The sequence below is a fragment of the Podarcis bocagei genome (genome assembly GCF_964188305.1).
Source record: "Podarcis bocagei genome assembly, chromosome: 5".
Classification (NCBI taxonomy): Eukaryota; Metazoa; Chordata; class Lepidosauria; order Squamata; family Lacertidae; genus Podarcis; species Podarcis bocagei.
Genome location: NC_138129.1, coordinates 48543044 through 48671915, shown reverse-complemented (window position 1 = coordinate 48671915; position 128872 = coordinate 48543044). Strand labels below are relative to the sequence as shown.

At 42.9% G+C, this 128872-nt stretch overlaps 4 protein-coding genes across 9 annotated transcripts; all 4 read right to left on the bottom strand.

The window, feature by feature from the left end:
* Positions 1-27083: 27083 nt before the first annotated feature.
* PI16 (peptidase inhibitor 16) lies at positions 27084-48531 on the bottom strand. Of its 2 annotated transcripts, none has more exons than XM_081195094.1 (5): positions 48107-48531; positions 36730-36948; positions 35080-35189; positions 33369-33457; positions 27084-32317 (listed from the first exon to the last, which is right to left on the bottom strand). In XM_081195094.1, exons 1-5 carry the CDS (start codon positions 48281-48283, stop codon positions 31476-31478), a joined length of 1437 nt encoding a protein of 478 aa, XP_081051220.1. In that variant the 5' UTR covers positions 48284-48531; the 3' UTR covers positions 27084-31475. The 2 variants fall into 2 exon arrangements, with proteins under 2 accessions (XP_081051220.1, XP_081051221.1); XM_081195095.1 differs by lacking the exon at positions 48107-48531 and adding an exon at positions 38641-38767.
* A 10237-nt stretch (positions 48532-58768) lies between these two features.
* LOC308587464 (bombesin receptor-activated protein C6orf89 homolog) lies at positions 58769-86679 on the bottom strand. 5 transcript variants are annotated; one of them, XR_014008401.1, is made up of 9 exons: positions 86374-86679; positions 82716-82922; positions 81889-82054; positions 68604-68749; positions 68364-68497; positions 66123-66249; positions 65486-65609; positions 62985-64026; positions 58769-62954 (listed from the first exon to the last, which is right to left on the bottom strand). XR_014008401.1 is itself a non-coding variant. In XM_081195096.1 (8 exons), exons 1-8 carry the CDS (start codon positions 86431-86433, stop codon positions 63941-63943), a joined length of 1050 nt encoding a protein of 349 aa, XP_081051222.1. In that variant the 5' UTR covers positions 86434-86679; the 3' UTR covers positions 58769-63940. The 5 variants fall into 5 exon arrangements, 4 of the variants coding, with proteins under 4 accessions (XP_081051222.1, XP_081051223.1, XP_081051225.1 ...); XM_081195096.1 differs by having other exon boundaries at positions 58769-64026; XM_081195097.1 differs by lacking the exon at positions 86374-86679 and adding an exon at positions 85666-86039 and having other exon boundaries at positions 58769-64026.
* Positions 86680-89747: 3068 nt separating this feature from the next.
* RAB44 (RAB44, member RAS oncogene family) lies at positions 89748-112013 on the bottom strand. The gene is made up of 15 exons (XM_081195093.1): positions 111541-112013; positions 110044-110155; positions 108632-108794; positions 107316-107462; positions 105807-105897; positions 103981-104076; positions 101758-101942; positions 101074-101122; positions 99934-100016; positions 97811-98991; positions 96017-96098; positions 95817-95931; positions 93551-93652; positions 92020-92096; positions 89748-90801 (listed from the first exon to the last, which is right to left on the bottom strand). The coding sequence occupies exons 1-15, from the start codon at positions 111733-111735 to the stop codon at positions 90714-90716; spliced, it is 2766 nt and encodes a 921-aa protein (XP_081051219.1). The 5' UTR covers positions 111736-112013; the 3' UTR covers positions 89748-90713.
* Positions 112014-122260: 10247 nt separating this feature from the next.
* CDKN1A (cyclin dependent kinase inhibitor 1A) lies at positions 122261-125859 on the bottom strand. Its single transcript, XM_081195100.1, has 2 exons — positions 125431-125859; positions 122261-124426 (listed from the first exon to the last, which is right to left on the bottom strand). The coding sequence occupies exons 1-2, from the start codon at positions 125816-125818 to the stop codon at positions 124377-124379; spliced, it is 438 nt and encodes a 145-aa protein (XP_081051226.1). The 5' UTR covers positions 125819-125859; the 3' UTR covers positions 122261-124376.
* Positions 125860-128872: the final 3013 nt, after the last annotated feature.

Here is a 128872-nt window from a genome sequence, read left to right as displayed (position 1 = left end):
TTTCTGTGCACTAGCTCCTGAAAAGTCACACTTGAGTGTTTGGCCGGGTTTTTTGTGGGTTTGTTGTCTTTTTAAAAGTATGTTTAAAGACCATGTTAATAATGGGAGACCGTCCCAGGGGCACACTAACCAACGGTTCCAAGTGCTGGAATTCCTGCCAGCCTCCCTTTGTACCAGCCTCTTGTCGGCCTTGGCGTCTCATTCGGATGAAGCCTGGCATGCAGGCACCGCCCATTTCTTGGCGCTGAGCTGCTATGAGAAGGAAAAGGGAACGCAGGGTGGGGGCTGTCTCACTCAAACTGGCCTTGCTCGGAGTGGGGGGGGGGAGAAAACCATTCCTGATGATTGTCCAGATAATCGGAACTAAAGAGAGCGACTACCGAACAACAAAACCTTTCTCCTTCATGGCACGTCTCTTTCGGGTACGAAATCAAATGTAGCTCTTTTAGAAATGTTTGAAAATGCCGTTTTTTATTTGTCCAAATGTTCTGGCGCGTACTTGCTGCTACATCCTCCTTTCCCTGCCGCAACCTACCCGCTTTTCATGGGGCTAAAACATACAAGGTTTTTCAAAAACAAAAAAAACCAGACAAACTGATGTGGGGTTTTTTTTATTTATTTGTACTACCCAGCCATAGATCAGGGCTCTTTTCTTTATTCTGGTTCTGAAAAAAAATACTTCGATTATGGGTACTGGGAGGAGGGGGGCTGGGTGATTGGGGTTTTTTTTCCTGGATTTTTGCCACACTACGCAGCAAAGAGGAAATTGTTGAATCATGTCAGAACTGCAATTCAACATGGCAGCCTTAGCTGAGAAAGTATGGCTTTACAATGTCGAAAGAAATGTCTTTTGTGGCAAGAAGTCTCTATTTTTGAAGGCATGGAATTTGGCAGAGCTAGGTTGACCAAGAATTGGGGCATAAATATTCCCTTGGATTTTTATTTTATTTTTCAGGGAGGGGGATTTTATGTATAGCCTTCAAGAAGAAAAGTTCGGCCATGTTATTCCTCATCTTGGTATTTTGCAAAATGTTAACCATTTACGAGCTGTTCTGTGTCTATCATTTAGATACCATTTTTTATATATTTTTCTTTGTTTTGGCTTAGCTGGCATAGATTTTGGACTTGGGGAGGGCGGGAAGAGCAATTTGGTGCACGTTTGGTAGATTTCTGGCATCCTTCAGGGTTGAAGGATGACATCATCACTTGGTCTTTATTGGGAGAAATCTAGATGTAGCATGGAGGCAACTGGAAAGAGTAAAATGGGATGCTTTTCCACAGTGCCCACCTCACTTCATGTTTAAAGGTTTGTCCTTTCATAGGGGTAGCTCCACCCTTCCGTTGCCACTGGTGTAAACTTTGATGGACTCCACCACAGCAAACGAAGCCCCTCCAGACATACACTAAAGGAATGGAGCTCAAGGGCTGTGCTTAGTGTCTGTAAATCTGGCCTCTTTATGTCAAGCTTAATTTAGGCCCCTGTTGTCTAAAACAAAAGAATATTGTTTCCCCAAGAGTAACAGATTCCTCTTACAGACAACTGCTTCCTTCTAAGTGTTTTGTGATTAACAAAGCTCCCAAAATGGGGGGCAAACCCTTGGAACAATAAACAGAAATTTCAGCACGGGCTTCTAAATGCTAGTGTTGAATGCAAAGGAACAAATGCTCTGTGACCCAGGAGTGCTGCAGCTAGAACTCTCATTGAATGCCGGACATGACTTCTCAAACTCTCTGAAAACCGGGCCTTGTACAAAATCTTAGTTTCCCTAAATACCCTGCTCCCCGTTGCCAGAGAGAAAGAGAGATTTCCGGCACTGAGGATAGACTTGTCCCCTTGCAAAAAAGGACTTACTACCTAATCTGAAGAGAAATCCCCCTTCACAACCTGTGGAACCATCTCCTCCTCTCTGGCTTGCCAGTAACTCCTGTACAAGAAAATCGCTGGTCCTCTGCACATAGTGTTTATAACACAGTGGGTTGTGTTTAAGGACCCAGAATGAGGTGACTGAAAGTTAGGATGCCTAAAATTCTCTCTGTGAGTTATTTGTTAGGATTTTTGGCTGTGTTTATTGCTTCAGAGTGCTGTTTTGAGCATGGAGTTAAATAAATCTGGATTGGGATATTGAGGTCAAAATACTCTTTTGAAAACCTGGATTCCTGTTGCAGGAGCATAGCTTGCGCATTTGCTATGAACCCATCATTTTGGACCTGGGTTGCCTTTTGCTTCTCAGCAAAAGCAAGAGCTAACTTGTATTTTGATGTCCTCAACACTAAATTGGCCAGAGGATACAATGCACTACTCTTGCCATGATTAAGAGTTAACACAAGCCCACCTATTCCAATGTAAATGTGATCTCACTGTTATTTAACTGTTTGAATGTATCTCCTGCCCTATCAAGTAGGCCAAGGGTAGCATGCAATATTTTTAATCATCCTTTTCCAACTGGTCCCCTCCATATGTTATGGTCTACAACTCACATCAGCCCCAGCTCCATCTCAATGCCATCCAACTCTAACTCTCTTGAAGGCCTGGAGTGTACTTTTATGAAAGCTTTAGAATCATGCTGAAATAATGTAAGTCATACTTAACACAGTCTGTGTGGATGCATTAAAAATACTGCACGGTGACCTTTACAGGCAAAAGTAATGAATGTTCACACAACAGCTGGAAGCAAGGTGCATAATGGGAATGCTCAGCATCACCAGGAAGGGTAAATTCAAACATCTGTATCTCACTGAGTCATATTTTCTCAGTTACTCACCACTGAATATATTTCATAGTGATGGATGAGCCCATTCCAGCTCTCCCTAGTAATTGGTTGGACTTTATGAGCACTCCTGTCAAATGCCCCCAAAGGCTCAAAGTTTTTTCCCCTGGGCATTCAGTAGCAATGGTATAAAAAAAAGCCCATTTGATCAAATTGCTTGGTAATGATGGGGCAGGCTGCTGGGAAGATCAGAGCAGCAAGATATCAACCCCATTTCTAGTTGGGAGTAGCTCAGAAGGAACTGGACACAGTTCAAAATAGATGCTTTCAGCAGGAAGAGTTCATATTTCGAGCTCCTTTGAAGTTTCGCACGATCTTTAATATTCATCTGTATAGATGTAACACCTTTGCTAAGTTTAAAACTTGGGTTGCCTGTAATTTTCTGGAAGGTGCTCTAAATGAGAGGTGCAAAAATTCTGGTTTTGCATGGAGCTTAAAAACTGGGTCTAGCGACTGGCACCAGGCTTGCCAAGGTAGGGCAGGGATCTTGTTCATACTCCTCTGAAGTTGGCTGCTGTACGTAGCACTTGGCTGTTGTCATTTCCACCTCCTTTCCCATCTTTTCCCAACACATTTTTCTCCCTTGCCCTTTCCCCCCTATTCCTTCTAGGAAGAAATCACCATAGCTCCATAGATCAGTGGTTGGTGATTATATTCTCATTGACTACTTTGCTTTGAGCCCAATTTCCTGTGTGGGAAGCAAAATTCAACATAGCTAACATCTTTGCTCCATTTTCTTCCCTATCTAGTCTTATGCCCACATGAACCATCTCCATTGACTTCAGTGAACTTCTCCTAGAATTTCCTCTGTGATAAATAAATGCAGCACAGCCCACAAGACTGTAAAGCTTAATGCAGAACTATGCCTTCTCTTTATAAAGGCATGCTAGGCTAACATAAGCCCTTTTTCTCCTTGTGACTATTGAGCAACATTGTTGCTGATGAACACCTTCTAGTTGGCAACATTAGTAGGTCCTTTCTTTTTCTAGGCACAAATCCATTTTGTGGGTCCATGAATTTATTACTACCAAATAATAATAATATTACAATATGCCACCCATCTGACTGGGTTACCCGAGCTATTCTGGGCACCTTCCAGCAAATTAAAACACAATACATCGAACATTAAACATTCCCTGAATTTCCCTGAAGAAATACAGACGTTTTATCCACAAAACCTCAAAGTTTCCATTTATTTTGTCTTTTGTCACACTTTCCAACATGTGACATTTCAGCACCCTTAATGAACCACAGTTTGTGGGCTTCTTTGATTTAAATGCATGGTGTGATCTTAATGTACAAGCGTTTAGTATGATAGCATTCAGGCCTTATAAGTGAGCAGCATCCATTTAGCCGGGTGGCGTACCCCTTTAATTTTGTGTGTGTGTAAATGTAACTTCAAATGCATTTCCTTCCACCCCAGAATGCACAATTCAGCATTTAGATGCCAAAAATGTGTGTGGCTTGTTGTCACTGTACATCTAATTAACTTGGACTTCCTTTTTACATAGCTTATCCTCCACGTGCACACCCTGAGCTCCTGTCTTTAAAAGCTTGTTCCATAGCCAATCAGTTAATATCCAATATGCTGCTGCTGCTCCTCTTATTGTCTTATTCCAGCTAAGCTATACATCAGGGGAGGAGGAGAACACAGGTATGACAGGGGAATATTTGTGGGTGTGTGCATTTGTTTCAGAATAGAAGAAAATGTGGGCTTCTTCGGTTCAATTCCCATTCATTCTGAAATCAACACAAAGAAGAATGAACGGGTATACACGGGAGTCCCATTCATTCAATTGGCACCCATTTGTGCCGCTTGGGGAAAGGGCTTACGTCTCTCTCTCATGGTGGCAGCAGAGCCCCTTTGGGCTGCTGCCATTTCATTTACTCAAAATGTCCCTGGTGTGTGATCCCAAAGCATTCTGTGGGGATAGCAACTGTCAGTAGGAGAAGCAAGTTTTTGGAGCAGTTGCCATCTTCTAGGAACATAGGAAGCTGTGTTACACCACGTCATTAATCCATCTACTTCAGTATTGTCTGGCAGTGGATCCTCAGAGTTTCAGGCAGAAGTTAAACTTGGGATCTTCTGCATGCAAGTCAGATGTTCTACCACTGAGCTACAGCTGTTATCCCAATAATGTTCCAGAGCAATGAAACATCCAGAGGATTCTGGGTAAATAAAATAGTGCACTCATCCCTCCGGAAAAGCCTTAGAAATTGTCATTATTATTTTCTTTTTTAAAGGAAAACAATATAAGGGAAACAAGCAGAACAATGAACCAAATGTGGGTGCAATGAATACATTATAAAAGATTGTGGTTTCAACAAATGAAAGCATGGTTTAATAATATGAATGAAGTAAGAAAAAAGTTTTATTGCACACCACTGATTTTCTACTGTAAAGAGATTGTATTTTTCCGGCACACTTTTCTTATTCTTGCTCCACTCTAAATAAGTGTGGGCCTTCTTTTTAATCATAGGTGTGCAAAGCACCATCTCTTTAGCCTTTGGCATTGAGACAGGAAATTGTATAGCTGAAGCATCCTCGGCTGTGCTTAGCCAGCCTAGTCCTATTAATTCACTTTAGCTGGGCATGAGTTCAAATATTGGCTTGAACCATCCACCACAACTAAAGTGCAATGCTATGCTGAGTAAGGGAAACAGAGTTATCTGGTTCATTCTCATCTACCAGGAAAATCTAGTACCATAACATTAATTTGGTGATTGTGTCAAGGACTGAGCTCCTAGGATGCTCAAACTGTCCTTAGGATGCAGAGGAAGGAGACAGTGGGTAGCTATCTGCTGTAATGCTGACATGGACTTGTGAATAGGATGGAGAATAAATTTGGTTCAGGTCTTATTTGAAGCCAAATCTATCAAATGTGCACTTTCCAAAACAATGCAATCCAAAACACAGCTATCCTGCAAAATTCGCACTTACCCAATTTTTGCTTTGCAGTTTGGCAACCAATGCTTACGTAAATTCATATGTTAGGGGAAGGTTGCGTAAAAATGAATATATTGGTTAAAATAACACACACAAATGCATTATATTGGATAAAATTGCATGCAAGAAATGTATATACAGTGGAACCTCATGTTACGGATGGGATCCATTCCGGAGGCCCATTCATAACATGGAACTGACGCAAGCTGAAGTGCTGCGTCTGCACACAACACTTCTGTGCATGCACGAGCGGCAAAACCCAGAAGTGATACTTCTGGATTGCCACAGGACACAACACAAAAACACATAACCTGAAGCAGACCCAACATGAGGTATGACTGTATGCAGTCAAAACTGCATATAAAAATGTTTATTGGGAAAATTTGCACAAAAGTGCTGATGAATTTTCATAAGAATTAAAAATATATATAATCAACCACAAAATGTGAAATGTGTAAAATTGGAAAAATAAGAAAGTGAGAGATTGACAGATCATTCCATCCCTATTTGTGAATACAAGGGAGTCAGACTACGCATTAAAGGCAATATCATGAGTGGCGTATTGTATGTAATGCATTATCTTCAGCCTGTACTTTTGTCACAGATATATTTCTCTTACTATCATTATTTCACTCTATATATCACTAGGGTGCCCTGTCTTTTATTTGTTTTTTTGTGTACCCTTTGTGGCACAATTTAAAGTTAATGTGATAAGCTGAATATTTCACAGGAGTACAAAGTGCTGGTAATGCTCTAAATCCCCATATCTTACCTTAAAATTGCCATAATAAGTAAGGATCAGGTCCTCGATTGAAAACCTCACTTATCAAAGCAGGTGGGAGCATTTCTATATGGTTTATCTCACTGATGCTTGACTGTTCCCTTTTGTTTGTGCATCCTTATGTACATATTTATTTCTGCCTATTCCCATGTCTCTAATACTAACAGGTCTATGTAAACAGCCTCTTAAATCAATTGCTTTGGTTTTTCAAAATGCGCTGAGTAGAAGAAATACCATGACAAAGTTTCTCCTTTTCTCAAGCGGCCATAATCTCCTCTCATGCCCTAGCTGGACTTCCAGTGCGCTGCCCATGTGATCTGTAACCCAAGCTGATCTATAGCAGGGCCCTATCCTGTTAAGATTTTGATAATATTTCATTTCATTTCATTTCTGATATACCTAGAGGACTTGTTTAGTTTGAAATTATTCATAGATGTGTATTTCCCATGTGCCATTTATGTGGGGAAAGGAAATGGATAGTGTTGCCTTGCAATCTGTCAATCTGTCCCATGCTATGCAATTCACACAGTTAAGATTCATAAATTTAGTATGTCCAACATATATATACAGGAGTGACTTACACATCATAATGCCCAGTCATGTCTTGCTCCTTTAACTGGGCTGTCTCCAATGGCCATTTATATCTGGGAGAAGTCTAGCACCTTCAACTCCCTTTATGATCTTTTGAAATTTGCCCTTTTCCTTAAAGAGGAGCAGGCCACCTCTAGTTTCATTTGAAGGAAACGGAATTTGGGACGCAGTGGAGTCCTTGGAATCAGAGCAGCTGCTTTGTGATTTGGTTGTATCATGCATGTGTTCTGCACAGAGATTAATAGTCATTCCTAAAGCATGCGGCAAGCATGCCATTCTACCACTGATGCCCCACCTATGCACAGTGAGTATGCCAGTCTTCAAACTAGGCCCACCATCCACCTGGTTAATGTACTTGCAAGAGAAAAAAATACTATTAAGGGTGCAGCTTAGAGATTATTCTTTCAGTGGGAAATTGAAAATAGGAAGAGGCTACACAGGGCATGTCCTGATCTAGTATATAACCTTTAGAGACTAACTGAATTCCATGGTCTTCCTAACGTACCTGGCTGGGAATTAAGTTCCCTTCAGTGCTTTGTGTAGCTTTTACACAATGACCTGCCCTGATCCTTGCTATTAACTGAACAGACTTTGGCTTATGAGGTTGGATTTCAGCAAATTTCCTTGGGATGTGCTGAGAAAGCAGTTCAGCTAATCGTCTCTTGACCGTTGCTTGTAAGACTTGAGTCACTGCTGTATGCTAGATGAACCATATAACTGATGCTACCAACTAAGTCTAACTGGTTTTTCCCAAAAAGAGACCAGTATCACTTGATCATCTCTGGGAAAGGGTGTGCAGCTGACTTATGCACCCCTATCAACTCTCGTCCCCCCCCCCCTTTCTTTTTGCTTCTGGCACATTCCATTGAGGGGCATTGTAGAATGTGTTTCCAGTTGCTTCCAGAGTAACATTTGAACCAACATTTGATCCCAAAGATTTTCACTACATATTTGGCCCTAGAGTGGCACCCTACCCCATTCTGCCAAGCACCAAGCTTTGAAACATTTCTAACTCTGGACCATTATATCTTATGTCTGGTATCTGGCCCTACTGAATAACTCTCACTAAGAGTTAATCTGTGCTCTGCTGTCACGCCGCTATGATTAAAAAAAATGAAGATTACTCCCAGAGCAAGCACCTCTTCATTTATAATAAATCTGCCATTAACTATACAAGGATGTCTCTGGCCTTAGCAGCAGAAGTAAATAACTAAATAAATAATACAGCTAAATAAGGTGGTTTGAAAGAGTTGCCTTCCAGAGAACTAACAGACCATGCCTTCATATTTGCATTTGATAAAAGCGTCATGTGAAATATTACAAATGTTGCTACACTAGTCTCAAATTACTGTCAAAGCATTCTTATCAGCTCTAATGGCATGCCAAACAATAAAAGGGTCATCACCAGTCCATTTAAGAGATTGCTATGTGGTTTGTTCCTTCCTATAAACATTTTAAATATGTCCACTTGTTCATTAACATAATCTGCTATACAGTCTATCTTTGTTTCACTGTTGCTGGCAAAAGCTCCACCAGCTTTCAATAGCCAGCAAAATCCAGGCTATTACCAATAAATTTCTCACCAAAACTGTATGCTTCCTCATGGCATATAGCTTCAGCCCTGATGGTAACTTATAGACAACAATATCTTTAGTTTTTAAAACAATATTTGTCCAAAAATCTGTCGCTTATTTAAGTTCAACTGGATATGCATAAAATATAGATCTGTGTGATTTCACTTCCAATTTCTACCAAATTATTTTAATTTTCAATAGCATGTAATACCTTTGACATAACATACAGCAAACATTTTTATCTGAGTTTTCATTCAGTTATATCACGGCCTTTTCTTACAAATATATATTCAGTGAGCATTCAGAATTGCAACTTGTACGCCTTTTCCTATCTGAAAGCACTCAAATTCCAAGAAGGAGATCAGCATGTAGAAGGATCTTCCATGTGTGGATATATTTCTTTAGATTGTGAACCAGATGCATAAATTGGATGTGCAGCTGGATGCAGATGCCGTCAACCTACATTACGTGGGTTTCAATGGGAAGCACATCTCCCTTCAATACTCTGGTGCAACTAGTCTTGTGTAACAATGTGACAAGAACTGCAGAGGAATAAGGATTCTTTGCCTCAATTCCCATTAGTATTTCATATATCTTGGATGGGAAATAGCCTCTCAGATACCTTATGAGGTCAACACTGCTTTTAATTCCTGTATTTAGCCTTCTAATTTGCAAATACTGGCAACAAACAAGGATGGTTCTGAATTTTGCCCTTCAATTCATTGTTACTTATAATATATATAGGGGTTTTGAGCTTTTCTAGAGGAACTATAAGCTGTTCATGAAACATCTTTCTCCTTGTCAGTTCTTCTTCATTCTTTTTCTGTTGTGATGGAAAATCATGTCTTACGCAATCATCAGAACATGGTTATTGGCTTCTTTCACAAATATTTCTGAAGGATTCCTTAGCCAGAACAACATAGGCTTTATATTGATTACCACCTTCATACTGATCTCTACGCCTTTCTTCCTGGTTCTCAAGACTCTCCAAAGGCCACACCCTTTGCATCCTCCTTGAGTGCTTTTGCCTGGCTGGAACGTGTCCTTGAAGTTTGGCAACACCTCTTGCTAGTCTGGATGGAGGATGGAGAAATGTGGAAGTGGGAGGGAGTGTCTGTAGAACCTCTGACTGTTGTGTGGCTGGAACGTAGCCTATTGTACAAAGCTAAGAGTCCCATCCATTGCCCTGCCCACTCTGGACCCATTCACTGCAGGCCCACTGCCCTTTGAAAGTTGCCCACAAGGGAATGCAGTCCTCAGGATGAAAAAGGCTTCCCATTCTGCCCCATGATCTAGATTTGGAGTGGGCAATTAGAGGACTTAACACGTCCAGTGGCAGTTATATTCTATATAAAGCTTTGAGCTTTTTCAAATAGCTGGTTTGTCTGGTGATGCTAGTAGTAAAATGTAGTGGGAATGAAATATTTGATGGATAGGGTCCTAACTAAGCATGGGAGGTAGGCACTGCCATCACTGGTTTTGTGCCATCTCACTGATCTTATCCATCCATTTGGGCATAATGAGATCAGCCTGGGGATTTCAACAGCAGGGATCATAACTCTCTACATAGAAACTCCTTTCAATATTGTATTATAGAATTGTAGATACTTTGAATGACATGTTGAAGACTGTAGCACCAGAATATGCTAGCAGTCAAGATATGGTGTTCACACTCAAGCTACAATTCAGTTATGCTCAACTATTAATTACTACTACTGCAGGTATTGATGAAAGATGATGTGGTCCTAAAAAGAAACTGGATTTTCCCTTGCAAGCCCTCTTCCTGGTGGCATGAGGAGCCATCTAGAGTCAGTGCTGTCCATCTGGCCAAAGACCTTCTGCTGAGGGAACCCTAACTGTGCTTTTATTGAAATATTTGTGGAGCTTCCCACCGGTCAGGAAAGTTTGACACTGCCAGGTGGTTTCCATTACCCTGCTTTCTTCCCATTGGGAATTTTCCTGAAGAATTTTTTCCCCCTGTATGTCCCTTTTTGGCTAAGACGTATAAGCTGAGTCATGTTTCTACTTGTGCCAGGAGTAGGCTAGTCCTAGGAAAGGCGTGTTTCTCCTTTAAGATCAGCAGATTCAAACTTCAGGAGCAATAGCATGTTAGAAACCTCAGAAGCTGGTCTTTTTAGGCTTAGGTCTTCTGTTCAAATAGCAGGAAAGGAAGGTGTGTCTCTGTGGAGCTTTGATGTTCCCTATTTTTTAAACTGAATACACACATTCATATCCTGGCCTCCCTCTCCTCTCCCCTCCCTTTCGTTTTTTGTCTCCCTCTTTTGAGGCGTGCAAAATGGCTGCCGCCTGGCCAACATATCTTCCGTCAGGAAGGGGAAGCGAAGAGGCTGGGACGTGGCTCTCTGGCTATCTTCGGCCATGTTAGGACCTAGCTCTCTCATCTCTGCATGGCACCATCTGTAACAAAACCGAGAAAGCCAGTTTGGAATAAAACCAGAGTTGGAGGCAAATGTGGGTAGTTTTGGCGTGTGCCGAGTGTTGCAAATAGGCTGGGTTGCCAAAATGAGCTATTGTGTTATCGGTGTAACAGTACTCGGAATGTGTGACTGTGCTGGAAAGGTTTGTTCGCAGTATGAAAGGGAAACGGTCAGTCTTGTATGTTTCTTGTATCAGTTGCTGTTATGTGCTAGGATTGTAAACAATTATATGTGGTTGAGCAATGTGCTTATTCATTCTACAGGGTAGGGTTTAACTTATTTCATTTCTTGTATTTCATTTCTGAAAATGGAATTCAGGATTTTTGTGTGGGGTCCTGATGGTCGTTCTATTGTTGTTCTGCATCTATCAATTTATCTATATCTACTTTTTCTCAAAAACGTTATCGTCCAGGGAAATCTAACTTTTATTTATTTTTATTTTTATTTTTTAAAGCACTGTGGTGGTTTCTCAGGGCCCATGATTTCTTGGTTGTTTATAGGAAAAGTAGAGCTAGCAACATAAGGAAAAAATCTTGTAGAAATAGGTGTGTGTGCCGAAATAAATTGTGGGATTCCATGACGTGTCATGCAAGGAGAATCTGAAGAGCAGTTGGAAAGACCTTGGTCTCATTTTGAAGCGTCTCTCTACAAATCCGTGTAGAGAGTCTGTTAGTTGAGTCTGTTAAGGAATGTATATCTGTTCAATAGTAGCAAAGAGCAAGTACTAGAGAAGAAAGTGGTCCATGACTATTTTATGAATACCTACTGTAAAGGTTTTAAATTTTAAAGGACTGGATAACTTGAGACTAGCAGCAGCAATGTATTTGTATCTATATGTTTCCATCTATCTGTCTGTCTATATAATTTTTCTCTCTTTAAGCAATTTTTTAAAATCACAATGGAGTCGTAAAAAATGGCAATAACTACAATTCTGTTATTAGACAGTCATTTTTGAAATGCTTAACAGGGAATAGAGAAGATGCCTTTCCCCTTTTATATATGGACAATGAATTTCTATACAATAGATGAGTAACTACGAACATGGCAGGAAATAGACTAGAACAGCCCTCCTCAGTCTGGTTCCTTCTAGAAGTTTTGGACTACAACTCCCATAACCCCATGGCTGTGCTGGCTGGGATTGATGGGACTTGTAGTCCGAAATATATGGAGGCCATCAGATTGGGAAAAGTTGGAGTCGTAGATGACAGTCTCAGTACAATATGGTTTGAATTATGAGGTGCAGGTACACAGTAAATGCTTAACAAAAAGTACCATTGCTCAACTTTTCAGTTTGCCAGAAATATTCCAAAATGTGATACAATGTATAGAAAGCTACTTTATGAGCTACTCTTTAAATCAAGATTGCCAGTTGTAGTTTAAAAAGTAAAAATAAAATAAAATACTGTACTTTATCTCACTATATGGTATTTAGCATGCTGAAACCATATTAGTGCCATGAAGTTACATTCTAAGGACTCTCCTGAAAGGGAATCTACTTAATAAAGTAAATTATGGATATATAGAGTGGCTCTAATTTGTAGCTATGATGTGTGTTGTGTTTACATTTACAGTGGAACCTCAGGTTGCGGACGTAATCCGTGACGGAGGCACGTCCGCAACCTGCAGCGTTCGTAACCTGCAGCACCGCGTCTGCGCACATGCGTGATGCGATTTGACACTTCTGTGCATGTGCAAGTGGCAAAACCAGGAAGTAACCCCTTCTGGTACTTCCAGGTTTCCCGCGGTACACAACCTGAAAACGCGTAACCCGAAGCGTCTGTAACCCGAGGTACCACTGTATAAATATTTTGTACATAACTTATGAAGAGTTACTAAAAATCATAAGCACGATGCAGGAACAGTTAAAGTGATATGGAAATTTGTAATCATAGTGAAAACCGTTGAAGGTAATTAGGGAAGTTGTGACAATATATTTAGAGCTGCAGACCTATAACCAGGGCTGGATTTAGGTTTGATGAGGCCCTAAGCTACTGAAGGTAATGGGGCCCTTTATATGTTCAGCTGTCCTTTGTCAACAACAAATTGTCACTGTTTTTTGTGTTGAATATATACTACATGGTAATTTATGGACCTAATAGGTATCTAAAGCCATTTGCACATAACAAAATATGTATTTTATCAAAGTAATTGTTGAACTGAAATACAATTAAGAAGTATATTAATAGTGAAATAACTATTAAGCTATTTTATTTGTTTTTTATCTTGTATTTTGGAAATGTACACCCAGGTGGTTTTTTCCCCCTATAATTTTTTGGGGCGCCCCCAAGAGAGTGGGGCCTTAAGCTATAGCTTGTTTAGCTTACTGTATACATAAATCCAGCACTGCCTATATACAATATACGATATCTTTATTGTCATTGTCCCATGCAGAACAATGAAAATGAAAGACTACATAGAACATTTAAAAACCCCTAAAAACTCTGAAACCCCATTTTAAAATACACTATACTTCAGATAACCACTTATCTGAAGCAAGCAGCATTAAACTGAATAGACACATACAGGATTTCACTGTAAATCAGTAAACTCAACTGCTATATTCCTTAATACAGTGATTGTTTCTGATATGAGTCGTTTTTACAAACGTCACATTAATCTCCAACTTGAATTACAGCTGAAGCAAAAGAAGGGAGAATTTCTCACTTGCACTGTTCCTATTTTTAAAACATAGCATGAGTTGCATAGTTTGTCTAAAGAATTGAGGTGTCAAGCCATTGAATAATCTGTTGAGCTGCCTGCGGAATTAGGAAAATATTTTCCCTCAAAGAAGTGTGAATGGCAATGGGCCATTCTAAGGGCATTTCCAAGTTTCATTATTAGTGCAATATGGATTGTAGCCAACTAAAGTTTACTAAGAGTAGACCCATTGAAATTAATGAACCTAAGTTAGCCATGCTCATTAATTTCAGTAGGACTGCTCTGAGCAGGACCAGCCTAGGCTTCCACTCTATATGTGCAATTTTCACCTGCTTATTGTTGTGAACCAGAAATCTTCCCTCCAGGTAGTGCTCCTGTTGCAGTGATACTGGGTTGTATCAAATTCAGAGATGGCCTATTGAATTAAATGGGCTTAAGTCAGTCTTATAACTAACTTGTCCACTGATGTCACTCATTGCTTTTTCCCGGATTGCAAAACTTTGTTGCTGGGGAACTGCTGTTCTTCCCCTGACACTACCCTCATTTCTCATGCTATTGCCATATGGGATGTGCCTGTAGCATCACTGGTGCTGAGTGAAATGAATGAGAACCTTAGCATATTGTGCACTTCCTATAAAGGCTTGGTTTAGTTTAATTCCTTCTAGCCCAGGAATACTCATAAAGCCTTTCTAAAAGTGGAAGATGGACACACATCTAGGAAGACCACCCCTTCTGCTTCAAAAATGCTGTCAAGGCAGCTGTGGATGGCCAGGTCTTCATTTTTATTTCCTCCCCTGCTGAAAATTCTTTTTTTTTAAAAAAAAAAAAAAAAGAAAGTCATCAGCATAGAAATGGGTAAATCTGTTAGTCTGGGTATCTCTCAGTTTTGGATTTTTTTCAAGCTTAACCTGGGTTCTTCACATTTCCACATCAGTTTGTTGCTGTGGTTTTTCAAAAATCCTCATGAAAACTCACCAGCATTTTAGTGTAAAAGTCTCCTAATTTTCGTATGCAATTTTGCGTGCTATACAGAATTCGGCAAATGGATATATTCCCTCTAATGTAATGGAGTTTTGCATGCAGTTTTCACTGATGTGTGCATTTTTTATGCACACTTTACCACGGTATACGAATTTGTGCATGCATTACTTGGCAAGAGTATTGCATTGCAAAATTCAGAGAAGAGCGAATTTCAAAGGATGCTTGTTTTGGATTGCGTATTGCTTCAGAAAGTGCATTAGGTAGATTCACTGTTAAATGCAAATTGAATTGAATTTCTCCTCCATCCCTATAACCCACTGCAAGGCCAATACTCACCCCAGTCCATTGTCCATTACTCAGATAAGGGACAAAATATTGCTTTGCCACTTTCAAACTAGAATCTGCTATCCTACGGCACCTAGTCCTTATTTTACAGCTGTACACATTGTTGTGTGCTGATCTTTGCTGCCTTTCTGCTTGTGGATTAATGACTGCTGAATCTGTTTATCTGTATGCATTTTGCGATCATTTCGGTTTTCAAATTAGGGCTGTCAGCTGCTTTTAAACAAGGCATAAAGTGGATGCAAATTTTAAGTAAAAGTTTTTTATATATAAAATGGGGTTTTGTTTTGTTTTGTTTGTGAGAAAGTTCCTGAATGTTTTACAGATGCTTCGTTGCTTCCCTATTATTTGGACTTTCACTCTTGCCATAAAGGATTGAGCTTGGCATTTGGCAAACTAATTGAAAGCAAAAAAATTTAAAATAATCCGGTTACTTCAACTGGGCACACACAGAAGAAAGCCCATGACGGTTAAGATGCTACTGTGTGCTTTAAATAAAATAGTTCCAAGTCTAGATTAGAAAGTACTCTGGATGCAAACAGTAATACTGCAATGTTTTGAAAGTTTGGGTGACTCTAAAAAATATTCACTCCTTTTCATTTTCCTGCTCTCTAAAGAAATCAGTTACACAAATTGGATATCAAATCGCTGCAGCCTTCCATAGGCAAATCTAAATGACAAAATGGCTGACTGTCAGCCATTTTGTAGGAATGCAGACAGCTGACTTAATGCAGTTCTTTTCTTTCAGGTTGGTTGTCTCCCAATTTAGCTATCACTGTGCGGGACTGAAAAGATTTTAGGAGAGACTGGCACAAATTTTCTCTCTGGGAAATGTCCCCGGATCGTTTTGGCAGCGCCTCTCCGGACTGTGACTACACAAAAGCTGAAAGCAGCGTCCTCTTTTAAAAGAGCTATTTTGTTCTTTGTTTTTTTTTCAGTTTGACAGACTCTCTTAATAAACCAGATCAGCACCTGAAGCTTTTAGAAACATCTCCTAAAACCTTTTTCGGTTTTGAAGTGAGCTTAGGATTTCACAATGGCTCAAGTTTGTTTGCATTCTAAATTGCTGCCTTAACTACTTTCAGACTTTCACTTTCTGGCATTGCGAACGCTCAAATTCTAAGACATTTGATCAGATATGCTGGTCATGGACAATGCTGCTTTGATACCAAGCCATAGGCAAAGCACAGCTGTGGCATCTCTCCCGCCCGCCCCCCATCCCCCAGAAATGTGCATGAAACCAGCATTCAAAGCACCTGATTTCTTGCTATGGATGATTTTTTTTAAAAAAACATGACATCTTGAGAACCATCCCAGTCTGTACAATGAATAGTCTTTGCAAACCGTATTGCTTCCCCCCCTCCACTGCTGTGTTATACTGCTTGAACTTTTTAGCTGTGGCCGTAGAGAGGGGGTGTGGGTGTGGAGAAGAACATTCTGTTTTGGTCTATGCTCTTTCTGGAGATTGGAGCAGATATTTCCTCTAAAATCTACACAGAGAGGGAGGCAGTGATACCAGCATGCCGAAGAGCTCTATTTCTGTACAGAATGCTAAACTTTACCAAATAAATACATTATTTGGGTATTAGGGGTGGGGTTTAAAATTTCCCTTGTCCATACCATGAATTTCTTTCCTACCAGATGTTCACTATTTTTATCACAACACACGTGCACACAATGTTGGGATTATTCTTGCATTTGCTCTCCTGGATGCCTCCCTCCGTCAGCAAGTTGTGTGTGCCTAAAACAACTAAGCAAGTAGGAAACAATATTTTCAGAAGGGTGGGCAGGGGACCAGCCTTGCTGCCTGCTTTTCTGGCAATTGGCCCGAAAGCAAAACAAAATCACTTTCTTTTAGCTGCTGGGTTTGCCTCCCCCCCCCCCCGCAACCATAGTTCCTCCCCATCCTGTGCTGTACAATGTAGCAGCCATCAGAGGACTGGAAATGGAGCTTTTATGTCACAATTTCAAGGTTACAGCTATAAGGAGGGCAAAGCAGGGTTGTGGAAGGGTAGCCTTTCTCAAGAATATTGCAGGGCTGTTCCCGAACATTCACCTTTCATCATTTTTATGTATCTTTTGTTTAACTATGCATACTGTTTACTGGAGCACAAATCCTCTAAGTGGTTTGCAAGACGTTCTAAGAAGTTTATTTAAAATGCCGATTAAAAAAAATAAACATTAAAAAGAAGTTACATTTTAAAATAATAATAAAAGCAGTCATTTTAAAACACTGAAACCACATGTCAGAAAGGTCGGCTTGGTGGAACAATAAAGTTTTTCCCGTGCTCTGAAAACATTTTTTTAGTAAGTCTCTAGCTCTTTTGGAGATCTCATTTAAATAACAATAATGTGGACAGTATATCCTGTTCACTAGCACAATACTAAGTAAATGCGGTTTTGATTTCCAGTGTTCTGACCAAGGAGTGTAAAGGCACAGAGATAATAAATGCCAAGTGCCTATTAATTATTTAATTTTACTGGGGCTTTAAAAAAAGATTCGCATTATTTAATTAAATACTGTAGACACATTGCATTACTTATATTTATACCTCTGCAATTTTATGTTGACTTATTTATGTTCCCTACTCGCCACCGCAAAACGTCTGGCTCTGATCACAGGTTCAATGCCCACTTGTGTGTCTTTCTGATGGTCTTATTTAGTTATTTTGTGTTTTCTTCCTCATAACAGCTCTTTTCAACTGCGCTTGCACAGTTTCAAGTTAAGGCGGGGTACTTGTTACAGTTGGCGCCTCTGTCCCCTATTGTAATACTAAAAATAGAAAACTGAGTTTCCTGGATCAGCTTCTAGCTGTTGCTATGAGGGGCAATGCAAGTTATTGTGATACTTTGCTTCCCATGTTGCTCCTTGCTTTATATAACGTTGTCAACTGGGAATTGTAGTCTCCTGGATCTACAGCATTGCTTGCTGGGAGTGGTAGTCTCACAACTCCAAAATAAAGGGATTAGGATAGATAATTCTCTAGAATATTAATCCATATAAATATATAACATATATAAAGTTGACCTAGTATTGAGGTTAAGCTTTAAAAATGAGAATGAACAGATGGCAACCCTAAAGAGGATTTGCTCAGGCATTGCTAAAGGTAGATTTGCGCTGCACTTGTGTCATGTTTAATGAATCATACTTCTTTTTTGAAAGAAAGGAAGGGAAAAAGCTCTTTATCACACACAACTTTTTCTCATCTGCAAAACAGGCTATCTTGAATTTGTCTGACAGCAGTGTTAACATGAACCCTACTTCTTGAACTGGTGAGACCCAGCACAAAGACCATTCTCCCTGCAGAATATTTTCTGCCTTTCTTTAAAAACAAACAAGCAAAAAACAAACCTAAGAGCTTCACACATACTAATGCTCAACGAAGACTAATCCCCGTGGTAACATTTTGGCCAGGAGACAAGTTAAGAGAGAAACTTTGTTGTTTTTAGACAATGATCGGCTGGTGGGATTGAAGAAATTGGTGCATATAGAATAAAAAAATTAACAAGATACCAATATATTGCATGATCCAAGGCAAGGCGGCTGTGGCCCCCTCTAAGGTTTTTGGACTCCCCTCAGTCTCAGCCTGCATGACCAATGTTCAGGGATGATTGGAGTCGTAATGCAGCAACATATGGCAATCACAGGTTCCCATTCATATTAGACTGATACTAACATGGCCCCTAACTTTGGAATGACTTCCCTCAGGAAGCTAGTGTGGGGTCTTCATTGCTCGCTTTTCAGCAAGTAGCAAAGACCTAGCTCTTTAGGTTTCATTCATTGTATGATTTATTAGCTGTTGTCATGTTTTAAATTATGTCTGTATCTCCTTTTGCCTAGGAATTTATATTGTTTTAGTTGTGAGCAGTGTTGAATGTTTTGCTTTTTAAAGATATCGTTAGCTGCCTTATGGATCTGTTCCAGTGCTTTTTTATTTTAAAAAATGCTTAGGGGTACTCTCATTTTGACTCAAGAAGAATCGCCATTTTATAGTTCAAACAGGGAAAAATAAATACAATAAATGGACAAAAGTACGAAGATTCACATAACATTTAGGAGTAAGCGTGCCCCTGCGTACCCCCAGGAAAAAAAGCACTGGTCTGTTCCAACTGTAGAAGTATTTTAATTCATAAATAAATGAAGATGAGGATTATAGTCCAGTCTGCTCAGTGATTTTAATTTACTATTGTTATTTTCATTATATAACATCCAGTAGCCGTCCAGAGTGGCTGCTGGGGGAACCCAGCCAGATGGGCAGGATATAAATATTATTATTATTATTATTATTATTATTATTATTATTATTATTATTATTATTATAGATTCATGCATGTTATGTCTTTTGCTGCATATTGGGTAGTGGGTTATACATGTGCTTCCAACTACATATCCAATGTTTTTGACAAACGCACAGCTGAACTGAGGGAAGGCAAGCGAAGGAGTAACAGCCTCAAAGTGGTTGCAAGAGGCCCTCACATTGCGCTTATGTTTCTTTGTCTCTTCTTTCTGCAGGCTGCACTTCACCAGCTCCCTCTTGCTAAAGCCTCCAGACCATCGCCGTTCTGCTCTGCCATTGCTTCGCCATCGAGTTCGCCATTCAGGATCATCAACAAAATGATGCTGTCCTTGAGGCTGAGGTAGTAGATTGAATAGTTGTGGAGCCATATTCTCCCTCTGAGCTAACTATACAATCTACTGTCTTTCCTAAGGAGACAGTCAGGTCATCTCACCCTTTCAGATCACCCGTCCTCATCTGCCATGGAGAATATCGCTTTTGCCCCCTTTGGCACCGGGCCCACGCTCCCACAGCTGCTGGAAATTCTGGGACATCCTCTGTCCTGCCCCGTGGAGGTGAGGTAGTAGGTTGTATAGTTTGTGGGAGGGATTACATCCCAGTTCAGGTGATAACTATACAGTCTATTGCCTTCCTTAAGGAGCAGCAAATCTGCCTTAGGAACAGTTTGATGCACTCAACTTCAGAATGGTTTCTCCTTTCATGACACGGGGCCCTCATTATATTCAGGAGCTTGTTTCTTACAAAGCACACCATGAGTTTTCCTTTTGAGGGTCCTTCACGTGCTACTTTCCCTCCTTCCCTTTTCCACAGGAGTGAGTGGGGAACTTTCTTCTGCCCAAAGGTCACATTTCCTTCTGAGGGCCACAAGCCTATAGTGGAATGACGTTAAGACAATTGAGGGTCAGTAATTCCTGGATGATCAACTGCAAATCACCGGTAGATCCTGAACTAACTTTCCCTCATTCCTGTCCTACCTGAAGGGAAGATGGACAGTTCTGGCAGTTTCAATTTTTCTTTTTTTCTGGTCTCAAATTCAGTTTCCACATTAGCTAGTAGCCTATCAGTTGTGCTTTGTACTAACTGCAGTTTACCAGATCATTGGTAACTGTAGCAAAACTATAACTCTCCAGGAGGGATCACAACCGGCAACCCGATCTTAGCTGATGAAAACTGTTCCATGCTCCATAGAGCTTGCCCTCACATGAAGCAGGACACAAGCCAAAGTATATTGTATTGGTCTTACGTTTTATGTTATGTTTTAAAATAGGTGAGTTGTGAATTATGGAACTCTTAAAGATTGTATATTGTTCTATGCCTTCATTTTTTGATTCCCAGATGATGTCAAAGGGCTAACTAATAGGAAACCAGTATCTTCTGGATGGGCCTCTGGAGTGACGGAGTGACTGTGGTGGGAGACTAGAGAGCCTGAGCAGGCCAGGAAGCACTGTAGTTGGTCAGGGCACAGACAAGTGCCCAGAACCAGGACAGAGGCACACAAATAGAGCACAAGAAACTCTGGCCAACTCTTGTTAGATATCACTGTGACTCCTGCTTCAAACCTCCTGCTTCAAGTTGCACTTGAAACAGAGACCTAGAGAGAAGGATTGTGTGGGTCTCCTAATGTTTCTGATCTACAGCTCCCATAATCGCTGATGATTGGACATGCAGGCTGCTGGGGCTGATGGGAGTTGGAGTCAAATGATACCATGAAGACAACATGTTTACCACAGGCTTAATGCATGGGCAGGTTTGTATGGAAGCAAGCAGCCCTTGTGCAAGAACCAGTAGCTTGAAGTTTTCCTGGAAACACATTCATAGCTAGTGAAGGTCTTTGAACATTGGAGAAAAACAGCCAAATCTATGGATCCCAGTTATTAATTGTGCTGCCGTATTTTGTACCAACTGAGGTTTTTTAATTTTTCCTTCCGAGACGGCACCACAATTAATGCACTGCAACAATCCAGTTAAGTGTGGTAAAATCAGGTTGATTAACCGCAACTGATAAAAATCTCCCCACACATCCAGATCTTGCTGGTGCCACAGACAAGACACTGGGCAAGATGGTCTCTTGGTTGGACCCAGCCAGGCCAATCCAGTTTAAATACAGCCAACCACATGACAATAAATTTCTAGGACAAATGCCAAGTGTAATATAAACCCTTACATTTTTGCATCGCTTGGGGGAGAGGAGGAGGAGGAAGTGAGAGATGCGGGAATTCAGAATGGAGCCTTTTTGAACCTCTCGTTGATTTTGCTGCCGTTGGAGTGCGTGGCTGGCTTTGTGTGCTGTCTGTGGCTAGATCAACACTCGCCTCAGACTTGCTGTAGATACCCAGCACCTTATGCCAACAGTTCAGCTCTTATCACAGTGACAGGGAGCTTGCAGAAGCTGTTTCATGAGTCATGAAAATACATAAAGTGACTCTGAGCTTCAGCAGCAATGACCTACGAACGTAGCACCCCCTCCTGCTAAATGCATGCAAATGGGTTAATTCGCTGGTGCCGGGCCGCATGCAAGCACCTCACCATTGGGGGGTCACCATAGCGAGGGGAGCTGAAACCCCAGCTGCACGCAATCCTGCCTCCCTGGAGCTTCACCCTTTCTATGCGCAGAATGTGTAATTCAGAGACTTGTGAAGCCTCTGACAGAGCGAAGGGAGGGGTAGCTTGGAGCTGGTCCATGAATGCTAACAAAAGGGCTTGTGTTTGACAGCTTCAGCTGCTATAGCAACATGGCTGCAGATAAAGAGTGTTAGCTGTCCCATCCTGCAACTCTCGGGAGAGGCAAGTTTAGGCAAAAAGGGAGTCATCAATGCCCACGGCCAGCAGGGCAAGCAAGGGTGGGACTGCCAGCTCCCTCTCATTTGCCTGCAATCCACGGTTGTAGGAGGGGTTTGCAGCTTCTGCAGCTCTTGTGCTTGATCTATATAACCTTGCTAGATTTTTTAAAGTAGCTTTTATCACCATCAACAATGAGCCCAAAGGAGACTTTTGAACGCTTGTTGTGCCATACAGAGGCATTGTAGCAATGTAAATTTAAGGCTTTTGCCCCTTAACTTAATGTTTTTATTTAAATAAAAATGTCAAAAGTTCCTCTCTCTGTGTTTTGGCAGGTTATTGAGTAAACATTTGAGTTTTGACATCCAGTAGCAAGTAGTGCGGTAGATACTTAAAACAATCCAATGAAGTTGGAGGGCACTTTTAGGAAAATTTGAAACGTGCAGAGGGGAAAAGTTGAAATACATATTTGGATTTCAAAATCTGACATCAGGATCTAAGATCTGCATTTATAAATTAAGATTTGGCATGGGCGATTTGGAGTTCGAAACATGAATATTTTGACATTCACCAGATTTCACATTTTTTTCTCAAAATTTCCCCGACTTCCTCTAGGCCAAAGCTGAGGAACCTGTAGCCCTCCAGAAGCTTTAGGATCATCTGTGATCACTGGTCATGCTTGCTGGGGCTGAACCAACAATGTTAGAGGACCTTAGGTTTCCCATGCCTGCTCTAGGTCATGGAGGATAATCAAAAATTCGAGGCAAGAAGTTAGATGATCTTGTGATGCACCTAACTATAAGGTTCTTCTAGGATGACTCCACAGTTTTGTTTTATCTTTTATTTGTTTTTATTTTTTGTTTTTATTAAAGGTTTTCTTGATTTACAAAAGTGTTTGCAATGTCTCTTTCGTATTTTTTCCCCCCATGTAACATTTTTACAAATCAGTTTCATTTGTTGAGACATTAGGAAGAAAAGGGGGAAAGAGGTGGAGGGGGGGAAAGATGGGTGGGGGTTGGGTCGGGTGACAATGTTTTACTTACTATATGTAGGGTTTGCTTGTGCAGGTTCTTTGTTGTTCACTTGTGTTCCTTTGGTGGTGAGAGAGGTTGGGGTTGGCCTAGGGTGTGGTTGTTCATTTGTGGTTAGCTGTGGTGGTCTTTGTTTTCATGTGTGAGTGGGATGGGTGTTTTGGATCAGGTTAGCCATATTGATTTGTATGCTGTTGGTGGATTTTTGTCATTGTCTTGTTGGGCTGTGTGTGTGATAAAGGGGAGCTAAGCAAGAATAGAGCCAGTGTGGTGTAGTAGTTAAGAGCGGTAGACTCGTAATCTGGTGAACCGGGTTTGCGTCTCCACTCCTCCACATGCAGCTGCTGGGTGACCTTGGGCTAGTCACACTTCTCTGAAGTTTCTCAGCCTCACTCACCTCACAGAGTGTTTGTTGTGGGGGAGGATGGGAAAGGAGAATGTTAGCCACTTTGAGACTCCTTTGGGTAGTGATAAAGCCGGATATCAAATCCAAACTCCTTCTCCTTCTCCTCCTTGCTCAAGAAGCTGGGATCAGCTGTTCCTGCATTGGGGAGCCTAACCAGACTCATGGCTCATCTGAAACAAACAATGTGGCACCTGCTTTTCACATTGTCATTCTCAAGTGTTTCAAAATCTTGAAAAGAACAGTGATCTGACAAAAAACAACAACCACAAGCACCTTTTTAAAAAAATGGATTCATGCAACAGCATTTGGACTGTGGTGCAGCATTCAATAACCTGGGGCCCTCTGGACATTTTGGACTATAACTCCCATCATGTTGTCTGGGGCTGATGGGAGTTGTAGGGAGAAAGCCAACATTCATCAGTAGAATCTTTGCATGCAAAATTTCCTGGGCTCAACCCCTGACGCAGGGGTAGGCAACCTAAGGCCCAGGGGCCGGATGCGGCCCAATCGCCTTCTCAATCTGGCCCGCGGACAGTCCAGGAATCAGCGTGTTTTTACATGAGTAGAATGTGTCCTTTTATTTAAAATGCATCTCTGGGTTATTTGTGGGGCATAGGAATTCGTTCACTTCCCCCCCCCCCAAAAAAATATAATCCATTCCCACACATGGTTTGAGGGACAGTGGACCGGCCCCCTGCTGAAAAGGGTTGCTGACCCCTGCGATGCTTCCAGTGAAAAAAGAACCTCAGATGCTGAAAAAGACCTTGCCCGCAGGTCTTTGAGAGTAAGCCACTGCCAGGCTGAGCTGGCTGTACTGAACCAGACAGGTTGATGTTGTGATTAAAGCAGCTTTAATATGCGTCTCTGCTTCAATCCTCTCAGCCTGTATTGGCTAATGTTCTGGTGGTAGAATATATATATATAAGGGCCTGTGGTTTCCTTTCAAAATGTTGCAGCAGCCTTCCCCAACCTGGTGCCCTCAAGAGGTTGCTGGTCTACATCTCCAGCACCAGCCACCATGGCCAATGAGTTGAGGTTGGCAATATATAAAGGGCCACAGGTTCCCTACCCTTGTTAAAATAGATGTGAAAACATCCAAAATGCTCCTTTTGGCCACATTAGTGGATGATTCAGGGCAGATGGGAGCCCAAGGCTCACCTAGTCTTATTTCTGAAGCAATGAACCCTTATAAATGGTAATAATGATGATTTATTGTTACACTCAAATATGGTGTATATACTGATTGGGAAGAGAAAAGCAAAAGGTATTTGAGACATCCTTTAAAAGCCATTAGCTTGTGCCTGATATCTCTTTGGATGTTGTTGTGTAGGGTTGCCATATTTCGAACGGTGAAAATCCGGACAGAAAATTTCTTGAGCTTTTTAGAGCTTTGCCCAAAGTTGTTGAGCTTTGTGGGCAAAATCGAAAAAATAAATAAATACTGTTTTTGAGCTATTTTGATGGGGAAAGGGCAAAACAAATAGCACTGCCAACATGGGCTGCCATACGGATTTCCCTGGACACTTTCCTGATTTGCACCCAGACACTGCTGCCGACTACAGCATTCCAGGTATGTCCGGGAAAATCTGGATGTATGGCAAGCGTATTGCTCTGATTCCAGTTCCCATCATCCCTGGCCACTGGCCATGCCTGGGGCTGATGGGAGTTGAAGTCCAACACATATAAAGGTAAAAGTAAAGGGACCCCTGACCATTAGGTCCAGTTGTGACCGACTCTGGGGCTGCGGCGCTCATCTCACTTTATTGGCCAAGGGAGCCAGCGTACAGCTTCCAGGTCATGTGGCCAGCATGACTAAGCCGCTTCTGGCAAACCACAGCAGCGCACAGAAACACCGTTTACCTTCCTGCCAAAGCGGTACCTATTTATCTACTTGCACTTTGACGTGCTTTCGAACTGCTAGGTTGGCAGGAGCAGGGACCAAGCAACAGGAGCTCACCCTGTCGCAGGGATTCGAACCGCTGACCTTCTGATTGGCAAGTCCTAGGCTCTGTGGTTTAACCCACAGCACCACCCGCGTCTCTCAACACATATAGTGGGCCACAAATTCCCCACCCTTGTTTTTGTCACCATATTGGTGATGCCTAGAAGACCATTAACCAGTCATCACCAGCATCCATCTGCAGCAGGTGCAATAGCTCTACAAAGGTATGTATTTGTAATTCACATGTCCAAATCTGCATGTTGAATGGCATCTGCGTAGCATTCAACTAAAGCACACGTAGCAAACCGAGCATTTTAGCACATGCCATACTCACAGCACAACCCACTTTTAGGTGTGTGTTTGTGTTGTTTAATGGTTATTACAAGAGAGAAGGATCAGTAGGTCTTAAATCCTATTAACCATCAAGATTACGCTCCTTTCAGCTTGTGGGAGCACAAGTGTGAGAAGACATTACTTTTGATTTGATGCTTAAATACAAGTGAGTTTCCTGATTAATTAAAGAAGTTAAAGTCTCTGTAGATCTGTGCCAGAAACAGGCTTGCTGTCTGTTCAGTGCTGCTCAAGGATCTGTGTTGCTTTTACTCTTCTTTTTAAAAACCGTCAGCCGTTTAAAAACACAGTCAGCCTTCATCAGTGCCATCTACTGGCTAGAAGTTAGAACAGCTGGTGGGAAGATGTGACCTCAAAAAACCTTAGCTCGTCATTATGCAACTGCTGCATTACTGTACAGATATTAATGAAAGAAGCACTCTGCATACTTTAATGCAAATTAACCAGACTCTAAACTCAGGAAATGCCCATTTTTGGGCATGGTTTTGCTGAAATGCCGTGCAAACCATAATGACACAAGAGTGCACAAGAGTGCACATTCAACACCATTGTTCGATGCAATTTAGAGTGCGCCGATGCCACAGTTTCACTATTGTTTAAGCATTATAATAACCACTGAAATTTCCCTAACTTTGTAGCTTTTGCACTTCTGCAACAGTAATTACTTCTTGTGTAAAGTTCAGCCAAAACTAAAAAACACACTTTATAGTGGCAGCACGATCCTCTGCATGTTTACTAAGAAGCAAGTCCCACTAAGAAGCAAGTTTAATGAGACTTATTCCCATATACAGTAAGTGTGAACAGGATTTCTGCCTTCATTATTCTTCCTTTCTGATGGGTTGCAGAATGGGATTAGGTTTCCATGCTTTCCTTACCTCTCAATTGATCAAATGATGGAAAGATAGTCCTGAGCCTATATTTTTCAGTAAGGAAATCCTGACTATCCCATTTCTCTGAGGCCAGGATGCTAGTTAATATGGGAAATGCTACATAGCATTCCTTGATCTGTGGCCTATACACCTGTTGAGCCACTTGCACTAGTAGACAAGCTACTCTCCCCTTCTCAGGTGCCTTCAGCAGGGCAGGCAACTCCACTTGCTTCCTAGCTCAAACCCTCCTTTTCAAAACAGCTCTAGCAATATATCCACAAGAGAATCCAGCAACCATCCAGCAAAAACAGTGCATTTTCCAGACCAATGATTTTTAGAAGAACATTTATTAATAGCAGGATTTTCCAGGTGCATTAAAAGACACACCTCACAATGTTACTTCATTGCACCATTTCAAAATTCATCCCGTCTTCACAACTCTTGTTAGCAAGAACACCACATTTGCTGACCTCTGTTTCAAGTAGCACCTTCAACTGGATCTTAGCTAGGCCGGCTGTGGCTTGTCATGATGAGGTTAGTATAATGCAAGAACCATTCAGCAATACAGGGGGGGGGGGAGAATGCCTGGATGTGGCGTGCAATGAACCTAATTGTCCAGCAATTTGGTCTCCGTTCTTCATTGGCTAGAGCCGGTATCATCTGGTTTGGCAAGGTGTATGGTTGCCATCTCACTTTAAATATATCCCTAATTTGAGAAATCCATCTAAAATACTGCAGCCACCCCACAAGGTGTTTTGGAAACCAACACATCTTGCTTTGCTGGGTGACATGGACTGTGCCCAACAGGCAAGGCAAAACTGATGGGCTGATCTTTAGAGCTGATCTACGCCAGACCTGTATGAAAGAACTGGGATGTGCAATGTTTCAGCCATTCCTTCAAACTAGGAGTCAGCCCTTGCTAAGAGAAGGAACCTAACCCATGATCCTCCAGATGTCAGTGGACTACAGCTTCCCACATCTCTGAACATCAGACATACTGGCTGGGATTGGGGAGAGTTGTGGGACCACAGGTTCCCCAAGCCTGCCTTGCTAGGCCTTCCTTAGATACAACTGGAAAGGGCCAGCTCCACATGGATACTGGAGAACTTTGTCTTATTGCTCTCAGATTGGAGACAGTAGTACAGTTCACTGCCTGCAGAATTACAGGAAAGAAGTGAACTAATGCATTCTTGGTCCCTTGGTCTCACTCCTATGAACCACACCACTGGCTAACCTGGTGTAAAGGATGGGATATTGAATGGCTGCAGGAGCAGCACATGATCGCAGATCTTTGGAGGTGGTGTGGCCCCATACCGGGGTGGTATCCAACTGCCTCGTTCCATCAGCACTAGGATTTTTACTTGTGCAATGGAGCTTTCCTGCTCTTTTCCCCATGCATGTCCCACACCCTCCCCCAAACTGCTGCGGAGGGTCAGGAGAAGCTCCAGAACAGGGGGCACACAGGTAGAAGAGGGGGCGAAATCCCATTATGCAAGTGGAAATCCTTGTGCTAACAGGATGAGGACATTAGCACTACACTGGATTCCACCCAGGGAAGTAGCAAAGATGCAGTAAACTGGGCGCAAGTTCTGATGTACAATCCTGCAAATTTTACTACGCTGCCTGGGGCTGATGGGAGTTGGAGTCCAGCAACATCGGAAAAGTCACAGGTTCACCACCTCTGCTTTAGGGAGCTGCAAATACTGTGGGCCAGACTAAGCAAAGACTGGCTCCTGTAGCTATGACAGCCTAAGTTGCTCTGTGTACCCCTGTAGCTATGCACACTGTTAGGTGGGATGCAGAGTTGCAGTTCTAAGCCCAGTTACTCGGAAAGTGAGCTCAGTTGAAATGAGTGGAATCGTCATCCAACCAAACATGCATACAATAGCATTCCAGTATTGTCAAGTAGTTTCAGGTTGAACTTGGTGATAAGTTGAAGGCATATTCACATACCTGGCTGAGATGCTAGTCAGTTATCAAGCAATATACTTTTGCGTATTGTACAACAGTCACATGATAAGAAAGCTCGGTCAGTTATTAGCTGAGCTCCAAGAGGCATCTCACACCATCATGTTTCATCCAGTTGTAGCAACTGATAAAAATGGCTTTGTGAATCAGACTCATACAAATGATCTCTCCTCCTTCATTTACACACCCACAAAGAAGCATACCATCACACCTGAGGCTGGATGCCAAGAAGTAGGAGCTCTGTTAGACTCTCCAGGCCTTTTTATTCATAGAATCATAGAACTGTAGAGTTGGAAGGGACCCCTGAGGGTCATCTAGTCCAACCCCCTGCAATGCAGGAACATGCAGCTGGTCCATACAGGGATCGAACCTGCAACCTTGGTGTTATCGGCACCATGGTCTAACCAACTGAGCTATCCAAGCTCATCTATTGAGAGGGACCTTAGAGTACATCACATGCTTTGCATGCAGAAAATTTCAGGCTCTGTCCTGGCATCTTCTCTCTTTTAAAGAATCAGTTAGCAGGTGATAGGAAATACTTCTGTCTGTGGACCCTTGCCAGTCACAATTCTGGGCTAGGTGACTTGACCTGATAAAGGGCAGCTTCCTATGTTTCTAATCTAACTGGAATGGCCACAGAGGCCAGGGGGAGCAAGAAACAGGGGGAGAGTTTCACCTTTGTCTTTCACGCACCCCAAACACAGCAAGATGAAGAAACAAACCACAAGTAGCATAAGGTAAAGGTAAAAGTACCCCTGCCCATACGGGCCAGTCGTGTCCGACTCTAGGGTTGCGCGCTCATCTCGCTCAAGAGGCCGGGAGCCAGTGCTGTCCGGAGACACTTCCGGGTCACGTGGCCAGCGTGACGAAGCTGCTCTGGCGAGCCAGCACCAGCGCAGCACATGGAAACGCCGTTTACCTTCCCGCTATAAAGCGGTACCTATTTATCTACTTGCACTTAGGGGTGCTTTCGAACTGCTAGGTGGGCAGGACCTGGGACCGAACGACGGGAGCTCACCCCGCCGCGGGGATTCGAACCGCCGACCTTGCGATCAGCAAGTCCTAGGCACTGAGGTTTTACCCACAGCGCCACCCGCGTCCCACAAGTAGCATAGGAGAATGGAAATGGGGAGCAAATATTCTTATGAGGCAAGTGTCAAAGGAGAAGGCTTATCAGAAAGGGAGTACTCAGGAACGGAAAACAGAAAGGCAAAAAGGGCTGCTGCCTGAAGGTGTGGGCTGCTCAGAATCTTTCCTGGGTGGGTCTGTCAGCAGATCTTTGGTATCTTTAGCACCTGGTTGTGCTTTGAAAAAACGTAAGAGAGGGGTCAGCTGAAGAGAAGAGGAACCTGCCCTGGTTCCGTGCAACAGAAACAGGAAGGGATGCAGCATGCTACCAAAACACATGTGCTAAGCTCAAAATGCAGCTATCGTGGGGGGTCTGGTCTAATACATATCTCTGATATGCAAGCAGGCCTAGTCAAACAAGTCCTCTGAAGTGCAAGGGCCACAGCTCAGTGGTAGAGCATCTGGTTTGCATGGAGGTCCCAATTTCAATCCGAGCACATCTCCAGGTAGGGCTGGGAATGCACCCCAAAATCTGGAGCTCTGGAGAGCCGATGCCAGTCAGTGTAAACGATACTGAGCTAGATGGACCAATAAGCTGATTTGGTTTATAGTTTCCTATGTCCCTGTCAGGTGGTAGAAGGAGTGGAGACAATGGTGAAGAGAGGGGGCTAAAGCTTTAGATACCCATATGGCACAGAAGAGGTGAATGAGCCTTAATAATGCTGCCTGATCAAAATATTGTGGTTTGTAGAGTTCCAATGGAAGAAAGATCTACTGTAATGAACAGAGTTGAAGAGCTACAAATGCAAACACTCACAGAGGCACTCGCTTCACTTTCACATGCAAATATTTGGTCCACTTGCACTTCATTTATTGATTGCTTAATGTAGCTCTTGTGCACTGAGTTTCTATAGAGACTCACATCACTCTCCCTAATCAATCAATCATTTTCTCTCCATCCTCCTTACAAACAAGCCATATCAGTTTGCTTTACATTTCAGGTGGGCACAACCAATTCTTTGATCAACACAACTGTTTGTATTCTGAGCCACAAAGCTCCAGAGTCTGTACCAAGGGAGCACAAATTCATGTTTTGGGATCAGCTAAAGGAATTCAGTAGGTGTGCAGGCCTTTGCTTATCTTGCACAATTTGTTCAGCTTTCAAGATCCAGGTTTTTTTACATTATCCAGGTTTTCAAGATCCAGGTTTTTATCGGCATTTTGGGGTAAAGAATGGGTTGCCAGTGGAGAATGCAGACACCTTGTCACCAATTCACAAGCAGAATGGGAAGCCTGGGAATGACTTCCAGGCACAGTCCGGCAAATAAATAGGGCCCCCATTTGTGGTGCACAGAGCACAGACAAGAGGGAGGATGATCACAGGTGAGTCATTGGGTAGAATGAGGCCTCATGACAGTATGCCATGCTTGACCCTAGCAAAGCTTAACGAGAAGGAAAGTAGGGAAATAAATCAGATGTGCTCCACATTCCTGAACGGGTGAAAACAGGGGGTTGTGGAAATAAACTGCAACCTCCCAAGAGCTTTATTGCTTGGGCAAGATTTGTACCACCATCTACAGAATTTTCAGCCACTGGCCATGCTACAGTGCTATTCCCAGCAGACTGGCAAACTCACTAAAAGGGCAGAAAGGGTCAGCCTATAAATATGTTGGATCAAATACTGCTATAAACTGTTGAGCCAATAAGGCCTGGCCTTCCTAAGTGTATTGCCCCACTTGCTATGCCTCTGCCACCGGTGAAGCGGGGGAAAGCACGGAGTATAGGGGTACCTGGAAGTCAGCTCTTTAAGCGCAGTCTTTATTTCTTCAGGGTGGCTAATCTGTTTGCATCCAAGGCAAGGCAGGCAGACAGAGATTGAAGCTGCCTTGGCTGCAGTGTTGTGAACAGGTACCTTATCTGCAGAGGCCTGAGCAGCATTGCTGTGCTTGTTTATTGCTTTGGAGTAAGCTGACAAGCGATGGCGTGCAGGTGTTTTAGAGACGGGAGGCTTCTTTGGGACGGGTAGCTTGGAGAAGAAGGGATGCTTATGGGCTGAAAGGGGTTTGGGCATGGAGGGAGGTTTACCTGTCGATGGAGGTTTAGGGATGGATGCAGGTTTAGGGACCAAGGGTGACTTGGGGGTAGAATGCACTGGTGTGGGGGGAGTTGAAGGTGGCTCAGGTTTTTTAATGGTGGCTTCAGGTGTGGCTAAGCCACCAGACAAAGGAAATTCTGCGGAAGTGGCTTTTTCAGTTCTTGATTCTGGGGAGGCAGGACGAAGAGTTGTAGCTCCCATTGTCACCAAAGAGGAAACTGTTGCATCTGAGTTTGACAAGTCTGAAGTTAGCTCTAGCGAAGAGGTTGGCCCTTCAGCTGTTGGGGATTCAGATTCTGCTCCTGTTTGGGGACTGTCTGGCGTATCAGGTGCTGAATCTGGTGTGGTTTGCAGAGCTGGGCTTGCAGTCAAGACAGCCGTTGGCTCCGGCTTAGGAGATGCGGTGGCGTCTCCCATGTCAACACTGGATTCTGGTGGGGGAAAAGAGAGACCAGCAGAACAATCAGCAAACAGATGCACAAAGCCACACCCTCCTCCCAGAAAACCAGTGAGAACAGAAGGCTGATATTTCACTTTTGCAAAGAAGGTGAGCCCTACTTTGAAACTGAGTGTGGCCAGGGTCACAGGCAGCAGATTCCAGATGCCGTTAAAGGGCAGCACATTGCCACCCATTTCTTCACAACTTGGACTGGAATGTCATTTGAATTTTCTCCCAAAGGTGCAAAAACATCTTGGGCAGAACTCAGTGAAATGCCATATAGCATAGCACTCAAGACATAAGACACCCCAAGCGGAGACAGAATGCATGAAAGGAATGTCATGGCTTGCAGTGCCATCCCTACTATTAGGGTGAGGATGTCTGTTTCAGATGGAGCAGCATTAGGGGGCAGCCAATGGTCAATTCATAAACTTCAATGCCCAGAATTCTTTGAGGGAAAGAATCTGTTCCAAATGTGCTTTAAAGGTGTAGTACATGGCCTATGTTTGCATGGAGCGACATAACCATCCATCTGGGGACCAATAAGGGCTAAGACCTCTAGCGTGCATAGACTCAAGGTGTGTGTGCTGCATGAATTCACATAAGCCAAAGTGCCACTTCCTGGTGCTATGGTAAGGACAAGAGAAGCTAGCATATTTTAAACACACTGTCATCACCTTGGGAGAGGAAGGGGATTAATGCTGGCAGGTCCTTGTGTATAATGGTGGTGCACTGAAGGCAGGAGACAGGTGTTTGCAGCTGAAAGGGAAACTGTTCCTCCAAGCATTTTTGCCCATCCTTGGCAAAGCAGCAAAACAAGAGGGAAGAAGGAATTTACTTCTCCTGTTGGAGAACAGCTTTGACAAGGATAATCATTGGGTGAAGGCAGCCAAGGAAATCACTACACTCCTAGGCGGCTGGATAATCTGCACCTGTCAGCCAGTAGAAATTTATTTCACAGTAATCCTGAGTGGCATTAATTTGGGGTGCAGATAAGGAGCTCTCCACCTTCTCTGCTGGCTCCTCTAGTTCCACTCACTTACCACAGAGAGAGTCCTTACAGGAATAGCCATCTGGGCACATGGAACATGGAGCCCCTTCCTTGTACGGTTTGCGTCCCTTTATGTTCCCCCTGGAAGTGAAAAGTCCCAGGCGTTACTCAAAAAAGGACTAGGCCTTTCCCCTAAGGAAGGAGAGCATTGACACAATAGAAATAAGAATTTCATAACATTTTGTTGCTCCCTCACATTGACAGCTGCACCTAAGAACACTCTATGATCACCATTGATGGCTTTTGCCAAGAGTTCATCTCTCCAGCATGTAACTACCTTCCCAGCTTCACTCGGAAGATGGAAGGTGGCCAGCTCAGCTAAAGAGGATGCTTTGAGGGACTGCCAAAAGGCATCAGTTATTTGGTGCCTGTTTGTGGCTCTTTTGTCCTGGATTCTACAGCCAGTAGACTTTATGAAGATGATTGGAAGTTGCCATTTTAAAATGAGGTAAAGGAAGGCAGAGAGAAGACAAAGTTCATCGGGAACATACCGACCAATTTGACCCCATTTTCAGAAACAGCAGCATCACAGCTCTGTAAATCCTGGAATTAATACAAAAACCTGGTGCCAAGAGTAACTGCAGTTTAACTAAGGCTGACTCCTGAAGTGGATCTTCATTATCTTGTATATTACAGTACCTGTTAACTCCTGTCAGAAGTACACATACAATGAAATCCAAGTAACTGTTCGCTACCTTGATCTGTAACTATTGCTATTATGGTGCCCACTTAACCTACTCCAGATAATGATGGGCAGCAGCCCTCATAATCTCTTACCATGCTGCCTGGTCTTGATGGGAGTGGAATAACTGGAAGGCTCCACTTGGACTATCATTGCTATAGTTCCTTGTTCACAATAAATTCTATGACCCTTCCCCCCCCCCCAATGATGAGAGAACAGCAAAACTCTGCAGCCAAGCTGCCAAGAACATAATGCAACAGTTCTGAAGGAGTTGTACTGACTGTCAATATGCTACTGTGCTTTGGGTGGAGGGGGAAACAGATGAATCTGTCAGTTTCAGATTTTCTCAGTTTCTCATTTTCCTCCTCATCAGTCCTTCACACTTCCATATCAGCTTGTGATTCCCCCCCCCCACCAAAAAAAACCAAGTCCTCATGAGCATTTCTCCCACTGTACACATTATTAAATTTGCTCAGTGTACACATTTTTGTAAACCAACTTTCCCTTCTATAATATGCTATTTTCACTAAAATATGCGTTTTTATGTACACTTAACCTCAGTTTGTGCATTATTTGGCTGTAAACTGCATTGCAAAATTAGGAGAACTGCAAATTGCAAAAGGCATCTGGGTTTGGGTTAGGGAGATTCACTTGTAAACCCATAGTGCTTGTAGTGATATTAAAAACCCTACATGGCTTAGGATCTGGACACTTGGTGAAATGCCTTCTCCCATAACAGACCTCCCTATCTGCTAAGACCAAGGGGGGCACCCTCTTGCCACTGCCATAGTTTTGGGAAATTTGGTACTATGCATTATTTTTAGTATTACCACCCACCCTTCACCAGAAGAGTTCAGGGCGGCTCACAGCAATGTAAAATAAAACATAAAAAACAGTTGAAAATAAATTGCAGCAACTGCACAAGCAGGAAGAATCAACATGGTTCAAAGCACACATTCCAGCCAGGCAAAAAAAAAAAACTCAGGAAAAAACACCCCGGCCCCAACAAAATGAAACTTACGGTGGCTGATAGTTGCAGACTACCAAATGCATGTCGGTGTCATTCAGGAATTCCAGGGTTTCGCAGAACACCGTCCCACAGCCCATACGCTCACTACTTGCCCAGACCACCTATAGAAGTAAGGAAGAGCAAGTTCTGTTTGCTATTGCAGTCAGAAAAAGAATTGACAGATATTGCCACCCTAGTCTTGAAGCATTTGTATGGAAGCCACTGGTCCCCTGATGGCATCACAGCCCATGGGACTACGTGGGTGACATCTTTATTGCTATCTCAGTGACGAATTAAAACCGAAGCCAAGATACCCTCCACCTTTTGGACCCAAAGAATGGAGCCCCATCACGACAGAGTCTGCTCGTTTTAGTAACGATATGGGGATATACAGTGGTACCTTGGGTTACATACGCTTCAGGTTACAGACTCCGCTAACCCAGAAATAGTACCTCGGGTTAAGAACTTTGCTTCAGGATAAGAACAGAAATCGTGTGCTGGTGGCGCAGCAGGAGGCCCCATTAGCTAAAGTGGTACCTCAGGTTAAGAATAGATTCAGGTTAAGAACGGACCTCCAGAACGAATTAAGTTCTTAACCCGAGGTACCACTGTACATGAGAAGATCCTGCTGGACCAGGCCAATAGCCCATTTACTCCAGCACTCTGTTCCCACAGTGGCCAGTCAGATGCCTACAGGAAGCCTGTATGCAGAGCAGAAGTGCTTGTGAATCCCCAGCAACTGGCAGAGGCACATCGCCCCCGACAGAGGAGGTAGAACACAGCCATCATGGCTAATACCATTTCCCAGGCTTTACCCTCAGCTCTTCCCAGGATGACATAATTCAGAGGGGTTCCCTCAGCCTCCTCTCCTTGGGAGTCCTCTGGGCAGACGCTGCTGCTGCTGCCACCCCTGGTCTCTGAGCTGCCCCCCACCCCAAAGAGAGGTGCCTCCTCACACTGCCCCACAGGGGCCTGGGACTTGTCTCCCCTCCCCATATCTTTATTGATTTTATTAAATATTACAGCTATTCCATTCATTATTCAAAATAAAATAAAATGCAAGAAAGAAAGAAAGAAAGAAAGAAAGAAAGAAAGAAAGAAAGAAAGAAAGAAAGAAAGAAAGAGGAAGGAAGGAAGGAAGGAAGGAAGGAAGGAAGGAAGGAAGGAAGACACACTGCCCCACAGGGGCCTGGGACTGGTCTCCCCCCACCCCCATCTTCATTAATTTTATTAAATATAACATCTATTCCATTCATTATTCAAAATAAAATAAAATACAAAAAAGAAGGAAAGGAAAAAGAAAAACACACTGCCCCACAGGGACCTGGGACTTGTCTGTCCATTCCCAACAGCAAGGGCTGGGCTCCCTTGCCTGCCTGCTTGCTTGCTTACTCCAAGGCTGCCTCAGCTCCTGGCAACCAGCACCCCCTGACCAGCCCCAGAGGCACCATTTGCCTGCGGAGCTTGTAGCCAGGGCTGCTGCAACAAACAGCTGTGCAAGCTTTTGGGAGGCAGAGACCTGAGAGGGCATCAGAGGAGGAAGGGGAGGAAGGAAAGAGGGACAGAGGCCCTCTGTGTTGCCCACGGCACCCCTGACCATCATTCAAGGCACTCCGGGGTGTTATGGCACACTGGTTGAAAACCACTGATATAATCAGATACCTGTGTATAGTGACCACACATCTGCCCTTCTTGGCAGGTTAATGTTGTCATATTATAAAAGGCATACTCGTTGTACCACTCATCTACCGCCATCTTCACATCCAGGTCGCCAGACATGGCAAAGAGGTTCTCGCCTCGCCGTCCACGCTCCGCATTGTGTTCCCAGATGCATTTTGTTGCGTAGTCCTTGGCAAAGGCTTCCAGCTCTGGATCCCAGCTCTGAAATTAGGACAAAGCAGGACATCACCATCACGCAGAACGGCTTCTCATACAGGCCAACCGCAGGAGTGCTTCCCACTGGAATTTGGTCAGCGTGCATGGCCAGCCTAGCAATAGGAAGGCCTGGAGCTCAGCCCAAGGCGAGGGAGCTGTTGTCATCAGAAGGAAAAATGGGAGTCAGTCCTCAAGGTAGCTTTTCCAGCTTCAGTTATAAATGGTTTTCACATGTACCCTTCCTAATTAGCTAGTGTCTCCAGCAGCAGCACACTTGTTTAGAGACCTCTGGGTGGTTCAAGGCATCTGTAAGGCACAATCGCAATCATTTCTGGCTATTTGGAGAACACTGGACCACTTCAGGTGCCTTTGCAAATACCTGTCCAAGGCAAATCTGTCTGCAATATCCATAGTGAAAATATTGCAGCATCGCTTAACCTGCTTTACTGCCGAAACGGTTGAACCACAGACAGCACAAGATGCTTCCCAATCTTACAGATTACTGTATATTCATTTATATAAATAAATTTAAAGTCGCAAAACATTGGTGTTCAGTTGGCTCTTTTAGGTGTGGCAAAACATTTTTAAGCCAGGGAGCTTTAAACATTAAGCAGGATGAAGAGCTAAAATTATGGGGCAGACACTCTAGACTGCAAGTTGGAGATTACATTTTTTTAAGGCTCCAACTCTTGGTTTGCAATAAACTAGTACACCAGCAAATCAAAATTAGTGCTGTCCTCACTCTGATGAGCTAGTTAACTACAAAAAAATGTTTTTTTTAAAAAAAATTACTTATTTATTAACTGCATTTATGGCTTGTTCTTCAGCCAGAAATGCTCCCAGAGTGGTTTATGTCAACAAAAATGGCACCGTCTCTGCCTTCATGACACAAAAGGAAAAGGGGATGAGGAGGGAAGAGGAAAAACAAGCAAAGCAAGGCACAACATTCTTAATGTTACAAAAGATCTTATAACAGCCAGCTAGGATGAAAAGGGGCTTCTCGGAGTTCAAAAGGCAGGCCTGTAGACCCCAGAGAAATAGTCTAGTGACTCAACCTTCCTGGTCAGCCAGAATTTGCTGACTTCATAGGGTGAGGCTTTGGTCTTCTGGGTGACCAGATGGAGCCTGCCAGCTTCTTATCACTCCTGTCACTAGAGGTAGACCTGGTGCAGTGGGCAGCTGACTCCACCACTTCCCACTCCCTGAGCAGATTGTTTGCTGCTCTTCCTCACAGGGCAGTTGTTTCTGAAATCCTCCGTGAGGGTTTTATGTGGAGGAGCGTGAAAAAATGCTTCCCAGATGTCGTAATCTAGCACGTCAGGGAGAGGGCCGCCATCCAGGACTCTCACAGCCTACCACCTCATTTGGCGTAAGGTGCAGGATGGCTTCGGAGGCCAGTAGCAGAGCTGAGGTACAAAGCCCCCTCTCTCCCTCTCAACCCTGCTAAGAGGAAGGTACAGTAAATATGCAGAACTCCTCCCTGCTGTGAGGATAAAGTCATGCCCAGTTTAACAGCTGTGCTTGGCCAGAGCCAATGCAAACATCTGGAAAGCTTGTTACTTAACAGAGACCAACAGCTGCTTGCCAGCAGATCCCTCTAGTGCTGTGATAGACAGTCCCTTCTTATCCAGCTGAGCTCCACAGGCTACTTTAGCAGCAGCAGTTGCTAAGCAGGAAGAGCAGAGAGAGTTTACGTACAAGAGAGTGCAGTTAGGGAAGGTTACAGTACAAAACTGAGGCAATGTTTTCTTCTTCTTCAAAGGAGCTGCCAGTGCTTCTGCGCTGCCATCCAAAACAGTCAAGCAAAAGCAAGAGACAGCCTTGAGGCCCACCCCTCTAAGACATCTTGGATCGAGCCCTTTGCCGCAAGGAATGGTGTGTCATCTATTTGGTCAGGAGGAGAGAGAGATTTGCTTTGGTGGAGGCAGAGAAGAAATGGTCCTGGTTCCACTTCGCTTCCAAGCGTGAAGCTATTCTTGACATGGAATCCAGCATCCCTATGGTGAATTTCCCACCCTGTTCTGGCCGCAGGTTTTGCTGAACTCAACACACTGAGTTTCCTCTCGGCTTTCCAATGTGACAGGCAGGATTGGGGAGTTCTACAAAACAATGCAGACTGAAGGGTGGGAATCCCAGCACAGAGCTAGAACAATGCACAATGGAATTGTATGACTATGACCATGTGGAGGAAGGTGGGGGGGGGAGCCCTGCTGAGTCAGGCCAAGGGCCTACCTAGTCCAGCATCCTGTGACCCAAAATGACCAACCAGATTGTTCTAAAAAGTCCACAAACAGGACATGCAGACAATAGCCTTGCATGAATTCATACACCTCTAAATTGTCCCCACTTTTCTCTAAACTAAATTGTGCCAAAAATTGTAACCTTTCCTTGCTAGAGAGCTGCTCCAGCTGCTGGATCACTTTGGCTGCCCTCATCTATACCTTTCCCTGTCCTACAATATCCTTTTCGGAGGGGCAACAGCTAGAACTGTGCACAATATTCTGACCATTTGGCAAATGGGCAAGCGGTGCAGATCTCTGAGCAGAGGTGATATATGCAGAAAAGGTCACACTCCTGTGAGCAACCGCCCTGCCCTGTACTACCTTGCAGCTTCAGGATCAAGTATAAGGGAAGCTCCAGATAGAGTGCATTACAGTAACCTCAATGTGAATTTTGGAGAAAGAAAACTCTGATCCCAAACCTCTGCTGCTTTGCGGGATATCTCCGGGAGAAGAAAAGACTAAGGTGTAAACCAGGGGTAGGCAATCTAAGGCCCGGGGGCTGGATCCAGCTCAATTGCCTTCTCAATCTGGCCCTCAGATGGTCCGGGAATCAGCGTGTTTTTACATGAGTAGAATGTGTCTTTTTATTTAAAATGCATCTCTGGGGTATTTGTGGGGCATAGGAATTTGTTCATTTTCCCCCCAAAATATAATCTGGCCCACCACATGGTCTGAGGGACGGTGGACCGGCCCACGGCTGAAAAAGGTTGCTGACCCCTGGTGTAAACCCTGCACAAATCTGGAGCAGGTTCTCTAAGACGATTGGATGGTGCCTTGTATGCCTCCTTCTAGCAATTCCTGCAGCCAAGCTGGTGCCAAACGTATTGCTCTGCTTTCCCTTTGGACCTCCACACACCCTCAGGCGGTCACTCCAGTGCTGCTATGATTTTTCAGTGGTTTGACTTCACCCCCGGAAGTGCATTCCATTGTCTCTTGAGACAGATGGATGCCGCCAACAGCAACAACGTTTTAATGTTCTCTATGTTGATATTTCATTTGGTGGGTGTCAATGCGAGATTTAAGTTCCCCATAGTTATTTTATTGTAATATTTGGTGGAGTTTTAAGGAGGAAGGTCTGAGTAAATCAAAGCATTTAAGAGAATGAGTCTCCTGTGGTTTTTAAATAAACAGCTGGAACTTTATTCAGCCCAAGTGGGATCCAGCAGCAGGTCAGGAAACTTCTCTTGAAGGTCGCTTTGAGGGTAGCTAGTCTTTTTATTGATAATTATTGTTGTTATTTTATTGTTATAATTTATTGCCCAGCCTTCACCCAAATGTCCCAGGGTAGGTTACAATAATTGAAAACAGCTTGAAACAGCTGACAAACACAGAAACAAGGTGGGTCCTAAAAATATGCCTCTCAAGGGTCAAAAGCCAGGATAAAGGGGTGTGTTTTCAGCATTTGCCAAAACATGTGTAATGAAGATGCCAGACACACCTCTGTGGGGAGGTTTTTGTTGCATGACTTTTGAGGATGCCAAGGAGCACATATAGAAGCAGAATAGGAATTTTCACAGTCCTGCATTGCAGATGTGAATTTTCAAACTCCCATAGGAATACATGGAGACTTAGCATATAAATACAGCAGAACGGTAAATCTGAGCTGCTAGAATGGACTCTCCTGTCCCAAACCTACATCACTTCATGGAAAGTACCATTTCTGAATGCATCAACATGTGGAAGTTTAAACAAAACAAAAACTTCTTGCCAATAAAAAGGTAGCCTGTCAGGGTATAAGTTCAAGTTTCTTTATGTGCTAGTTTTTTATTTGCAGGGAGTTGGTTATTCAAAGATCTGTTGTAAAAAGTGGTTCTTCGACCTTTAGTCTGGAGTGACATAACCCATTCTCAGAACCACCTTCATCAGCCTGGTGCCTTCCAGTTGTTCTGAACTAGCGCTTTCATCAAGCTTAGCCACCAGAACCATGCTGGCTGTAGCTGTTGGGAAATAGAGTCAAAAATATCTGAAGGGCACCAGGTTGTCAAAGACTGCTTTAGAACTTGCCACTTCATTCCCACCTCATTCTGCTACAAGGATGGAAGGCTCTCTCAATTGTGGTTCTCTCCATTCCTCATTTTCCCAGTCTTAAATCCAGTGGCGTAGCGTGGGTTGTCAGCACCCGGGGCAAGGCAAGTAATTTGTGCCCCCTAACCCGTGGATTTGCGCCCCCTAACCCTAACCCCCAGATGTTGCGCCCGGTGCGGCCGGCCCCCCCCTGCACCCCCCACGCTACGCCACTGCTTAAATCCAGTTCTCCACATTTTGCAGCAATTGAAGATTTAAAAAAAACAACACATCAGCATTTTGGTGCAGATTTCTCCTAATATACGCATTTTATATGCATTTATTTTTTTACTAATGTGCACATTTTTGCAAGCATTTTTTTTCCTAACCTCGTGCGTTCTTGTGTGCTATTTTCATCAATATATTCATTTTTACACACTTTCCCCTAATATATGCATTTTTATTTTTAAAAAACTGTTTCGTGAACTGCATAGCAAAATTCAGATATGTGCAAATTTCAAAGGCTAGCTGCATTTCGGTTCACAGGTTGTTTCTCAAAGTGCAAACCTGGATTGATTTGGCTTCAAACAAGACCTGATGTTATATATGATAGTCATATGTGGGCATGGTTTGGAGAAAACAACTTCCTTAATTAGGCCCACAGTCCCCACCCCCATTGCCTTATGTCAGGCATAGGCAAACTCCGCCCCTCCATCATCCCTGACCACTAGTCCTGTTAGCTAGGGATGATGGGAATTATAGTCCTCAACATCTGGAGGGCCGGAGTTTGCCTATGCCTGCCTTATGTTCCTGTTTTGGCTGCTGCATCCACAATGCAGGTTATCCACAATGCAGTGCTGATAGCAGCACCTAGCACCTATGAGCCTTTCCAAGACCACCACAGATGCCTGCCATGTCCTCACATCCTGCCTGCTATAATACAGTAGCACAGAGTATTACAGAATGTGCAGTTCTTTCACTGGCCATTACAACTGCCCTGGACCTGAAAGTCCTTCACTTAAACAATATTATGACACCCCTCCCCTTTTGATCCTGGAGAAAGCTTTGGCACGCTTGCAGGAGGCAGTTAAGTCAGGTGGACTTCACACTTGGATTTTGATCTGTGCTGGCAGCAGAAGATGGAGATTTGGGAGTATAGCTGTCAACTTTTCCATTTTCTTGCAAGGAATCCTATTCAGAATAAGGGAATTTCCCTTTTAAAAAGGGAAACGGTGACAGCTATGTTTGGGAGGCTGGCTGCACATTTTGAGAAGGGTCTTCCAAACTACCAAGGTTGTCTCCAAGCCCAATTCCTTCAATTTACCAGACTCTATGGTAACAAACATGGCATCTGGGTCAAGAGGGAAGGTCTGCTGCCACCTTCTGTGGTGGTGAAAAAATAAAATTTTGAAAAGGAATGAAAGGTCCTACTGCTACTGCTAAAAGATAAGCCCAGCCCAGAATGCTGAAGGCAACACCAATTGGCCATTTGCAAACAAGGGTGTCAGATTTGGGGGCCTTGGAGAGAATAGCCTAGCTCAGTGGCTCCCAATTGGGGGTCTGTGGCATCATTCACATAACAAAAACATTTTCAAAAGTAGGGAGTCCATGGCTTGGCTTTTGAAAAGCAAGGGGCCCACAGTACTTCGCTATTTGGGAACCACTGGTCTAGCTTATAGTTTTCTGGGGAGAAGGTGTTACCATTAAAACTATTAGGTCTGTGATGCAATCATTCTCATTTTTCTTGATCAAAATAGCTTTGAAAGGTTGGAAGAACAGAAGGTCAGTTCCTGGGACACTAATTCCTCCCCCTCTGGGGCAGCCCTCTGCATAATTTTTGGGAGGGGCTGAAATGGCAGGTCCAGCTTGAGTTTATTATTCCCTTTTTCGTGAACTAGTGCCAGACTCCATATATAAGGATCCAACAGCTGGTTTTCTTGTTCCATTAGAATATAGTTTGGCAGACATAGCTTAATGTATATATAAAAATTTCCAAGGCAACCAGTTCTGCTGATCCAAACAAAATTGAAAAGTGTGACTTCAGAGAAGGGGGGAGGGGTTGGGAACAGAAGAAACTGACCGCAAGTTCTGATGTTAAAGGGGGGTGGAAACCATAGGGAGAAGCCTGAAGCAGATGGAGGTAGCTTTTAGCATCCACATATTGAATAGAGAGAAGGAGCATTTCCAGAAGTAGTACTAGTACTAATACTAATACTAATAATACTAGTACTAGTACTACCACATAGGATACATCTAGGAAGTATAGCATAGGGGCTGACATAACTGAAATTGTTTAAGCCCCACGGTTGCCATGTCATCTGAGCAGAACCCGATAATTCATTTTTTGGACTAGCAGCCATCAGCACCATTCCCATCTGTATTGCAAGTATAATCAAACATGTGACTCCTGAGACACACCTGATAATCTCAAAAGCCTTCAGCTTGGAAGCAGCCCCACAACATCAGCAGGTCTTTCCCACTCTTTAGGCCAGAAGTGAAACAAAATATATGCACATCAGTACATTTTATTTTGTTCCACTAAAAAGCCAAAGGGTCTGTCCAGATGAGTAGTTATTCACATTTTCACAACGTCCTGCTGAAGGCCAGATGGAGCATATTGTTCTGGTAGTTGTTGATCTGCAACTGCTTCCAGTTTTAAAGCTACTACTTCTTACCTTAAGGTTTAAATGGCTTACAAGGCCTAGGTACTGCAGAGCTGCCTTTCTTTGCATGTTCCCTCCAGTATTTTCTGGTTGACATCAGAAGCCACAACTGAGATGGGATGGGTGGGTACAAGAAGCAGGGTCTTTTCAGTCATGGCACCAATGCATTGAAATGTCTTTGCTGAGATCTGTCCAGTCCCATCTTTATATGCATTCCACCAGCTGGCTAAATGTGGTTTTTTAGGAGAAGACAGATGTTTTTCTAGCTATCGTTCCGCCGAGATTGATTATATATTGCTGTCTGATTATGGGTCTGGTTTATTGACAGGGTATTATTTTAAATGTCTTGTTGTTAGCTGATCTGAGCTCAAGAACAGAGGGAAAGGTGGGCTATCATTAAAAATAAATAAATCCATGACCTGCTACAGGAAATCACTTAAGGAAAAAGCACACCACATTCCATGCTCCATTACTGTTTGTGCTCCACTTACTGAGAGAACCACATACCCACACACCAACTGCAGGAGGACATATCTAATTAAAGGGCTATGAATGGTTCTTGGCAGAATTCTTACAGCAGGGATGGGTAATCTCAGACCCTCCTGATGTTGCATGATTCCAACTTCCATCAGCCCCAGACAGCATGGCCAGTGGTTGGGGATGATGGGAGTTGTAGTCCATTAACACTTGGAAGAGCACTAGGTTAGAAAACCTCTAAAAAGTTTTAGACTCTTACTAGTTATCCTCTTCAATCAGAGCTGTTCTTTTTGTGTTTCGGTTGCACCCCTACAGTCACTCACCACAGACACCTAGTGGAGCTCATCTGCTGGCTTTTTTTGGGAAAAGCTAAGCCCACCACCAGAAGGTTGGTGAAAACATAGGACAGGGCCTTGGTGGCAGCACCCTGATTATGGAGGGAGGTTAGACCTGGGGAGGTTAGACCTGCCCCCATCCCTGGTGAGTTTTGTTTTGGAACGAGGGTAAAAACATTTTTATTCTGGCTGGGTTTTGACATTATTTTAATGTTGGTTTTAAAAGTTTGGCTTAATTCTGTTATTGCTTTGAATTGTATTTTCTTTTCTTCTAAAGCCACCCAAAAGTGATGTAGAATATTTTAATTACTTTTAAAATAAAGTATTATTAGCATCCTGCAACAGGCAACTACATGATCTTATCTCAAGCTCCAGCCTCCTTAAAGTATCAGACGTATCAGGATGTGTATGGCTATGCTTGTACAATTCAGAAAATTCAGTATTTTTAAAGAAAACAATTGCAGTATTTCAGAAAGATATGCATATGTACAAGAACCATGAAAAGATTAATACAGGCACAGCTGAGGTATAAAAGTGAAATAAAATTAAATCCATCTCTATCAGCCTAGAAATGCCCAAGACGTACAATGCACTTGAAATGTCTTTTTAAAAGTGGTTTTTATGCTGAATAAAGCCAGCATATTTCACAATTCAACAGCATTTAGCTAAAATTTGTTTTTCCGACTAGTTCAGTATTTATTGAACTTCTAACTCATATTGTACCTATACACTTGTGCTTAAAAGAAGGCACCCACTCATGTATGTTTGAAGCATCAGGTGACGTCTGCCATGGCTTCCAGTATTTTGCAATGACAGGAGACAGTTCATATATTCAGCTCTGAGTCACCATGTGGGGGAAAAACGTGTAGTAAAATTTTAGCCTGTGTGTGAATCTGCCCCAAGCAAATATGGTCCACTAAGCAACAACAACAAAGTAACTAAGCGTCAGTTTATTCTTGAAGGTATTTTTGTTGGCTGTATGTTTAAGTGTGTGTTCTCCCTCCTCCCCCTCAACCCTTTTTCCTTGTGTGTCATGCCTTTCTAGAGATTGTGAGCCCGAGGGCAGGCTCTGTCTTAGTACTGATTTTCGTAAGCAGCTCTGAGAACTTTTTTTTTGGCTAAATGGCAGGGTACAAATGCCGTAAATAAAATAAACATGATCGTTGCATATCTTGCTTAGCCAACACAAATCTAAGGACCTGCTTTCCGTTGTATGATTAATCTCATCACAGAGAAGCTGAGAAAAGTGATAAACCCAAGTAAGGCTGGTGATCATTTGTCATCCCATCACTTATCACTCACATTCAATGTGAGTCTAATTTTGGGTTAATTTTTATATTTAAAAAAAGGGTTTGTCATCTGTACACAAAACTGTATCATAATGGGGGCAGCCGTTGCTGCCAAGAAGAGATGCTGTTCAAAGTCATCCCCCGCTTACCTTGCTAAGCCATTCTTATCACCCAGGTTCCTCCAAAGCTTCTCCTACCTGCTCCAGCCATGGAAGCATCACCTACCAGCTATGCTAGCTAAATGGGATAGCTAAGTTCAGAGGCAGCATACAGTTACGTGCTCTTTCCCCCACGTCCTCTCTGAAAACATCACAGACACATTTGGCCAGCCACTGCAGGAGCCATCCTAGATGTGATGTGGGAGATCCCAATGGGTCAACACTTAAATGCAGGCACCAGGGAAGGGCTTGCCTATACACCCTTCCCCACCCATGGCTAATACCAGTGGCAGGACGGCAGTTTAGATTTAGTTACAGGCATAGGAGCAAAGTTTAACCTGCCTCCCAATCACACTGCGGCTCTGATTTCCTCCCCACAGTTGCTTTATAAATCTCAAGAAGAGTCAATATTCGGGAAATCAGTTGACAGACCTCCCATATTCCATCTACTTTGACTTTTAAGAGGTCTGGGTTACATGCAGATGAGTTACTTACTGAAGATCACAAAAAGTACAAGGCAGAGGTGCAATTCTAGCCCCAAACATTAATTATCCGGATCATTCCCCCCAAAAAAAATTATAATTCCACATTTCCCACTGGCAAACCCCCCAATCAATTCATTTACTCACTTCTCCTGCCCCCCAAAAGACAGGGAAACCCCTTTTCTCTCACCTCACTTGTGCTTGCCCAGCCTTCCCTCAGTACAGCCTGATTTCTTGTTCCTCCCTCTGCCTCCAGTTCAAAGAGGCAGGACTCAGATTTAAAATGTCCAATCAGCAGGCCCTCGACATCCCAGCCAAGCCAGCCTACCGCCAATAAATTGCATTCTCCATCAAAACATCGTGCAGGTGGCGGTCCTTTGGCTTTCACTGCAAAGCAGGTAAGCAGTGAGTTCTCCCACCCATTTCCTGAACCTAAACAAACCTGAATCACCATCACAGGAGGAGAAGCTGAAGCAATAAGCCCAGCAATGAAGAAATAAATTTAAAATGAAACCTTTTAGCGGGGGGTGGGGGGTGGAGATGGGTAGAAGTAGGTGTTGCGGATCTTGTCAACAATGATGGCACAGGCACTATCCAATAGATTCCTGTTGAAACTAGATGACCATGTTAACACACAGGGTCTCACTAGTAATGGTGCTACCATCAGCTGGGCTGGAGGAAGGAGAATCATTTGTAATCAGCCATGCCAGAGTGATGTCTGAGTGCCGAGTTTCCTGCAACAGGAGCACAACCAAAAGGGAAGAGGTCTGTTTTGTGTCCCCTGAAACTAATGAGTTACAAATGTGCAGCCTGATCTTTTTTTATTTTCTTTTTTCTTTCAGTATGTATAGAAGTCCAAATGATGCTCTGGTAGAATTGCGATCCAAGTAGCTGTGCACTCTCAGTACAAACAATAAGGGTGGGAGGGAACAAAGGAAAAGGAACTTGCCCCAAAACGACAAAGCTGCTTGATATCATAACCAGGCACAGAATTGTGGCGGCTGGGTCCAAGCTGCCTTCTTTAACTTATACTAATTCATCACAGGAAGCTGATAAAATGCAGGTGATCCTTCCATTGGAAAAGCTGCAGTGAAATGCTTAGTGCTAGGGTATCTACAAAGCTCAAACTCATTTAAGGAAACAGGCTTCTGAAGTTAACAGAACACCTTACAAATAGATCACAGTGCTTATAACAAATATTTGGCATGTAAAAGTACACCATGGAGATCTACAGAGAAAATCAGTCTAGGTGCTCATTTCAGTTAGAACTGAAAAGCTTTGCACTTACTTGTTTCAGTCACTTAGTTAGATGCAGACGCACAAAAGAAAGGGAAACTCTAAACAATCATTTTATTAAAGAAACAAACAAACAAACAAAGTCACTCTTTCCAGAGAAATATTCTGAGCAAGAAGACAGAAAGTCTCTGAATCCCCACATTACAGCAAAGTCCAGGGCTGCCCACGGCTCACTTACCATTTTCAGCATATCTGCAGCTGGAGGGGAAACCTTAGCACGATACTGATTGTGCAGGTCCACGAGTAACTTCTTGTCCTCCTCTGTAAAAGAGCAGCCGAGCTCCATCGCTGTGAGCAACAGGAGGAGGAGGAGGAGGAGGAAGAGGGGGGGAATTTGCAGGCCTGAGCTCAGCATTGTGGCACTGTCTTGTTTTAACAGCCCACGGGTCTGGCAGACAGCTTTAAATCCCTTCCCAGAGTAAGGAACACCCAAAGCCCAAGATCGCAAGGAGGAAATTTATCTTTTTATTAGAATGCCTTTCGGAGCCATAGAGGGGACACACCCATCTCACAGAGTATCATTGATGGAAGAAGAATAATGGTCCTTAAGGGACGGTCAGATGAGCCATGCCCATTCGATGAAATCAATTGTGTGCATGAAAATGATGCATCAACTGTTCCTCCAGTAAGAGGAACTCTGGCTTGTGGGGTCATGGTGCTGTAACCTGATGCTGAAGCATACCAGTAACCCTAAGCATGATCCAGCCCATTTGTGCACATAACCCATCCCTCCCCTCACTTTCCAAATAGTTTACATGTCAACTGAACTCAAAAACTACCCTCACTCATCAGCAAAATTATGCCAGACACAGTGACTGCATGTGATGGTGCTGCCAGTAACACTGAGTTAATTATGAATAATAATAATAATAATAATAATAATAATAATAATAATAATAATAATAATATCATCAGGACCAAAGCCATTATCAGACTTGGATCAACCCTGTGGTCCTTCCAGACCATTGTCTATCTACACGGCTCAGGCTGGGGGAAATGGGCAAGGATAAGCTCTATGTCTGAGCAGCAATGAGCCCCTTGTGTGTTGTAGAGCAACGCAAATTACAAATAATGCAGAGTACTGCCTTCATTTTCAACAGAGGGAAAGACTTTTGGCAGTTTTGCACCTACAGCAATGATAAAGGACAGCAACAGCAAAATAGATAGTGAAAGGCATATGGTGTTTTAATACTCTGATGGTATCATCTGGAAGTTGAACCAGATATGGCAAGATCTGCATGTCCGAAAGGGTTCAGGGGAATTCCACATGAAGATCCATGACCCAGGAGGCTGTTGCTCAACATGGAAGATCAGGCTTGGGCGGAATGACATGCCATCTACAGAGCTGAACCTGCAATTTTTAGAAAATATCTTGTGAGAGAGAAGCAGCCCGTATAGCTTCATGGTGCTTCCAAATGGTGTTTTCCAATTGATACATATTAATTGTGGAGTTGTTACTTCTGGATCCTGTGCAACATGTATTTCCAGAAGATAAAACTTGGTGTGAAATACATTTTTACTTCTGGGAAAAGTGGTGATTGCTTACTGTAGCAAAATTAAGCTTTTTTTCCCATGAGAACTTAACTGCAATTTTGAATGCTCCGTAGAATGTGGCTGCATGCCGGGGACACTGGTTAGATATGCCTGGGATATCACATGAAATGAGGAACAGTTGTGCAACACCACCACCACCATTAATAAGAATATCATCCTTTTTAAAAAGGCTTTCTAGGCTATGCTCCTCGCTACACCATCAAACGGGATAGTAGTGCTAACCTCTTCCCTCAGAACTGCACCCAGGTTGTGACTCCTCCATCTCTCTCTCCTTTTCTCTATTTCCTTTTGAGTTCTTTGAAGGCTGTGTGCTGCTCCCCACTCTCTCATAAAGGAATGCACATCTGTACTAATCATTTTTGTAAACTTGCAAACGTGGGATGTGGGACAAGGTTATTCCTCTGCAGCAAGGCTTCTCCTTTTTTATGCAACTTAATACTGTTTAGGGCAAGTATAGTGTGCAGTACAGTGCTAAGATCTGGGTGATTGATTGATTGATTGATTGATTGATTGATTGATTGATTGATCAATCAGTCTTTCATGGTTAAACAACCATCTGGAAAGGCCCTAATCATGGATGATAGATAGATAGATAGATAGATAGATAGATAGATAGATAGATAGATAGATAGATAGATAGATGATAGATAGATAGATAGATGATAGATAGATAGATAGATAGATAGATAGATAGATAGATAGATAGATAGACAGACAGACAGCTAGACGGACTGATTTGTGGCTTTATACCAGGCATCCCCAAACTCGGCCCTCCAGATGTTTTGGGACTATAATTCTCATCATCCCTGACCACTGGTCCTGTTAGCTAGGGATGATGGGAGTTGTAGTCCCAAAACATCTGGAGGGCCAAGTTTGGGGGTGCCTGCATGAAGGTTTCAAGGTGACCTAAAAATTATATACAATAAAAAGTGATGTACAGCAAAGAAAAATGTTGGAAGTAGCCCCAGGGTGTTGATTATAACCACCCCAGCAAATCATATCCAAAACCCTCCAACTATTCATTCACATCAGTTCCATCCCAGTAAAGGGATAATCCACCAAACAATATATAGACTGCCTTTTACAGGCTATCTGTTGTAATGCTATATGAAGACGACCTGGCCATTCCTATCCTTCTGTAGGTCACTGCACTGTATATAAAATCCCAATGGGTTTGTAAACCATCTGACACCTATACATGAATGAGAAATAGGTAAGCCCCGTCCCTGTCTATAGCTGAGAAATACACGTATTTTTACGATTGATAGAATATGCAGGGTAGCTTGAAATCTTGTCCAGTAAAGGCACCTTCTTCACATTAATATAAAGCCGTTTGAAGCTGAAATACAAGAGCTAATAGAGGAGATTGAGAGCTTATCAGGGGTACAGTTAAAGGGAAGCAGACTGTGCACAGGCATCGCTGGTCAAGATAAGCTCCGTTTTATATAATATTTAATAAGAATGTTCATTAACTAACGGAATGGAATCACTTTAGTTTCAATGCAGTCTATGTAGTGAGATTGTTTTAATTAGTTTATTTTTAACACATTGTAAGTCTTATCATCATCAAACCTTTTATTGGCATCACATACAAACATCCATAGCAAATCAATACAGAATTACCATCTTCCCAGTGACACAAAACATTTGTCGAATGAAAGAGGCAGAGCAGTCTAACATTACATCTCTAGGTCTCCAGGGAGATCAGACGTCTGCAATGTGTTTCGACGGAAAAAACCAGATAAAGATATTTAGCCAATAACTTGGTGAGCTCCTGATTATTCCCCAATAATAGAAAATGTATGACCTCTAACTCTGGTTTCCATTTGGGGATGCAGAGTTGATCTAGAAACTGCTGCCGGAGATCAACATATAATTTACATTTAAGTCTTATGGGAAGCCTAAATGCCCATGGTATATAATCTGCAGCTATTGCAGGTAATTAAAAAACGAGTGGTTTCTCACCACTGAATGAACCATAACCTCATGGAAGAGGCAGGTTGCTTACCTGCATCTAATTCTTTGAGTGGTCACCTGTGCTGTCCCATGTATAGTTTAATGAGTGTTTTTCAAAAAAAACAAAGGTAATAACTTTGGAGGTAAATTTCCCTTTGACTGGCACAACCATTTTGCCTGTGGGAGGAACATCAACTCATGTTTGCAATACTAAGAAATCCACTAAACACACACAACATAATAGATTGGCAAATCAACTCTGTGAAAGTGGGTGGCCCTCATCCTGTATCTCATGCTTTCACGCTTGTCTAACACAAAAGTCTTCAATGTGAGCTTCTTGGACATGCTCCTAGTGGTCCCAAACCCAAGAGGGAAGTCTTCCACACAACTCACTTGCTACATGAGTACTATAGACTGCAATCGACATGAAAGACATTTGAGTAAGTACCAAAAACAAGTGGAAGCAAGAGGGCTCACTGTGTCGCCAGCGAGAGCTGTCACAGCAACTGAAACTGATTGAAGAGACAATAGCAAGGGCAAACAGGGTGAAACTGAACTCGGTGTCATAGTGGCCCTGGCCAAAGAATTAACTGCAGAGATGGCCTGCTCCCACAGAGTTGCTCAAGAGTCTGTTATGACATGCATTCTTTGTCGATTTCTGACAGTGGGCGGCAAGAGCCTATAACATGGGCAAGAGTCTATAAGACGTTTCTCACCCAGGCAAACCAGCTGTGCCTAGAGGGAGCTTGCTCCCACAGCCATGACATTCTTTTTTTAAAAATGCCTGATGTGGAACTGCACAGAGACCATTAAGGAAGACTTAAGTTTTCTCTGTGCTTCAAGATCAGCTACCATGACCAAACATGAGTGCAGTTCAGGCTTGAGTTTCCCAGAAAAACACCCAAGTCCTTCCTCTACAAATCTTGCATTAGCTTTTGATTTCATTGACCATGGTATCTTTCTGGCTCATCTACGGAAGAGGGGGGCAGTGTTTTAACAGTCTCTCCCAGCTGCATAAAAGTGTCCACTTGTTAAGGTTTCACACTTTTTTTAAAAAAAAAAGCTTTTGTGTTTTTATCTGCTTTTAATTATCTTACATGCAAATCACCTTGAAACAGCAGTTTAGAAAGCAATTCATAAATTGTAATAATCATCGTAACTGTACCAACTCACTTTACCAACATGTATACACACATGCTCCATTATGCTCCAGACCAATTTCACTATAATGAGTACAGGGATTAAAACTCAGAACATCAGGAATTTTAACAGAGTATTTTAACAACCAGTCAGTTGGCACCTGTCTGTCTCGGGAGGCACTGGAAGAGTGCGTGTTCAAGGGTGAAGTCAAACCGATGGGAGAGTTACAGCGCCAATATAGTACTACTAACAAATTGCACCAAGTTTATTGGCCAATATAACCTAAACGGGAATATTCAGAGTGAAAACAGCTCAGGAAACATTTTGAAAACTCATTAGCAGCAGAAAAGAAACCGGAGAACCAAAGAGCCGCTTAAATCCTTGCTCGCAGCACTTCATCAGGACACTGTAATGTGAGTGAATGCGCCGAAGGGGATAAACAAGCAGGTGAGCAAGAATTCCAGTAGCGATGGAGAGAAAAAAGAGGAAAGTAGAAAAACAAATGAGGTAACTTCAATCAGAGCAGAAGTGACACTCTGAAAAGCCCAGTTTGAAATTTGTTGTTGTTGTTGTTGTTGTTGTTGTTGTTGTTATTATTATTATTATTATTATTATTATTATTATTATTATTATTATTATTATTCTATACCGCCCTTCATCTGAGGCTCACAGGGTAGGTTACAATATAAAAACACAAAACTACCTAACATAGTAAGAAACTAAAACAATACCCACACAAACAGAGTTTAAAGGCCATAGCTTGCTTAATTAGCCAAAGGTCTGGAAAAAGAGCAATGCTTTTGCCTGACACCTAAAGATATGTAATGAAGGCACCAGGCATGCCTGCCAGGGGAGAGCATTCCACAAATGGGAGCCACTGCAGAAAAGACCCGTTCTCATGTTGCCACCCTCCGGACTCCTCACTGAGGACGCACATGAAGAAGGGCCTCAGATGGTGATCGCAGGGTCTGGGTTGGTTCATATGTGGAGAGGCAGTCCTTGAGGCATTGCGGTCCCAAGTTATTTAAGGCTTTATAGGTCATATAGACTTTCAGTTGGGCCCAGAAACTAACTGGCAGCCAGTGCAGTCAGGCCAGAACTGGCGTTATGTACTCAAACCATCTTGCTTCCAGGCTGCCATCCTCTCCTCTATTGCATCCCACGACCTTGGAATCCAATTGCCCGGCAGCACCTGCACTTCACCCATTTCTCTTGAGGCTACAGATTCCCAAATTATCATTTATTGGATTAATATCCCACCTTCTTCTATAGAACAGTCATAGAGCAGATCACAACAAACACAGTACATCAACTCAGCACAATATTACATCTGACTGTGGTTTAATTGAAACATTTCTATGCATCTGGATAATATTAACACTGCCTATGCTATTGTGCTGAACAATAACGAAAATTGGTTTGGGAAGGTTGGGTTGGGTCCCCCCACCCCCATTTCAGGGTCCTATCCAGAACTGTTTGTTTTGGAACTAATATTTGTTACACCAAATTCTAGAAGACAGATTGACTTCCCACCCACAGACTGACGAACTTGTCTTCTACGGAGCCTGCTAGACAAATATTAGGTAAGCGCATGAAAATGTGGCTCTCATTATTATTAAGTGCTTTAGCATAGAAATGTATGGTCCAACTATAACAAGCCCGGTTGTAACTGGGGAAAAACAAATGTGGCTACGTAACAGCTGCATGTGCTTCGCATTTTGACACATTGTAGACTGGGAGCCAAGATGACAGGCATGCAGTGAGGCCCTGTATTTCTGCACATAAAACGTTAGGAACATATGAACTGTCCTACTGGCTCAGTGCTGGGATGCAGCTATCATATCCCCTCAAAGGACAACCAAAGCCAGATGTTTCAGAAGAATGCCAAGAACTCACAGTGGGCAGATGTGGGCTAATCCAGATGCATGGTAGCTTCATCCAATAGCTTGATATTGCATCAAGGCAAATAATAATAATAATAATAATAATAATAATAATAATAATAATAATAATAATAATAACAACAACAATAATGCTGTTTTTAAGATGCATTAAATGCCCAAGCTCTAAACATTATTTTGACTGACATCTAAATAACACATCACTCTTTTTATCTTTCTACAGTATGTATTCCAATACAGTGGTATCTCAGGTTACATACGCTTCAGGTTACATACGCTTCAGCTTACAGACTCCGCTAACCCAGAAATATTACCTCGGGTTAAGAACTTTGCTTCAGGATGAGAACAGAAATCGTGCAGTGGCGGCGCAGTGGCAGCAGGAGGCCCCATTAGCTAAAGTGGTGCTTCAAGTTTCAGGTTAGGAACAGACCTCCAGAACGAATTAAGTTCTTAACCCGAGGTACCACTGTATATTGCTCCATGTACAAGTCGTGTGCAACAATCTGTGGAGATGCTCGAGTCTCACTGGAGCTTCAGAACGGCAAGGATAACCTGCACATGATGGGAGTGGCCTTGAAAAAAATTATACAGGCATAGTTTAACATACCCTGATCACTGGAGAACCATAAAAGTCAGACATTTGTCCATTTCTCTCTCCCCCTCCCTCCTTCATGCAAAATGGGTCATTCAAAGCCTGACCCAAAGCCTGACCCAAAAGCATTTCCAAGCAAATATAGGAGAGATGACACGTGGGGCACACATGGACAATACGCAGTGCCCCAGTTAATACAATAAGCAAGAGGACTCCCTAGCAATTGGATGGGAGCTTTTTTCGGAGGTGGGGAAGCAGTATATAAAAAAGTGATATGAGCTTTCAGTGTACGTAGAAATTTGTAGCACCCATGGCCCTATGCAGAGTCAAAACCTGGGACGGGAAAACTTTACCTAATGCTGGAGATCAGCATTGTAGCCCCGAGGAAACCAAACGTGGGATAGGGAGAGAATGTTGGACGGTGGGGGTTCTGCTGCTCCTTGGATCCACAGGAGAGGGCGCTTCCAGGAGGAGCATGTGCAATATGTTTAAGCTCCTTTTACGAACAAGTGAATGTGTTCTAGGTTTTCCAAGTTTGATCTCTAAAACAGAGTCAGATTCAGGCTGCAGTAAAGTTCCAGAACGCTGTTCACATGAAGCCTGTAATAATGTACATCTGATTCAACTTAGTGATGACCTTAATTAATACCTTTATAATGCTCAAGCTTAGAATGCTGCAGAAGAGTATCTTTGTTGGCAGGTTAGGAGCTTGAGATGGTGCATCATGAGACAATATGCCTCTTGACTTCTGTGGACCAACAAGAACATCCTAGAATTTGCATCTTATTGTCTTGCAGCACAATTAAATGTCATGTTTTATGTCTATAAAACATCTAAATAGTTGAGGTTCTATTCTCTTAGTTTTCATTTCCTACACAAGCATCTCTCCTATTGGATGCCACAACAACCAAAAGTTCCATTACATCAACCGGCGGAACTGGATGGCTCTGCTACCCCTGCAGGCCACTGTGACAAGTGGGTCGAAATGCCCACCTATCTATTCTCTGACTGGCACCATGACATCAAGTGGCTTAAGAGATCTGGACTGGTGGCCGATTTGTAACTGGCCAAGTTCAAGGTGTTCCTTTAGTATACAAAGCCCTCAACAGGTTGGGATCAGTTTACTTGCGGGATTGCCTTACCCCATATACAGTGGTGCCCTGCAAGACGAATGCCTTGCAAGACGAAAAACTCGCTAGACGAAAGGGTTTTGCGGTTTTTGAGCTGCTTCGCAAGACAAATTTCCCTATGGGCTTGCTTCGCAAGACGAAAACGTCTTGCAAGTTTGTTTCCTTTTTCTTAACACTGTTAATACAGTTGCGACTTGACTTCGAGGAGCAACTCATAGAACGCGGTATGGTAGCCTTTTTTGAGGTTTTTGGTGATTTTTGAAGCTTTTCCAAAACTTTTCCGACACCGTGCTTCACAAGACGAAAAATTCGCTAGACGAAAAAACTCGCGGAACGAATTAATTTCGTCTTGCAAGGCACCACTGTATGCTCACTCAACTGCTACATTTGTGGAAATGGCACTGTTACAGCTGCCACGCTATACTCATTCCACATTTGTAGGAAATCAATCTGTTAGTGTGGCACGACCTACGCTGTGGAACTCCCTGCCTATTGACATCATTTTTAGCACCTGCTTAAAACATTTGTTTAAGCAAGCTTATCCAGGCCCATAGATGCTGATATGCTTCATTTTTTAATTTATTTTTTTGCTGTTAAAAACATTTAAAGATTATTAAACCTGAATATTTCCCATAAATTGCTTAGAGGATTTATTACAATCAAGCAGCATTTAAAATTCGTTAAATAAATAAAAAATGCAGAAGGAGGGGGAACTTCAAAGGAAAGGAATCCAGATTGCGCCCCTGAGTCTTTCTTGTGTTCCTTTATAGGCGCAGCTTGGATTCAAGCCATGTCTGCAAAAGACAATCCCTGCCACAGGGATGGGCTCCACCTGGGAGGTCCCAAGTGGAGTCGATCCCAACAGAGCTTGCACCTGGTTCCAAATTTTAAAGACACTGAATGCAAGCCCCACTTGAAGAAGAACTCTTGGGAGTGCTAGGGGGAAATGATCTTGTGAATCAAACAAGTTCTCCTGGTGGGCCTATCTTGGCCAGTGGTTCCTCATGCCTGACATAAACAAGTGTGTCTCATTTTTCCTGAAAACCAACTGAAATAACACAACTAGTCCTTTCCTGCACTTTATCCAATAGCTTACTCATTTCGGCTATATCTAAAACTTCAAATCAGCTATTCTTTAACAGCAACAATTTCCAGACTGTTACTGGAGGCCTTTCTTGATCTGAAGAACTGCCAAAGGGAGACTCCATTATAAAACCACTGAATTACGACTTATCAAGTTCAGTTCTAACACCCATGGCCTGACGGTAGCCGGTCTTATTCCACAATGGCAGGATGTCTGTATCACTACTAGAAATGGTCAGTCTAATAATTTTATATTCATTTGCACTGTAGCATAATTGTAACACTCTGCATTTTTATTTTTATTTTGCATTTCATTTCCCTCTGATTACTCTGTTTACAGCTGACCATTCCCCTTCCATCTTCAAATCATGTGCACATGTACTTGTCAACTAAGGATAACATTTCATGCATCCAGTAAAGTGAACTCAAGTCCTTGAAACCTTATATGCCATTAAAAAAAATGTGTTAGTCTTAAAGGCAGGTGGTTAACTTCTGGCATTCCAGATGCTGTTCAACTACAAATCCCATTATCCCTGTCCAATGGCAATGCTGTTGGGGTTGATGGAAATTAAGAGTCTCAGCAACATCTGGTGGTTTAGCCACCCCTGCTTTCAGATGTCGAAGGACTTTATTGTTTCCCCTTAACAGTGGGTACTGATGCCACTTTCTAATTTTTGCCATAAACACATTTTGCAACAATTTAGACACCATTTGTCAGCCATCCTAACAAAGGCTCAAAAGAAAACACATCAAATGCAAGTCAAATACTTGTTATTTGAAGGACAACAACCTTCTACCCAAGGATCAACCTGAGATAAATTTGGTGTAATCATTATAACATTTCCAACATTTAAAAGCATTTGGTTTGTTGTTTTTTAAATGCATTTACCTTCACTGAGGTCACATACCATTGATATATTATTTTCCTCCTCTCTATGGCTATTCCCTCAGATCTGAAACTGAAATTGAAGAAATTCCTCCCATCATTTCTCATGCTCTGTTCAGTTTTCCAAAATGGTACAAAAGCAAGTCATACAAAAGTAGCACACAAATAGGAAATCAAAATCTAACTAAATGATATCAGAATGGCACTTACCCCTGTGATTTCAAGCTGTCTCTTCAAAGAGGGCCCCTGCTTTTGAAACCATCTTTTCCCTTTGTGTTCCACTCTAATATTCAAATGTGTCTGTCTTCACTAGATCACCTGCACTTCTCCCCCTTTCTTCTTTTTGACCCCAAACTTTAACAACACTATCACCAAGTTCTACAGAGCCAAACAGTACAATCAAAATTAGGCAAGCTAATGTAACTTGGCCTTGTTTTCCAGATTTATGTTTCCTTGGAAAATAAATTGTGTATTTATTTATTGGCAGAAATGGTGTCTTTTCAGAACCGCACGGAAGGGTGTACTTGAGATTCCTAAAAAACATATTCCCACACACAGATTTCATTAATCTATGCAGGAGGACAAAGAAAACAGTGGCTTTTAGTGACACTGTGTCTTTAATAAACAAAAAGAGCCATATGGGGGAAAGTGCATCAACAGCTGTATTTAATTGCAAAAAGTAGAAATTGACCCCACCCACAAACATACAAATCTGACATATTTACATTATTTACAGGCATTTCCCAAGTATTTACAAATGGTTGCAATATATTAATCTATAATTGTTCATAAAATTGCATATTTACATTCTTTTATTAGAAACAGTTCCATAATTTGGTGTATACGCTTGTCCAAAACTGTATGTATACATACAGTTACTTTCCCTGTTACCCCTGAGCCATTATAATGTATAACAGTGAGCCATTTTACCCATATTCCCTGAACAGACAAAAAACATTAATAAAAAATAAAGAGTCATTTGTTCAAGTCTCAAATACAACAGGAAAGCCCAGCATTTCCCACATTCAATGAAAGAGCAAATTACATAGTTTCCTTTTTAAAAGCCATCATTTTCAGGCTTCCTCAAACTATACATTTCCCTACATAAGATAAACAAAGAAAAAGAGCCCAATACTCTGAGATGCTAATGCCTTCCATTCACTGGTTACAAAGCAGCTGAATTTCTTGACACTTGTGATTTGGTCTTTGTGGGCCCAGGGAGCCCAGAGACGCCAGTGTAGCTAATGAATCCTAAGGAAGCTCATCATCTGGCAGAACAGTGGTTCAAGGAAGGCCTGATCCTGCAATCCCAATTCATAACAAGTCTTAATGAAACGGGCTTCCCCCTTCCCTTTCAAATCTAAAACTCTCCAGATAACACACACACACACACACACACACACACACACACACACACACACAATCTTCTCCCATTCTGCATCAGGAAGGGTTCTGATCTCTCTATCATTGTTGAAAAAGACTAAGAATGCTCCAAACTCTGCTTTGCTTCAGAAAAATTGCACAGGGCTTTTTGAAACTAAGTCTGAAGGTTGTCAAGGGGGGGGAGGGGAATCATGCTAATTTAAACAATAGACGTCCATGGAAATAGGTCCTAGGCAACTGGGAAAGCCTTTATTTGAATGCCTTATGACCAATAAGCTTCTCTCCACCCCATTCACTTCTTCCTGCCATTACTTGGATGAAGGTATTGAGGGGATGCTCATCAAATTTGCAGATGACACCACCCTGGGATGGGTAGCCAATGGCGCTGAAGACAGAACTGGGATTCAGGGCCCAAACTGACAAAATGAATTTCAATAGGGACACGTGTAAGGTTCTACACTTAGGCAGGACAAGAACCAGCTGCACAAATATGAGATGAGGGACACTTGGATTGCCATGTGAAAAAGATCTAGGGATCTTCATAGACCACAAGCTTAACATGAGTCAACAGTGTGATGCAGCAGCAAAAAAGCTAATGCTATTCTAGGTTGCATCAACAGAAACAGAGCGTCCCAATCAAGGGAAGTAATAGTCCCGCTCTATTCTGCTTTGGTCAGACTGCACCTGGAGTACTGTGTCCACTTCTGAGCACAACATAAGGACGAGACTGACATTCTGGAATGTGTGCGGGGGGAAGGGGGGACCAAGATGATCAAGGGTCTGGAAACCATGGCTTACACGGAATGGTTGAGAGAGTTGGGCATGTAGAGGAGGGGCATGTTGGACATAAGAGGAGAAAGATTCTGACTAAACAGGAGGAGGAACTTTCTGACAGTAAGAGCTGCTCAACAGTGAAGGAGGCTCCCACAAGAGGTGGTGAACATGACTTCCTTGGAGGTTTTTAAGCAGAGGTTGGATAATACATCTGCCATGTATTATCTAGTTGAGACGGCTGCATTGCAGAGGGTTGGACTAGATGGCCCTTGGGGTCCCTTCCAGCTCCACAATTCTATGATTCTATGTCATGTCACTTCAGTTCACCAAGGCGATCTGATTTGCTCATAAGGAAAAATCTTTATTACTAAGAAACTGGCAAATGATCTTCATATCTTGGCTTGTCAACGTTAACAACTAAACCTGCCAACCCATGGCGCCATGACGAGCCCCTCCTTAGGATTTTAGTCACAGGATTTAGGAATGTGCTGTAATTTCAGACAGTCATTGATCTCTGTAAATATTGCAGCACAGCAGATGAGACAGTTTGCTTCTTCAGAAGATGAAAAGCGCAAAGCAGGCCAAGGTACACTGCTAAGATCACAGAAGGAACCAAAAACATTTTCTTCAGGAAAGAATTAATGGCATGCAACAGAAGCAATATACAGGATTCAAGGGGTGTGAAAAATAGTGAGAGCCAATATTTGCATTTATTCCTTGCTGAGCTTCTCTTTTTAAAAAGTGTGTCACCAGAACATTTCATCACAAATAGCAACGGCGTTTGGAATTTGTCCAACTTCCACATGCTTCCTGCAGACTTTTGGAAACTATTCCATTCTGATTGTGCATCACAAACACCAATGACTTTGAGAGTTTTGCTTTGATGAGGCTGACTTGTCTCCAGAATAGGTTTCTTACGCTTAATATTTGCATCATTAGATAATTAGTCACAGGCGCTAAGTATTAGTTCGCAATGAACCTGATCTAGGCAGATTCTTTTCCATGTTCTCCAACCATAAATGCAAAAAGGTGCCGACACAACTTCTTTGGCCATTGCCGAAAAGGATGGTAACAGGTGCTTAAAACGCTTCAGAATGGTAGCTTGCACTCCAAAAACCAGACAAGAGAAACTCTGATCTAATTGAATGCTCTTAATCAGTTGAAAATCAGAGAACTTGGAGCTCTGATTCTTGTTGGGCAATTACTTGTTTTAATTCCTTGCAGCTTGTGAAAGAGAAGGAGAAAATGTACTGGAAGTCTGAAAACAAATGATGTAAACTCCAGAGGGAATGAGGCTTGGACATGTGCATAGCACCTCCTAGACAAAGATCTGGAAACCTATGCAAAGACCAAGAGCACGTGGAAAGCCAGTCCGTACGCAGGACAAATTCATTATCTTCGGCCAAGAGACTATTTCCTGACTGGCATTTGAGGTTGGGAAAGAGAAAGCATTTTTATGGGAACACTTGTGCAGCACATGTATAAACTGGCCTTTAAAACTATTCCTCTCTAGAGACCCCGAGTTGACTAAAAGACTGATTCTTCCCCACCCCCTGCCAACTATTAAGCAGTTAGCATCACTAACACAATTCCCTAAAATACAGGCATTTCACTATCAAAGCTTTGTTTATGTAAGGGTTGATCAATCTCTGTATCTTCCATCATGTAAAATTCTACTTTGGATTAGTTGCTATTTGCATTACTTGCAAGGGGGGGGGGGGGAAGGATGCCGACACACCACAGTTCAAGGCAAACTGTACTCTGTGTAAATCTACAATAACCCTTGGTTAAAAGCTGGTACATAAGAATTTCAGTACCTGCTAGCTTCAGTGTGTAAATCCCAGCAGCAGAGGTGCCAGGAGAGTAAAACGATGATGTCACAAAACTTCTATTAGCTTATGTGGAATGTGGTCCTTTTCAACTTATATGAACATGTTGTTCTGTAATTGCTCAGTTATATCCCTCTGCTTTTTCATTAGAATTAAACAAAGTACGGTTTTCCTACTGAACTTGCTATTATCACAAACCTGCTTAAAATGATGCTGGGGCTCTAATGTAGAGTTGTTGTTTTTCTTTATGGACTTCAAGTAGGTTAATAAAAAGTGTGAGAATTTCCTCTATGCAGAAAAGGAAGGTGGGAGGAAGGTTCCCCATCTGGTTAAGGGAAACACTAAAGAATGAGGCAGATTAAATGTCAACCCTCCAAAAACCCAAGTCTCTATAGTGCTGCCTATTATTTATATACTGATCTTTTAAACACACATACAGCTAAGTTCACTGCCATATGCATCTCCCACTTAAGACTGCAAATCAGTTTATGCATGTTTCCAAAATAGAATATATACAGAAAAAAGGTGGCCAAGATGCAATCTGCATATTTGCAGAAAATCAAGTAGAATGGGACCCAGTTAGGGGCCCTTAATTGCTATTATCATAAAATTAATATATCCCACCTTATCTTCTAGCAAAGATAGAGAGATTGCTTGAATCTCTTCCTTAAAATTGACCTATATTTACAAATGAACTTTTTTTTTTTACTTTTCACGTGGAAAGTTGCATTGTTAACTTGGCTGAAACAAAATAATCCCCAATAGAACATAAAACATGCTAAATTGTATGCCCCAGCCCTCATTACTGGGATCCGACTTCAACCTCACACATCTGCATATTGTCTTAATGCAGCAGGAACCTAAAAGATTCACTCCTGGGAAGCACTACTACAAATGTAGACAGCACATGCTTGAAACTGATCCTCTCTAAAGGCACAGATGAGCCCATGAGCAGCAAGAGGAAATGCACAAAGCTTGGAAGGAGCTCAAGAATAATCAACATGTATTCAAAACCATGGATTAAGACATGAGAAAACACTAACAAAACATAGGGGGAAAGAAGAGGGCAAGATTATTCATGGCACAAGCCTTAAGAATCTGTTTGTTCCAATCCTGCCCGCAAAAGCATCCACCCATCAGCATCTTTGAAACAAGAGCTGGACAGTGTTCAAGCAAAATATGCACAAAAAGTTTTAATTTCCTAGGCAGTGATTAAATGAGACCAAAGCAGTCCAACCTAGACAGCTCAAAAAGACCTAGTTTTCAGAAGAGGAGTGCTTGGCATGTTCTGAAATGTTAAAAAGAAGAAGAAGAAGAAACCCTCTAGCAAATTTGGCTGCTTGATGCAACTATTAGTCATTTTGAAAAAAAACTTGGATCTGGCATTAAACTGACCCAGGCCAAGAAAGCAGCAAGAATGCGTATCTCAACACTAGGGAAGAGGTGGAAAAAGAAATTTGTAGAGTGCATTGCACACTTGTACAGTGTGTCAAAAGAGCAATTCCACCCTCACCCCACACCAGAACACATCTGCTTTCAAGGAGAAATCTACACACAAGGAAGGGGGGGGGCACCTCCAACTCCTACCAAGATGTTTGAAGGAAAGGCCAAAGTTATCTTGAAGGTCAAGAGAAGATGCCCTTCTCTTGTATTCCTTCCTTCACTGCAGGTGCACAAACGGGGTAAAGATACATCCTTGGAAATGGTGTTCCATTTTGTGTTCCATTTCCTTCGCCTTGGATCCCGAGTGTTCTTACTCAGCAAAAGGCACGTCTCGACAGTTTTTAACTGGCAGATCCATCACAAACAACAGTAGGTTCTGATCCCCTGGAGTTAAAGCCTGTTGTCCAATAATCCACATTTGCAAAACCTTTAGGGAGAAAAATGAGAAAACATTGGAAAAGTGACCTGCATTACTATTCTTTGTAAAGACAATGCTATTGACAGTCTTGTCTATGAACTGAGCTTACCTTTCAAAACGTACTTATACTGTTAGGATTGTATCCAATGCTGTGTGTGTGGAGTTCTGCTCACAGAAAAGGATGTCCCTTCCTCTCCACTTCCTATGTACCTCCAAAATCTGCTCCTGAGGGTTCCCCAGTCTTCAGAGGAACCTTTAGAGGGTTCCTCTGAAGCAGATTTGGAGGATGCGGAAGGGGCGGCAGGGAAGAAGAGTGGGAAGTTCCATGGCACAAATGCAATGGCAGTCTTGGGTGCAACCCTTAGACTTGAAGGCTTCACTCCATCCCATAGAAATTAAATTAGAAACAGAATTTCCCTTTTAAAAAAAAATCCTCTCTGACTGTTCCTTAGGCCTAACAGGGAAGAAAGGCATTCTATATATATCTCCTGCCCCGCACTATTGATAAAAGAGCATCTTAAAGATTAAAACATTTACTACATCAAGTCATACAGGTTAGTTCTATTTTTTCAGAACCCTAAAGTTTTACAGAAACTTCCACAGTACCGTAAAAAACTAATGAATGTATTGTGGTACATGCTTTCATAGCCAGAAATCACTTCACTAGATGCACCCAGTGAAGATGGATCCTGTCCTATGAATTTCCATGACACAATATGGATTGTATCCAAAGTAGTGCTAGGTAATTCGTTCTGTTAGCATAAGGATTTACACCTGTGCAACAGAATTTCCCCCTTTCCTCCCCTAGTGCTTCCTAAGTCTGTTTCCCCAACCCTCTGCAGCACATTTGGAGAGGATTCTGTGCATGTGCAGAAGACAGGTTGTGCTAAAGGGATGAGTGCAAGGGATTCCACCCCACATTTCTAAATCTTTAAGGTGCCACGAAACTCCTTCATTTTTACTACAGTAGATCACCATAATTATTATGCTAGCACGCCTCTTTACACCCGAGCCCTTCTCTGTTCCTTTCCCACTTCTACACTCTCTTCTTTGAAATGTAGCAAATGCTAAGTCTAGTGTTCTATATCAAGATGGGTTTGCTTAGTGGCGTAGTGACGTTACGCAATATATCATGCCCTTTACCCTAAACAGTTATTTGGCTTTTAACAGCTACAAAACGCTGATCTCAAGCTTCCCACAATGGTGAGGCATCCTTCCAGGTTTGGAAAAGCCAATTCAGAATACCACATTGTGTATTCAGAGTTCATATTTTTCCCCCAATAGATAGGGTGTGGAATACATTTTCTCCTCTGCTGCATAATAAAGATCAGAACATTTAGCAGGGCATAATCATGAGACCAAGCCACTGCTTGCCTTTTTCCACAGTATAAGGTACAATGAGATGCAATGAACAGCTCCCAGAATGCAACATTTGCTGCAGTGTCACATCATCTGTATTTGTATTTACCAATATCCCCGGCTTCCAGCTCCACTATCACTGTTTTGCAATGTTCTCTGCACAACGGAGAAGGGATAACATTCAAGGTAAGCTGACCACTTCCAACCACAAAGGTGCTCTGCAGTCTGTATGTCTGAAAAATATGAAGATGGAAGAAGCTTCAAATTATCCCATGCCCTTTCAGAGCTTTATTGGAAAGCAAGAGAATGAAGGAACATTTCCCTGCCGAATTAACCCAGGTGACACAAAGATGCAGAAGAGCTGACTACCACAGAGCTGTTTCCCATAACTACCATCTGAAGCACTTTGCCTTTTAGAATGGACTAGGTGCTCAGTGCTACTGCTGCAACCTACATGAGCACTTATACTCTTGGGGAGAAATGTGGACAAGTAGTGATCACCACCACCATTTATCTGAGACTGCTAAGCATAAGGCACATTGGGACAACTGCAGAAAATTGTGCATGCATTCCCCCCAAAGAAAGAGGACCCTGCCATTGTCTGGGAAAACATTTTCTGCTGATGTTTAGGTGCCTTTTTTTCTTTTGTTTTGGGGTTCTTGGTGTGCATTTTATTGTGATGTAAACTGCTTTGAACTTTCGGAGAAGCAGCACAAAAATATTTCAAGAAGCATTAAAATGCTCACCTTATCCTGAAGTCTTGAGTTGTGGATGAGAAAACAGCTTTTCAGAGAAATAGTCTTTGGAAGCAGCAGTGAAGAGAAGATGGGGAAAATCTCCTGCAGAATCCGAGTTTTATTCAGAGGATTTTGCCTATGGGACATTTTAGAGAACCAGACTGTGCTTAGCATCTTACATTGCTGCCAAGTCTCTTCAAAAGATATCCACCTCTGTCATCCTGAATCACTATTATTGCCTCCATTTTGCAAAAGTGACCAAAAAGCGGGGAAAAGCATAAGAATGTGATTTTCCCAGAGCTTGAACTAGAGACAGGGACTCCTTGGGATGAGTTCAGATCACCTATCACCTCCCAAGAAAACAATATGCTCAGGGAACAAAGAGGCTGATGCAACAACGATATATATATATATTTAAATGTCAAGTTCATTTAATAAAACGCTGATGAAGGGAAATAAAGGAAGGCGTCACCTAGTCAAACATTAACTAAAACCACATGGGAAAGAGTTTGGGAATCCTAGCCTATTCACCATTCCAAGAAAAGGGAGGGCAGGGACGCATTTTAGAAATCCCAGTGTGGGGATCCGTCATGATTCACAGCTTGATATTCTGCACCCAAACTGTCTAGCACAAGTTCATAAATTAAGAACAGCACTGAACGATAGACAACACCGTGTCCCACAATTACGAAGTGCCCAAATATGACTCAAAGCCTAAAATCTTTAGGTCTTGTATCTATGCACACATTCGCTTCGGTTTAGGATTGTAGCCTTAAGTTGTTGCTGCATGCTAGTTTCTTTGGCAACCTCTGAGCAGCAGCCTCTGAAGTGAGCAGCTTAAATAAAGTGACTTAGGTGATGTTGTTGCCTTTGAGAATTTATCTCCAAGCAACTGAAGAGCCCTTTAGTCTCTCTCACACACATACTTAACACTGGAGCAATTCAGTACAGTGGTACCTTGGGTTAAGAACTTAATTTGTTCTGGAGGTCCGTTCTTAACCTGAAATCATTCTTAACCTGAGGTACCACTTTAGCTAATGGGGCCTCCCTCTGCCACTGCACCACCACACAATTTCTGTTCTCATCCTGAAGCAAAGTTCTTAACCCGAGGTACTATTTCTGGGTTAGCGGAGTCTGTAACCTGAAGCGTATGTAACCAGAGGTACCACTGTATGGGGCTGTTAGACAACATTTTAAACAGGAATTGGCAAAACCAGCACCCAGCATTTTTTGGGAATAAAATACTCTAAATTGCAGGGGTAGGGAGAGATTTCTGCAGAAATTCTGTGGGTTGAACAAATTCCAGCCAAATATGGGCTTCTCTGAATCCATTAGTTACTCAGTGATGTAGCTGGCCTTTTTAAAGGCCTGTAAGTAGTGGCATGTATTGGTGGCACCACTTGCATGCACTGTAGAGGCTTCTGCAAAGTCTGCAACCTGCACAATGTGAACAGGACCTCTGCTGCCCCTGCATTTGGGGGAAGATACAGGCATCTAAGAGGCAGAATTTGACCTTTACATTCTGGTACACCAGTGCTCTGTGAAGAAATAGCGAGGTCTTTACTGATGAGGGACCTTCTAGAAACTGTGGAAACCAAAATGGTTTTGTTGAGTTTCACATCCCAATTCCATTGTATTTTTCTGTGTATTTCACCTCGGCAACACACACACCAAACTTTCCGTCAAACCATGTTTGGAAAGAAATCTGCTGGTATTTTTAAATGCTTAAGGAATCCTACCACAAAAGGCCCTCTCAGAATCCCAAGGCACATGTGCCAAAATGCCACATTATAAATTTGATTGCTGGCCTGGTGTAGTGGTTAGAGTGTCTGACTAGGACCCGGGAGACCGGGGTTCAGATCCCCACTCAGCCATGAAGCTCACTGGGTGACCTTGGCCAGTCACTCATTTTCAGCCTAACCTACCTCACAGGGTTGTTGTGATAAAATGGCAAGGAGAACTTACGTACACTACCTTAAGCTCCTTGAAGGAAAGGTGGGATTATAAGTGTAATAAATATATAAAGGAAATAAAATTGAACAGACCAATTTTCCATTTGGGTCAAGATGATAACATTACATATTAGAATAAGACAGCTACAAAAACAGCAAATCCACATCATCCTTTCTAGTGTTCTTCACCCGCCACCCACCCACCCAGCCTTTTGGAAGATGCATCCCAGAAAGTTCACTTGGGTCAAGTTCAAGAAAGTGTGTGTGTGTGCAACTTCAGTGAATAGCTCAAACTCACCAGAAAATGTGAACTCCTTGCCCTGGATGACTGCTCCATCTCTCAGCTGATTCCTCCAGTATGATGAAATCTGTCAATCCAGGGTACAGAGACTGAAAATGCTTCATTTCAGCATAAGACCGATACTGTCCTGTCTTGTGAAAAAGAGAGGAGATGGAATGGTATTTTTATGAGTTGTGTTTTCTCATACAACCAAGGAGTAGGCCCCATTCTGACAGGCATCCCACACTGTGAAGTTACCTTGATGAAGAGAGGCTGAGTTTGCAGTAGTTTTTCTGATAGCTGCCCTAGGTCAGCAGCAGCCACAAGGTTCTTCACGGAGCAGGAGCAGTTGGCAGTCTGAGACACATTCTGTCTACAATCCAAGCCCCACCAGTCTTGACACTCTTTGAAGCAAAAGGATATAAGTGGTTTGTGAGCCCCAAGATTTCACTTAAGCAAACAGAAACAGATTCCAAACATTACACTTGTCATTGCCGTGGACTATCATGAGATAATTCATTGAAAAGGAATCTTTAAACTTGATATGGGCAACACCTGTCACCCCATTTGAGAGCAAACAAGTGGTGCATTTCACAGTTCTGTCTCAGAATAAGCCCCCGCCTTCTTGCTGGAACACCTCCAGATGGCAATGCACAACATTAGGTACATCATTAAGAGGGATACATACTTGCTACTCAAATGTAGTACGTGGTTCTTCCTAATAAAAAACTAGAATGGCTTCCACAAAGGTAAATTCCATGTAACTAACCTTTGAGTGTTATCCAACAGCGTCAGCAAGCATATGGATAGGAGAGATTCAGTAGATATTGTGTACTTGGACTGCCAAAAAGCTTTTGATAAAGTTGTTGATAAAGCTCATCAACTTCGGGTGGGTATTCCCCTTAAAATAGGTCAACAAGTTCTACCACCTCTTTTTCTAGAAAAAAAGCCCTGCTTAACCCTGTACTTTTTAACTTCTTCATAAACAACCTAAAGTTAGGGGTGAGCAGTGAGGTGGCCAAGTTTGCTGGTGACACCAAATTGTTCAGGGCAGCACAAACAAAAAGGAATTGTGAGCAGATCCAAAATGATATTTTCCAACTGGGTGAATGGGCATTAAAATGGCAAATGTAAGCAAGTGTAATTGATGCACACTAGTGCAAAAAATCCCTATCTTCACCTATATGCCAATAGGGTCCGATCTGGTGGTGAATGGCCAGAAATGAGACCTCAGTGAAAATGGCAACTGTGAAAAAAGCAAACTCCATGTTTAAAGGACTGAAAATAAAAATGATTAAGAGTGTGTGTATTGACAAACCTATGGTGCAGAGGCATCTAAAATACTGTTATCACAGGGCGGGAAAAGATTCAGAAAAGGGCAATCAGAATTATCATCCAAAGTCCAACATTTGGACTTTTTTAGTTTAGAAAAATGCAAGTAAGGGGGTGATATCATACAACATAAAAGTATGCATGGTGTGAAGGAAGTAGATAGAGAAAAGCCTTTCTCCCTCTCTCATCACACTAGAAGTTGGAGTAATCCAGTGAAGCTGAAGGATGGAAGATTCAGGATAGACAGGAGGAAGAACTTACTCACAAAGCATATAGTTCAGACTCTGGAATTCACTACCAGAAGATACAGTAAAGGCTACCAAACTGATAGCTTAAAAGGTGACTAGACAAATTCACAGCAAATAAGGCTATCATTGACCACTAGCTATGATGGCTGTGTACTACCTCCAGTATCCAAGGCTATATGCCTCTGAATACCACCAGTTGCTGGGAATCACAAGAAGAGAAAGCACTGTCACGATATAGTCCTGCTAACAGGCTTCCCATAAGCATCTGGCTGGCCACTGTGGGGGAAAAGGACATTGGCAAGATGGTCCTTTGGTCTGATCCAACAGGGCTCTTATAGCATTCTTATGTAACAGGAGCGTGTGATTTAAATTACGGGCAAATTATATTTGAGGATCAGGCATTCTGTTTCTAATTTTAATAGGAAAAACAGAGAATAAGCAATTTGCCTGGCCTCAATGGAAATCAAATTTCAGCACTCCCTTTGGGGACTCAATCTCCTTTGATTAGAGAGACTTAGCTTAAATGGTCATTTTACAATACCGTATAATACAACAAGATAAGTAAGGCTTTGTCTTTTATTGGTTAGACTTTTTGTTGTTGTAGCTTGGAAGTGATGGTTAACATACTGGGGGGAAATGAAGAGACGGTGGCTTATTTCCCACCAGGGTCTCTCCCCTCCTTGTGCAAATAGGTAACTGTAATCATGTTATACAGAACGACATCTCAGGAGAAGAAAAGAGAGGAGTTTATTCATCATTACACTTTTGAGAAAGGGATTCTCTCAAGAGACAGAAGAAACCACAGTGGTTAATTCTTTATGGCTTGTTCATTATCATCATTATTTATCAAATTTCTGTACCACCCTTCATCCAAGGATCACAGGAAAGCTTGCAATATCTGACTGAATGCTGTGTTTCATGTGTTACCTCTGGGATGTGTTCTAGAAAGATCACAATATGACTTGTTTGTTACTGGAAAACTTGCATCAGAGCCTTCTTAAAAAGATACTTGATAATGACATTGTATTCTTCTTAAGCACACATACAAATTCTTGATGTTTTAGTAAGCAAGAGCAACTGCTTCAATGTCACCTCCCAACTGCACAGAGGCTAAATGACAGAAAATCTCTTATAGAGAGAGAGAGAGAGAGAGAGAGAGAGAGAGAGAGAGAGCGCGCCAATGGGGCAGAAAGAATCAAGAAAAAGAGTGTGCAAATGATAGCCCTTCAGGGGGCCACATGGTATTGGTGGGTGCAGCCAGAGAAGAAGAAGAAGAAGAGTTTGGATTTGATATCCCGCCTTTCACTCCCCTTCAGGAGTCTCAAAGCGGCTAACAATCTCCTTTCCCTTCCTCCCCCACAACAAACACTCTGTGGGGTGAGTGGGGCTGAGAGACTTCAAAGAAGTGTGACTGGCCCAAGGTCACCCAGCAGCTGCATGTGGAGGAGCGGAGACGCGAACCCGGTTCCCCAGATTACATGACTACTGCTCTTAACCACTACACCACACTGGCTCTCAGAGGTAAAAAGGGACAGAGCAATTAATTTGAATTTTACTTTCGTACAATAGGCTAGGTTCTACACACACTTGCACACTCCTCTCTATCCTAAAAGCATTATCAGAGTTCAAGGGCACATTCTAGCCAGGCAAATGCACTCAGGAAGGGCACAAATCAGGGTCGGTAATATTATTAGCCAGAGGGATGGCTTCCCAATAGACAGAAAGGATGGGGAGCTGCTGCATTGGCTCTAGGCCTGGGGATCCTCACTCCTGATCTTAAGGATCACCTTCTGTAACAAGCGATCAACAATGCTTCCTTTGATTTCCTTCAGTACATCCTAACAGAAGACAATACAAAATTCATGGAAAAGGAGGACCGTTAAAATGCTTCTGATGCCTTTAAAGTCTTTGAAGCCATTTCAGGAGGTTTACCCAGTTTGAAAGACTGAGATGTTTAGCATCACAAGATATAGAAGCACAGAGCAATCTGTACGGCTGTGCATTAATCACATCCACCAAACAGAGCCCAATTTATCTTTGCAGCCAATTCTGGGTATTTGCATTCTCAATTGCATGATTCAGGAGGTTTTTGTTTGCCATGAATAACCCACTCAAGTATTCCAAGTGGGCTTAAAAAAAATTGTTTAATCAATCTGAGATTTATTGTTGAGGGTGTTCCTTTGTACACCAGAATGTGTGTGACTTGCATAAAAAGTGCAGTGGGAAAAGGGAGGGAGGGCAGCAGGCTAGCCTAGATTTGGAGAGAGACTGAAGGGTGACATGGAAGAATAACAGGCTGAGCAAAGAGCAGAGGCAATGCAAACACAGGAGTGTAGAAGAGGACTGAACTGGATCTTGACACAGTAGTCTTCTCTCCTCTACTACCTTCAGTTATACTCCTCTGCATTCCTTTCAGATTATCAGTCTGTCTGTGGGCACACTCAAGGTGTATTTGGCCTTTAAGTGTAGCAGGCCTTGATCCGTTTGTAGCATAGCCAGTTCGTAAATTCTCAAAAAAGAATATTCAAGCTAGAATGCTGTAGCTAAAACATGTATGTTAAGGTTTCAAGAGCAATTGTGCTTGATTCCAGGGCCAGCACCCAGTTCTAGATGTGTCCCCACCACCAGTCCCTACTTTCACAAGTCTGCTTGCAGAGAGCAATCCTTTTGCAACTGCAAGCAGTGGGCCGACAAATATGCATACAGGCTCTCATCAGTAGAATCGCCTCCCCACCAAGACTGCAACATAGATCCTTGAAACAAGCAGTTTAAGATACCACATATCTGGGAAGGCGCTCCTTCTCAACTCTTAAAAATAGTCATGCTATTTCCAACACTTAATTCATGTAACTTGCAGTGATGTGTATACCTTCACCTGCCAGTTTAAAGAGACTAGGCACGCACAAGAGCTTTGCAAAGCTGAGACTAACATAGAAGTGTGCATGCATACGAAAGCTCATACCAATAACAAACTTAGTTGGTCTGTAAGGTGCTACTGGAAGGAATTTTATTTTGTTTCGACTAACACAGAAGTTATTATAAATGAGCTGCTGTTGCCATGACAAAGAGATAGCGAAGCTGAAATAACACAATTCTGCATTTATCTGGCAGGGAATACGGAGACCCACATCATTTAAAATCCACTAAAGGAGGAAGATTCCGTTGTGCTGTTACTAAGCAGTATATTTCTGTGCCAAAACACCAAGGAGGATATTTTGATCCTCATTAGACAGCAGAGTCCCACTTTGGCCAGGTTCACACATCACATTAAGCCAAACCCTAGCTCAGCATAAATGTACATGCTCTTGGAGAGGAGCTCACAGACACTTCGCTCCTCCCTGGTTCTTCTCACTACTGCACTGAGCATCACAATTGTGTTGCTGTTTTCCCCCTACTGACCAGAAGTGTAGACAGGAGCAGTTTCTGCATCTCTCCTTAGAGGCTCAGCAACTTCATATGGGAGTCAGCCTGTCACTCAGTCCTGAGGTCAGAGTACTGTTTCTCTTGGCTATCCATCCAAACCACCAAGCACTTTAAAAAAAATTTAATCCATATAATCACCATTTTAATCTTTCAGTCACTTCACAACTTTTGGCATGCTAAGAAGCTAATTTGATAGGAAAGATGGACCCCAAAGAGCTAAGGGAGTCGGGAAGTTAAGACACAACAGACTAGATCCAGAGAACTCACAACTGGCCACTGGCTGGGCCCTTTCCTGGAGAAGATGGACCTATAACACCTCCTAGGTTGGCTGGTTAACTGCAAAACACTCTAAAGGGCTAACCAACTAGCCCAAACATGTTCTGACTGAGAACAGACTGCTTTTAATTAAAGGGCTGGCGCTGTGCTGTTTTGTAATTATTGGTATGGTTTTAATAGATTTTATATATGTAGCTAGTTTAAATTTAACAAATCTTAAGCACCGTCAGGGGAAAAGGAGGGATATAAATAAATTTGTTGGTGGTGGCTTTTTGGAGCATCCAGTCAGTTTCCAAGCCCCAAAATGTTTGTCGTTGTCTTTATTTATTTAAAAGATCATCATCTCTTACGTGACTAGGTCTTCAATGGAGATACTGCTCCACCACCACTGACAGACGTGCAGCTGCTGGGTATGCAAGTCAGAGACTTTATAGTTATTGTCCCCAGGCAGGGGAACTTTCTGTCCTGGGAGGCTTCTTTGGTTGACATTTCAAGGCCTAGTTGACTGTTTCATTTCAATGTGCCTTTGGCACACAGAGCTGAAATTGTTGTCACCTCCACCCCTTCCTATTTCCAAGTTGGCTCTTGTTACTGGTTTTGTTTTTGACTGTGGATGTGGTTTTAAGCTGTGCTCATCTTAAGTTGCTGCTCCCTTATTGTTGTGTTTTAAATATTCTTTTCTACCCACCACAGGGGTCCGCCTATGTGTGGGATGTAAATATCTGAAAACCAACCAACTAGCCCAGACAAGCTAGTCCCCAAAGGGGATTTTAGACCAACAATACGCAACTAACAGCGCCCTGTGGTACATGCCAAATTTCTTTCGAAATTTAAAGAGAGTTTCAAAAGCAGTTTGAGATATAGCAAAAGTGGCTATGTTTCAAAATGTTCAAAAAATTCTCTGGCATGTACAGCCCACTGCGTGTATCTAAAGTTGGCCTTTTGATCCTCAAGCGTGTGAAGAACTTTCCCCATAATTATATAGAAACTGGACAGACAAACCAGAACTGGACATTTTGTCCATAAATCTTAGGTGAATAGCGTGTGTGGTTACACTGATATCATACATTCATTTTTTTAAAAAATATTTATCTTTCATGCCATATAGGCTAAATCATACTACAAATAAACTCAAGTAACATCACGTTTAGAACGTTTTTGCACATCAGGAGCTGAGTAAGCTCAGCAACGCCACATGGTCTCCAAGGGTTGGCTCACACTTTGCTTATCCAACCCGCAAAATCTGTAACATGCATCCGCCCTGCATAGCTTTGGTAACAGGCTGCACCATTTCTTGGCATGACTAGGTAGAAGTGTCATGCCTGTACTGGGCTATCCTGTGCCAAATTATTTATTTGATTCAGGACGAGTAAAGTTCTCCACTAACAGATGAGATCACTACAGGCAATGGGGCTGCCTCCTTTGAATTTATGCAGGTGCACACATTCAAAATGATGCTAAGATCCTTTAAAGCATAAACCATTAATAACCTGCACTAGCCAAAAAAAACCATGCTCTGCAGCAGCCAACATTACTCCAAGCAGAAGTGATTTTTCCCTGCTTAGCAGACATCCTCAGTCCCAAAACATGGCCATACAATACTCAAAATTGCTAACCTCATTGCTATTGCTGCTCTGACTTACAACTTAGCACTCCACAAGTAAAGAGAGAAACAGTGGTGGTAAAATATAAAGCTACTCATTGCAACAGACTTGTTTTTTTCTGCAAGGAGAAATATGTATATCGGAATAAAACTAAAAATAGGTTTAGTCAGGGAAAGCAAACCATTATTTTGATTCATTTAAAAGTAGCAGCACAGGCTCTGACTTCATTTAGACATTTAAAAAAAAAACATAGCAAGACGCAATTTTGCATCTGCAAGTCACCAAAACTAACTTGCAGAGACCTGGATAGTACAAGTCCTTCACATTTGAGAGTAAAAGACTGGGGAGATTAAGAAAACAATCCTATGCACACTTCTCTTGGAGTAAGCTTAATTGGACTTAACCTCCAATTAATAGTGGATTGCGCTTTGAAGCACCTCCCAGTTTCTAGCTTAGCCACAGTCACAGTATAACTGAAAGGGGGAGACCTCATCTGTCATCCTCCTCTCTTATTTCTATCTGTCACCAGAGGTTCTAAGAATATCATGGCATATCATGACTCAGCAGAAAGGGCTGAAAGGTGCTCCTGTTATGACCACCTCACAGGGATATTAAGTGTTATAGCCATTAATTATCAAAGTCAATTTTATGGCAAGGATTCAAAGCGTCTTGTGCTATGTGTATTCAACAGTGACTTCAAAATCATAACTTCCATTTTTTGTGGGGGAAGTTTTAGCATTTAAGACTGGAGATAAAAACTTGGAAACTGGGCTTTAGCATGAACAGAAAAACTCAAACATTAGAATTTAATTAAAAAGAAATGCACAATTTAAAAAAACCTCAAATTTCAAGCCACAAGAGTTCTAGTGTTGTCATCCTCAGATTACCCCAGCTGGAACAACAGACATGGTTCAGTGGAAACCAGATGTCAAAACTGAATTTTTATGAAATGCACATGCTCGGTAAATGCATGGAGAGAGGGAGAAAGAAGGGGACACATCACTCTACCATGTTTTACATAATAAGCATACCAATCCTTAAGCAAGGAAGAAACTGCTTCTTCACAACTTTGCAAAGCTGAACACCACCAAGATGGAATTACCACCAGGACTATGTGCACTCACATTCAAATATCAACATTTTGTCCAAAATAAATGAATTACTACTTATTTCATTTACTCCATCTCCTAAATCTGCACTTTCTTTGGCCTCCTCTCAATCCCAATGTTTTCAGAGAAAAGAATGCAAAGAGGGTAAGACAAGAGTATCCTGCACAGTTCTGTGCTGTGGGAGAGACAGTGGTAGGAATGGTGATGGAATAGAAGCCCCATTCCTTGATCGCCTGGGAAATCATGTTAATACCTCTTTCAATTGCTTTGGGTTACCAAGAAATATAAGCAAACGTTTTCATAGCTAGTTTCTACAGCTAAGAGTTGGAAACAGGTTTTCAAATAGTAGTACGTTAAAATACCCAATTCTGCACGTCTAGTGAATTTGAAAGAATAATTTAACAACTTACACAATGCAGTGCTCGAGAATTTTTTAAAAAGTAGCTAACTCTCTTAGAATGTGCTCAACACTAAGGTTTGAATGGCAAACCTTATTTGCCACTGGGTGAACCCCAACAGTTCACCCCCACAACAAACCCATCTTTTGTGGCCAGATATATGGAAAACTCTTTTGCACTTTTTTGCATTTAGGGTATCATGTTTTATATATATATATAACATGCTACCCTAAATGCAAAAAAGTGCAAAAGAGTTTTCCACTTTCCAGATTCCCAAAATAACATGGAGCTGGTTTGCTATAAGAAATGTCAAACAAACAGTTCAACTACTGAATAGCCAAGATAAAGTCATTGTTTAAAAAGAACTTGCACCACCCATCTGTACAAAGCCAGCCTGGACCTTTAAAAATGTGTACCAACACATGTGCCTGTTATTAGGCCTCAGATTATAATAAAATGAGATGTTTACAATGAGATTCAGAGCCCTGGTGCATCAGTTACAGTTCAGTTCTTAATGGTGTAAGGATGCTGCAGCTGGGCTGACGTTAATGGACAACATTCTAGAGGCATCAGTATTTTCTGGTGGGAAAGAACACTAATCTGCAAAGGAAATCTTTGTGCATGCTCTATAGCAGACTCAACTGAAACTATCCAAGACATGATTTAGCCTGAGAGGGCCCTGAATGTTGGATGGAAGTCAAGCATGTCTCACGCTAAGCTAGAGAGCCAAAAAGATAGATATTGTTGCTGCAAATCTTCCCAAATGAACCATTTTTGCTAACCACACCCTTGTTCATAATTTACGGCTTGGAGGTAGTGCTCAAGGGTTCTGAAATGTAGAAAGACTCCTCACTGCTTCGTCCAATCATATTATTTCAGACCTCAGTTGCAGTTCATTGCTAACAAGGCAGTTGTGGCTCATATGCCAGCTTAAAAGTGACCTGCTGGAATTTCGCCCACCACTTTACATCATGCACGTCTGCAATCAGCCAAAACTGAGCCCAAGAGTCTGACCTGTTTTTACAAACAATTTCAGAGAAGCAGAAATGCCTGGCAAAGAACATAATCATTTCTAGTCTTGGATTTGGTATGTCAAAGGAATTTAGAAATGTGGGACGAATGAATGTTGGCCTAGCTCCATACTACCATCATTTTAAAGATACTTCTCTGTGCCAAGAACAAATGGAGGGCTTCCCACTGGACCACATCCTAGCGCTAAGAGTAATCATGTCTCCAAATAGCCCTGCGTATCTTGGGTTTCACCCAGTACATTATTATATAGTTCATTATTTAAATCTGTGATTGAAGGATAGATCTAGTCTCTTGGAAGTGGAGGAGAAAGGGTTTCTAGAACGTTGACTTCCAGTGACCATATCAGTCCAGGCAAAGGTAATATAAAGTGCCCACTACATTTTCCTCTTTCAGGGCACTGCAACAGTGATGAAGAAGTTTTCCATCGTTGTCAATAGCCTTCACAAACAAGAGCGATTCTCTTCAAAGAGCGCCCTCCTCTTTTCATTTGCCAGCTAATTCAAGCTACCAAAGCAATTCCTTTAATGTCTAATCATTTTCATTATGTACCGATGTGATATTGCAACAGAAAATATAAACAGCAGCTCTTCAAAGATGCTTGACATCTAGCTTGAGTCAGCCTCTAAACAGGATTCTTCTCCATCCCAGCAAAGCTGCTTAGTTACATTTGCTCTTTGCATTGTACATTATGAAACACACGTTGATATGGCAGCAGCCTTTACTCCCTTTTATCATTTCCCAGCTTAAGAGTTTCAGGAAGTGACTTATAAGGCTGGACCTAATCAACCAACTAATGCAAGGGCACGGCAGTGAGCTAAATTTAAGATGGGAGATTTTGCAGAATGTAGGATTCCTGAAACTATGACAGTTCCCAAGCTAGAAAGAATCAGAGAGCAGTAAACAGCTGTGACTACACAGTCCATCAGTCTTTCCTTTAAAAATATGTCAGGAGACCCATCCAACTACAGTGGTACCTCGGGTTACATACGCTTCACGTTACATATGCTTCAGGTTACAGATTCTGCTAACCCAGAAATAGTACCTGAGGGTTAGGAACTTTGCTTCAGAATGAGAACAGAAATCGTGCTCCGGCGGCACAGCAGCAGCAGGAGGCCCCATTAGCTAAAGTGGTGCTTCAGGTTAAGAACAGTTTCAGGTTAAGAACGGGCCTCTGGAACGAATTAAGTACTTAACCCGAGGTACCACTGTACTACACTTAAAGCCCTCATCTTCCTTTGAGGCCTAGAGATACTTAATAGAATGAGGTGGCAAGGCTTTATGGCATTCCTTCAATTTGCTTTTGACAGAATGCAAATAGTATCAGATAAGCTATTATACTTGGGAGCTAGAAAAGTCATTGTTTTAACATGTAGAAGCCCAGTATGAAAATCTGAGCAAAAAAAGGATCCTCTCTCTTATGTACATGTAAGAATAGTCATGTAACAATTCAGTCTGTAATCCTATGCATGCCTATTAGGGTATAAGTCTCATTGTACAAAATCAGAGCTTACTTAGAAGTGATTATGCCCAGGATTAAAACTTGAGAGTGGCAGACTGCACATCACATATAAATTGTGTGTATCCAAACACCAATGTTCTATGTTTGTTTGATGAAAAGTACTATTGGGAGGCTACAATTTCAAACACAGGAGCAGCATAGGGAGTGCTTAGCCCTTTCCCTGCTAGGCCTTTTTTCAGTCAAAACTCCCCACCCAAGGGATTCCAGGTGCTTATTTAGTCTTGCAAATATGCATCCCGATCTATGCAAAGGTAGTAGCAGTTGGACCATATGATTTTGAAGGAGAAATGATTGGAGGGGAAAAGGTTAAACACACACACACCATTTTTAAATGGAGTGTGAGATTTCAGGAAATCATCTTCAATAGATTTCGGGACTATTACAAAAATTGGATGTGGTTTTGTTTATTTCTGCAGGAATGGGTTTTAGCCAACATATACATTCTGAGCTGAGACATTGGTTTCAATACCAGTACTGATCTCTGTTCATAATCCTTTCACACACAGAAATTCATTTCTGGTTACCTTTCCCCATTTCAACAACCTAATTTAAGTGGAAGGGGTTGTTTTGTTATTGCTATTGCTAAAAATAAATAACTGTGGAGATAGTCTTTGTTAATCCACTGCCAATCAGCTGGAAAACTACCCATTTTAAACTGGTTCTTAATATTGTGCAATACTGTGTTTTAATATTAATATTATATTTTAATTGCAACCCACTCTGGGACCCTAGGGTGAAGGGCAGGTAATAAATAGTAGTATTTGTAGTAGTAGTAGTAGTAGAAGTAGTAGTAGTAATACATTCCAATCTGTCTTCTGCCTTACCCACCCCTTGTTTATTCTCAACTGTCACAAAGGAAAAACAACCATTTGTGTGCCAAGCATTCCCAGAAATAAAATTTCCTTCAACTGAGCGCTAACAAAACAAAAAAAAGCAAAACATGTAGACATGATAAGGTTTTTAAACAAATCTGCCTGAGAAGGCAGCACAGTTGTGATGATCTTTCAGCTAGCTGCAATTTAGACAGTTCTGCCCGCACCCATGTCTGGTTTATGCTAAGTCTTGGTGGTTTATTATCTCAGAGTTAACTGCTCTGAAACCTTGCTTTCAAGGTTCAGCTGCATACTAAGTTCAGCTACAAAACACTAGTCTCATTCCGAGTTTCCTTAGAGGGGCTTCCTCATTTCTGTTGACAAAGATCGAGATTGCTACATTTCCTGATGTGTACATTTCAATCACTACCGCAAAAAATAAACAGAAGAGATTTGCACCACTACCTTTCATAGCCTACCTGCTGAAATCAGATTTACTGGTACTGAACTTTGAACCAAAGTTCCATGCAGAACTCAAAGCACCACCTTAAGCACAGAGTAATCCTGTACAAATGTTTGAATGTTTGAATGTTTTAGGGCACTAGTGGAAAGACTCAGAATTATGTTGCAAGCGTAATAGCAGAGTTAATGGTCACTTTACCATTAGCAGCATCCTGATCAGGCTCTTTTTATATACTTGGACATTGTTGAAATACTCCATAAGCAACTAAATGTGTGATTTAAATATTTAGCCAAGTGGGAAAACATACAGCAATTCTTAAAGATTTTAACGTTTTTAAATGCATTAGAATAACAAAAAAATGATAACTGGTGATATCATTTGTCGATATGTGCTTGATATAGGAGGTGTAAAGCCAGGATCTCTGCATCCTGAGGGGCAGTAAAGGGTGAAAGTCTGATGCAACTGCTAAAAAAATGAATACAAGCCTTCTGAGTCCAGTTTAAACTGCAGACAAATTTACCGAAGTATTTTTGTTCCTGGCAGCCCTCCAAAAAATGTAGAGCTGTGTGATAAGTAAAGCATGCCAGGAAAAGCTGCACCTGTTAGTTGTGCAGCCAGAGACCATCCAGGAAAAACAAAAAGCTGGCAACTCCACTCTGGGACAAGCAGCTCATGCTAGGAGGAGACTTGACAGCAGCAGAGAAAAACCTCACCTTGTCCGATTTGGCTTCCCAGAACCTCCCTTTTGCAACACATAATCTTGTACAATCTGTGTACGTGCAAGCCTGCGCCAATTTCATGAAGTACGAATTTGTTAAATAAGGGGCCAATGGTAACTGGTTTGTTTTCACTCTCAAAAAATCCAGAACAAACTAAACCGCTCTCCCAACAATAAGCAAACATCCCTGTGCTTTCTAAACTTTCCTTCACAACGTTAGGCTCTGCCTATCCTCATTTGTGACTGGTTTGGAACCAGTTTTAGAAAAAAAAAAAAATGCTAGCAGGTTGCCATGCTGCAGAGTGTAATGTCTCAGAACATGTCCACTGGAGGCAATTTGCTAAGCTTCGTTGTAAACACAAAAACAAAGCCTTTGAGCATGTCGATGAGTTAATTAGTGATTACTGCAGGCAGACCTCATATAGACCTTGGTAGTAGTTCTCATTTTGCTCCCTGTAAAAAGCAATATTATTTTGCAATGAAAGGTAGGGGCATCATTACTGAATATTTTTCCCTAGCATGTATTGTCTTAGCATATCATCATGTGTGCTACCACCAATGCATCCCAAATATGTTATGGTTAAGTAAATATGCAAATAACTTTCTTACTCTCTAGCATATACTTCTTGGTAATTGGTAAAGGCAGCAGTCGGATATGACTAATGAGGGAGCCCCACGCATGGGTTCTGGAGAGCGTCGTTTCGGGTGGCGAAAGCGTATGCGGCTGGATCATAAAGTACGCAGTTAGTAAAACTAACCCCAGCATAACCAGGCCCTGCAAGAGAAGACAAGCATTAGATTAGTCACCAGCACTTGTTTAGAATGAGGACTGTCCCTTTCAGGTAATCATGTAGGTTATGATCTGCTGAGCTAAATCACTTTGACACAAAAGCTTGCAACATGAAGTTACAGAGCGAGGATGGGGAACCTGGGGCCCTCCAGATGTGGATGGACTCCAGCTCCCATCAGCCCTGACCATTGGCCTTCCCTATCCCTGCTTTAGTGTCACTGCCTGCTGACAAAAGCTGTTGCATGAATGTAGGCTCAAATACTCTAGTGAATATGATTATCAATGAGGGGATGTTACTTGCAGTGCATTATCGCTCAGTACATGCTCTTGCCTATATATCAGTAGCATAATGTGCTCCCTGCGCATTTAATAATATAGTGGCCAAAATGCAAATATGCAACCAGACGTTCAGCAACCAAACTAGGTCAGGCATCCAGGCACCAAAAGTTTGACCCTGTGTGCCAGTTCTTTCTAACATTCCTGCCAGACAACAGGCATGGTAACGAAAGGCATTGCAGTGATTCAAGCCTTTATCTCGCTTGATATATTCTGGCCGTTAGGTTTCACTCCATTAGGTTGACCTCAAACTGTGGTCCACTTTGTATACGGACATGCACAGATACAAGATCGTCCACAAATGCTTTACCTTATAGAGTACCATCAAAATAGGGTAGCGTGGGGGTCCCCTTTGGGGCTCATTTTTTTCCAAGAGTTGCCTGATGAATTTCTCAATGGCCTTTTCAGACATACCACACTGATAACCGGTCTCCCTCACTAAGTCAATGGTCTCTGAGAGTTTATCATAAATGCTGAGTTCGCTGGCAGAAAGCTCCATGTCCTCTGGTGAAAAATCCTATTAGGGAAAATTCAAAACGTTAAGAAACAAGATATTCCAGTGCCTCAAAGAAGATCATAGGAAAGGACAGCAAATTCCTAATCTAAGCAAGGTTTCTTTGTGTTAAAATTACAAAGCTGGCTGTGAGGTCTCATTAACATAGCTCATTAAACTCCACCCAGATCCTTGATTTTAAACATTCTAAAATAGGGCTAGTTTGTTCATCTAAGTAAAACACATAATGACTACTATAAAAGTATCATTGTTTACACTGAAAATGCACGAATTGGCACAGAGAGGGATGAAGTCACTGTGCGAGTGGAATAATGTCACTCATGCAATATAACTTCTCTCTTTCCTCCTCCCCCCCTCCATCTACAGTGGGGGTTCTCCAACCCTTCAGAGCTGATGGAGCTGGGGGTAGGAGAAGGAGAGGAACTTCTATTAAACCAGTGGAAGCTGTTTCACTGTTTTCCTCATGCAATGACTTAGTTAGATGCAACTGTACACAAACATATTATGGTAAAAGCTTTCATAGACATCTAAGGAAGTGGACTGTAGTCCACAAAATCTTGTGGCATTACAAACATGCTAGGCCAAGGCTCTTTGTCCTACAACTACGAGTACCACCTAATAGGAAGTGGTTGCCTTCATGCCCTGCTTGTGAATTTCCAAGAAAACATGGGAAGCCATAGCGAATGCTGGATTAGATACATTTACAGACAGAAACCACCGTATTTACTCGAATCTAATGCTCACCTTTTTGGCCAAATTACATTGCAAAAATTGAGGTGTGCGTTAGATTCGATGGCGTATTAGACTTGAGTAAATATGGTATACACAATGAAGTTTTATTTTCTCAAGGCAGCACAAAAGCTATTTCACAAAAGGTCCACTTTTTACAAATGAGGATCTGACTCACAAAACCTATTTCTGGTCAAGGGAGAGCAAGAACAACATACACAAGCAGACTTACAGGTAAACTTTTGAGCCTTCTTATAGTTTAGCATTTGTTAAACATCCATTTTAGCACCAAACTACCATTCAGTTATCAAACCTTTCATTCACGATTTCTTTACTGCAAGGGTACTCTGTTATTTATGAAACTCTCAACAATTTAGTATCAAGGCCAACCCACCCACGTACAACTAAAGATGTGACAAGAGGATACTGAAAGGAGGAAATATGTAGAGGGTCAAGCCATTCCTGAAGTACCCCTCAAGGTCCTGGTGTATGATGCCTCTATGCAATCATGTACTGGCAGGAGAAATGCTTAATTTCTAAGTAAAGAGAGAGAGTCCAAAATGAGCTATGTATCAACAGGAGGATGCAACAGGTTTACAGCTGTATTACTATTGTTTTTATAGCATTTTCCCATCAAAAGATGTGCTTTAGAATTCTGACTTCCTTGTGAGATCCAACACTCCACAACAAGCAAGCAGCAACAGCAGCTCTGATCTTCATACACACAGTCAGACCCAATTCCTGATCCTGTGTTGGATCCAGTGTTCCAGCCCTGGGAACAAAACACCCAGCACAATTCCCCCAAAAAATAGGAAATGTGTGTAGAAGCAGGGCCAGCCCAATACATTTTGGCACCTAAGGCAAACCACAAAATGGTGTGTGTGTGTCCCACCCCAAGGAAGAAAGAGTGAGTGAAGATCTACATCAGAAACAATGGGAGAATAAAGATCTACATCAGGAACAAGAGGGTGGGGTCAAATCAACCTCTGAATTTGTTGGAGATGAGGAAACTGGCATAGAATCATAGAATCGTAGGAATGTTGGAGATAAGGAAACTGGCATAGAATCATAGAACCGTAGGAAGGGAACCTAAGGATCATCTAGTCCAACACCCTGCAATGCAGGGATCGAACCTGCAACTTTGGCATTATAATCACCTGAGCTATCCAGGCATGCTATAAGTCAATTGCCTCCAGATAATGCTTTACAAAGTGATTTTTTAAATATATGTTCACATAATTGTCTTACATAACGTAGTATATACATCAGTTAATATGTTTTCAACTAGATATTAAATCTAGTACAATTTCCTATTTTACAGGATTGCATCAACGGGCCTAGTTAGAATCTAGATTTGGGAAACAAACTTTCTCAAGGTGAGACTGGTTTGAGAACCTAAGATTTGTCTTGCCCTCTGTAGCAAAGAAAGAAAAACTATAGATCATCTGTGGCTCCCTTGAGCCACCTAGATTTCAGTCACTAGATGTACACACTGCTTTCTGTCGACTTCTTTAATGTACCACGTTCTAACCTCTACCATTTTTAATTGAATAAGGAGCTGCATCAATGGAGAGGGATGGGCAATATGACCTTCAGATTTGTTCTGGTCTCACATTTTTGTAGCCAAGGGATAATACAGACTTAAAGAGATAACTCAGAAGTAAGAATACCCCATAATGGTTAGAACAGTTTTGTTTTAACAGCACACTTCTATGCATGTTTACTCAGAAGTAAGGCACGCTGTTTGGCTTCCTCCCAACAACACAGGATTGAAGCCTTAGAGACACTACTCCAGAGTCTGAATTGAAATGGGGCATTTACACTGCATGGTTGACTTTGCAAATCTATAACGCAGCCCTGTTTTACTTTATGTGCATATGCATGAAGAGGTAAAGCCTCATCACTTACTGTAAAAGTCTCATGAAACTGCCAACATTCACAAGACTCAGCATAAATGACACAGGAACTCATTCTAGCATTCATTCATTCATTCACCTGTATGAAATCAACAACATACCTGAGATTCTAACCCTATATGCCTTCAGGGATTATGTAACACTGGTGAGATTGTAAACACCAGCTGCAAGAAATATGATCATCGACATGCACAAATGACAAAAGCACAGGCTTATTTATGTTGAACACAAACTTCCAGATTTCTGCTAGGCAGTGGTTCTTCCCAGTTGCTAGTCCACAGACCCCAGGGAATCCGCGTAACCCACCCAGGGGGTCCGTGGCACCATTCATATAACAAAAACTACCGTGGAGTTATCAATAATTACAAATGGAGGGGTTCTGTGACTTGGCTTTCGAAAAACCGGGGATCTAAAATACTTAGCTAATTAGGAAACACCGTACATGTTAGAACCCACTTAAGAGAGAGCTGGACCACAATTTATGGAACTTACTGCTACCCCTTAAAAAACCCTTTTTTTTCTCTCCCACTGACCGCCACTGACATTCCAAGCTGTGGGGCGCGAGGAAAGCACCGGCCACTGACAGGAGCATGGAGGCCTTTGGTGCCCCACACCCCGGTCTCCTCCGAAGGGGGCAGCCGGCCTGGGACAGTCCGCCCCGCCTTTGGGGCTGCCCTTCTCCCCTGTCATGCCCAGGCTCCCGACGAGACCCCCATCCCCACCCCCACCAAGCGGCCAAGAGACCCCACCCGGAGGCTTCTCCCGCCTTCACTTGAAAGCGGCCCTCCCTCGCCCACGCGCCTCCTCACCCCATGAACCGCCGCCCGGGTGGCTCCCACCAGACTGGAGAGGCGGAGCGCAGCGAGCATGGGAGCGATGCTCCCCGTGCAGGCGAGGAGGAGGGCTGGGCCTGGCGCTTCCTGCTTCCGGGCTGCGGAACGGGAGCGAGGCCGCAGATTCCCCGCAGCACTTTCGCCTCGCTCGGAGGCGCCTGAACAGCCGCCCCACCTCTCCAGACAGGGGCTCTAGCTCGCCGCGGTTCAAGAAGCTACCGCCCATGGTCGCCAGTTGGTGGTCAGCGGCCCTTCGGCTGTGCGGTGCAGCCCCGTCACGTGGGCGTTTACTCGTGAGGAAGGCCGCACCCTGGCGGTCAGCGGGGCTTGCGCCCCGAGGAAGCGGACTCAGCTGAGTCAGAACCCGCCAAGCCCGTTTTGCTCCACACTGACTGGCAGCGAGATGCTGGCTGGCATCCTCTGTCTAGGGCAGTGGTTCCCAACCTTTTTTTGGCCGTGCCCTTTATAAGCATCTCTAAAATCCTTATCCCCACCCCCTCCTCTGACATATACCGTAATTCTTATTATTCAAAAAGTGAACTCCTATTCACGTGGAGGAAGCCTAAAAGACCATTAACTGTTAATAACTCATTCTCGAATTGCCCCCCTTAAAAATCAAATTGCCCCCCTGTGGGGCGAGTGCCCCACGTTGGGAAGCACGAGTCTAGGGTGTGAATGAAGGGGCTTCGTCCCAGATGGATAGGTAGCTAGATATCTGGGAGGAAGTTACACTGAACTATTGGGGGGGTTACTTCTGGGCAGACACAAATCGGCTTGCACTACTTGTCTTCTTGAACAGCTGTAAGAATGTCGTCCAGGATGGCTTCTGTGAGACCAAACCTGATGCAAAATACTGTATGTGGAGGTTAAGTCCACTGAATTCAGTGGGGCTTACTTCCAAGTAGTAAGATCCATGGAACTGCAGTCTTCATTGCCAGCCCTGGACTCATAGTGTAGCAGGGTTGGTAGATGACATTTTCAAACAGGTTCCCTGGCGATTTACTCAACGTTCGTTCAGTCATTTCAGGAAAGTAGGCTATAGCTAAGAACCACCATCCTCATTCCCTTCATTAGGTGCTTGAGTGCATGTCTATTTGCAAGGAAAACTGGGGCACCCAAAAAGAAGGTAGTGATTTCTATATACTCCTAGGAATCCCTAAGTAAGCAGAAATATATATGTTTGTAAAAATAAAATAAAAACCCAAGTACCTGTGGTTTCAAGTACTTCTTCACACAGTGCATAGTCAAACTATGGAACTTGCTCCCCCAGGAGACAGTGATGGCCACTAACCTGGATGGCTTTAAAAGACAATTAGACAAATTCATGGTGCCATCAATGGCTATGCTCTGCTTTCATGGTCGGAAGGCAGCAATGCTTCCAAATACCAGTTGCTGGAAGCCACACGACAGATGAGTGCTCTTCTGCTCAAATTCTGCTTGCTGGTTTGCCACAGGCATCTAGTTGGTAACTGAGAGAACAGGATGCTGGACAAGATGGGCCACTGACTGTTCTTATGTTTCTGTGCTGTACAGAATCTTGAGATTTCCATAGGGCTTGTGGCATCTTAAAGACTAACACAATAGCATACACTTGCATGTGTTACAGTCCATTTTATTGGAAGCTGAAATTGTTATCTTGACTTGCAGGTATGGGGTGGGGTGGGAGGAATTATAAACAGTGAGGTCAAAGGGAAATGAAATGCAGTGGGGGGGGGAGTACAGTGATAATAATTACACAATTAACCAGTTAAACCATCAAACAGTTGATAACACAGGAGTTGTTAGGCCAGTTAACACAATATGATAAAGCTCCTCTGTTTTCTTTCAGTCCACAAGTGATAGCATGTTTCACACTGCATACTCCCTCTGAAGTTCCTATGCTCTAGTTGAAGTGGGGAAAAGTTTGGAAAAAGAAAAAGAGATTGAGTTGGCAGGGAGGGGATGAAGAGTTTAGTGGCCTGTTCAAGCCTCTAACAAGGATTGCCAATGTGGTGCCCTCCAGATATTGTTGTACTAACTCACATTATCCTTGATTGTTAAATAGGCTGATGGGAGCTTGAGTCTAACAACATCTGGAGGGCACCATGTTTGCTACCCCTGCCCTAACATCTTTATCCTGGCCTTAGGGTTGGAGGGTGCATTCCAGGAGACTTAAAAAAAAAAAACGGTACATCCCAGGGATTTTTCCAACGGAGGATCCAAGGCTGCCCCCTCACATTTCTTTTAATTACTTTATTATTCATTTCCCTTTGTATTCATTTGAGGGCCAGATTTCTGCAGAATTTTCACTTCCCAGTTGGGAATCTATGATGACCACAAAAATAGCACCCTTGTCATCAAAAAATATTTTAGAGCCACAAAGCTGAATATTTTTTAAGCTGATGTTTCCTGTCAGATGGTATGATATTTTAATCTTTGAGCCTGCAAACGCAAGTCCAAAGCTGTAGCAGAGTCGAGAGACAAGTTATTATTATAAGCAAAACAATATTTAAAATGCAGCATACTTGGCACTATTTATGCTCCAATTATTGTCATTATCTCTGAACAGACACTGAACACAGTGTTTTGTTCTTGTTTACAGGCTGATTTATGATTAGCATGTGGATTTTCTTCATACTTGTGGAATTTGCTTATAAACAGCTGTTTTCATTAGAAAACTAATTTCACCGTTGTTGATTTTTAAGTTGTTTACAGATTTCAAGAAATTCAAATTGGAAGAAATTCAGATTGACCCAACCTTGTTAATACAATCAATGGTGAATTTTAAATTGTGTTTGCTGCCATCTTACGGAGAAAATCAAGCAATTGTAAGACAGTCACCTTCTGCTATATCCCTTTGGAAAAGGGTAGCTAGAAGCAAGAAAAGCGCCGCCTTCTGTGCATGACTGAAATAGCATTTACAAGAAACCTTTTTTGTCTATGTGCAGCACCCCAGCTATACATGGATGGAAAAACAAAGGGTAGTAGAAAGGAGCAGGGGATTTGACAACAACAACCAGAACAACAACAATTTATTATTTGTACCCCGCCCATCTAGCTGGGTTTCCCCAGCCACTCTGGGCGGCTTCCAACAAAGATTAAAAATACATTAAAATATCACACATTAAAAACTTCCCTGAACAGGGCTGCCTTCAGATGTCTTCTAAGTGTCAGATAGTTGTTTATCTCTTTGACATCTGATGGGAGGATGTTCCACAGGGCGGGCGCCACTACCGAGAAGGCCCTCTACCTGGTTCCCTGTAGCTTTGCTTCTCGCAGTGAGGGAGCCGCCAGAAGGCCCTCGGCGCTGGACTTCAGCGTCTGGGCAGAACAATAGGGGTATAGACACTCCTTCAGGTATACTGGGTCAACACCAACACTTTGAATTGTGCTTGGAAACGTATAACATTACAGTAGAGCTTTCCAAACTTTTAATGTTGGTGACACACTTTTTAGACATGCATCATTTCACAGCACAGTAATTCAGTTTTGCTAGCAAACCAGAGGTTAAACTAACCCTTTATAAGAGTGTTCGCGCAACACACCTACACACTGCAGCCGACACATTAACATGTTGCTACATACAGTTTGGAATGCTCTGCATTACAATTTTCCAGCTGAAAACATTATAGCTTTGCAACTGTTCTTGTTTAACTTGAATACCACATACTTACATTTTTTCTAAAAGTGAATCTATACTGATTATTCTTATTATTTTAAAATATTTGTAAAACTGTTGAGGACCATGTGCTTTAGTGAGTGCTTTGTCCTATATGAACCTGCCTGTGCCCTCAGATCAGCTTCTAAGGCTTTACTCCAAGTACCACCCCTCTGTTAACAGCAAAATCATGCTACACAAAACATTGAGAAAGAATTTACCAACCATGACAGCGTAGGAATTGAAAGTGTATTAATATGCAAAGCTTACAGAGTTATATAAGAATGAAAAGAGAAAGAGCAAACAACTAATTTGTTCAGAATCAGAATATGTTTGTTGATTGGCATAATAAGGCACATCTTTCAGGAGATAATTGCTTATAGCAACTAGCTTGGTATTGGGAGGCGGAAATTACTGGAATGAACTAGAGATTCTTCTCTGGCCTGTTGTCAAGAAAGTTTACAGAGCAAAGAACAGATCTGGAGGGATATAAGGTTTGAAAGCTGCCTTGGGACACCAATGTAAAATCTGGCCAATGTAAATTGGCAAGGTTCCCATTCTATATAAGGTGGACTGAGCACCAGACTCAAGGGGGGAACAAAACATGTCTAACCGCATAACAGCCATAAGGATCTGTTGAAAGCCATTAGCTTTAAACATCTCATCTTTTGCCTTTTGGTTATGAGCAGCATCCTCTTTTCTTTCCAGATGGCGCTGAAAGCTCCAAAATCTCCTGCTTGAACTTATCTTCATGAGTTTTCAGCAACCTGACATGATAAACATAGAGGGAAACATGTTAAGTATTTTGCTCAAGTCTAGAGGATTTTCAGAAGCTCTCACACTGTGTTCACACAATGCTAAAGCATGGTTTTGTGGGAAATTGCAGTCAAACATAACTGCATGACTGCTAGTTGGTGCAAGAAGGGGTAAAGACCACAGATTTAGTTTCCTAGACTCAGCTAGGTTACACCCCCTCTTCTCCAATGAAGGAGGAAGTGAAGTCTTCTCTTCCTGTTCCCTCTCTCTCTGCACCACGTCACTGGCTAAGGAAGATGTGTCTAAGCAAGCTCCAGGCTTACAGCTCATATTTGGAACACCGTATTTGTATTTTCTACCCAATAATATTCTGCCTTTGTTCTCCTACTGGCTGCTTGCATAAATGCATGAATCTGACCTTTGGAATGTTTTGTTCATAAAGCATTTAAAATTTACTTAACAGTGTGTGGTCTGTTCACCGGAAGAGGGGTAGAATGAGAAGAGCACTTTGCAAGTGGACTAAATGGGTTGTGCAAAAGATTTAACAGCCTACATTCCTAACGCTTCACTGTAAGGCCAATGTTGGGCTTGTGGAAGCTGAGTCACCCATGTACCTCTAAACCCAGGTTTAGTGTTCTGTGTGAACATAAGTACAATTTCAATCACATTCAGGCAATCCTTAAAAACAGTTTACTGAAATATGGATGGGCTATTTCTTGTGTTACAAAATTCCTATACGGAAGAAAAACTTCTGCATAATAATTTACTGCATCATCCCTTTGTAGAATGTTTGGTGTTCTATATTTGGTACCTGGGGAAACACCTTTTCCCCTCAAGATGTTCTCATCTATTGCTGTTATAATGACTGTGTGACTACATTGGTTATTGTCTGAGCTGCTGTTCATAGCAAACAAAACAACTCCCGTCCAGCAGTGTACCTCCATTTGGCTGAGTCTCTGGACAGTACCAGAATGGAAGGAGGAAGAGGCATGGTGGCAGCATGTTTGGCATGGTGCAAACACACTAGTGGAGCCAATCTGGCACTCCTGCCAGCAGGTTTGCACCATGCCATCCTCACTGTGCACCCCTCCTCCTCCGAGTCCCAGTATGCTGAATCAACTCAGCTGTACAGAGACCTGGTGAATGACACAGCCCCACCACACCATCTGCTGCAGCTCCCATGCCACACCAAGTCCATGCTATTTGCTGAAGAGCCACCAGTTACCCACCTTACCAATTTGACCATGGATTCAGTCACATTCTGACCTAAGGCAGCGCTGCATTCATTAAATGAGAGTCCATACTCCTGGCAAAAAAAAATATGAGAGCAAAACAAACAAATGCACATCCTTTAAAGCAGTTGTAGTTGAAAAACATTATGCCTAATTGGGGAAACACAACAACTTTCAGCTCCACCACCTGACCTCGTAGCTACACATTTTTACCATGAACACGATCAAACATGACTCTATTCCTGCTGTAGAGATCCATCCTACCCCTGACATCTCATCTTTGACCAAATTATCTTGGCAAATTTTGCTACTGCATATCCACAGACAGAGCAAATTATTCATGACATTTGGGCCCATGGAGTGCAAAATACTAGTCCAATGTACTTCTCCATCAAAGTTATCCTACCTCTTCATAAAAGAGTCAAGACTCAGATGAAGGTGCATGGTTTAAAAGATATAAGGTAAAGGTAAAGGACCTGTGGACAGTTAAGTCCTAGGCGACTATGGGGTGTGGCACTCAACTCACTTTTAGGCCGAGGGAACTGGAGACAGCTTTCTGGGTCATGACTAAACCGCTTCTGGTGCAACGGGACACCCTGATGAGTGCCAGAGCGCACGGAAATGCCATTTGCCTTCCCGCCACAGCAGTACCCATTTATCTACTTGCACTGGTATGCTTTCGAACTGCAAGGTTGACAGAAGCCGGGAAAAAGCAAGGGGAGCTCACCCCATTGAGCAGATTTGAACCACTGACCTTCTGATCAGCAAGCCCAAGGGGCTCAGTGGTTTAGACCACAGAGCCACCTGCATCCCTAAAAAAGATATAAAAGGCAGCCTGTCGCTGTCCCCCCCCCCCCCCATGCCATTGCCTATGGAGAAAAACGCGGAATGAGACCTGCAAACCCCACATGTTCACCTATACCAGAGCATCAGAATCTCTTGATGAGGTCCCAAGACTCCTGACCACCATCTTAATGGCAACTCCACCCACCCAGTAAAAATCCATGCATGTTAGTTTGTTTCTTAACTGTGTGGTGGTTTTTGCCCTCAAAATGTTGTTTTTGTCAGCTACAACTGGTAATCAAGAATCCATGTGATCCTTGCAACTAAGTTGCTGAGGATCACAAGCTGCACAGTTCTACTAAGCTAATATCCTAGTAGGTTTCCTACAGGCGCCTGGCTGACCAATGTTGGAAAGAGGAAGCTGGACTAAACGGGCTTGGGGCCTGATCCCGCAGGGCTCTTCCTACATCCTGATGTCGTTAAGCACAATTGGATTTAGTTAAGAGAAGCAAAAAAAGCAATCGGAGGAAGAGAGCATTATGATTTTGTGGTCACTTCCAAGCCATAGGTGAACACATGAGTCATATATGTGCATTTGATTTTTTCCTATGCCTCTGGCCTAAATCAATCAACCTCAAAAGCAGCACTACATTATATTACTTTTAATTTATTCTGGCTTTGTTTTGGTTTGCCAGTCTCAGGGGAGAAGGAATTACAAAGATAAGAGGAAAACTTAAGGGTAGACCTTGGCCAAGTATGCACCGTCCTCTGAAGAGACTCTTCTTTCTGCAGCGCAGTCTGTTTTGTTACCAAGCAGAAGGATAACAACTCCACCTTCTGCTCCTTCCTGTGAAGAAACGCACATGCTTCTTCAAATATGAGCTGAAGCCAAAATGACAGCAATAAAGGACCGTCTATTGCATTTCTACAGAGGCTACAAATAGGATAGGCTGCAAAATAATCCTTCCTAGTTCCTGACAATTAAGGAAATCAAAGTACGTTGAAAATATGAGAGGTCCTCTTCTCTCAACTCATTTTTGCATCCATATTTTAGATACCTGAGTCGCCATATCTCTTAGAATAGGCAAAATCTTCCCCATATTTCATCAAACAGTGGTTTGGAAACTGCAGATGGTATAGAATTCTGTGGCATAGAATTATGGGGCAGACAGTCTAAACATATAGCATTAATTCTAGCAGGACTGCACAGTCTACCAATTTGTTTCCAGGATCAATACAAAGTGCTGGTTTTGACCTATAAAGCCTAATGCTGCTCGGGTCTCAAGGATCGCCTCTCCCCACATCCTGGCATAAATCCAGTCATCATCTGAGCCCTTTTTCATCTGCCCCCTATACAAGAGGTTTGGGGGGTAGCAACATGAGCTTGGGCCTTTTCAGTGGTGGCCCCTACTTGTAGAATGCTCTATTCAGTGCTGTCTTTTTCTTTAGGTGTCAGGCAAAGACTCTTCTCTTTACGCACCTCTTGGCTCTTAATTTTAAGGGTGGTATTGTGGCCTCTTTTAGTGAGATCAGTAAGTCCTGATCTGTTGCGTCTGTTTAAAAATTTGTGCTTTTAAAAAAATTATTAGATGTTTTCAATTGGTTTTAACGTTAAGTCATTTTGGGTCACTCTGTGGTAGAAAAGTGACTAAAAAATCAAATAAATAAAACTTCATAACGGTCTTGTGAAGGTCAGACTGACCAGGAATGGCCCCCATTTTATGGGTGAAGGAATTTTCTTGCCCAGGATTTGATTTAAGGCATTCTAGTTCAACATTCTGTCCCAGGGATGGGAAACCCTTTTCAGCCCAAAGGCCACACTTCTTTCTGAGCAACCTTCTGGGGACCGCATGGCCATGATGGGTGTGGCCAGAGGCAAGAATGGGCATAGCAACAGATCTGACTCTTACCTTTGTATAGTAGAGTACATTCCAACCATGCAAAAGCCAGACGTTTCTACACACACAAAACTCTCCATCCTTCATCCACACAAGCAAAAAAAAAGGCATTATTGCAGTTCAGTGAGACATTCTAGCCAAGCAAAAGCACTCATGTATGTTCCAGCATCTGTACTTTTCCAGCATCTGTTAGTTCTAACAATCATGGACCCTTTGCTATTTTAATTACCAATCATGCACTTTCTAGAATATATACTAAAAAAAGCAGTACGGATTTTTCTAGTTTGCAACTTCCATGACAAGAACGAGTCAGCAAATGTATCTCATGATGACTCAGCATGTACTGTTGTTAATCAGGTCCGCAGTTGTAGCCACACGGGACATGGGCGTAACCAGGATTTTTGGTGTTTTTTGGGAGGCAGGCCTTTTGTTAAGGGAGGCAGGCCTTTTGTTGGTGGCAGGGCAGAACCTCGGATAGCTATGTATTTTTATTGATTTGGGAGGGCAGCTGCCCCTCCTTGCCCCCCTTGGCTAAGCCCATGGCATGGGAATAACACCACAGAGAGGTGGATAAGGCTGCAATCCTCAGCACCTTTACTGGAAGAAAACATAACTGAATGCAGTGAGACTTAAAAGGTAAAGGTAAAGGTACCCCTGACAGTTAGGTCCAGTCGCGGACGACTCTGAGGTTGCAGCACTCATCTCGCTTTATTGGCCGAGGGAGCCGGCGTACAGCTTCCGGGTCATGTGGCCAGCATGACTAAGCTGCTTCTGGTGAACCAGATCAGCACACGGAAACACCGTTTACCTTCCCGCCGGAGTGGTACCTATTTATCTACTTGCACTTTGTGCTTACGAACTGCTAGGTTGGCAGGAGCAGGGACCAAGCAACGGGAGCTCACCCCGTCGCAGGGATTTGAACCACTGACCTTCTGATTGGCAAGCCCTAGGCTCTGTTGTTTAACCCACAGTGCCACCCACGCAGTTAAACCTCTCATTAAACACACACAGGACTGCATTGTCCAAACTCAACAATGCAATCACCCAATCACCAAGAGCTAAAGCAGGGAAAACAAAAACCAACCAATAATGGAAGAGAGTTGTTCTCCTTACCTGGATACAATTCATCCAGTACCTCACCTCTGCAAAGCTATGTACTGAGGTGATGTCATACATCAATACAACTCCATCAGCCTTGCGGAAGAACTGCTTGGTGATACTGTAGTATCTGTTTTGGGGAGAAATGTGTACTTTTTATGCAACATTTTTATAATTTCTTTCTTTCTTTTTCTAGATGCAGCACCTTACACTACCTTTCTTGGCCGGCTGTGTCCCACAGGCGTAAAGCAAAGCACTTGTTATCCACAAAGAGGTTTTTGATTCGATAGTCCATTCCTAAGGGATACATTGGAGCCATTTACAATCAAGTTCACTTCACATCTCCAACCACTTCAAAGAGCTGAAAAGCGCAAGCTGGAACTGTACTGATAATAAAACGCAGCGGGGCTCTAGCACTTCCATCCCTGAATTTTGGGGAGATTAATAAAAGCAAAGGTAGCAGAACACTGAGAAACTTGTTCAGTTTTATTATCTGAATTTTGCAGGTGTAAAACCTGACACGGAGTAATGGATTTGACTTCCTTCTATTTTAGAGTTGACTAACCTTCATACAAATAAAAAAAGGCCACGCTAGGAGGAAACGAGCTGGAAATGCCCTAGGGATAAAAAATACTCTTCCTGCTGCAGTCCTTTGAATTTCTACATGGCTCAAATTACATTGGGATTGGGACCCCTTGTGGCCATTTGGTTAAATTTAACTTACTGACGGGGCCTGGGGTGGGACAGAGGAGGTCAGGCATCAGGAGTAGGCGTAGCTGGGCATCTGCCAAGGCAAAGGCCCTTGCAGGGGGATCATTGTCACCCCAGAGCCTCCTACTAGCCCTGCTACTTCTAGTCCTTCCTGTCGCTCCCCTCTCTGAGCATGCATGAAGCGACAAGAGTGAGGAGGCAGAGCAGCATCCTTCAGTTGGCTTTGCATTCTCTCTCTGGGCAGTTGTGCAAATGTGAGCCCAGAGGGAGATGGGACAGCAAAGGAGGTAGACCAACTCAGGGAAGAGAGCCCACCAAGGACATCTTGCCCAAGGGCTGTTGAAAAAGCTTGAGCTGATTCTTGGTATGACTCTGTGTATTTGCCAGCTTAGCAAGGCTTTGGAGGTAGTTGTCTTAACACAGGGAGAGTTAAAAAAAAACCTTTGAACTATTTATTTGTTTCAATTCTGTTACATTTATGTCTCACCTGTCTTCACAGAACCCAAGTTAGTGGGTGTATTGTTCCCAGGCAATCACCCATCTAGACACTGACCAGACCGATACCTACTTAGCTTAAGCAAAGTTATGACATTGCATGCCTTTAGAATGCGCCCTAGGACCAATTACCTTGCATATGCAGACAAACAGTGATCTGGGTGGTGTTCCCCAGCCCCAAATAGGGGAGGAAAATGAATTATGTCTTCTAATTTGCTTTTGGTTATGCAGATGCCTGCAACAGACTTACAAGAGAATCGGTCGCTCAACTCCCACTTGGTTCCTCTCAATCTAAAACCATGCTCTTACCTTCAAGTGAATGTTTTCTTTTAAGAAAACCATGCTCAATTGTGGAAAATAATGGAATATCTCTGGTGATATTCTTTTCAAAAGTAAAACTTCAAGCAAAATAATACCAACAATAAGAAAAATGCAGGTCAATCTCTAATATTGGAGTGTTATATTGTATATCCAATATACACAAATGCTCACTGAAATTAGAACAGAGACAACACACCCCATGAGGCTGGGAGCCTTAGAAATAAAAACACGTCTAGCCTAGGGGTGGGGGTGCCAACTTGAATAAAATATGGGGGGGCAGGTAAGCCCCATCCTGCATAATTGATCGCATGATGCAGTGCACACACACCATTTGAATGGCAATCCCCATCAATCTGGGGGGGTCCTGGCTCCCTCAAATATCTTATTGGGGGGCAAAGCCCCCTTGGCCCCTAGGAATTGGCTCCAATAGGAAAGACAACCCAGTGTCTTTTGTTACCTGCTGGTGAAAGATGGATTCATACCTACAGTCGCAGTCATATTTGCATCGAAGGAATCATCTTGCAGTCGGTGCAAAAAAGACGTTTTGCCAACATTAGAGTCTCCAACAAAGAGCACGTTATACACGTGGTCTGGACAAAAGCAAACAGCTGCAGTGTCTTTAGAAGTTTCTTTTGCATCCACATCCACTGGATAGTCTGCAGCTTCTGCTTTGACATTTGTTTCCTCATCCATTTCAACCTTGACCTCTTGATTCTTCCTACACCCTGGCAAATCCATGCATCCTTCTCTTTTGTCTTCTGATAATGTTACTTCTAGACCCTCCGTGGTTTGTGTTTGCATCTCTGGTTGAAGCATATTCTCTAACTGGTGGTTTTGGAAAACGGAGATCTCTGGCTCACATCTTTCATCCAACTTCGGTAGGGCTATTCTGGGTGAGGAATGAGCAGGCGGCGTATCTTCCACTGATGGGTGTTGAGTCTCAGGTATCTTTTTCTCTGATGTTTTAATTTCTGGAGATTGCTTTACCACTCTCAGCTCAGAATCTGCAGGTGGCCATTGAGTCCGGCTGATACCACTGCACTTTAAAACTTGCTCGTGAAGTTGGATTGCCTGTTCTAAAATGAGAGTCTTTCCTTGCATCGAGTCTTCTTTATAGTCACCGGCTGGACTTGTCAACTCTTTATAAACAGAAGACTGCACTTCAGGAACAAGAATACATCCTCTCTGCTTTGACTCTAGAGTTTTGACTTCCCTTCTTGGCTCAGAGATGTTTGCATTCTTCACCTCCGGAGCACAAGTTAGTCTTTCTTGAAGTAGAGCATCTCTTTGCCATGAAGCTCGACCAGGAAGAGCCTCAGCGCTTCTCTTCTGCAGATCGCGGTTTCTGGAGCTAGCATCATATGGAGTTATTTTTTCCTGCATTTTTCTTTGCTGAGAATTTCCATTCTCTCTAATTTGGCCCAAGAACTGAAAACCAAAGTTATCTATTTGTGGATTGTTTGATGATTCAGACACCTTGTTTACTGCTGCTATGGCATCATTCAGCTCTCTAAGCAAAGAGCTTTGGTCCACAACTTCCTGTGGGAAATATTTTTCTGGTTCTACAATGGAGTCTACCCAAGGATCCTCTTCAATGGAGATCACTCTAGTAGTTCTAGATTCTGAGTCGGCTTTGGCCATTGATGCCACACCACCAGGTGCCCTATGAGGAAATGATGGATAGAGCAGCACTCATTCAGTACAAGATAAGGAAAGTAAGAAACAAGGCCTTAGTAGCGCACAATTCCTGCTGGAGAACATCAAGATCTCATGGGCCTATGAAATGCTAACTCAACCACCAGCAAGACTTCTGGGCTCTTATTTTTGCTGCTTTCGCAGAGTAAAGACTGAGTATATGTGTTTCTAACATGCATGTTTCTTCTTATAAACACAGTGAGGGATGAAAGCAGTAATGTATATCAAAAGGCCAAAGAGAAACGTGTTGGTAAACTAAGAGTCATTCCACAAAAATGAGGTAACAGGGCATTTATTAAACCGCTAAAGAATATGAGAATCTTCAAGATCAACCGTGCTCTAAACTCTGTCTGTTTCCATGGCTCTTCTTACAATCCACTGATAAGCAGTATTTTGATTTTATGGGGGAGAGCTAAAAATTCTGCCAAAGTTAATTTTGAGGCATTCTTCAAGAGCTAGGCAGACAAAACAAATGAATGTACTGGGTTCACCTTGGGGCTGGCAACCCTTTAATGGCAATGTCTTGGTAATGTGGTGGGACATTTATTATTATTATTATTATTATTATTATTATTATTATTATTATTATTATTAATTGTCTAATGATGGAATGTCAGTGGGGGAAGCTCTGTTTATTGTTCTTGAACCACTTTGAGATCAGCTTTGTCATTGGCAAAGCTGCCTACAAATATTAAATCTGATCTAATCTAATCCGTTTGGCCCCAGGATACTTTTCAAACATGCATTTGGCTTTCTGGGTGCGGCGTATGTGAAAGGTCATGAGAATATCAGGGCTGCAGATAGAAATAACGTAACTGCTTCAGTGCCAGAGCATGGACCCAGCTTCAACGAAGACCACTGCCACTAGCATTCCTCACTTAAATGTATTAAAGGAGTATTTGGTACTTACTTCTGAGCAGAGCTGTCCAGTGGATTGTATCCAAATTTTCCTACCAATTCAGAGGAGCTCATCTCATTTGCACTCAGATGACCCTTAGAAGAATCACAATGGGACAATGGCAGAAAAAGAAATAAGGATCACTTACTACCAATTTCAGTATCCACTTATGGGGGAGGATGCCTGTTGAATCTCTGCATGATCTACTGCACTGGCCTTGCCTATTTCTAATCACACATGTGGGGGGAGGAGAGACTGGGTCAGTCCTGATACAGACATGCAACTGAATCGCTCACACTTAGAAGAGGCTGCCTGATGAATCTCATCACAAGTCACTGCTCTGGTTTTGCCTCTATCTGCAGTGCACAGAAGGCATGTCCAGAACACTGACTCATGCAGAGATATGGGATCTGTGTATCTGAAGAAGTGTGCATGCACACGAAAGCTTATACCAAGAACTAACTTAGTTGGTCTTTAAGGTGCTACAGGAAGGATTTTTTTTATTTAGAGATATGGGAGAAAGCCTCTAATGAAAATTGGTCTCTTTTACCTCTGTAAATCCCTATGCATGTCTACACACCGTTTTGAGGGGGTTTTCTACAATCAAGTGGTATATAAGTTTTATAAAATCAGTTACTATATAAAAGACTCCAATAGAAGCCCCATTGACCTCAGTGGGACTTATTCCCAGGTAAGTGTGCATAGGAGCACTATCTAAGGTTGCAATTCTCTACACACACTCTTGAACTTAAGGGGCCTTACTTCCCAAGTAAATATGCACAAGGATTGTGTTGCATTAATCATTTTGGATAGTTTGAGTGAAGTGTGCCTCCAATTTCGGTTCAGAAGAAAAAAATGTACATTGGTTAACAGATGCTTGGGGAAGCCTGATTTAATGTAACCAGATTTCTCTAATGGTGCTACTATACATGTAGAGTGCTAGATACTATCCCCAGGGTTCATGAGAGCTTAGATTCTCCCATAATCCTACCTGCTGGTTGAAAGCACTATGTTGGATGCATTAATATACAGTACTCATAGCTAGGCAGCCTTTCCAGGGCAACACTTAGGTTGCTAATTATGGTGCCACCCCTTTGGGGGGGAGGTCAGTTCTGATTGACAAAGGATGCAAGGTGAACAATTAAGAAGTACCTGTTGACTCTGAGCAGTCTTGACAGAGACTTCCTCTGGCGATCTGCCACTGCCAAGGAAAGAAGGGATACATGGTCACTGTCCCTGTATACTAAAATGAGTTGCTTCTACAGGGGCACAAGCCTAGTAGCAGCAATAGTGCTGCAATGCATGTAACGGCATATATTGAGGATGGCAGGATGCCAACAGGAAATGGAATGGTACCAACAGGAAGTGGGACAGTGCAAGCAGGAAGTGCATGTTATCTCAAGGGGGCTGTGAGGGACAGTGGAACTGCTCCACTCAATTTATGCTGTAGCTTTTTTGGAAAAGTGACATCTTTTGAGAGGTGTACCTCAGAAAGAGGTATCCCTGACAGAAGCAATGGCCAAAATAGCCTAACCACCACCAACCTTTCCAAGGGGCAGCAAATAGTCCAGTCTGCTGAGCTATTCTGCTTTTACCTCATCATCAAATCTGACTAATGGATAGAATGAACAAATGTCAGGGGCCGTAGGTGTTCTGATGATGCAACACTTAGTTCCCAGTGCAAGTGTATCTGGGGAAGCCACTCTCTTTTCCACCAGATCAAAGCTAGTTTGTTGAACCTTGGAAAGCCTTCAAATGAAATAGCTGCCACAAGTTAGGCTACAAAAGGGGTTCTCTACCCCAAAAAAAGGTGACACTGTGGTGGTTAGGACTTACCTCTCTTCTTTGTGTAACTGAGATACTCTACCCCTCATGAAATCCAGTTGCCTTTGGGTCTTTTGAAGCTGATTGAGGGTTTTTTGTAGCTGGACCTCAAGGGCCATGTTGGTTTGTTTGAGCTCCTGGGTTTGGGTACTGGCCACATGCTGCTTTTCTGTAAGGCTGAGAAACTGTGTCTCAAGCTGAGAAAGGAATATAGAAAGTGTTCAATGCAGTAAAAGAAAACTAGCAGTGTGGTGGTTACAGTGCTAGACTAGTACCTAGAAGAAGAACAGGATTCAAAACTCACAGAGTCACAGTCTCTCAGTCTAACTTACATTCATGGGGTTCTTCTTGTGAGGATAAAAATGGGGGAAGAACCTTGCAGAAAATGTGAGATTGACATTTCAATTTATTTACTTTATTACTTGTCTATCTTCTGCATGGGCTAGACCCGTCTACAAGTAAAATGGTGAAGCCTCTTAGACATGAGGTTCTCAAACTCCTTTCAGGTGCATAGCTGTCAACTTTTCCCTTTTCTTGCGAGGAATCCTATTTGGAATAAAGGAAATTTCCTTTAAAAAAAGGGAAATGTTGACAGCTATGTTCAGGTGGTCAGTAGAAAAGCACTGAAACGGCTGAAAATATCTGCCTTGCATTTGATTCACATTCTCTGTCTTTCTCACACACTGGAGACTGAAGCCATTTTGACCAGGGCCAAAGGCTAACAAGTGCTGCATTCACATCATACATTGAAAGCACATTTCCTCTCCCTTCCAGAAAGGAGAATCCTGGGAACTGTAGTTGGTTAAAGGTGCTAGGAATTGTAGTTCTGTGAAACGTAAACTATAGGTCCCAGGATTCTTCTTCCTGGAGTGCCTTATCTCAGGGTATCAAACATCACACCCTATTGTGCCTGGACAATTTTGTTGTTTAGTCATTTAGTCATGTCCGACTCTTTGTGACCCCATGGACACCAGGCACTGGTCTTCCACTGCCTCCCACAGTTTGGTCAAACTCATGTTCGTAGCTTCGAGAACACTGTCCAACCATCTCATCCTCTGTCGTCCCCTTCTCCTTGTGCCCTCCATCTTTCCTAACATCAGGGTCTTTTCCAGGGAGTCTTCTCTTCTCATGAGGTGACCAAAGTATTGGAGCCTCAGCTTCACGATCTGTCCTTCCAGTGAGCACTCAGGGCTGATTTCCTTCAGAATGGAGAGGTTTGATCTTCTTGCAGTCCATGGGACTCTCAAGAGTCTCCTCCAGCACCATAATTCAAAAGCATCAATTCTTCGGCGATCAGCCTTCTTTATGGTCCAGCTCTCACTTCCATACATCACTACTGGACAATGGTGTGAGAGATTTTTCAGTGAAACAAGGCCATGGTCCCTGAGTAATTGGAAGCACTGCAGTGTACCCAGATATGGCTGGACTACAGTTCCCATCCTTTGATGGGATTGGTAGTCCAACAACAGCAGGAGGCAGCGGTGTAGCGTGAGTTGTCAGCACCCGGGGCAACGCAAGTAATTTGCGCCCCCTAACCCGGGGCAAGGCAAGTAATTTGTGCCCCCCTAACCCCTAACCTGCGAGTTGCCGCTGGCGCTGCCGCCCAAACGACGCCGCTTGCCCGGAGGAGGAGGGGGGGCAGAGAGGCGAGGAAAATGCAACGGCCCAGCAGCTGCAGCAGCACCGGCGGAAGCGGGGCTGTGAGGAGGGGCTGCCTGGCGCGTCCTCCACGGCGAGCGCTGAGAGCCGCTGCCTGCCGGGCGCCTTCAGCCCGGACGCGCGCACAGCTCGTCGGTTCCGCGAGACATGCGGCTCCGCTACAGCCTGCGCCCGAGGCTCTTCGGCGACTCCAGAGGCAGCGAGCGCGCCCCCCCCCAGATGTTGCGCCCGGTGCGGCCGGCACCCCTGGCACCCCCCACGCTACGCCACTGGCAGGAGGTCATTTGTTGTCAAATCATGTTGATTATATCAGAAATATTCAGCCACACTGCAAGCAGCTGTGTGTGTAGGGTTGCCATATTTTGAAGAGCAAAAAAGGGGACACATTTGCCGACTTCAACTTTTAACTTGAAGCTATGGAGATTCTCATTATGAAAAAGAGGATGTGTCTTGGGAAAAGAGGACATATGGCAACCCTACATGGGGATGATGGTTTTGTTGGCTTTAAATGCTTTAGCCAGAGGAGATGCTTCCAGTAGGTGGTGCTGTTTCCTCATGTCACATGGATAACCTTACCTCTTTTTGAACATCGAGGAAATGCTGTATTTCCCTTTCCCTGGCATCCAACAGTTCTTTCATCTCCACGCTGAGGAATTGGCTTTGGGTTTTACTCTGCAATAAACAAAGGTGGTGAAGCTATAGCTTTCCAGGGAACGTTCACACATGAAGCTTGTTTGCATTTGAGTCAAAGCACAAATAGAGCATGCAACAAAAAGTTGCAGCATGGTTTGCTCTTGTTCATGCTTCCAGACAACCGTATCCTTTTTCAGGATACTCCATTCCGTTTCCACACCATTCCCCTGCTCAGCATTCTGTGCCCACTAGGCATGTTCAATCCCCACTGAGCTGTTTTGGGGTTCCCCCTACCCTGAATTTTATTCTACATATTTTTGTACTTATCCAAACTTTGGGATTCTCCTAAGCCTTCTGATATCTCCCTCTTCAGAGTGGATACTAGTGGTTTGTCTACATAAAGATCCATATTTGGATAATGAGTTTGCTGTTAGTATCTAGATTCTATATATTATATTATATTGTATTATATTATATTATATTATATTATATTATATTATATTATATTATATTATATTATATTATTATATTATAGAATAATGCAGGGAGGAAGGGGAATGAAACCTACTCTGACTACAATATACATGCAATTTCTGCATTCACAGATGGAACAAATAGCGTGACATTTTAGTGCCTTGTGTGAAGTGTTATATGGCTGGTTGGTTTTTTGAATTTCCCATTGTGCAATGACATCAAGCCAAACCACACTGTGTATAGTCAAATGTTAATATTTTTTGCCGTTTTATAAGAAATCAGGAACTCTGAAGGCCCCTGGCATTATAAGTGTTATAATATCCTTTTTTTAAAAATCCTACAAGTGAAATTTTCATAATGGAGAATAGTCACCTTAAGAGAGCCAGCTACATGCAAATATTAGATATATTTGGGGAGGGAGATGTTTGCCAAAGACCTGAGAGCACTGCTTTTTTCCAAGGGGTACTAAAGAGTACACAGTACGGGCACCTCTTTTTTTGTTTTGCTGCTAAAAAATGTGGCACTTACTGTAACAACTTCAAGGTGAGTCCCAGCACCTATTTTTCGGGGGGGGGGGAGTACTGCCTAAGAGTATCGTCTTAGTTCCCCATGGATCTGAAGAACAATTCATGTCAACGAGGAGCCATGTCTTCAGTTCAGTGGGCCCAACTCAGTGGTGCCCCCTCCCATAAGAAATCAGGCAGGCATCTATGAACTTTGTCCTAAACTGCTAGTGAATTTTCATGAGGGTTCTTTTTTTAAGCACAGGTTGTTGCAAAATGTGGCAAACTGAATTTAAGACTCAAAAGAATAATAATGAGAAAGTGTGAGAACTGGAATTGACAGGTCCTTCCACCCCTAATTGCAGGTGGTGCTGGCTATATTGGAATTGTTCTCCTCTGCCCGCACAAGGGTTCTGAGAACATGCTTTCTAGAAAGAAAGACGATTACAGTACAGTCCTTTACACGTCTACTCAGAAACAAGCCCCATTCAGTTCGAGGGGGCTTACTTCCGCATAGGATTGCAGCCTTATTCCTTCTCCATGTTTTGGATCAGAGTCCTTTTTCACAGCTCTCTCTCCTGCTGACTGTCTTATGATGAGGCATCTGCCCCTGGGGTCATTGTGTAGCACTAGAACAACACCATCATGTGTTGTTAACGAGGATTTAAATGGTGATTTAAATGGTGTGATCCACCCTGAGCTTTTGGGAGAGGGCAGGAACTTAAAAGGAAAACTCAGCACACCCCTTCTCATAAATCTGAGGAATTACACATGATCCAGTTATGCACCAACCTCAAGCTGCAGCCGTCTTGTCTCCTTGTCTATTTGCTGTTCCAGCTCCTCATATAACTGCTGCACCTCCTTGTTGTGATCAGCCACTCGTCTAGTGCAGGGGAGCAAACAAGAAGGCTTTAAAGCAGAGTTGTTTAAAGGTGGGTGACACGGTTACCCTCCAAACGTTATGGGCTACAGCTCACATCAGCACCAGCCAGACTGGCCAACGTTCTTGGAGGATGGGAGTCAAAGCCTGTGCCTGCAGTATCTGGAAAGAACCACAGTGCCTACCCATGTGCCTTAAGAGAGCAGAATTGGCCCCAGGCCCCTTCATTTGCTGATCTCAACATGGCTCCGTGTCAGGCCAGGACTGGAAAATTATGCTGAGATTATGATTCTTTAAAAGGAGATGACAGGAATTGAACCTGTGACCAGAGCCATACCTGGGCTCCCTTAGCAAGGAGATGTATCAGCACCTCCCGCCCAGCTCCAGAAAAAGATTGACATAATTCAATCATTACAAATGATTCTTAAACTGGGTGTTTAACAGCACAATCCTCTAAATGTACACTCAAAAGTAAATCCCGCCAAGTTTAATGCGGCCTACTCCCAGGAAAGTGGGTACACATGATAGCAGCCTAAATCTGGGAAGCCAGAGGCAGGACCTTCTGACCAGGAGCAGGGACTGAGGAACGGGAGCTCACCCCATCGTGGGGATTCGAACTGCTGACCTTCTGATCGGCAAGTCCTAGGCTCTGTGGTAAACCCACAGCGCCACGCTTAAGTCAATGACCCTTGCTCTCTGGGGTAAACATGCAGGGGTGCATGTGCTGGAAGCTGGTCAAGGTGGGAAAGAAACCAGGGGAAAGCGAATCAGCAGTGGTAAATTAAAAGCCTCGCCTGACATTTCTCAGTCACCACATCTGCTGAAAGGCCACTCTCAGGGCTAGCCAGGTGAGCAGAGGGCAGGGAACAACAGCCACAGGGCCAAGTAGAGGTGCCCTCATGGGGAGCCCCGCTGCACAAACTGTCAACACTGATGGCTGACCGGGGAGGGCTGCTGTGAAGGTCCATGCCAGTGGCCAGATTCCCCACTGAGGCCAGATTCCCCATCCAAGGCGCAATTTTTGTGCTGCCCCCAGCCTGTGCCCTTGGCTGGGACCAACCTAACTGTCCGCTAGGTCTGCCTGTGCCTTTCCACAACAGCCTTTCCCAACCTAGTACCCTTCAGATATGTTGCACTATAACGTCCATTAGACTTGTCCAGCAAGGCTTTGCTGGCTGGTGGGAGCTACACTGCAAAACTCCTGAAGAGCACCAGCTTGGGGAACACTTTTCTGAAGGAAAGCCACAGCCTCTTCTGTTGAGCTATGTATGCCCCCCTCTTCTCTCTGCAAATGCAAACACTCAAACCTTTTCTATCGTTTGGGTTCCAAATTCCCTTTTCCTGGAGTCTTTCTACCCATTCCAGAAAGCTGCATTTACAAAAGCAGTTTCCGCGCTTCACTTGTACATCCAGTGACCTACGTTTTCAGTATTAACTGCAGTGTCTCTTTTGCGCCCCTCGATTCTTTGATCAAGTGTGTCATTTTAGCCAAGAATTCTTTCAGGTTTCCCAGCAGATGTGGCTCATCCTGTCGGAGCTGCACCCAAATCTTCCAGATTTCTGACTGGCTGCAAGAAAGAAGATTGTCTCATTTTCCAGCGAATATTCTGTTTATCCACCTGAATCCTCAGGGGACCTCTCAATCGGGACAGCCTGTCTCAACTGTTCTTAGGATCTGAGAGCAGTTTTGTTTCTTCCTAAGAACAAGCATGTGGATCAATAAGGCTGTAAAGCAGCTATTGCGAAAGCTGAAATACCTCTTATCGCCATGTGTGTCACTTTGAAAATAACTAATTAGTAGATAAAATATGAAAGTGTCTAGGCCATATTAATTAGTACTGTTGCCTTTTTGTGAGTGTACCTATTGGTATCAAGTACCATCACCTCTTTTTTTTCTTTTTCTTTTTTGCTTCCCATGGCAGCCATTTTGTGCTTGTACCCACAGCACTTTTATCACAGCACTTGAGGTGGTTGCCTCCCTTTACCTAATGGTAGGACTAATCCCAGCTTTCAAGCCCCAAGAGCTACTTCCTTAACTCAGGGTGTTGAAGCATGATCTTCAAGATCCAGAGCATTTTCCTTTTTTTTTTATAAAGATATTTATTAAGGTTTTCAACAATAGGTCATCAAACACAAAAAGTACAACACAAACAAAAAAAAGAAAAAAAGAAAAATAAAAACAGAAAAATCAAAGAACATAATCACATGTCCAGAAATCATATTTCTATAACATTTTGGACTTCCTCACGTCTCCCTTTCATGCGTTCCCAAATAAGAATTATAATCAGCAAGTTATCACCGTAATTCGAGTCTTATTTTATAGTTTTCACATATTATATCTCCAATTTTAAACGTTTTAATCAAATACTTAAATAATTAATTTAGACATAATATATCCAATTTTTATCTTTGTTTTTAAACATCACTTATTCTCAATTTTTTTTACACTTAAGTTACTGGTGCCATGCTGTTTTCAGACCTGCATCTTCTTAACATTCATACAGCTTACAATATTTTTGTAGATAGTCTTTAAACTTTTTCCAGTCCTCTTCCACTGTCTCTTCTCCCAGATCAAGATCCAGAGCATTTTCCTACAGACTTTCCACTTCCACAACCCATATAGTAACTCAAGCTTAAGTGCAGAATTCAACACCAAAACTCTTGCACTTATTCCCTATTCCTCCTCTGCCTGGATCCTGTGTTGTGAGATTCAGTATAAAGGTTTGCAGGCACTTACTCTTCAAAGATGTTGTCAGCTCCCAGTTGGTTTAGGAAGGCCTTAAAGCACATTTGCTCCTCTGTGTCAGCTTCCTCCAGAGACAGGTGGGTAGGAGCCTTTACGGAAGGCATCTTTCTCTTTCGGTGCGCTCTTGCCACCGTCTGTGAGCTCAGAAAATACCCTGCCACATAGACAATGAAAATCACACCTCTGGACAGACATGGTGCAATACAGAACAGTTTCAAAGCAGTATTTGGCCCCTAGGTAAAGGTACCCCTGCCCGTCAGGGCCAGTCGTGACCGACTCTACGGTTGCGCACTCATCTCGCTCAAGTGGCCGGGAGCCGGCGCTGTCCGAAGACACTTCTGGGTCACATGGCCAGCGTGACGAAGCTGCATCTGGCGAGCCAGCACCAGCGCCGCACACGGAAATGCCGTTTACCTTCTTGCTAGAAAGCGTCCCTATTTATCTACTTGCTCTTAGGGGTGCTTTCGAACTGCTAGGTGGGCAGGAGCTGGGACCGAACAACGGGAACTCACCCCACCGCGGGGATTCGAACCGCCGACCTTTCGATCAGCAAGTCCTAGGCTCTGTGGTTTAACCCACAGTGCCACCCGCGTCCCATATTTGGCCCCTAGGACCAAATAAATACCTACGACGAGACATGCTGAACCAGAGCAACTGCCACAAGCACTCTGCTGATCCTCGTGTTTATTTAGACAGACAGTCAGAATCAAGAGGCTTCCAGACAGAGGCTTAATATTGTGGGCAGGTCATTGGCAGGCAACAGTGGGCGTTTTCCTTTTCCTGGTTGGATTGTTTTACCCGGAAAGGGTAAATCTGGATTAAATAGGCGACGGAGGCAGCAGATACAGGCTGGAATTTTTTATGCCTCCCACAAGGGAGGTGCAGAAGTTGGCAACACAAGAACAGGCCTTCTCCATGGTAGCTCCTGTATGTGGATGCTCTCCCCAGGAAGGCATGCTTGATGCCATCCCTATCTGTTTTTGGACCCCATATATTTTCACTGACCCATGCTTTTTGGATGTTAATCTTCTGCTTATCTTTTCAGTGGGTTGGGTTGAGTTGGACTCGCTCTTTTATTGGCGAGCATTTTAGGTTGTTTTTACTCTTATTTTCCATGTTTGTTTCTGTAACTTGCTTTGAATCACTTTTGCGAAGAGAGTGACCACTACTAATAAAACAACAACAACAACAACAACAACAACAACAACAACAATAATAATAATAATAATAATAATAATGTGGATGCTGCTGCAATACTTTGCACAGCAACCATTGCTCCAAACTTCTGCACTTCCCTGAAAATGGGGGCTTCCTGCCCAGTACGGTGTGCATAGGATTGCAGACAAACATTGCACATTATCAGCCCCATCAGTGTAACGTAAACACACTAAAGCAATGCATACTAAGCCCCTCAGTGAACTCTTCTGTGGTTAAGTAGCCCTTGCTGTCAGTATCCAGGCCATCAAACACAAGCTCCAGCTCTTTGGTGCTCCAAGGAAAGTCTGCCTCCAATTTCTGAAAACAATACAAATGTGAAGTTAAGTCCCTGGTATCAGTCCCTTTGTTCTCAGACGGCTAGTAGTAAACAGTTCGGTCTGCCAAAAAGGTGCCCTCAGTGTCATTGCGGGGTCAGAAATGATTGGTGGTCCTGTTTTTATATAAAATAACTAGCTATATAAAACTGTTACAGATAGGTAGCCGTGTTGGTCTGCCATAGTCAAAATAAAAAAAATCCTTCCAGTAGCACCTTAAAGACCAACTAAGTTAGTTCTTGGTATGAGCTTTCGTGTGCATGCACACTGTGTATCTGAAGAAGTGTGCATGCACACGAAAGCTCATACCAAGAACTAACTTAGTTGGTCTTTAAGGTGCTACTGGAAGGATTTTTTTTATATAAAACTGTGTTTGCTGTGTCTGTTTCCCTGCTGGAGAACCTATCAAGTGTTATGCTAAAGAATAAATTTAATTAATTAATTAATTAATTAATTAATTAAGTTTGCAGTCCATTAACCTGGTCTTTTTAAGCTGAATCTCTTCCTTTGTCTATTTGTTAGGGACTCGTTAATTACCTCTTATCAGCTCTTGCCTGGAATGTGTTAAGGAGGCATTTTATTGCTCAAGGCCGGTAGATATAGCCAAGAGGCACCTAAGAGTGAAAGATTGACAATCCAAGATAACAAAAAGAAATAGCAGGTGCTACTTTGGGGACTCTGCACATGTTCTGGAGCCTATTAGGATCTCATGAATATTAGAAGACAAACCCAGGGCGGGGCTAAGGCTAATCTAAATGCACATGTGATGTGTGTGCTCCCCTCCTTCACATGCCAAGGAGTAAGACATGAAATGGGCGTTCTGGGAAATCTATAAACTGTAAGTCTTAACCAATCAGAAAGCAGATGGAAGAAAGGAGGAGGGAGAAAGGAGGAGAGAGGGGAAAAGCAATGTTTTAAAAGCCTGGTGCAAGAGTCCTTGTGGCCAGCATTTTCCTTCCCTTTCTTTGGAAATGTTTGTGCGCTTTATTCAATTGAATAAACAAAAGTATATTGGATCTCCTATCAACAGGCTCTTATTGGCATTACAGTGCCTGGGACAATAAAAAAGGTCTGATTAGCAGACCCAACATCATAACATCGAGTGGAAAAGAGTCGTAGCGTTTCATTCTATATGCAGGGTCATAGACACCTAAATAACGTTAAGATGATAATTATTTGTCTTTTGGTCACACAGAATGATCCATGATAAGGCAAAGTCGAGATCGGGGTTTTTGCCAGGCCTTTTCTCATCCATCATTAAGGTATTCTACCTCCACTGTCAAGAGGCAGCATGTCTCAAGCTTCCAGCAAGAAGACTGAAGCATCTGGCCCTCAAAAGCACATGAGGTACACGCACCACCAATTTACCTGCATATCAGCTCGTGTGATGAAACCTTCCTTTTTTCCATGTCCCTGGAAGAGGTCCCGAACCTTTTCCATGAGTTCAGAAAGGCATGGCTCTTCCTCTGAGATCGAAGATACCCGTGTGCTTCCCCAGGTCCCTCTTGCTTGCTTCCGGCGGCTCGACCCAAACTTTCTGCCAGGCATCCTCTGCTTATCCATGGCCCACTCAGTTCTTTGGAAAGAGGAAGGAAAGGGAGCGGGGCATCATCCTTTTTCATATCCTCCGCTGTCTCATAATTTGGCACGCTAGAGACACACGGCACTTTATGACGTGTGATGCAGAAAGGTTCTCCTCCTAGTTATCTTGAACCCACAAAGGCTGGTGGTTGTGCCAGCTGTAAAGCAGTGATGCATTTGCCTGCTCATGGATTTGCATGCCTGCACTAAACCCACTTTGCAAGCAAGCATCAGGAGCTGCTGATGTTAGGAGCAGAATGCATGAAGTATATGCACTATTGCCCCAGCAGAATATTTCCCTGGTCAGTTAAGATTGCCCAGGTTCTGCCTACCTAGGACGGACATCAGCTCTCCCTGACTTTACAGTGGTACCTCAGGTTACATACGCTTCAGGTTACAGACTCCGCTAACCCAGAAATAGTGCTTCAGGTTAAGAACTTTGCTTCAGGATAAGAACAGAAATCGGACTCCGGCAGCGTGGCAGCAGCAGGAGGCCCCATTAGCTAAAGTGGTGCTTCAGGTTAAGAACAGTTTCAGGTTAAGAACAGACCTCCGAAATGAATTAAATACTTAACCTGAGGTACCACTGTATTATATATTTAGGTGAGCTGTTTATGGCACATTGAGGGCCTAAAAGAAAAGAAAAACAACTCTCAGATATGGAGGGGCTGTGAGGGACGCGGGTGGCACTATGGGCTGAACCACAGAGCCTAGGACTTGCCAATCAGAAGGTCGGTGGTTCGAATCCCCGCAACTGAGTGAGCTCCCGTCTCTCGGTCCCTGCTCCTGCCAACCTAGCAGTTCGAAAGCACGTCAAAGTGCAAGTAGATAAATAGGTACTGCTCCAGTGGGAAGGTAAACGGCGTTTCCATGCGCTGCTCTGGTTTGCCAGAAACAGCTTAGTCATGCTGGCCACATGACCCGGAAGCTGTACGCCAGCTCCCTCAGCCAATAAAGTGAGATGAGCGCCGCAACCCCAGAGTCGATCATGACTGGACCTAATGGTCAGGGGTCTGTCTCTTTACCTTTTTTATGGAGGGGCTGTAGCTCTTAACTTTGCATGCAGAAGGTCAAAGATCTCTCATTGAGGCAGACCGGCTACTGTTACTGCCAGTCAGAGAATACAATGCATAAATAGACCACATGTAAGTGAGCTTACTAATTTATAAATATTCCCCAGGCTGTTTGAAGTTGGGAAGTAATTATTTGCCACAGGCAAGTGAGTATTTTTACAAGCCTCCGCTAATCCTGGCTCTCCCTCTGCACTGTATCCAAAGAGACCTCTTCTGCCATTTCCTTCGTTGTTCTAAACCAAAAGTAGCCAACATGGTTTCCTCAAGATGCTGTGGATGGCAACCCCCATCACCCCTGACCATTGGCCATGTTGGCTAGGGATGATGGGGATTGTAGTCCAAAATATCAGGAGGACACTACATTAGCCACAAATTGGGCTAAACATACTTTGGCTCCCAGCTTGCCAGTGGATATCAGCATTGATCCAGTACACGCGCCAACATTGCAATCTTAACTTCTACACCAAGAATCCTTATCTAAATCAGGAAAGGAAGTGACAGGATATACCATATTTTTTGCTCTATAGGACTCACTTTTTCCCTCCTAAAAAGTAAGGGGAAATGTGTGTGCATCTTATGGAGCGAATGCAGGCTGCACAGCTATCCCAGAAGCCAGAACAGCAAGAGGGATTGCTGCTTTCACTGCACAGCGATCCCTCTTGCTGTTCTGGCTTCTGGGATTCAGAATATTTTTTTTCTTGTTTTCCTCCTCCAAAAACTAGGGACGTCTTGTGGTCTGGTGCGTCTTATAGAGCAAAAAATACGGTACCTGGTGCCAGCTTCCACATATGTTGTACTACGTCTCTAGTTTATGGCTGTTTTGGACTTGTATTCGCTCCAATCCTCCCTGTTTGCCAAGGATGGGTGCTACTTGTTTTCAAGTTAAAATGTGGTTAGCTTGAGTTACTGATGTCATCATGCTTTAGGGCTCAGCTCCCAGCCCCAGCTCTCTAGAAGCAGAACATCTGAGTCAGAAATGGATGCGCATTGTCTCCAGTGCACACAAAGGTACATCTATGTGCACACATTCTGAGGCACCGCAGAGCACAAAACCTGCCATTTCACATGCAACGGCTCCTGAGGTTTGTGGATAACATACCATTTATGAAACAATTGTGGTTTTTTTGAAACCAGAAACAATTGTTTTCTGAAACAATTATGTTTGTCTGAAACCAAAACTGTAAACACACTGCTGGCTCTTCAGGACATATTATTGCTGGGCAAATGAACACACAGGAGGTGAACAGTCTTCACTAATATAAAACAGAGGAGACAGTGGTGTTCACCAAATGATCCTTGATGTGAGAATAGAGATTATTCAAGCATACCCCTATTCTCATCATCCGTGAAACCTCGCTAGGTTTTGTGATCCCTTGGGCTTCAAGCAACACCTTTTTAATAGGCCAATGGTAGATTAGCATAATATGCCTTAAAATCAAGAAAGTTCAGCAGTCAAGAAAAGTCTTGTTAAACTCAAAAGCTTGTTATAATATTGGCCCCAGTGCTTTTTTTCTGGGGGGATGCAGGGGTACACATACCCCTAAACATTTTGTGAATCTAGGTTTGGCCTCATTGAGGGGCAGTGTTTCAATATGCGTGGGGAAATGACAGTACCCCGAAACATTTCTTTAGGAAAAAAAGAGCACCGATTGTCCCCCTTTTTAAAAGTTATTATGTGAATCATTTTAAAATTCAGGGGTCAGCAAACTTTTTCAGCAGGGGGCCGGTCCACTGTCCCTCAGACCTTGTGGGGGGCCAGACTATATTTTTTTTGGGGGGGGAATGAACGAATTCCTATGCCCCACAAATAACCAGAGATGCATTTTAAATAAAAGCACACATCCTACTCATGTAAAAATATGTTTGGACCGTCTGCGGGCCAGATTTAGAAGGCAATTGGGCTGGATCCGGCCCCTGGGCCTTAGTTTGCCTACCCATGTTTTAGCTCTTAATCCAGGGGTCAGCAACCTAAGGCCCATGGGCCACAAGCAGCCCATGGGGGTCATTTAATCAGCCCATGGACCCCCGCCGCCCGCTTGGGGACCCCTGCCGCCTGCTTGGTCGGCTCCCGAGCGCTGTGCTAAACCGGCCCGGAGCAGAGTGCGGACCACCTTCCGCAATGCTGGCCAGCTTCCCATTGGCTGCAAGAAGCTCCTGCAGCCAATGGGAAGCTGCACACGCCTCCTCCACACCAGTAGAAGTGCTGGAAATAGCATTTGCACATGCATGCATGCATGCGAACACACTCTGGCCCACTGCAGCATCTACAGGACCGTGAACCGGCCCAAGCCATAAAAACTTTGCCAACCCCTGTCTTAATCAGCCTTCCTTTGAAACCATCATGCTAACTGCACTTGTATCTAATTATAGAAATTATGGTACAGGAGCCCACAACTTTCTAGCATTTGTAATTAGACATGTTTGCAGAAAGAAGAAGTACTTACTCTCAAAGAGGATCGAGAACTGCTTGCCTATATCGCTGGCGGTGAGTCAATAGAATTTCCCAGGTTGAACAGTGCAGTGGGGACCAAGCAGACTTGGCAACACAAAGCAACAAAAGTTGGTCAACTGGAGCCTTTTCAGAGTATGTGAAACTGAATGTGGAAGTCCAACTCTCAAATGATAACTATGATCTAGAGTGCGCTGTCTGAAGTGTCTTGCGATTTTCAAAAACCATTTCCTCTTTTTCTGCTACTTTGTGGGGGAGGTTAGACTTGTATGGTTAGAGTCAGCGGCGGAGCAAGCGGATCGGGCACCTGGGGTGGTGCCGCCCAGCATTTTGTCACCCCCCTCAGTGGTGACACCCAGGGTGACCCACCCCCACTGCACCCCCCTTCCTCCGCCCCTGGTGGGACTTGTATTAACTTTTGAATGAATGGCTTAATATAAGCATAATACTGATATTATTAGTATTGGATATTGTTCACTGACCTGTTGGTATGTTTTATGCTCCTCTAAATGAACAGCAGTTGTTGAATTGGTAATTGCAATATATTATAATTATGGTGACTGTATTTAAATTGTCCATCCTATAAACCACTTTGGACACAAAGTATCAGGGGAAATACAATATACAAATAAATAGTATTCCTGTGGGTTTTCTGGATGACCAAAACTAAGGCCAGGTCCCTCCAAAAAGCAGCTCATGGTTCAAAGTTGACACATGATATAACTAAATGTTGAGTTGGAAGTTTATTCCACAAGGGTCATTATATAGTTTCCAGTTGCAGGATAGTTTCATGCTTTTGATTCTGTATGTTTGGTGACTTCATTGGGCTTTTGCAGTTAGGGTTGCCAGATGTCATGTACAGTATATGAAATAAGAACTTTTCTTGGTAAATTTGTACATGTGTTCTTAATAATATAGCCTAAGAGCCTGCCCAACCTATTCTTCAAGCAGGACATTAATCTTCACAACACCCTTACATAAGACTAAGGTTCCATTAGCAATAGGCATGGATGGATGATGCAACTGGTACAAAGTCAGGAAACATTTTTTAAAGTCAAGGCAACTCAAGCCCCGCTAGTGCACCATATCCATGCAACCTCATAATTGGTTGGTTCTCCTTGGTGGGTTCTATATCTGCAATTGACCAACAGAGAGCCTGCAGTAAAGCTTTGGCAAACTACAAAAAGTCAGCTTACATTACAGACAATGGTTGTGCAAGCCGTCAGTATGGATTCACACAGCCAGTGCATGTGGTGATTTCCCACATACTTAACACCTATAAATACAGTTCCCACATTTTGCTTGTGAACACTGAGAAAATGGCTGCTAGCAAAGGATGAAATTTCAGTTGATCTGGGATGCTGTCAGGACACTCAACTATGTCTGGCAAAAAGCAGCTCTTTGAGTCTGCTCTAGAGTATATGCGTTCACATGTCTACTCAGAAGTAGTCACACAGAGGATGCAGGTTTGCAGCATAAGTGTGATTGAGTAATCTGCTGTAAGAGGTGCTGTCTGCAATTTTTTAAAATGCAGTGAAAAACAATTTCTTCACATCACTCTTCAGGGTTGTTTTTTGTTTGTTTACAATACCCCCCCCCCAAAAAAAAAGTGCTGGAGAATCATACTACAGTGTACGGTCCTGGTGTTGCTTGCAAGGGCCCAGGCAACAATGCGTAAGATATTTTCAAAAGGAACCTGGATTTTGATTCAAACTCGCTGTATGGGCAGATCTATACCATACATTTAAAGCACATGGCTTTCACCCAATAATCCTAGTTTGTATGTAAGTCACTATGGAAGCCTTTTCGGTTGACAAGCAGGGTTTCTCAAACTTGGGTCTCTAGATGTTTTTTGGACCACAACTCCCATCACCCTAGCTAGCAGGACCAGTGGTCAGGGATGATGGGAACTGTAGTCCAAAAAGAGCTGAAGACCCAAGTTTGGGAAACCCAGCTGTAAATAAAAATAAATAAATAAATAAGGGAATTTTAGCTCTATGGCTCCAGCTACCAGGAATGTTTGGGGTAAGTCATACGCACTAAATGTGTGCTGAATGTGCTTTAAATGTATGGTGCGAATCAGTCACTAGGGCTATCAACTCTCCCTTCCTCTTTCTTTGTTTGTTGTACTTATATTCCACGCTTTCTCCAAGGAGCTCCGGGTGGCGTGCATTTGTCTTTTTGTGCACCATTTTATTCTCACAATCCTGCAAGGTAGGTTAGGCTGAGAGATGGCGACTAGCCCAAGGTCACCCAAGCAAAAGCTGCTTAGCTGAGATGAGCCTGGGTCTCATTCTACTCTGCCACACCAACACAAGTGCAGGGACCCCAGATTGCATAAGTCCTAGCCAGCATGGCCAACAGCCACAGGTATTGGGAGGTGTTGTCCAACAACATCTGGAGGACCACAGGCTTCCCATCCTCACTCCAACCACTATTCCATCCCACTGACTTTTAATCAGGTGATCTGTGCTTTTAACAGCTGCACAGCAGGCAGAAATTCAGCACATGGAAATGCAATACCAAAGGAAAACTGTGTTTGCTGAATTGCTGCTTGTTAGAGGCTTGTTAGGGACGTGGGTGGAGCTGTGGGTTAAACCAAAGAGCCTAGGACTTGCCAATCAGAAGGTCGGCGGTTCGAATCCCCGCGACGGGGTGAGCTCCTGTTGCTCGGTCCCTGCTCCTGCCAACCTAGCAGTTCGAAAGCACGTCAAAGTGCAAGTAGATAAATAGGTACTGCTCTGGCGGGAAGGTAAACGGCGTTTCCGTGCGCTGCTCTGGTTCGCCAGAAGCGGCTTAGTCATGCTGGCCACATGACCCGGAAGCTGTACACTGGCTCCCTCGGCCAATAAAGCGAGATGAGCACCGCAACCCCAGAGTCGGTCACGACTGGACCTAATGGTCAGGGGTCCCTTTACCTTTACAGGCTTCCTTGTGGAAGCTCCTAGCACTCAGTATTTCCACTATTAAAATAAAATCTAACTCCAAAATAAAGAAAAGCCTCCGTGTGTTTGTTCTTTAACTAATATGTTGACTCACAATGTCACTCCCTAAAACACGAGCCAGACCATAAAAAGCACTTACCATTCGCCTGCACCTACAGGGTTCTCACTCGCTGCAAAGAGCAGGACACCTCCTCTTAAATGAGACGGTTCCTTTATTTTGCAGGCGGAAGTTGGCACAACCACAGAGGAGGGAGAAGGTGGCTGATTTCACCAGCATAACTGAGACATTTGTGTTGTCACTTTCCTTCTTGCTCAACCCATCTTTCTGTTGTGGGCTCAGCCAGAATAGCATGCTACAGCCACTCATGTTATTTTAACGGTTTGTCGTACAGATCTCTGTGAAAAACATTGGTTGCCTTGGGACATTTAATGCAAGATTAAAATTTGCTGCACAAAACACAGTTGGTTTTCACCTTTACTTGGGAGAGTCCATATTTCCAGAAATATAAAGCATCAGCAAATGTTTTGCTGTTGAATGAGAGACCAATAGTACGGCCTACATTGAGCCATTTCACAAATGTGGAACAAGCTCAAAGGTCAGCCTGCAGTAAAAATTGTTTATGGAACGGTTTGCAAATAGAATCATAGAATCATAGAGTTGGAAGAGACCACAAGGGCCATCGAGTCCAACCCCCTGCCAAGCAGGAAACACCATCAGAGCACTCCTGACATATGGTTGTCAAGCCTCTGCTTAAAGACCTCCAAAGTAGGAGACTCCACCACACCCCTTGGCAGCAAATTCCACTGTCGAACAGCTCTGTCAGGAAGTTCTTCCTAATGTTTAGGTGGAATCTTCTTTCTTGTAGTTTGGATCCATTGCTCCGTGTCCGCTTCTCTGGAGCAGCAGAAAACAACATTTCTCCCTCCTCTATGTGACATCCTTTTATATATTTGAACATGGCTATCATATCACCCCTTAACCTCCTCTTCTCCAGGCTAAACATGCCCAGCTCCCTTAGCCGTTCCTCATAAGGCATCGTTTCCAGGCCTTTGACCATTTTGGTTGCCCTCCTCTGGACACATTCCAGTTTGTCAGTGTCCTTCTTGAACTGTGGTGCCCAGAACTGGACACAGTACTCCAGGTAAGGTCTGACCAGAGCAGAATACAGTGGCACTATTACTTCCCTTGATCTAGATGCTATACTCCTATTGATGCAGCCCAGAATTGCATTGGCTTTTTTAGCTGCCGCGTCACACTGTTGGCTCATGTCAAGTTTGTGGTCAACCAAGACTCCTAGATCCTTTTCACATGTACTGCTCTCAAGCCAGGTGTCACCCATCTTGTATTTGTGCCTCTCATTTTTTTTGCCCAAGTGCAATACTTTACATTTCTCCCTGTTAAAATTCATCTTGTTTGTTTTTGCCCAGTTCTCTAATCTGTCAAGGTCGTTTTGAAGTGTGATCCTGTCCTCTGGGGTGTTAGCCACCCCTCCCAGTTTGGTGTCATCTGCAAATTTGATCAGGATACCCTTGAGTCCATCATCCAAGTCGTTGATAAAGATGTTGAATAAGACTGGGCCCAAGACAGAACCCTGTGGCACCCCACTAGTCACTCTTCTAGTGAAATGTGATTGTGTTAGCAAGATTATTGTGGCTACCTAGAATACAAACCAGCAGCAAAGGTTTTTTTGGTCTTCAGTCTAGGCTAGTCAGAGACGACTATAAAAAGCCACTGCCATTCCATTAAGCATGCAAGTAAATATATCTAGCTGGTTAATTACCCACTGTATTTTCTGCCAAATTCTGCTGAGATTATCTATATATTGATTAGCCATTGTTAGCTGGCTTTTAAAAAAACCAAATAGTTGTCTGTATTCCAAGTAACATCCCCATAAAGGAAGAGGATCTGCTATGTATTTTCAGGATCACATTTCTAAGAACAGTTGCCTCTTTTCTGAACCCAACACCACAATCATGGAGAGAAGCACTTCACAGTACAGAAACTACAAGATCATAGTAGTTTATATTTCATCCTGTGTAAGTGTACTGCCAGTGTACTGCCAAAAACACATTGTTTTGTTTAGCCAATACAATTGCTCTTTTGTGTGTGCAAAGTGCTTCTTAGATATGTCTTTGAATATTTGGAAATATCAACTCACAGCTGCTTTTTAATCACTTGAAGGACATATGAATAAAAACCAATTAATAGCGATGTGCCGCCACCACAAAATTTGGTCTTTTATTTGTAGTGTTTGGAAGCAACCCAGTCTCTTTTGGATCTGTACTGTATCATTCCAATTTGTAATTCAGGTCCAATTCTGAACTGTTAAATCCAAAGCGGTTTCACTCTTTTTGAATATAAAAACAACTACAGTGGTACCTCAGGTTACATACGCTTCAGGTTACCGACTCCGCTAACGCAAATAGTACCTCGGGTTAAGAACTTTGCTTCAGGATGATAACAGAGAGGCCCCATTAGCTAAAGTGGTGCTTCAGGTTAAGAACAGTTTCAGGATAAGAACGGACCTTCGGAACGAATTAAGTACTTAACCCAAGGTAAATGTTGTATTTTAATTTTGTTTTTAAGCTGTAATCATTCAACTTGTTTTTATTATTGCTTGTAAGCTGCTCTGAGCCCGGCCTTGGCTGGGGAGGGTGAGGTATAAATAATAATAATAATAATAATAATTTATTATTATTATTATTATTATTATTATTATTATTATTATTATTATTATTATTATCACTGTATAACCTTTTCCCCTTTTCACCTAAGTGAATGAAATTTTCAGGCAAAAGAGGCCTTCCAGAGTAAATTAAGACTGCCCAGAATGGGATGCAAATAGCAGCCATGGTGACCCTTCCTAAGAGGATAAGGTACCCTGCCCGTACGGGCCAGTCTTGCCAGACTCTAGGGTTGTGCACTCATCTCACTCTATAGGCCAGGAGCCAGCGCTGTCCGCAGACACTTCCGGGTCATGTGGCCAACGTGACAAGCTGCATCTGGCGAGCCAGCGCAGCACACGGAACGCCGTTTACCTTCCCGCTGGTAAGCGGTCCCTATTTATCTACTTGCACCCGGAGGTGCTTTCGAACTGCTAGGTTGGCAGGCACTGGGACTGAACGACGGGAGCGTACCCCGCCTTCCTAAGAGGATACATTCTGCCAAATTTCAGAAAGATTGGTAGGGGAGAGCCACTGTACCTATTAGCACTCTTATTTCCCACATCCAGCCAGGCAGGTGATTTCAGATGTGTGGTATTGGGAAATAATTTCTGCATCTATAAAACTGTATGGGCTTTTCTCTAAACTCACTCCTTTCCTTACTCCCCACCTTCTGTTCTGGGTTTCCTTAAGGCTCCCATTTTTCAACCTGCTGCCTATTCAGAGTCTGCCCATCAAACACTTTTACCATTGTATCTGACTCTTGGTCTTTTACTTTCCTGTAAGCCCTATGATCTGTTTTAACTTCCTTATCTTTTTGCCCGTACATTAAGTTCTTAGGCCTATTGTGGCATTCACCACCAAAACTTTCACTTTCATGAACTTAAAATATTTTTGCAAACATGGTTTTTGGTCTTTGAAATTAGAAAGCCTGTGGATATTCTATAAGGCACTGCAACAATCCAACCATTAGAGAGCAAATACTATTACCATGATGCTTCAGCATGCAAGAGATTAGCAACCTAAGGATGGAAAGAAGAAACTGACAGCTGGCATAGTAATACCACTAAGTTCTCCAGCTCATATTTGATAGACGATGCATGGATTAACAGTCAAGGCATGTATTCGGCAATCAAATCTGACCTCTGCCACATATGGCATCCTCTGCAGTGTTTCCTAAGGGCGGTATGGCAGCCCTTTGCCCATGGTTTTGTCCCACTTTGCCTTACACAACTAGCAGGAGGAATAGTGTATTTCCATTTGCCTATTATCTCCATTAAAAAAAACTAACCAACCCCCAAGGAAAGAGCCCTCACCACCCAGAAAATTCAAGCTTGATCAATCCCACGTGCAATTAAATCAGACAAAAGTGTTGCTCCATTATGAAACAGCTTTTATTTTAAGGTCTATACTTAAGTCAGTTCAGCAGCATTATATTCACAAACAAATGGATTAGTGCCGAGAGTCCTAGCATTACGCATTACCCTGAATGTAGAAGTGCAGTGGTCCGAAGTGGCCAGGCCTGTCCATGGCAACTCTAAAAAGGTCAGAAATCCACAGGCAAACATACTATCTTAAGGAAGTGCCTGAAGCTGTGCTTCTGGGTAAGATAGGTCTTCTTCCAACATCTTGCTCACAAGCCACTTGTTGTTTGCAACTAGTCTAATACAGTATGGCTGATAGTACTCCCAATTTCAGCTGCTACATTTTCCCCCTCTCTCCATCCCAGGCCTATAACAACAAACAACCCACTAGGCCAAGTGCTTGACATCTCCCCCCACCCAAGTTTTCCTTGGAGGAAAAAAGATGAAGGTGCCGAACAAAGCACGAATATGCTCCTGTGTTGTCTGTCAAAGGCAAAATTGTGCCCGTCAGTAATGTGCTAGCATTAATCCTTTCCCACGGCTGTAGGGATTTCCCCACCGCTCTTGCAAAACAGATGCAGTTAAATGGGACACACCCTTCGTTTAACTAAAATGCGATCCTCAGGAGGTCCAAGTGTTCCAACCCAGCGCCAGCCTCTGGAATAAAGCAATAGCTCCCGAAAAGCACACCGCGATGAAAGATTCAAGATTTCAGCAGCTGGTGCTATTCCAGCAGCACAGCGGTAAAGAACCCGTTGCAAAGGGGTAGAACAATAAAGGCAAAGTTAGATTTGCCTTGGAACATAGTGATGATTCACATGAAAGTCTGATTTGACTTGCACATGGCAAAAGGCTACATTTCAGATTCCAGTGTTAAACACTGCACCCAATATTAACAGGTGGTGCTTTTGACAATAAGATGCCAATAAGACCAAGATATCGGTCCCAAATTCAGACAGGAACGGCTGTGAGTTTAATTGTCTTGCACCAAGTAGATGTGCTTATGCTTTAAGCAATTTACTTTCCAATTTTAAAAGGGTAAAGGAAAGCTGGCAAGATCACAGGTAGCTGCAGAAAGCATGGAAAGCAAACACAAGGTAAATCCTTTATCATTATTTCATGCTAGAGAGAGATGTCACAAGCGAACCATGTTTCCAGAGGCAATGGAAACTCTACGGGCATGTCTTATCAAGCCTCCCTAGCACTCACTGGGAACCCAAATCCCACAATATTCTCACCAATTAGTACCATACCGAAGGCTGTATGCTGTCGAAGGATGGATGAGTCGCTATGCTGGCAATACGTGCCTACAGGCTGCATGGTAGAAGTAGAGTAATATTTCTGAGCTCAAACTTCTGGTTCCCACTGGCTATATTTCCCCCCTAAGGCTAGTGTTATTTGCATGACTTGAGTCAACAGTATTATTCGATAGTTTTAGGAAGGGGAAGGAAGTTACAGTGCTCACACACTATCCAGTATTGTCTGATAATGGAATCCTTCCTGCAACAGTAATGGTACTGATTTGTGATACTACTGTCCACAATAGGAAGATCTTCATCTTTGTAAAATGAATGGATTAGCTTTCTGGATTGGAAGTCTTTTTTCTTCCCCCCTCACCATATTCCTTTAAACCTAGCAGGACAAAAAACACAGAGAGAGAGCAAGATCACAGACCTAGGAAAATACAATCCTTCAGACCTTGCACCTGCAAAGTGACTCATACCTGAGACAGGTGTGTGAAAGGTCTCAGCCACAAGCTGTACTTGCACTGATCCTTCCCCCTCTTGCCATCATGCTTAAGCATCTCCCCCAGCAACTTAAGTCTATTTTAGGATAAGGCTTTACAATATATTCCATTGCACATAAAGCTCCAGTGCCATCATAAATAAGGAAAATAACTCTACATCCTTCTGAAGTGTTACACTAGTCCGCTACATAGTTTTTATGTAAAGTAAGAGCCTCAGAGCAGAAGTCATTACTCTAACTAGCTGCTCCTTCAAACAGTCAAGTCCTGCTGCCTGCACTGAGTGTCGTGTCCAAGTCGGCCATTCCAGCTAATAGCGGTGAAGGCAGGTCAGCTCCTTTAGCCCAGAGACTGCGTGGATGCATTTTGCTTGCAGTGTAGTTATCATGGGTCTGACTTGCAGGGGACAGTTCTCCGCTTGGAGCTGTAGAAGTCTGGAAAAGAGCAGAAGGACAAATTGAACATGCCAGCCAAGGGAGTGTCAGTGTGAGTGCCTGGGATATATTCATTCATACCCAAGAGCAGTCTGCTCAGAGACTGCAAGGCAATCACCAGCCAAGATCCTGGAGTTCCCAACACAACCGTAACTGCACAATTCTATGAATGTTTATCCAGAAGTTCCATGGTATTCAAGTGAGCTTACTTCAAGGTCCCACTTTACAACTTGAGAGTCATGTACATGAAGGAGTGCCTTGCCAGCCCATGGTTTAAGACAGGCTTCCTCAACCTTGGCCCTCTAGATGTTTTTGGCCTGCAACTCCCATGATCCCTAGCTAGCAGGATCAGTGGTCAGGGATGATGGGAATTGTAGTCTCAAAACATCTGGAGGGCAGAGGTTGAGGAAGTCTGGTTTAAGATTTGCAGGACAGACCGTGCTGGTGATCTTTGTCAACAACGGTGCTTTGTTTGGTTGGTGCAATGCTCTCAATCATGGCAGCTTAGCTGTGGAATTCCCTCCTAGCAGATATTTCCATGTCCTGTTATTGGTTTTTCACTTGTCAGCTGAAGACCATCAATATGACCACTGGTTGCATTCTGCTGGATTCTTTGCTACTGAAGTTTTAAGAGATAGTTACTAAATGTGACTGTTTGGTTTAAACTTCTATAGCTATGTGTTCAATTTTATTTTAAATGTTCGACCGCATTCTGGGAACCTTCTGGATGAAGGGTTGGTTTAAAATAGAGTATTTTATTTTTTAAAAAGGGGGGGGGGCGTATAAGAAAACTTCCTCTTAAACTGATGACAAGACAATCAAAATTCCCAATATCAAATTCCAATTTTGAGCTCAGGTTCAGATTTCAACTGGTGAATTTGAAACAAATGCAATTTCACAAAAGTGAAATCCACGTCCAGGGCAGCTTTGGCCATTACCAGTAATTCTACCCTCCTCTCTGCAAATGTAAACACGGAAGACAAACAAAGCTGGCAGCTCCTTACCTTTGATAGTTGTCTGCTTTCGCTTGGAAGACTTGCGAGCCTCAAAGCCCACTTGCGTGGGCCTGTCTGTCTTTGTGTGCATCTTGAGAAGCACTGGGGAGGAGCTCAAGCTCTTTTCACCGGCACAACTGTTTTCCTTTGTGGGGCTCAGCAGATCTTGAGAAGGCATCCTGCTTAGATGCGAGACCTTTTCCCATTTATAGTCCCCTTCAAGTGGAGTTTCCGATTCAAAGTCAAAGTTCCACTTCTGCTGAGCCTCCTCCAGCTGGGCCTTCATCAAGGACTGGAAGTCCTTTTGAAGCTGGTCATGATCGACTGGTCCAAAGAGGTTTCTGCAAAGCTTCCTGCTGCAGGGAGACCGAAGGAGGTTGCCCTTGGACAGAGGCATGTTTCCAGCTAGGAGAAATACAAGCAAAAGTTTTAAGGAAAGTTACAACAGGCAACTTATAACTGCTATAAATTAACAATAAAACTTATAAATCAATTCAGCAAGTAAAATAAATTGATTAAAAAAAAATTTAAGTGCTATGGCAAAGCTAATTTTACTAGGTCAAAAGCTTGGCAAAAATATCAGCATTGACATCACAATGAAAGGCCTTCAAGGTGGAAGCAAGACGAGCCTCCAGGGGAGGAAATGTTGTAGCTGGTTCCAATACTGAAGAGACCCTTTCCCAAGTCACTGACCAACCACACCTCCTAATGGTGGCAAGACCAGCAGCAAGGCCTAATCAAAAGAACTCAACAGCATAATGTTTATATATGTTAACTGTTAATTGTTATTAATTTTTAGTGTTATGTTTCAGCAAGTATATGTCTTATTATGTACTGTTACTGTGTTACTATATTTTCCATAAACTGCTTCAAGCACAGATTTGTGAAAAATGCAGTACATACCGTATTTTTCGCCCTATAGGATGCACTTTTCCCCCTCCAAAAATGAAGGGGAAATGTGTGTGCGTCCTATGGGGCGAATGCAGGCTGTCACTGAAGCCTGGAGAGCGAGGGGGGTCGGTGCGCACCAACCCCTGTCGCTCTCCAGGCTTCAGGAAGCTATCCGCTAGCCATGGGAGACGCAGCTCTCCCACGGCTAGCAGAGAGCTTGCCTGCACCCAGAAGCTTGGGGCGCGCTGAGCTCAGCACGCGCCAAGCTTCGGGCTTCACGCAGCCTGTTCTGGGGGCTGGGGTCGGGGGAAGCTCCGGCTTCCCCCGCGCCAGCCCCGCACCTGGGGGGGAAATAAAAAAAAATTCTTTATTTCCCCCCAAAAAAACTAGGTGCGTCCTATGGGCCGGTGCGCCCTATGTGGCGAAAAATACAGTATATAAAAGGACCACGGCAATTTTTAATGAAGTGAGAATCAACGGACTGAGTGAAGTGGTGCACGTGCGATTGTGTATGTGGTGGCTGAGTGCTTAGAATAGTTCCTGTGTAGAGTCAATGTATAGGTGACTGCTATTGTTGGCATCGGAGTTGTCTTGAAAGACAATAAAGTACACCTCCAGGGCTGAAGCCATGACTGTATCGAGCTTTTTTGGTTAACAGTTATGAATTTTTAACTGTTAATTATGCATTCTTAGTCACTTTACTTATGTACATTGTTTAGATATAGATTTGGTTACAAAACTCCAAATGAAGAATTATGATGGTGGTGGTGATTAGGAATATTGTTTACTTTTGAATAAGGAATTTGTATTCTATTTGATTCCTTTTTGTTGGGAGATTTCAGTTGACATTAAGAAGTAGCAAATAAATTGAATATATAAACCAACAATTGAATATATAAACCAACAAGTTGGGCCCAACGGTTTTAACAGTCCTTACCTTGGAGAGAACTGAGCAACATAAAACTAGGGATGGAATCCATAGGGAAATTCTCTGCCAGGAGAACATCATTCAGATGACGTTTGAAACTGCTAAGGATTCCTCTGAGTAACTGCCAACGTCACCAAGAAAGGTGCTCTTTGCACTGTACACACAAGCCTCATCATCCCTACCCTTTGAACCACAGCCTTCAACCAAGAAGAAAGCTACCCAATAGCTACATGTAGTAGAGCTCCTTGGAGATTAAAAAGGGGTTGCAAGCCAAGATCTAGTTGGCGGTGTTCCATTTTTAGTACTCCCTTTCTCCCACATAATTATTTCCATGCAGTCATCCATCAGACAACTCGTTAAATTAGGAAAGCATTGCCACAGCAGTTATCACTGGGCACATTGAACACACTCAAGGAGGCGGTCCCATGTTTTCCATGAACAGCACTTGCAGTTTTATGGTTGGCCTAACCAGCATGAGTTTGACTAAACTGCGGGAGGCAGTGGAAGACAGAAGTGCCTGGCGTGCTCTGGTCCATGGGGTCATGAAGAGTCGGACACGACTAAACGACTAAACAACAACAACGTGAAGCAGAATCTTCCACATCAGATCTTTCCACTATTTATTCATCCCCTCCAGACAATTGGATGCAGGTGAACTGCGTTGCATAAAAGTGTCTGTTTTGTCAGTTTGTACGCACTCATTCCAAATGATAGTTTCTGTACAGAATCTTGATTGTGTTGGTTGTTAGTTATGCTTTTAAATACAGTGGTACCTTGGCTTAAGAACAGCTTAGTTTAAGAACAACTTGGATAAAAGAACGCTGCAAACCCGGAAGTAGGTGTTTTGGTTTGTGAACTTTGCCTTGGAAGCAGAACATGTTGAGTGTGTCCCATTTGTAAATTGAGTCCCCCCGCTGCTATGGGAAAGCACACCTTGGTTTAGGAGCGCTTTGGTTTAAGAATGGATTTCCAGAACAGCTTCAGTTCATAAACCAAGGTACCACTGTACTGATATGAGACCTAATAAAAGAGCCTAGGAGTACCCTGAACATTTGCCCAAATCTCGATGATTCAGAAGGACAGAGTCAGAACCCAATCTTTATATAGAAAATGCACCCACAGTTGTGTTGGTACAGTCCTAGGATGGCCAAGTACCTCTTAAAAAGCACATGGCTGCACAGGAAGACCTTGAGTTCAGTACAGTATATTGCAAAAGCTGCAATCCTAAACACACTTCCTAGGGCTACGGTCCTCAACATGGCACCTGGGCACTACAGCACCTTCAGACCCAAGCCCTCACCCCAACTCTAAAATGTTTTGGTTTTTTTAATTGAGTGGGGCTGGGGAAGTTGCCTCCTTTTTTCTGTGCTTTATTTTGGGAAGGAGGGTGTAGATGTTTTGCCTGTTTGGGAGAGGCTTCTGAGCATTACCAGTTCTTCTGTGAAATGGGTGTTTTTTGTTGCCAAGAATTGTTTTAGATCTCCAGCCTTGAAAAGCTGGGGAGCAAGCTGCATTGAATGCAGTGTGACTTTCTCGCATGTTAACGTGCATGAAAGATTGCACTGTTCATGTACTTTTAGCACTGAATGTGGCCAAACACCACCTGCTGTGCGTATGCAGTGTAGAACTAGC

Bases quoted from the DNA above. Each gene is read 5' to 3' on its own strand.
- LOC308587464 (XM_081195096.1), bottom strand. From the start codon at position 86,433: ATGCTCGCTGCGCTCCGCCTCTCCAGTCTGGTGGGAGCCACCCGGGCG. The intron at 82,055-82,715 runs GTAAAGCATTTG...CTTCTCTTGCAG, and splicing joins TTTTGATGGTACTCTATAAG to GGCCTGGTTATGCTGGGGTT. The intron at 66,250-68,363 runs GTGAGTTTGAGC...AATGTCCCATAG, and splicing joins CAAGGAGTTCACATTTTCTG to GCAAAATCCTCTGAATAAAA.
- CDKN1A (XM_081195100.1), bottom strand. From the start codon at position 125,818: ATGCCTCTGTCCAAGGGCAACCTCCTTCGGTCTCCCTGCAGCAGGAAG. The intron at 124,427-125,430 runs GTAAGGAGCTGC...GCTCTTTTCCAG, and splicing joins AAAGCAGACAACTATCAAAG to ACTTCTACAGCTCCAAGCGG.
- RAB44 (XM_081195093.1), bottom strand. From the start codon at position 111,735: ATGGATAAGCAGAGGATGCCTGGCAGAAAGTTTGGGTCGAGCCGCCGG. The intron at 110,156-111,540 runs GTAAATTGGTGG...TATTGTTTTCAG, and splicing joins TCACACGAGCTGATATGCAG to AAATTGGAGGCAGACTTTCC. The intron at 93,653-95,816 runs GTAAGGAGAACA...GTTTCTTCACAG, and splicing joins ACTGGATGAATTGTATCCAG to GAAGGAGCAGAAGGTGGAGT.
- PI16 (XM_081195094.1), bottom strand. From the start codon at position 48,283: ATGCTGAGCTCAGGCCTGCAAATTCCCCCCCTCTTCCTCCTCCTCCTC. The intron at 36,949-48,106 runs GTAAGTGAGCCG...TCCTAATTTCAG, and splicing joins CTGCAGATATGCTGAAAATG to AGCTGGGATCCAGAGCTGGA. The intron at 33,458-35,079 runs GTAAGTTTCATT...TTTCACTTCCAG, and splicing joins GTCTGCAACTATCAGCCACC to GGGGAACATAAAGGGACGCA.